Raw genomic sequence first — 137,897 nt, 5'->3', positions numbered from 1 at the left:
GCTCTTTAGGCATCTGCATGAACGAGGATCCATGCAGAGGTTATGAAAATCATTTAGGTTACAAATTTGGCTTTTTACATATTTCAAAAATGTCAAATGATGCCACTTTTTTTTCTTTTTTTTTTTACATAAATCTTATAGTAATATGACAATATGATCATTAAATATATTCACACAGAGCAACACAAACACAACAACACCAACTAAGGATTAAGATAGCGACTAACCCGTCTCATCAATCACAATGTAAACAAAATCCCTTTATGGGTACAACGTAATGACGTTAAAGAATTCAAAACACCTAGGGAATGTGAGGCCCAGGGTTAAAATACAATTAGATGTTCAGAGACACTCATGTCTTCAGCAGGAGGAGGTGCTAGATAGAAGACTAAACCGAGTTCCTGTGGAGACATGGTGAGTGGGATTCATTAACAGAAATCAATCAGTCATGCCTGTCTGTGGAGAGTTAAATGAGGTCCTTGAGACCTGCTGAGGACCAGCAGGACATACAGTGGGGGGTTAAAAGGAGGACAGGGACAACGGGGAGAAAAGTAGTGCAAGTTTCCCTTTAGCGTCCGCACCAGCAGCTGCTTTATTCGGTCACCAGGACCCGGAAGGTGACACGACCGAGAAACTTGTCCCGCTCGTCGTTGTTCTTGAGGTTGGAGCCCTCTACCTTGCACTCTAAAATCAGCTCAGAGTTGTAGTCTTCCTTCTTAAGCAACAGCTTTACAGCAACCAGAGGCTGAACATAACCCTCCTATAGATGACCAGAGACGGAAGGTGAAAAAATGTGTACTTCACTATACACACTTAAATTAAGATGTAATACTATATTGTCGTTCTATATAGTATAATACTATATTCACTATACGTCATCTCATTACATAATGAAGTCTTTAAAGGAATATTCAGGGTTTAATATATGTTAAACTTAATCATAATATAATTACTAGTAAAACAGCTGCTCATACTATTTTTGCAGTTCATGTTTTAGATTTTATGGCATAGTATTATGGCAACAATGTTTTAAAACTGGATACACAGAAAAGGCAAATTTGTTAACAGTTTTGTTATCTTGTAACTATACTATTGAAATTTTGTATCATTTATGAATTCGCTCCATTCATTTCCATTGTACATGCCTCACTGTAATCCATAATTCTACATTTCAACAACAACATGTTATAAATACTGACAATTGACCTTAAATGTTATTGAACCTGGGACATTCCTTTAAAGGAATAGTTCACCAAAAAAAATGTAATTCCATGAACATTTTCTTGAATGGAACGGATTTGGAGAAAGATAGCATTACATTATTTGTTCACCAATGGATCCTCTTTCACTGGAGAAATCGTGATGATAATGGATTTGTTTATTACTTTTTGCTTCACAAGATGTTAATTTATGAATTATTGTGATGTTTTTATCAGTTTTTTTGGACTCTCATTCTGATGGCACCCATTCACTGCAGAGGGTCTATTGGTGAGCAAGCGATGTAATGTTAAAATTTCTCTAAAACTGTTCCAATGAAAAAACTAAATCATCTGCATATTGGATGGCCTGAAGGTGAGTACATTTTCAGCAAATTTTCATTTTGGGGTGAACTATTCCTGCATGTTCTGAGCTCTATACTTACATGTGTTTTTTTCCCATAGTAAGGAAAGTACATCCTATCAATAGTCCCCTCATGGGGAAAATACTGCATCTGGAGAGGTTTCCCACTCTGAGGAGAAAGAAGAAAATACCATCAGACAACTGAAGACAGCCGGCTGTCACTGGTGGAGAGTGGATGATGCTGTTTGATGTAGTTCTAACAATATTATAAATCATCCATGACATATACAGTAGCTGCAGCGTAAAAATACATTTGGATGCAGAGCATAATGTATCCCAGCAGAGAACTGCTTTGGAGAAAACAAGCGCTAGAAGTCATGCTGCTGCTTTGCCATGCTAAATGAATAAGTATTTGTTCATTAGCCATCTTTCTTGATCAAAAGTAGCGGCTCATTAAGAAGATATTCAGATGGTAACCATTGTGATAATGGACAACTGAATCCGATTAGGGATGCATGAGGTATCAGGACCACATCAGCTAATATTACAGATATTTAATTGTGCAGCTTACTTTCTCTGCTTTTTTTTTTTTTTAAAGCTGCCATCTAACGCTCAACGTTAATCAATAAAACACTAATAATTGAATAACACTGTAATTTAATCTTTAGCAAATCTCAAAATGACTGTCCATTTTTCACACTGTACATAATAATATTGTCTGAACTTATGTGTAGCATTTGAAATTATTGAATTGAGTTTTTATTGGTTTATATTTAGTTTATTTCATTTCAGTTTAGATTATATTAAATGTATATCAGGGAGCATCCCTAATTCTGACAAGATTGTGCAAAATATGTATATGTTGTGGCTTTGCAGAAAATTGAAGGCGAGGAATGATAAAGCATATAAGAGACATGCTCAATCACGCTAGTAGCAAACAAGAGACCAGATATACAGTGATCTTACCCATCACTTTACAAAGGAGTTCAACTGGCAGCATGCAATTGAGACATGAGAGATAAAGATAAAAGGGAGGGAGAAAAGAAAAAAAAACACCCTTGAGAGAGGATGGACTAACAATTAGAAATCCAAGCAGGAAACACAACAACATATAAATCAAACCTTAAAGCTGAAATCCATTAGAAAGTTGCAGAAACACTGGCAATTACAAACACCCAACACTGTTTTGCTGTTTTACAGAGCAATGAAACACCGCAGTGGTGAGGGCTGTGTGGGCACCAATCAGACCTTTGATTTGCTGGCATCTTACACTTTGATTGGCCATGTGATTTTTACCTTCATTATATCTCGTTATCAGCCCTCAGTGAGCAAACCAAAGCCATAATAGCCAAAACAATAATGATAACGGAAAATGGTTAGGTAGACGAGAAAGTAATTGTTGGAGAATACTTAGCCGGCCAGGCATGGGCCTTAACTGTGATTTTATTATGAGAAACAGCCAGCATGGGGTCTTAAAGGGATAGTTCACCCAAAAATGAAAATTTGATGTTCATCTGCTTACCCCCAGGGCATCCAAGATGTAGGTGACTTTGTTTCTTCACTAGAACACAAACGAAGATTTCTAACTCAAACCGTTGCAGTCTATTAGTCCTATAATGCCAGTCAATGGGAACACAATCTTTGAGAGAAAAAAAAACATGCACACACAAATCCAAATTAAACCCTGCGGCTCGTGACGATACATTGATGTCCTAAGACATGAAACGATCGGTTTGTGCGAGAAACTGAACAGTATTTATATCATTTTTTACCTCTGATACACCGCAATGTCCGACTGTCACAACATCCGGCGCGTGACGCCGCGTCAAACTGCTCTGGCACATAGATATATATACATAGATGCCTCATTAGTGACGGTTTCTATGAGCCGCTATACGTAAGGATCTACGTATATGTCTATGTATATATATCTATGTTCCAGAGCCGTTGACGCCTCACGCACCGGATGTTGTGGATGAGCTCAGGATGGTTGGACATTGCGGTGTATCAGAGGTAAAAAATGATAGAAATACTGTTCAGTTTCTCGCACAAACCGATCGTTTCGTGTCTTAGGACATCAATGTATCATCACGAGCCGCAGGGTTTAATTTGGATTTGTGTGTGCATGTTTTTTTTCTCCCAAAGATTGTGTGCCCATTGACTGGCATTATAGGACTAACAGACTACAACGGTTTGAGTTAAAAATCTTCGTTTGTGTTCTACTGAAGAAACAAAGTCACCTACATCTTGGATGCCCTGGGGGTAAGCAGATAAACATCAAATTTTCATTTTTGGGTGAACTATCCCTTTAATCTCTTAAAGTTGTGTTGAGCCATTTGTTTCTAATTTTCTCTTGTAAATTGCAGCTTTAAACCACATAAAACACCACAAATACAAACATATACATTATTTATGGTTTTATACTATATCTACTATAACTTAATATCAAAAATGTAAATCATACTTTAATTGGCACCAATATTAAACAGGTCTACAATTGTTACCTTTGATGTGCAGTTGATGTACGGATCTCCAGCTGGCTTAAGACCAATGATCTGAGGGTTAAGAATAACACAATATCAGCCCGATTAACCCTCAGTCAGTCAGTAAGTCGATATAAATACCCAGACATTTTTACTCTTGAAGACGATAGTTTGGTAGTGCATAATTCATTTAGAATTACATGCTTTGCATACATAAAAATACAGTAAAAAACTGTAATATTGTGAAATATTTTTACAATTAACTATTTTCTGTTTTAATATTTTAAAATGTAACTCATTCCTGTGGTGGCAAAGTTGAATTTTCAGCAGCCATTACTCCAGAAAACAGTTGTGCTGTCTAATATATTTTGTGGAAATTATGATACAAATTTTCTGGTTTCTTTAATACATAGAAAATTCAAAAGAACAGCATTTATTTAAAAATAAAAACGCATTTGTAACATTATAAATGTCTTTATTGTCACTTCTGATCAATTTAATGCATCCTTGCTCGTTACAAAATAAATGTATTTAAAAAAATTCATACTGACCCCAAACTTTTGAACAAAAGTGTATGTGAGGTTACTCACCCTATTCATCTTGACAATAACACACGGCTGTCCTTTAGCATAGCCAAACGTGGTGTCCTCCATCCCGGAGCAACCCTGGAGTAAACTCCTCCTGAACTGGCACACCTTCTTCTGAGGTTCCTCATCCTGCTCAGAGTACTGACCCGCCATACACAAGTCATTTTTGGCTTGTTCTGAGTCATTATACTCTGGAAATGGAAAATAGAGAAACTATAAATATACAAGTATTATGCAACCAGATGAGAAATTATTTAAAAGGCAAAGTGTAGAGCACTTACGATGCAGAAACGATTCTAGATGCTGAACATACTGGCCATATTCAAGAGGTTCTGATCTGTTAAAAACTATATTCAAAGAGTTTGGCCTGATAGCCAACCCTGCGAAAAAGAAATTTTTTTTTTAAATAATTCATAGCTGAAAAATATGTACAACAGAAAATAGCCATTTTAATTTACTGTCAATGTTTGCAAAACTGAAAAACTCACCTGGGAATGCAACCCGATCTCGATACTTTGGTGTATCGTCATTCAGCGTCTGAAGCATCACCCACATAGTGAAGACAAACATAGCAGCCAAGAAGCCATAGAAGACCAAGTAAAAGAGGAGGATGAGACCTGAAACACAGTACCTTTGAAAAGCAATTGTTGCTAGGCAGAACTGAAATAATTAGGCCCGGCTAAAAAGCTTATTCTTTAAATCTTTCCAACCAAAGCACAACACGTTATATTCGTTCGCAAACAAAAGTAGCTCCGGCAACTGTGGCGTGTGTGTGGTGTGAGTACTGTGACGCTGAATGCATGCCTTAAACGGAGTGGCTATTTACACTTAGTGCAAATAGCCCGCCTTGTTGGCAGAGGCTATTTACACTAACCCCACCCACCAACGTGTGATTGGGCTAGTCAACACTACAAAAGACAGCTATCAATCATCAGCTCCAGTGACGTAGACTGAAGGTGCGACTCGTAACGCAGTCTTTTGACGTGATCGACCCGAGTTCAAACCCGCCTTTTGCCGAACTTTTTTTCCTCCCCTTTCAAATCTCATATCATATCACATCGGAAAGGCATTTATTTTCAATAAAAATGAAGGAAATAAAAAAAGTTGAAAATAAAGTATTGGGTAGGGTTAGGGTAAGTGAAGGGAGGCATTTATTGTCCCAATAAGGTGGCATCCATTTAATAATTTGAATTAAAATGATAATTTACACTCAATATGTTATTATTGCATACTGTTTTATAATGTACTGCAATACTGAGGTGCAGATAATTGCCACTATTTGCAATAAATAGCGGAAAATAAATAGAATCTACAGTTATCTGCACTTAGTGTAAATAGCATCTATTGCTAAGAAAATATGCTATTTGCACTTAGTGTAATTTCACTGGCTGTAAAAACAAAAAGAGCCTGTTATTTTATGTGACCTGTATGTACACTGTAAAAAATAAGTGTAATTTTAACTGTAAAATTTTGTAAAAACGCTACTGAAAAAAACTGTTAATATGTTAACAGTGAGTTTCTGTACTATATACAGGGAAAAACTGTAAAAGATCTAACCAGACATTTCATGTAATTTTACAGTAAAATGCTGTTAATTGTACAGTTTTTAGAAGTAAAAATAACAAATCAATGTATAATTTACAGTCAAAAACTGTGAACTGATATTCCCAGAATTCCCTGCATGACACTCCACATTTGAAAGTATTTTGTTTAAATAATCATGTTTTTAAATAGTTTTTGTTATCAGTTTATGTACATTTGGGCTTTATGTTACATCTTCTGTTGTTTAATGAAAGTTTATTGCATTATTTAGGTATCATGAGTGTTACCATGATGGTGTTCTGTGTTTGCATGAATGACTCTGTGCACCTTCTATATATTAGTATATACTTCTGCTTGTGGTGAAGCTACTTGTGATGATCTTTGATTCTTCATGGCTTTCTCTTTTACCACCTGCATTATTATGGTGGTTGTCAGTATGTTAAAGGTACAAAACAGATTTTAATAGCAGTGTGTGTTGTTGAATGTAGTGGTTTACATTCAAATTTCCCTGTTTGTAAATTACAGTTTTATACTGTTTCGTTTTGTTTAAGTTTTGTTCTGTAAATGTGTTTACAGTTTTTCTGTATTTTTTACAAAATTATTCTGGTAACCACAGCTGCCAGAATTATTTTGTAAAAACTACGGAATTTTTTTTTACAGTGTATGTGTACACCGGTGCCTCGAACCACATTCATCTGCCCAGAAGAGCTGAGCCGAAGCACAACCAAAACAATGTTTTTCCGCACTTTTTTTAACCAATAGAGGGCCAAAAGGTATTGTAAAGCTTTAATTCATTTCAGTGATTTAAAAAAGTTGCAAATTAAGTGTGGAAATAATGTTGTGTGTAATATTCATAAACTCATTCATTCATTCACCTGTTGCAAAATAATGTTATTTTCCATTCAGCAGTTGATCGTTGTCGCTCGGAAAATAATCAAATGTGTCATTTGCACAGAGGGTTTAGTGAGGCGCGAAAACGGAAGCCATTCAGAGTCCCCACAGGCCAGACGACGTCACGGCGCTCAGCGACGTCCCTTTGATGTTACCGACCGCTCTGACGTTGCCATTCAGGTCTTTCTTCAACACGAACAAGAATAAACGGGTTTCTAGAAAATCGGGGTCGTTATTTTGACGGTGTGAAAACCATTCATTCTGCAGGCCTTTAATTTTTTTAGACTAGTTTTACTAGCCAAGACAGTCCGATGAAATAACTAGGCATAATACTGGGCCTTAGGTCAATGAGGACAAGAGAAGGAGAATGACACTAATGTTAGCCTTTCTCTCACGCTCAGCAGTAAGCACATAAGAGTGTCTGATAATATTGTTGTTTTTAAGGATAACATTATGGAATTAGCGAATAAACGTTTTCGGTAGGCTAGATAATGTAAACAAGAGCCTTGCTTTGATAAATAAGATGTAGCCTACGTAGATTGAAAACCTGGAATAAAAACATTTCTTTGCCACTGAGTCAGTGTCTAATGATGATGATGATGATGAGTATTATTATTATTATTATTATTATTAGCATCTACTGAGGCTCCTTTTTCACACCACATTGAATTTTCACGCCACACCGAAAAAAACTCACGCGATAGTCTAACGTTACTGAATCTCCGGCACGCGCGCAACACGGACGTAACGTTAGTCATTTCGTTGCATTTTAAATCCTTAAAAATAACACCTTAAAATAATGACTGCTGTCGCTTCAATTATCTGTAACATTCTCATATTGATTCTTAGATTTCTTTTCATCATTTTACAGGAGATCTGCTAAAACCTGGTAATGTTATTTATTTATCACCGTAGATTAATCAAAACACACAGACGAAATTGCCACTGATGTCATCAAGAGTTGATGACATCAAGATGTCGGAATGCCTAAGATAGCGATCGCTTTCGTCATTTTCATCCTTCATTCATGACCCTAGGGGGGTCTTCGTGCTTTAACGTTAAATGATTGTGGCTGAACAGTTTCCGCAACAAAATCCGCCGTAACTTATATGGTATTATTTCTGTAAGCTGCACATTCTTGCATGAATGATGTGTGAAGGATGCCGACGTTCATAGGGTTTGTGACTCACCCCAATTGCTCGCAGTCCGACCGAAGAATTCTCCGGTTCTTGGATTGTAGATCACGTTTTTCCAGCTGTTCTCGGGCTCTTTGCCCTCCGCCGGTTTTTCGCTCTTTTTAGACATGCTGGAATGAGGTGCGATGTGACCTGGTCTGATGAGGCTGATCTCAGTGGGCTGATGCCCTGATGAAGAGCGAAAAACCTCTGGCGTCTCCAAATGCACTGCAACGCTCCTGATGCCAAACTGGTCCAATAAACCGGACCGACAGCAGCACGTTATGTTGCGGTGGGAGGGAACTAGGGGGCGGCGCTTTTGCGCATGCGTAAACTATGCGACCCTGAAATTGTTACAAAATTCTAGGTTTGCATTAACCGTGGTATAAATATTGGGGGTAACCAATTGACCCCACCCCAATAACCCAAACTAACCCCCCCCCAATATTTATACCACGGTTAATGCAAACCTAGAATCGGGCTATTTATTAATTACTTGAACCTCGCGTACGAAAGGAGCGCTTATCAGCACAACATGACTGAAGAGCAGTTCTTTTAATTGTGCACGAGCGGCGCGCGAATCACCCTATACTCTGTGCGCGTTCACCAGCGCGCTCGAGAAGTGTGAGAAGATTTGCGCGAGCCATTCCTATCGCGAAGCTGATGGTAAAATATGCTGTCTGTTTGAATTCTATTAAGAAACTGCCACTTTAAAATGCTGTGGAAAAAGTCGAACATTATCTAAAAAAAGGCACGATCTAAAAAGACTGATGAAAAGAGGAGAAAGAATAATCTTGCACCAGCACTAACATAATATTAAAATATTTTTAAACTACTCATGACCAACTTTACTATAATTTATCACGTTTTACTGTAGGCTTATTTATTGTGATAAATTTCGTCTAACTTGTAGAATTTATAATAGATAATCCGTTAAGGGAATAGATTTTTCCCTATAGATTTATATTACAGTTGTGGCATGTTGGCTATAGGTAGGCTAATGTTTCTAAAGGCTGTTGTTTCTCATAACAAATGCAATATAGATTAATAAAAAAGTTATTATTGGCCTGGTAATAATTAATAGGCTAGCCTTATTATAAAAAAAATGCTACAGAACTATGGTACTTTTTCATAAGAGCAAGTACAAGTCAGAATCGAGAGCCAATGGGTTCTAATGAGTGATGGAAAAACCTGGCCTTCAGATATTCCAATGATGGCATCGATTAAATCATTAAGAGCCTGAAGAACTGTTAAGGAGTAAGAAATAAACTAAATCAATATAAGAAAATTTTAAGTTAGATTGACTGATTTACCATGGCATGTTGAATTAGAACATTTTGTCAAACTATTGCCTAAGTGTCTAAATATATAAAATACATTATATATGTAAACAAGTAATTGTTAACTAGCCTATTACTTTATTGCAGTCACACAATCAACCAACTTTGCATGTGTGGTGGAAAGCACAAAAGACCATTTTACAAAAATAAACATTTAAGCAAACAAACAAATAAATAAACCTTAAGAGGGAGCATGAACACATATGACACTCATTAATTCAACCATTGACTTCAAGATATAACCTTTGATTAATACGGTTTAACAGTTTTGAAGTAGAAAGATAGTATTTTCTTGTAAAACGTAATCCAGTAATCTTTGTTTTATTTGCTACATCGAAAAATCTAAACACAGGAACAAAGAGAAGAACTGCAAAAACAAATGCTATTGCCATCACTATTTTCTTTAGCTTTCTGAGTGCAGCTGAGCTGTAATCAGGCAGTGCTGTTAATTAGAAGCAAGACCTCAGTAAACACAGATGACTTATGTAACACAAAAAGAAGAATTTGTTAAATGGGAGGGTGAAAGGGTTGTTGCAATGTACCCTGCTGGAGCTGTCAAATTAAATTAGTTGAACTCTTGAATTTCTTAAAGAAAGGAGACCCAAATTTTCCCAGCATACATTTGGTTTTAAAAAACAAGATTTTTCTGATCTCATTACATACTGTATAGTTAAAATCAGAGGCGATTCCATCTGTGCAATATCCTCCAAACCACAAATCACATGGTCAGTTTTGCTGCCAGTGAATATAGGTTAAACATTTTTCATGTATTATTTTAATTAAAATCACCATTGTCATAAGAAATCATAAAAAATGGTACAACCAGAATTCCGGAAATGTTGGGATGTTTTTTAAATTTGAATAAAATGAGAACTAAAAGACTTTAAAATCACATGAGCCAATATTTTATTCACAATAGAACATAGATAACATAAATGTTTAAACTGAAAAATTATATATTAATATTGGCTCATGTGATTTGAAAGTCTTTTAGTTTTCATTTTATTGAAATTTTAAAAAACGTCCCAACATTTCTGGAATTCGGGTTGTAAAATGAAAAAGACATCTGAAAACAAATACCAGCAGTATCATTTACGAGACATATTAGGAACTTATATTATGAAGTAAAATATTGGAAATATCTTTTAAAACAGAGAAAGAATAAGTACAGTGCGTGTAAAGAGCTTTCAGTTTGGCTCAAGGCCTGTATGAGTCTGTATGAAACAGATCGATATCATTTTGCAATGGTGACATATCTGTCGTCAGTGCTTCAGCAAGAAATGCACATCTGTCAAGTCCTGTTTGAGTAGTTTTTTTTATTATTTGGAGGAGCTATAAATTATAAATTAAAAGCTAACATTGTTCAGTGTCTTACATAAGTTATTTGAGGTTAGTTGAATAAACAATTTCAGATCATTAATTTGAATAAATACTGCTATTCATCCATTCAATCTGTCACAATTGTATTTTCTCATTATGTGCTTCTGAAATGTTTAAGTTAAAAAATGTATAAGTCTACAAAAATTCTAAGAGCCCACTGGCTTATCAAATACTGCCTCTTACTGGTCAGTTCAAGAAATAGCATGCAAACTCATTGATATAGATGACTGTTGGAGTTTTACTTTGTTTCTCTCTATTGAGAAACAAACTTGTCAACTTGATGTTTGGTTAGTTTAACTTCTGATAGTTTAATAGTTGTAGAAACAGAAAAACGTTTGGCAAAACAGGCAATTTTTTAATGTATTTTACTTTAAACGTCTTTGAAATGTCCTTTAACCTCCCCTTTCCAATACAGATTTACAAACTGAATAATTATTTTTTAACTATAAGTTTTATTTTAGCCAGAAAATGTGGTAGTCATTTTAATGATTTACAGGCATTGGTAAGGCAGTTGTGTTCTTGTTAAATTATACATTCTGCAAAGATTTAAAATGACCAAGTATATTTATCATATTCAGTTGTTGTTGTTGTTGTAGTTAAATATACCAATATTTTACTACAATGAAATATGTTGGATTTGTAATTCATAATTTTTTTTTAGTAGCATATATTCAATATCCTAACTGTCTAAAATGAGATGTTAAGTGTTCATTGTTTTCTAGAGTTTTCTTTTATAAAAAAATTTTTTTGGTATGTAATCTCAACACTAGCTTCTCAGACCCTCACTATCTTCTAATCTTCTACAACTATTCAACTACTAAAGCACTTACTCTTAAACCATTAACCAAAAATATGCCCTGCTAAGTCACTATTTTTTCCCACTTGCTTTCTTTCTAAATGTTAAGTTTGTATTGCAGAACTTCTCATGTCTTCTCAGGATAAACCATTTTTTATTTTCAAATCCTTTTGTATTAAAATGTCTGCAATCTAAATGTAAACATATACCACAAAAAACCTAAGAGCAAATGTCCAAAGAGTATGTGCCATAAACTTCCACTGTCCTGAACACGACTGTAAAAAAAAACCCGTTGAGATCATGGTTTCTCCAGCAGTATTTGGGTCAGAGCAAAGGAAATTTTCAAGAAAAATTGGTTATTTATTTATTTTTTAAGTGAGCAAAGCGTTTTGAGGAAAAGATCCAAGCTTCTGTTTTTTTCCATGATGTACATCATGCCATGTCAAAATAAGTCCATTTTTTTCTACATTGTTTAACGGTGTTTTAATCTGAAAGATTTTAAATCCTCTGCTCTTCCTTTTCTTATTTTAACTATCATAAATTCCTGCCATGTATTCGTCTTTTGCCATTTATGGTTATGTTATGGTCCCTCATTCTCCCCCTCTCTATTTTCTGTAATATAAGAAAGTAAGAAATGTCTTCATTTTAAAAATAAATAAATAAAAATGAAATAATGATAATAATGCACAGATTAATTATTACTAGTGTCAGAAAACGTACACTGGTAAAACTGATGTGTTAGATTTACTTAAAATATATGCACCATTTTTGCATCACACTTTTTAAGTAAACCCAACTTAGAACTATTTTATTTAAAATAAACAGGATAATCTTTGTTATATGAACTTAAATATTTGAGTTCACTCAACATTCTTTACTTAAAACATGCAACATGATATAATCTACTAAGTAATTTCAAGTTGTGTTAACTTAACATTTAAACCCATTTATATAAAAAATATAATTGAGCTGAACCAAAGTAACATTTTAACTTATTTTAGATCTTCAACTATTGCTCTGCTTACCGCACTGCTACATTTCACTCAGTCACGGTTTGTAAAATTTACTTAATGTAGCAATGGGAAGAAAGCAATTTTTAAAACAATTTTAAAATATATCCACTCAATTTAATTATTACCCATATGAACACGGAGACCTCAATACCTGCATACACCATACACAATGACGGTAACAATCAGTGGATAGTGTTTGAGTATGAACTCCAGATGTCACAAAACAGTAAGATACTAGACCAAACAACAAAAGCAACCATAAAATAGTGTAAATACAACTCGAAAACAGTGAAACATTTTACCTTTAATGTCCCAGTGCATGATGGGAAAAACGGGATCATAACTTGTAGAACCCTTGTAAACATAACAAAAACTAAGTAAAATATACTTGTAAGTTCAAACTTTAATTTCTACAAGCTTAAATTTAGTAATAGTAATAATTATAATAATAAAATAATTTACTTAAATTTTTTTAATTATTGCCTGAACTAAATTTAATGTAGAAATTGCATTTGTTTTTATGTAGTATTTACTTCACCACAACATAATTTTTCTCAGTGAAGCAGCAAAGCAACCCCAAAACATCTTTGAACCTCTACCATGTTTGACTGTAGGGACTGTGTTCTTTTCTTTGAAGGCCTCATTTCTTTTTCTGTAAACAGTGCCATGATGTCCTTTACCAAAACGCTCTACTTTTGTCTCATCTGTCCACAGTACGTTCTCCCAGAAGGATTGTGGTTATGTCACATAAGTTTTGGCAAACTCCAGTCTTGTTTTTTATGGCTTTGTGTCAGCAGTGGTGTCCTCCTGGGTCTCCTACCATAGCATCCCTTTTCAGATGGCAATGGATAGTGCGAGCTGACACTGTTGTACCCTGTGTCTGCAGATCAGCTTGAATTTGTTTGGAAGTTAATCAGGGTTTTTTATCCATCATTCAAGCAATCCTTTGTTGTAATTTTTCATTAATTTTGCTCTTCTGTCCACGTCCAGGGAGGTTAGCTACAGTGCCATGGGCTGTAAACCTCTTGATGATATTGCACACAGTGGTCACAGGGACATTAATATCTCTGGAGATGGACTTGTAGCCTTGAGATTGTCCATGTTTTTCCACAATTTTTTTTCTCTTAAATCCACAGACAACTCTTTACACTTCTTTCTTTTCTCCGTGCTCAGTGTAAGGTTGAGTCAACTTTTCTCCATTTTAACTGGTTGCAAGTGTGATTACTATATTGCCCACACCTGTTACTTGCCACAGGTGTGTCTAAATACAAATTACAGGAGCATCACATGCTTAATAATTTTGTCTAGTCCATTTTTGAGTTCTGTGTGAAATTTTTATCAGGTTTGACTTTTCTTCTTTGTTTTTTTTGTTTTTTTTGTGTGTGTTGTTGCAGTGCAAACAAAAACAATAAGTACGTGAATACCAAAAATTTGCAATTAGAACAGTTTTCTGAGAGAAGTGTTGCATTTTCTGACAGAATTGCAAGGGTGCCAATATTTTTAGCCATGACTATATTATGTCTGAGTGAGAGAAAATGAAATCAAGCAAACAAAATAGATAAGTCATTAATAACAGCTACAAAAGAAAAGTGAATCTAGAAATATTATGCAATTTACTTTTCACATACCCACCTTTTGATGAAACCCAGTCCGCTGCTTTTGCAACAAGTCTGGACCGCAAGTCTGCAATGAAATTTCACACAACAGAACGCATATTTGGACAGTGAGAACTTTGGTCTGAATGGATGTGGCTAACGATGCCAAGGGGGGATTTGTAGGTTTAAAATGAACAAAAACATTTTTTTAAAACATGGTTACAACCCACTCTTCCTTATTAAAAAGACCATTTGTAAATCCTAAAGACACAAAAGTGCTGATAGTATTTAAGGCCCACAGGCTGAGATGCGTATTCATCAGGGGTCTTCTATTTGTCACAGTATATATAGTGGGCATGGCTGGAATCTGCTGGTTGGTCATTTTGAATGTCTGATTTGATTTTAGTCATGGTCAATGAAAGGATAAAAGAAATACATTCTAGGTTCAAATAACTGTACATGCATCTATTTTGTAACAATCTCAAGTGTAACATACACTGTAAAAAAAAAGAAAAAAAATTCCTAACTCAAAAAATAAGGCAACCTCGCAGCAACCGACAACTTAAAAACTTCAGTTCATTTAATGAATAAATGTCAGTCTACTGAGTGATAAAAGATCTGTCAGAGCAAGCAAAGATTTTTTAGCATTTATCAATGTTAATCTTTTTTAACAATCCTCTTTCCTTTAGTTTTTTTGTTTATTTTCGAAGCCTTCTACATAATATGGGTAGTATTCGCCTCTTAAAACTAAAGGCAAACATTTATGCTGATAAACAAATGCATTAAATAAGATGCGACGAGATGCACATATACAGATCAGAACAGACAAATATGAACTCTGATCCACATGAGAGCTAACTGACAGTGACAACAGCAGCAGCAGCATAAATTAAACCAGTAAAATTAAAAAAAATGATAATATTTTAATAATAATTAACATAAAATGTTTTCAAGCTGCAATGCATGCTGGGAACTTGTGCAATTTTGTTCAATGTAAAATTGTTTGTTCAGATGACTCAATTTGAAAAGTTGGGAGAACATTTGCATATGTTGTGAACAAATATACTTGAGTATCTAAGTAAGGTAAACAAAACAACTTTTGCTAGCGACATGTTTTTATTCAGGTCACACAAAAAATTAAACTGACTTCTCCTACTAAAAATTATTTGTTCACACTACTTTTTTACATTGCTTAGTAGAACTTTTCGAAAGTTGGATTTTTTACAGTGTATGGTTGCCTCCCAGCTAATTTTGCACCCAAGAGTGTTTGTTTTAAAATAGTGTGCTTTAATTCCTGCTGGTAATGATTTCACTTTCATTTTCGATGAAGCTTTTGCTTTAGTCTCCAAGAGAATACCAGTGAATGCCAGTGTCTGCTCTCTTCCCCTTCCGGTTTTTGTTTACAATAGCCTCTTGTCGTGTTTTTTCCAGCACAGCCCAAAAAAGGCTTTCTTTCATGGTCCATTATGCGTTTTAAGGAAAGTGCACCCCAAAATCTAATTAATAACAAAACAAATAGGCCTATTATAGGGCTTTTCGCAAATTATGGTTTGATTATGAATTGTAATTTTTGGGTGACCGGTCTCTTTAAAATGTACACACATACCAAGTAGGCTAAACAAACAATAAATCCCATGAAAATGAAGTATGGGAAATAGGCCTATGTAGTCTTACTTCGCAAAATGACAGTTTCTAACATTAAAATCCCAGCATCTCAGTCACATTTGTAAATACAGTACAAATAAATAATAATAATAGGCTAATTATCTAGTTTCCAAACACTTTTTATGCTTCAAATGTTGTTTTGATAGTCTTAAGGATAGGGAGAGAGACTGAAAAGTCTCTCCAGTGCCGTTTCTATTCAGTATTTTTGTTTTGGTTTCATAGCTGTTAAATGTCAACTTCAGGTCAGTGTTTATATGTTAAAGACTCTTTCACCCTGGTGTGACAGTCTCCCTCCTCAGTTTCTCCTGGTAACAGCCAATGACACGCAAGTGCTCTCACTGTCTACATGTTTAAGCTAAACCTGCACACTGCGCTCGACGGTTTTGCACCAGCTCTGGATTTTGAATACTTTAGTCGTCTTTTAAAAAGCTGTGCAGTGTGAATTAAAATGCTAGAAATAGAAACCGAAAGAAAGCGAACCAAGATTCGAAAACAAACTTTTGTCATCGCCGCTCGCGCTTCATATCACGCAGAAATGCTCTTCTTTGTAACCATCGCTTTTCTTGTAGATATATGCTGGGCTCTTCCAACGGGTAAGTCTTTTATCCTGTTATAGCAAGCATCTTCACCATTCCTAAACCAGGCATTGCTGTTCTATTGCTCATATGTTCCTCCATTATGATCTGTTGTTTTAATTATGGTCAAGCAATAAAGCCCTCGTATGTGTGTTGTTGTTGTTAGACATAATTATTCAATTCGAGCGCAGTGTTTTGCTAAACGGGACAGTCGTGGAGAGGATCCTTGTCAGTGAAGCACATTTAAAGGGACAGTTCGACAAGCAACCTGTTGTCAGACCCATTCGAGATGAAATCCTGGAGATGATGGTGGAGAATGACCGTCAAACAGCAAGTAAAGCATTTTAACCCAGCACTTTATGTCATTTAGCATCAGAGAGGGAACAGTGATATTTTTAACGATACTGATTTTTTTAATGTGCTAAACCAATATTTAGAACCTATTTTTAATAGTTATATTTTTAGTATATCTCTATATATAAAGTGTATTTTCCTTATTGTTTTGGGTTATTGTAAAGTTGAAAATGCATAATTGAGTAAATTATATTGAGTAGAACATATGCAATGTTTGAGTTTGAACATGCAAATTTGTGTAAACAATACGTTAAATGGACTCAACTGTTGAGCATATAATGATGTTGTTGTCCTAAGAGATCCACCAAGTGGTGCCATTTATTGGATTCAGTAAAAATATCTGAATTATGTTACATATTGCTCTGTCACGTATTGTCATGCAACCACTCTGTGACAATAAATCCATCTTTATTTTTCAGGTTATAGTACATATAAACGTTTGAGGGAATGTAAGCTGCGAGGATATCGAGTCCTGCAGCTGTCTGACCGGTTTCAGCTCAATGGCAAAGACTTCCTGTCTTTAGATTCAGACAGTGATTCATGGACAGTGTTGAAGCAAGAGGCACAGGATCTAAAGCAGCCATGGACACTTAAGGCCGAGCATGCGAGTCTAGAGAAAATTCACCTGAAGGAAGAATGTGAGGAATTCATTAAACAGATGAATGACATCCAGAATCAAGAAGGTGAAGACTTATGATGATTATTTAACTTAAAGAAAATTATTAAAAAATGCTCCATTTTTTTTTTTTTTTTACACTACACTTTTGTGAGTATCAACTGTTAACATTTTATGAATACTATACTATAAAATAATACATGACTGCAAGATTCTTGTGTCTGAATCTGTCTGTATCTGTTGAATGTTTTTCAGGGCCCGGTGTGTTAAGAGTTATGGCTCCAGTTCTCGCCACTATTCTTTTCATTGGATTTGTCTTTATGAGCCTCCTTATCTTCAAGCGACACGGTGAGCATACGACTGGAATCATGTGCTGTGACGTGTATTTGTGAAAACACCACTGCAAATCAGTCAAACCACTACCAATGATTTTTTTAAATGGATAAAAAATGAAATGATCACAATGTGCATAAAAATATGTTTTGTTTGGTGTCAGTCACGTGTAACAAGGTCTCATTCTCCTTTCTTTGTCTTGCTCTTTCTCTTTTGCTCGATGCAGGTCATCAGCCAGGAGGTGAGATGTTTTAAATTGTTTACCAAATGCCTTAATTGCTGCAATATAAACACTGACAGAGGATTATATATTGACACTGATACAGCTGTCCCTGTCGACTGGATGGCACTCAGTGATCTAAGGTTCCCAGACTCAGATGATCTGTAGGCCATGTTCTATTATCCTAGTTAATAAGAAGTGAATTTCACTAAAATGGATTTAATAGTACAACTTGGTTTAGAAAAGGGTGATGAGGGTGTATATTCACCTTATATTTAACTACTTTGGCCACATTTTACATTACAATGGTACAGTGTAATTAAAAACTTTGTGAAAATATTTTGCTTTATGAGGTAAAGTCAAAAATTTGACTATCAACCTTGCTTAAGGTTACAGCAACAAAAATTTCCTTCAGTAATTGTTACAGAAAGTAAATACAATCCATGAGCAATAAACTCTCAACAACATGGAGAAGGTCTTTGATGTCTCATACTGTTTCTAAAAAGCTATGTACATACATTCCGTAAAGGAACAGTTCACACAAAAAATTTACTCACCGTCTGGCCATTCAAGATGTAGATGAGTTTGTTTCTTTATCAGAACAGATTTGGAGAAATTCAGCATTACAGCACACGCTCACCAGTGGATCCTCTGCAGTGGATGGGTGCCGTCAGAATGTGATGAAAACATCACAATAATCAAGTAATTCACATGACTCCAGTCCATCAATTAATATCTTGTAAAGTGAAAAGCTGCATGTTTGTAAGAAAGAAATCCATCATTAAGGTGTAAAATACAAGTCCATAATCAATAATAATAACTCCAGTGAAAACATCCATCCCCTGTTGTCCACTTACATCAAAATCCACCAACAGATTTGTTTAGAATGGTTTTGGACTATGTTCACTTGTAAATGGTGCTTGATCTATGCATATTTTCTTTTTTTTTTTTACTACAGAAAGCTATGTAATGAATAGAGGACTCGTATTTTGGCAACAGTTTGAAGTTAAAATAGTCCTGATGGATTTGTTTACTAGAAATACTTCAGCTTTTCCATATCACAAGATGTTAATCGATGCACTCAAGTCTTGTTGTGGATGTTGTGAATGTTTTTATCAGCAATTTAAACTCTAACACGGCACCCATTCACTGCAGAGGATCCGTTGGTGAGCAAGTGGTGTAATGCTAAATTTCTCCCAATCTGTTTCAATGAAGAAACAAACTCATGTGTACATTGGAAGGCCTGAGAGTCAGTAAACGTAAAGCAAAGTTTCACTTTTGGGTGAGCTATTCTTTTAAAAGGTCAACACCAGTGGACAAGCCCAGGATGTGTAAAATTAGTCATATCAGACAGGTGTGTTCACATGCTTTTATGCTGTTGATAATCAGATGTGTTATTTATGGCTCCTCTAGGTGTTTTAGGCTCAATTATCCACTATCCAGCCCATCATCTTGAAGTACCATTGGACGAACAGAGTCAAAAGGACATCTCTCAAGTTCCAGTGCTGAAGGGTCCCTATAGCAATCACCTAACCTGCCCGACCACATTATTGTGAAGAGTCAACTCTTTGTCATGATTTCAGAAGTCTTAGACTGATTTGTAAGTTCAATAATAAAATTGTTCCACTGTATGTATCAGTATATATAAAAATGTTTTTGCTTGAAATGATCTTGAAAGCTTAATTTGTAATTGTGTTAGTAGTATTGTATGCATAACATACTGTTGCAGAATGTTCTTGCACAGAGTTTAACAACAATCTCTGTGCCTCCAAAAAGCAGTTTAGCTTTTATATGGTTATTTTTATTTTTATTTTTTTTACTGTAGTTGTGGTCTTTTTATGTTACCAACTGATATTCTGCAATATTTACAGCACAATCTTATTCATTTTCTTGTGTGTAATGTCATCTAGACATACTAGTTTTTGATGAGTAATATGTTACATTTTCCTTCACTAAAACAGCTGATAACGTTTTGAAAGCATCTGTATAGCCTACCAAAAGATTTTCTTGTATCCGATACTAGCATTTTTTTTTTTGTGAATTCATGCAAAAATACCAAAACCAGCAAATAACCAAATAAATGTTTTTCTTACCTCATAATAGGTCTACTCTTTCATTATTCATTGCACTTTTTATTTATTTTCTCTAATAAAGATGGAATAATATTATTTAATATAATAGTGCTATATATTAAAATATGAATTATATAATAACATTAAATAAACCTTTGTTCCTTTTCAGAGATAAACCAATTAATGTATTAATTATAATAAATATTATTATATTATTGCATTATGTTGTTAATAGTTATAATTAATTAGCATTATTATTATTATTTATAATAGTAAAGTTAATGCATAAAAATAAAACTATTTATGTGAAAACTATTTTGCACATAGCACAAATTCACATTTATGAATTTGGTTTGTCTGCCTTTCAAATTTTGACTGCGAGTCTGTGATTCATAGCAGACAGACCTAACTAGGCCAACTTAATATTTTAGTAAGGTTTATAGATTCGATATGATAGAACAATATAAACTAGCCTACTAAAAGGATGAAAGAATATCAGCTACATGTAGCATGATTTACAAGAGTCTTTAATTACAAGGGTATTTGATGTTTCTATTTATTCATATATAAATGGCTCAGTAAGCTCTATAGAGGATAAGTTACATATACAGAATGTACTGGTGAACTACACTTAACCTTGGCCAAGAGAGTGAGAATGTTGTCGTGTCAAATTGCCTCTTTTTTTCTCACATTACATCACATCCCTAGTGGTAGGTTTTGTTTCTGCCGGAAGAGTGTGCTGGTCGTAAACATCTGGGATATTTTCTTATAGTTATAAAAAAGATACATAATTTGAAAATACGTGTGCATTTTTACTTACATAACTTCCAAGTTCCATAAAGTTTATCTAATTTAATATTATGTTTCTAGTGTTTTATAAATATCGGAACGATATTACAAGATGTTACATCACGCGAGTTTCCACACGGACATTTTATTGGCTGGACAGTAACAGCTCATACAGAAACAAAACCGACTAGCAACACCAGTCTATGAAATTCTGCTCACATTGGCTTCTTATTAAGTTTTCTCTTCATTATTGTTATTTGAAGACTTACACGAGAAGATGGGAGTGCCTAAATTTTATCGATGGATATCGGAGCGGTATCCGTGTCTGAGTGAAGTTGTCAAAGAGCATCAGGTGAGCTAGTTTGGCTAAATATAACAGGCCGCATAGAGATCATTTACAGCTCTATGATCAGAAGCTCAAACCGTACATATAACCGACACCAAAACCTTAGTTTTACTGTGCCTCCTCCATGAATATGTTAAGTATAGATGGGGATTTTATCGACATTATTTCTATATTGTACATTATAATGACTCAAAATCTAATGAGCTGTCTACCTAGACTGCACTTTACGCATCGTAAGCGATTTCGAACGAGCTGCCAATCATAAACATGCAGCCAACTGTAACAAGAAGCACAAGCTCAAACGGTAACGTTAGCAGGTGATTCAAGTGATTCAATCAGCAACATTTCTGAACATTGTTCGGAACGCCCCTAATAAAGCACAAATTTGCACACTAGCTTGGCAGCCCACTAGATTTTGAGAGCGAGTGTTTTTTTTGTTTTTTTTAGCTGCCGTTTAACGATAAAGTCACAATATTTACACTTGTTAGGTGAAGAACCACTATCATGACTTCCTTGATAGAGTCCAATGAGTGTTAAATATTTTTTCACTGGACTGAACCGTTTTAAATATAAATAGACAACGTTTTTAATAAGAGATAAGTTTATCTGATGTATTTGCCAATTGAATGTATTTTATAATTATTGATTTGTATCAGTCTGAAGTGTTTTATTTCGTTTTTCTTTCTTTCTTTTTTGTATGACACCTGTTATTCACTTTGTTCTCACCATGAAGGTGCCTTGCTGCTGACATGGCGTTAAACATTAACTCAATTATTTGTATATTTTTGTTTTTATTTATATATATATATATATATATATATATATATATATATATATATATATATATATATATATATATATATATATATATATATATATATATATAGAGAGAGAGAGAGATTATATAAGAGCTGGGTAGATTACTTACAAATTGTAATCAGTTACTGATTACCTGACAAAAATTGTAGTCAGTAACATAATCCGTTACATTACACATTTTAGGTAATATAATCAGATTACTTTTAGATTACTTTTGATTTAACTCTATTATCGCATTGATTTAAATAGCATTATCTTGTACCATAATGATGTAAAAAATGCAAAGAAGAAAACATGAAGTGCATTAAACATTATATTACATCAAGGTTTCCCAAACTAGGGTTCGTAAAGGAACTTTAGGGGGGTTGTGAGTTTAATGAAAAGCTGACAATTAATTAAATCATAAAAAATTTTAATGAAAATAAATCATTTTAAAACAAACTCCCTTTCGAGGAAAGTCTCTTCACTCGGCGGCCATATTTGCAACGCCTCTGGGCAGCTTGTACAAGAACTATCTTAATGAATGAAGGAATCCTGAAATCTCAAAAACTGCTCGCTGAACTCAGTTAAATTACATGTCAAATCGGCAACAAAAATATGAAATTAATTGCCCCATGAAAGTTGTTTCTTATGGTCAAATAGAGTTTAAAAAGATTATTTTTCAGGCTAGACCAAGCAATGCGCATGCGGAGTCATAACGTGCTTATACTGTGCATGTGCATTGACTGGTCTAGTCAGGGCTGCGTTCAGCCCCGTCAAAACATTGCAAAATGTTTTTTAAATGGAAACGTTGGTGCGTTGAACACCCTGTTCTGATGACGCAAGAGTTGCAACTATGGCAGCTGAGAAGGCCATTCTTTGTGTTCTTTTTGAAGAATTTTCGGAGCCTACGTGTTTAATACTGCAAAATATGCTCAATGTTGCAGTCACAGCCCTTGCCGTCCATTCTTATGTAAAGCACTTAATTACCATTGTGTATGAAATTTGGTATATAAATAAACTTGCCTTGCAATGAAGCTAAAAATATAAAAAACTACATGATGTTGATATGCTATATTGTTACTATAAAACTCTTACAACAAACATGTCTTTTAATATCTTAAATTGTTGCGTATACCGAGCTGCAGCGGACACATTTGTAAATGACTTTACTTGGACCCATCTCTTTAATACGGTGTGGTTTATATACATGTTACTGCTGATGAGAAAACATATCTCAAACCCCATTGCACACCGTTTCCAGGAAACATGTTGTTCATCTTGGAAACCAGGTTTGGGCTTGAATATGCCCCATGTTTCTATGGGAAATTTGGCTTTTTCATTTAGAAGGTGGAACTATTCCTCCATATTGCGCGTTGCAGTTTCTCCCATTCATAAGTATAAGAGTGAACCGTCTTTGTATTTCTATAGTCTTTGTTTTAAATGAACGCTTACTAAAAAATATGAAATATTTTTGTTTACCTGCATGCCATGTGATCAGTAATCAACATCGAAGAAACCGTGAACATGCAAATGTGATACTTAATTATTGAAATACACTGTAAAAAATGACCGTGATTTTAAAGGTAAAAACTGTGATAAAGCTACGGGTACTTAAAGCAAATATATGCAAATATATTTGGTGAATAAGGTTTAGATTAAAAAAAGTTTTGTAATGCCCACATTACATGCAACTAAGAAATACGAGTATTTTAAAATGTAACTTACTCTAATTACAAGTACTTAATTTTTGGAATCTGATTACGTAATCCAGATTACATGTAATCAGTTACTACCCAGCTCTGTGTATGTATGTATATAGATAGATTTGATTTTCATTTCAGTTTTAGTCTTTGTAATTTTAGAACTTCAACATAACTGATTTATTTCACTTAGTTATGGAAGCTTTTAGGTTTTTCATTTAATCTTATAATATTTCATATAGGTTTTTCATATATTTCATATAATAGTTGCATTGAGTACTTGTTTTTCATATTGTCATTTTAAAGTTGCTTATTGGTATTATAGTCCAGAGTTTTTGTTTGTTTGTTTTTAACATAACACTGCCCCTGAGATTTTTATTTTTTTTCCTTCAGGGACATTAGTCATATTCTGTCAAGTTTACACCAGTCCACTTGTTTTCTCTCTCTCATCCCAGATCCCAGAGTTTGACAACCTATATTTAGATATGAATGGGATCATCCACCAGTGTTCCCACCCCAATGATGAGGACGTGCACTTCCGTATTTCTGAAGAGAAGATATTTGCTGATATTTTTCACTACCTGGAGGTGCTCTTTCGCATTATTAAGCCCAGGAAAGTGTTCTTCATGGCTGTCGATGGTGTTGCACCCAGGGCCAAGATGAACCAGCAGCGGGGAAGAAGATTCCGGTATAGCAGAAGACCTCAACATAACATATATATTGAATTTAGACTGAAATATGAAAGGATTTTTATTTGATGATTTATGACAGGTCATGTATTAAAGTTATTTCTTGTCTTTTACTTTGACAGTTCTTTTTGCACTGCTTTTTTATAGATTGATATAAGTGTACAAATAACTGTTAGGTCAGATAAACACAACACATACACTGCCGTTTAAAAGTTTACTACAAATCATACCAACCCCAAACATTGTATCAAAAAAATTAATTTTTTTACCTCTGAAATAACTTTTTTCTGTCCTTTTGTGTTTTAAAGGTCAGCAAAAGAAGCTGAGGAGAAAATCAAGAAGGCCTTGGAGAAGGGTGAAGTTTTGCCCACAGAGGCCAGATTTGACTCTAACTGCATCACCCCTGGTTTGTGTGCTCCTTTATTGCTCTTATTCTGTCCTAGTGATTTGTATACCATTATTTTTCTATCATTTTATAGCAGGATACATAGGAACTTTAATTATACAATTAAGAAGCTCGTTAAGGTCTAAATTTTCAATGGGTTTTAAATCATGGATAGGATGGTTGTTACTGGTTGTCTGGTGTTTTTTATGGGACTTTTTTTCTCCTAAATTCTGGTATAATGTTTTGAGTAATCTGTTTCTCTTACTTGACCTCTGTAGGAACGGATTTCATGGCCAGGCTACAGGAACAGCTTAAATATTTTGTTCACAATAAACTGTCCACAGACAAAGCATGGCAGGGAGTGAATGTGTATTTGTCTGGTCATGAGGTGAGTTACGTGACTTCAGAGCTTCGTGTGGTGTGTGTTTCTGTGAAGTTCTTCTGATTCCCGTTTCTTCTCAGACCCCTGGTGAAGGAGAGCACAAGATCATGGAGTTCATCCGTTCTGAGACCACCAAACCGGGTCATGACTCAAACACAAGACACTGCCTTTATGGTCTGGATGCCGACCTGGTGAGTACAGTTGTGTGAAACAGAGAAATTTAGCTCATAGTCTGGTTATTTTTGTTTATTTTAAGCATACTTTCTCCTCCTTTCTCTCTTTGTTGTAGATAATGCTTGGCTTGACCAGCCATGAGCCTAATTTTTCTCTCCTCAGGGAGGAGGTTCGTTTCGGAGGCAAAAAGTCACAAAAGAGGTAAGTGTGGCGTTATTTTCATTGCACCAAGTTAAAAGTTTGTTCCTTTATAATGTATTTTTCTGTTTTGTAGGATAACGGCTCCTGAGGAGACAACCTTTCACCTGCTTCATCTCTCTCTTATGAGGGAATACATTGACTATGAGTTTTCAGAGCTCAGGGTGAGAATATATATCTCTCTCATATGCCGTGATGAGCACAAATCTTGACAAAGTTATTATAAACAATATACTGACCTGTAGTCTGGTCATAAATTCATCTATTTCCATTAGAAAAAGATCTCATTTGAGTACGACCTGGAGCGGATCATAGACGACTGGGTTCTGATGGGTTTCCTGGTGGGGAATGACTTCATCCCTCATCTTCCTCACCTGCACATCAATCACGATGCACTGCCGCTGCTCTATCGAACTTACATCAGCGTGCTGCCCAGTCTGGGCGGTGAGTCAGTCCACCCGCAAATCACAGCGCATGTGACTGTTATTGTAATATAATGCTGATTAAATGCTGATTACTGTTATCTCCATCAGGCTACCTGAATGAAAACGGCCATCTCAACCTTGCCCACTTTGAGAAGTACCTTGAGAAGTTGTCAGATGTGAGTGTTTGGTTTTTATTTTATTTAAAGAAATTATTATTTTTTTTATTCAGCAAAGATGCATTAATTTCATCAAAAGTGACAGTAAAGCTTCAATTCATTAAAGAATGTTGAATAAAAAAGTGAATTATGAACAAAATCATTAAGCAGCACAACTGATTTTTAACATTGATAATGATATGAAATTATTCTTGAGCAGAAGATCATGTGACACTGAAGACTGAAGTAATGGCTGCTGAAAATTCAGCTTGGACAAAATGGAAAAAATTACGTTTAAAATATATTTAAAAAGAAGTCTTTAAATTAAGTTAGTTTAAATGTTAAAACATCAGAACAGCAAAAAAATAAAAATGGGTAAAGAACAAAAGTCAAACTGAAAAATAGAACTTTAGATTCATTTTTATTGTATAATGATCAAATGAATTAATTACAAAACAAATGCATATTTATTCTTTGGATCTGGGCTAAATGACTAAAAACACTGTTACTGCATTCCTGACATGGGATAGATCCTCAGCCACCTCTGATATGCCAAATACAGACAACACCTGTGACATTAAATCCAGAACAGAAACACCAGATTTATGAAAACTATGATTCCCAATTTATTATATACTGCAATATAATGTGTGTGTGTGTGTAGGTATATACGTATGTATAGGCCACGATGCGGGGAAGTCGTGGCCTAATGGTTAGAGAGTTGGTCACGTAATCCAAAGGTTGCGAGTTCGAGTCTCGGGCCGGCAGGGATTGTAGGTGGGGGGAGTGAATGTCCAGCGCTCTCTCCACCTCAATACCACGACTGAGGTGCCTTGAGCAAGGCACTGAACCCCAACTGCTCCTCGGCGCCGCAGCATAAATGGCTGCCCACTGCTCCGGTGTGTGTGTGTGTGTGTGTGTGTGTGTGTGTGTGTGTGTGTGTGTGTGTGTGTGTGTGTGTGTGTGTGTGTGTGTGTGTGTGTGTGTGTGTGTGTGTGTGTGTGTGTGTGTGTGTGTGTTCACTGCTGTGTGTGTGCACGTTGGATGGGTTAAATGCAGAGCACAAATTCCGAGTATGGGTCACCATACTTGGCTGTATGTCACTTCACTTTTCACTTTAAATGTTATATACTGGGAGGTAAATCCCCATTCAGCTCTTAGTCCATTCCATCTCTCTCTTCTCTGTTTTCAGTTTGACCGGGAGCACTTCAGCGAGGTGTTTGTAGATCTGAAGTGGTTTGAGAGTAAGGTGGGGAACAAATATCTGAACGAAGCAGCTGGGCTGGCAGCCGAGGAGGCTGGTGCCAAAGACATGAAGAAGAGTAAGGTGAATATCAGCAGTATGCAGACGGATGATATACCAAAGCACACATGCATTTAAAATCATCACAAACAATGAGCAGCCTATCCTTGTTTCAAAGAGGGGCTGTTAGAAGTAACCATGTGCTGCCGCCATTGTCTCATATGAGTCCGGTTCAGTTTTAGTTACCAGGTTCCTGTTTTCTAAATGAATGTGCCACTGTTCCTGCTTCCACCTCTTTTGTCTCTTCATGAATAGGGCTTTGATGAATGAGCAATAGCAATGCTGGCTGCGTTGTGTAGTTCTCTAGCTGGTCTATAATAAGCGTTTAAAAGAAATAATTTAATTTTAAAAAAATATTTATTTATAATTTTTTAATAAAAAATAAGAACTAGCGATGCACCAAATTTACAGCAACTGAAAAACAAATCAGCAGTAATCATTGATGGAAACAGTGTCGTTTAAAGGCATAGCTTAACCCGAAGAAACAAACTCATACAGGTTTGAAACAACAACTCAGTGCTAAAAAACTTTACTTTGATCTGGGTGAACACTTCTTTAAATACACCCTTAACAGCATAGAGAGTTTAATTACCCAATTACCCAAATTTAATTACTAAAACTGTTTTTAGTTTTTGGCTTAATGAAAACTTTAGTTTGTGTTTTGTTTAAAAAATAAATAAATACAAAATTAGATGTATCGCTTAAATCTTTTTCATAGAAAAACAGTACCAAAAAAGCACAAAAAATGCAGTTCATACAACTAATGTGCTACATTTTAGGCTTTATGATATATTAGTGTGTGACGAACAGACTGACATTTCAGTCATTATTCACTGATGAACAACTTTTACTGTGATTTTTATATTTTGGCCTTTTTTTTTTTTTTTTTTTGCTTATGATCACCAAGAACTCATTGTATGGTAAAGATCAATGTGAAAACTCTGGATTTATTTATTTATCCATTTCACACAAGAAAGAAAGGTTCATGCAAAACAAAGATAAGCAATTTTTCATCCTTTTATTTTTTCAGTCTTCGGACGACTCCCTGTGTCTCGCCGCTCTTGATGGAGTTAGGGACTCTCACAGCACTCCAGGAAGAGGTACATAAAACCAAACCCCAAGTCCATTAATGTTGATCATTGTTCTAGACATTGGCTAGCGCTTTATTTTAGAATCCTGTGCATGTACTTACTATAATGACTGGATACCAACCTTGAACCTAACCCTACACCTAACCTTATTAAGTCCAAGTAATACATAAGTGCACATACTGTAAAATGAAGTGCAGCCAGACAATAACGCACATTTTAAAGCATTCAGCTTCTAAATAAAGCTTAATATTTTTCACAATGCACTAGAAGGCGCAGAGGAAGACGGTGAAGATGATGACATGTTTGAAACAGAGTTTCGACAGTATAAGCGCACCTACTACATGACCAAGATGGGCGTCGAAGTCGTCTCAGAGTAAGTGTCTATTCATTTTTATTTTGGAAAGGATGGAAGCATGTTTTGTCTGCATCTGACAATGAATAGTTTTGTGAAGACTTATTTTCTCTTTCATCTTGCAGTGAATTTTTGGCCAATCAGGCTAAATGTTACGTGGAGGGGATCCAGTGGATCTTGCATTACTACTACCATGGAGTTCAGTCTTGGAGCTGGTAAGCTGAGAGACCGAGTGGAAAAAATATTAGTGAATTGTGCTTAAAAATAGGGCTGCGTGATTTGGAAAATATTTTTATTTTGTTTAAAAATAGAAAAATCCAGGTTTGCTGTGTTTGTTTATTATTATTAAATAAAATATTAATATGTTTAGTAGTTTTTATATTTCACTGTAAAATATATTTTTAGGATCAATAATTGTATTTTACAAAATTACAATGCTATTATTTATGGCTGTCTTAATTTCTAATGTTTTGTTTTTTTATGACAGAAAACCAGCCTTAAGCTCTTAAAGCTGCTGCTTTTGTTGACAAGCGCTTATCATTTCAAGTATGGGAAGATGATTGGCCTATTTTGCGTTCCTAAAAGCACATTGATATTAATAAATGCTTCATTATGATTAATCATGCAGTCCTACTTAAAAGTACCAGGAGCAAGAAAGTAAATTGGGTTGGTTTCAAAGGATCTTGCTCTCCTCTCAACTCACCACAGGTATTACCCGTACCACTACGCCCCCTTCCTTTCTGATGTGAGAAACGTGTCTAGTCTCAAATTGACATTTGATCTGGGCAAACCCTTCATGCCGTTCGAGCAGCTCTTGGGCGTCCTGCCTTCAGCCAGCAAAGACCTTCTTCCACAGTGTTACCAGGTGCCACACACACTTCATGTCCTTGTCATGTCAGTCTTTTTTTAGAAACTCTACCTCATTTACTGACTTCTTCGCAGCATCTGATGACGTCACCGGGCTCACCCATTGTTGAGTACTACCCACAAGACTTCAAAACGGACCTGAACGGCAAGCAGCAGGAGTGGGAAGCAGTGGTGCTCATCCCGTTTATCGACGAGGTGCTTTAAACATCTGTATTCACTGTGTATCTCACCGTAACAGCTGTGATGGAAGTGCAGTTTCATGATATGATATGCGTTTGCATTCAGAAATGCTTGTTAGCTGCTATGGAGACCTACACTCATAAACTGGCTCCATCAGAGAAGGCCAGGAACAGACATACCGAGTGTGCGGTCTACTGCTTCGATAAAGAGCTGGACTACGTCTACAACTCCCCCCTCCCCCAGCTCTTCCCCAACATCGTCCACTGCCATGTCAGGTATGTCCTGTCTGTTGCTGAATCTGCATGCCGCAGTATTTTTCACCCGCTAACATGGTATCAATTCTGATTATGATGATAATAAATCATGCGGTCATTTTAATATAGTGTTATACTTTTCTATTTATATTAACACTTCTCACTTTATAGTTACAGTTAACTTTAATTATTATAATTTCTAGTTATTTGTTTTATTGTTGTACCTTCATTTTAATATGGTGTCACATTTCTGTATTTACCTTTACACTTGGCACTTTATAATTAAGATAAATTCAAATTAATATTGATCATTTTAATTAATAAAAATTTATATAGTGTCACAGTTTTGTATTTATATTTCCACTTTTTCACTTTACAATGAACAAACTCTTCATTATTTATTCATTTATAGTTTTGTTGATATATATAATGCGTAATGGTTTCATTTTAATATGTTCTCACTTGTGTTTGCATTTATACTCATATCAATACACTCTGAACAGTATCAGCGCTTGATTTATTTAATTTTTGTCTTTTGGAAATAACATCCACCGTGTTTGTGTTTAGGCAAACACCGATCCCGATGGATGCCTGGCGTGTATCACTGGATCATGTAGCACATAAGATTGACAGAGGAGCTCTTTATTTCTGCGGCTTCCCCACCTTACTGCACATCCGTCATAAAGTAAACAATGCCTGTCTGCAGATTATCGCTGCTTATCCTATTAATGAGTATCAGTATCTGATCATCACAGGATTAATGCTGATTTTCCCACTGTATCTCTTACACAGTTTTATAAGAAGAAAAGTGGAGTGATGGTGTTTCAACAAAGCAGCAGAGGGGAGAACATGATACTGGAGATTTTAGCCAGCCACGAGATGGAACAGGTGGGCAGTTTGTCCCCTCACGCTAACGGCCGCTTGATTTGTAGTCTTAATGAATTTTTAGGACTATCTCAGACACTAATATACATTTTGCAGGATTTCTTAAAAAGAAAAGTCCTAAAATCGCTCTTCCACAAATTAAAGGGATAGTTCACCCAAAAATGAAAATTCTGTCATCATTTACTCGCCCTCAAGTAGTTCCAAACCTGTATGAATTTGTTTGTTTTGCTGAACACAAAGGAAGATATTCTGAAGAATGTGGGAAACATAGCAGTTCTGGGGCACCATTGACTTCCATGGTATTTTTTTCCTACTATGGAAGTCAATGGTGCCCCAAAACAGCCTGGTTACAAACTTTCTTCAAAATATCTTCCTTTGTGTTCGGCAGAACAAAGAAATTCATACGGGTTTGGAACTACTTGAGGATGAGTAAATGATGACAGAATTTTCATTTTTGGGTGAACTATCCCTTTAAGGCCTAAAAAGGGAATTTGTTAATTCATAAGATCATGGCATTAATTGCCATGTTGCAAAAAAAAAAGGAAAAAAAGGAAATCTTCCTCTGTATTTTTGCATCCTTAAATCAAGAAACATTTAATTGATATACAAATTGAACCTAATGAAGTCTTGTTTTCTGAGAAACTGAACACAGTTTAGTGAGTTTATGCTTGAAACTTGAACGAACTTGTCAATGGGGTATGAACACTTGCTTTCCCTTTGAATTAAGTAGATTTTTCTGGTCCCATTGTCAGATATTGCTTCATTTTGCTTCTCAAGTAAATGTATCTTGATTTTGAGAATATTTAGACATTTGCATTGGAAAGCCAGTGTGCCTTTTTGGCAGTAAAATATATTTTCTAGTTTCTATTGGTTGGGAGTGGGGGCCATATCGACATGGACCTAGTGTTTCCTTCAATTTATTCAATTTAAAATGAAAAGATCCTTCTTAAAACCTGCTGAAAACCTCTTTTCAATGTATGGTGTTTTATGGTAATGTGGTAATATGCGTGTTTCTCTGCATTGCAGGTGGAGGATGTCTCAACGCTGGTTCTTGGAAAGTCTTTGTTTGTGAACTGGCCCCATTTGATGGAAGCTCGAGTTGTAGCCGTTTCAGATGGAGAAACAAAGTAAGTTTGTTTGTTGTGTTGACCTTTCTAAATGAGTTGCTGTCATATAGTCATGTAGCTCACTCAAGCACTTTCTTTTAGACGGTTAATAGTGTCTCACTCCTATTCTGCAGGTTTTCTTTAGATGAACCATCAGGATCACAGGTGTTGTATCTGGGTAACACTCTACCGCCTGCTAAAGTCACCCATCTGACTGATAAAGAGCAGAAGGACTGGGTCAAAGACGTGCAAGGCCTTTCAGAGCAGTATGCTGCCCTTTAATTCATGCTATTGGCACTTGTCTATTCGTAAGATGATTTAGATAAAAGCTGCAATTTAGACAATACTTCATGCCTATAGGCTCTGGTATCTTTACAGTATGAACTAATGTTTTTAAAAGCAATCCATAATCTTAGCTATGCATGTTCAGAGTCAGAAAGCTTTGCATATTTTTGAATTCTATCATGTTAAGTGTGTATGTATGATTGTTTGAGTGTCCATATGTAAAATATTACATTATCTGCTTTTCAGCTTCAGCAAGCGCAAAGGCATTGTGATCAATGAGACGGATGTGGTGGTATACGCCCAGCTGCTGACAGGCAGGAAGTATGTCGTTGGTCAGAATGGAAAGGTCCATTTAGAAAAGCAGTTTTCCAAACAGGTCCTGCCCTATCCCTACCAGACCATTGTGAAGGTAAATATTCACACCAGCGCAAAATTAAACAGGAATTCTGACCAAGAACCTGCTTCTTGGGGGGAAAAATGTAAAAGTTGTTCGGATGTTTTAGGCATGCTGTTTTTTCACTTCAGGATATCAAAGCCTTTGATTCATCATTGGCACGCTTCAAGACACTGGAGGAGCTGTTTCCCCCAGGAACCGTTGTCTTTATGGTTGGAAACCCATATTATGGTGCAATGGGAGATGTGTGTACTGGTTTTTGTCCTCTCCAGACTAGCTGCAGTTGTTACATTTACATTTAGTCATTTAGCAGACGCTTTTAAATGCCAGTTATGTAGGATTTTTTTTCTGTTTGCTTAGGTGCACGATTCTAGTGATGTCATCAGTGAGGGACGGGTTAGAGTGGTCTTCTCCGTACCGTGTGAACCTCAACTTGATGCCTTAATACTGAACCAGCATGTAAGCCTTGGGTCTGTCAAGAAGTCTGTGCCCAGTATACTTTGCACTATACTACGTTTGACGTTTTTTTTTTTTTTTCTTCAGTGTACTTCACTTATATATTTATATTCACCACTGTACATATGGCCTTGGTCTGCTTGTGTTTTCAGATTTTACCAATAGTCTTTTGTTTTTGTTCAGAAATACTCTGTGAAGTACAGTCCTGGGTATGTGCTCGCCTCCCGCCTTGGTGTCACCAGCTACCTTGTCTCAAGGTTCTCCGGCAGCATCTTCATCGGAAGAGGATCCAAGAAAAAGTCAGTGAATACAACAATGCATTTTTTGTTTTCTGAATTTGAATTTTTTTCATTTTTTAATGTACTCTAAATACATTGAGTTTCAAAAGTATTCACACCTTTAAACAATTATAGATCTAAGGTTTACATATGTGACCCTGGAGCACAAAACCAGTCATAAGTAGCACAGCTATATTTGTAGCAATAGCCAACAATACATTGTATGGGTCAAAATTATAGATTTTTGTTTTATGCCAAAATTCATTAGGATATTAAGTAAAGATCATGCTCCATGAAGTTATTTTGTAAATTTTCTACGTAAATATATCAAACGTCATTTTTGACTAGTAATATGCGTTGCTAAACATTTAATTTGGACATCTTTACCTTTAATTTTCACAAATATTGAGATTTTTTTGCACCCTCAGATTCCAGATTTTCAAATAGATGCATCTCGGCCAAATATTGTCATATCCTAACAAAACATACTTCAATGGAAAATTGATGCCTGGTTTTGTAGTCCAAGGTTACATTTAATCTCTGTGATATTTTCATTTTAAAGCACTGTATTTATCTCCACAACAGTTTTATGTAAGAAATTTTAGGAGATTATCATTTCTTCATACTGCACATTTATAATGTTTGATGCCTAAATTCACTTTTAGTGTTTTAGTGTTTTTTTTTTTTTTTTTAATTTATTCAGACAATATAGGCATTACCGGTCATAATATATATAAAAAAAAATCGGTATGGGCCATCATTTTGATCATTTCATCATGATTGTCCATCCACAAGATTTGGCTTTGACTATTTAAAGAACAATATTCTTTTTATTTCCCTTTTGAATTAATGTTGCTCTGTACAGTCCTCATGGAGAGCAGAAAGTCAATGTGGGCCTTAATCTCAAGTTCAACAAGAAGAATGAGGAAGTTCCTGGCTACACCAAGAGAACAGAGAAAGAGTGGCTCTACTCCGCTGCTGTAGAGGAACTTTTAGCTGAATACTTGGAGAGGTGTGTATGTGTATTGGAGGTTGTGTGTGTGTGTGCTTGTGGTTTTGCAAATAATTGAAAAATTTTTTGTCCTCCTCTCTCAGATTTTCAGAGCTGTTTGACTATATAGCACGAAACAGTCACGATGACGTCTTTTACGAAGATGACATCTGGCCAGGAGAAGATGAGAATGGGTGTGTTTTGAATCTGTTTTAGACAAGCAGTAGTGCATAGAATGCAAATCCTCTTTAATATTACAATATTACTTTATTACCGGTAATTAATTATTGTTCCGAATGCAATGCATTTTCAGTATGCCAGACTTGATGATAATGACTGTTTATCATCGTGATGCTTTAAATAGTGCTGAAAGGGTCCAGGAGATCCAGGGCTGGTTGAAAAACCATCCAGTCAGTTCCACTTCCCGAGTTTCGTGTGATCTGCAGATCCTGGATGCTGGCATTGTGGAGAAGATTGAAGAGGAGCTGGAGAAAACGAAGGTGATTATCACATACAAACCTCAACCGTCACAATAGTTGTTCCTGTCTTTCTGTGGATGATGTGTTGATCATGTGTGGGTCATAGGCGAAGAAGATGAACAAGAAAGTAAGGGTCACAGTGAAGCCCCACCTGCTTTTTAGGGTATGTGTTTGTCAGTGTTCATATATTATAAGTATTTCTTTTATTTATATACATATAGACAGAGAGAGAGAAAATATGCATGTGTGTTTGCAGCCTTTGGAGCAGCAGCACGGTGTTGTTCCAGATCCTGATGCAGAGTATCATCTGTTTGACCGTGTTGTCAACGTGAGAGAAAGCTTCTCTGTTCCTGTCGGCCTTCGCGGAACCATCATTGGTATCAAAGGAGGTAAAAGTGTAAACCCAATGCAAACTCTGGCGTCCTTCTGCATCTCGTATTGTCCTTCATTCCGTGTCTTTCCTGTTCCATCAGCTGAACGTGAGGCTGAAGTTCTGTATGAAGTGCTGTTTGATGAAGAGTTTGCTGGAGGACTCACTGTCAGGTACAGAAATTATTTCTCTCAATGGATGATGCAAATTTAGAAATAATATTTTTATTCTGTATGGACACTTTAAATTGTTAAAAAGTGACAGTAAAGACATTTATAATGTTACAAAAGTTTGCTGTTGCTTTGAACTTTCTGTTCATCAAAGAATGTATCACAGTTTCCACAAAATTATTTAGCAGCACAACTGTTTTCAACATTGATAATAATAAGAAATGTTTCCTCAGTGAGGACTGGAGTAGTGATGCTGAAAATTCATTTTAAATATATTTTAAAAAATTAACTTTTAAATTGTAGTAATATTGCACGGTATTACAGTTTTTACTGTATTTTTGATCAAATAAAAAAGAGACTTCTTTTAAAACCATTAACTCGTCAACACCAGACTTCAAACGGTAATGTGTTCGACAGTGTTTTATGCACATCTGTTGTGTGTACAGGTGCTCTCCTGGGCGTGGCTATCGACTGCCCCCCAGTGCCTTAATAAACCTGAGCCACGGCAGCAGAAAGGAGCTTGGCTCTCACAAACTCACTGCCATCGTCAAGCCCCAGCCCTCGTCTTCATCGCATCTCACACACAAGAGCCAGATGGGCGGCCTTAACCACTCGCCACGCTCACCGTTCATACCTATGCAGGTAATGGGCGCACATTCCTCCCTCATAATCAGGCCCTTGATGACTGATACCCCACTAGCAAATAAGTCATAAAGATCCTCCTTTATGCTCCTTGTGCTAGAGTCCATTATCTCTGAAGCAGAGATTTTGGACTTTAGCACAGGACTGTGATGATTTAACTTGTCTAGGACTCTGTACTTTTCAGTTGATTCATATGAATAATTTTTAATGAGAGACAGGCAGATTTACTTTTAGATTTTTATTTACATGTTTTATTATATACAGTATATGGGAGGTGAATGAATGGAGGAAAAAAAAAAACATTCAAAGCTGTATTAACATTTGATTGTTTTGATGCTTAAACCCTTTTTTGTCTTTGGCCTAAATATATAATAACAGGAAGGTTACTGGAATAAATCAAATAGTATTCAGCTGGTGAATATGTGATCCAGAGCTAAATGTATTATTTTAACATGAAGGGAGATTCAGGAAATTATATGAACCAGGGGGTGTATTACAGAAAGATCCTAACTTTAAAATCTTATCTTATCTGTTTGGTAACCATGGTAATTTCAGTTAGGACCACATTTAGGACAAAAGCTATTACAGAACAGCATTTCCTAAGTGCGTTATCCTATCTTAACTACAGATAGGAAAGGGGTATTACAGAAACCTCCTAACTTGACAAAAAAACTCTAAAAACTGTCTTAACTTTAGGACAACCCCACAGCTGTCCTAACTTCAAAATTATTTGAAAACCAACGGAAAAAACGCTTACAACTGTGCTGTCCGACAACGGTATTACATTTATTAATAGTTGAAAATGAAGAACGAAGATGTTTAATGGTAGAAAGACTCTTAAATAATTACAGAATTAAAAACATTTAAGTAATTACAGACTGCCACACAACATGTTAGCACAGGAACTGCAACCAGCATTATAGAGACCAACAAAAGTGTCACGGAGCATTATTTTTTGTAGTGAAAGTGACTAATGCCTTACGGTTTTTTTTGCAAAAGGCGATTTTCACAGTGAAGTAGCTTTTATTATTTTGTTTACCTCATCAGCAGTGTTGGTTGCTTGGTAACAGACCTGAGAGTGGATTGTCGAGCTTGATTATGCCATTTAAGATTTCCTAACTAGAGATAAGATACTATTTTGTAAGATAGGACAAGAATCCCAAATCAAGTTAAGATTTGCTTCTGTAATACAAATTTGCGAAAAATCCTAATTTAACATATAATATCTTAAGTTAAGACCTAAGATGAGAAATTTTCTGTAATACGCCCTCAGATCTGCATGAGCACCACAACTCAAACGTTAGTACTTGTGTGCTAAATCGGTTAGGTCTTAATATTAAGATGTGATTATTAAGTAGAAATCTGTGAAGTGCCAACAGGTTCCCCTTCAGTAATGCAAAGGGAAGTATGTTGTTCCATGTGAAGATCTGACGGTGTTGAATTTCCTATTGACAGCAGCAGAATGGCCGACCGAGTTTTAATCTCAGGGCTGACACTCAGGGCAACAGAAACTCACCTCACAAAGCCCTCAACCAGAAAAACCAACACAAGGTATGAATTGTGTGTGAGGTATAGGCCTTGCTGCTCTGCGGATTGTTCATGATCCATTAGAACACTTTTCTTTGTGTTCCTCTAGGGCTCTGGTAATGAGAAAGAGTTCAGTAATGTGTGGCAGTCTCTTCAGGGTTCAGGAATGCCCCAGAAACCACCAGCTCACTGGCAAAATGATGTAAGTACTCTCTCTTACTCTGTGTGCTTCTGATCAGTGTTATTATCATTAACTAAAACTAAAAATATAAAAAATAAAAAAAAATCTAATTTTTGTTTAAAGTTGAAGGACTAAAATCAGTAAAACTGAAAACAAAAACCTAAGGATGAGGCTAACAGAAGACTAAACAACAAAATTGCTTTTTAAAAATGAAAATGTAAAAATAAAAACGAATTCAAAATATGAATACAGTAATCATACTAAAATAGTACTGGTTATCATATGTAGTATATGATGTTTACCTGGTGTTATTTTTGACAGGCTGGAAAAAGCAGTGGAACGATGCCACATCAGCACCAGCTGGAGGGACAAAGTAAACAAAGCCAAGGCAGCGACCCATCCAGCAAACTTGTATGTTTTCATATTTCATACACCACTGTACTGCATAAGTCAGCTGTCAAGCCCTATCATTTGATCACTGTCAATAGTTATACAATATTTATACGGTAGCTTATATTCTAATATCAGGTTTTCTTTATTAGCTTTCTCTTTTATATGTTATACTAATTACTTAATAAGTTTTTTATTTATTTTGCAGGCCTCAGGTGGCAATATTAGACTTCTGAAGAGAAATGAGGATGTGAATATGGCTCTCTTACAAGGCCCTTCAAATAAGGTTTGTGGTTTGTGGGAATGGTTTACCCAAAATTAATACTGTCCTAATTTACTGTTCCTTGTGTCATTCCATAACTGTATGACTGTCTTTCTTTCTTCTGTGAAACACAAAATAAGATGATTGTCTTTGGGGTCCAATGTTATTAATGTCCAATGCCAAACACAAAAGACAGATTTAACAGATAAAAGAAACTCATATATGTTTGGAACAACTTAAGTTAAGTAGTCGGGGTAACTTAAGGATGGGTAAATGATGACAGATTTTTCCCTTTAAAGACCTTGTATACTTTGTTGAAAACATATCAACATAATTTCAAACAGTGTTTTGGAAAGATAAAAGCTACGAATAAACCTGAACAAACAGCCGCTAGGGCAATCACTATCCGTTATTGGCGTCCCGTTCAATTCATATCTAAATAAAACCGACTGCGTGGATTACTGCAAGTCAAGAGGTAGATTAATATACAGGTGCCAATCTACAATACACATTCCACTTTCACTATTGTGCATGAGTCATGTGTTTTTTTTTTTTTTTTTTTTAATAATTAGTATAATACATTTTTTCCTCAAAGTATTTATATATTTAAAGGCATCTACAGAATTTGAGGAGCTTATAGCCAATCTGAAGATCTCAAAGGATCCTGAGCCACCTACAGAGCCCAAGAACCAATCAGGAGAGCCTCTTTCCCCTCAGTCCTTTGCCATGGTGTGTAATCCATTGTTCTCATGTCTGCAGCACAAAAGAGTGAAAAAGTATGGTTATTTAGATGTCTTTGAATGTTTCAAGTAATTTTTTTTTCTTCGTTCGAGCAGAAGGGAACTCTGGTATTGAAAGAAATGTTGAAGATTGACAGTTCTGGACCAAATTCCTCTGCCGCTGATTTCACTGGTGGCCAGGATTCAGCAAACACCAATGCCCAACAGCAGAGCAAGAGGCGCTCCAGCAAAAAACTAGGTACTGCGTTGTGTCCAATCAGAACCAGAATCAGTCTTGTAAGATTTCAGGCTGTGGAACTTTACTTTTGAATAATAATACGTGAATGTTTTCTGTCTCTCAGCTGCTCGGATAAATACTCCTCAGACTGATGCACCAGCAGCGGCTCCTCCTCCTCCTCTGGCTGGCCAGCCACTCCTCCTCCCCAGCATGGCCACTGAACTCGGGCGGGTATGCATGGGGCTTGGGATGGGACCTCCAGAGTTTGCATTCCTCCGCAACAGACAGGTTGGTCCATCTCACAAACTCCACCTAGATCTGTATAAAATGGAGTAATGTGGTTTTCAGTGGACGGTAAAGCACAGTGACTTATGAAATGCCCACAACTAAACTAAACAAATGAGGTTAAACCAAAATATAGATTTATAATAATGTGCAATGTAGATAATTTGATAAGGTGTGCTGTCTAAGAAAGAAAAAAACTTCCGTAAGTCCATATAAAAATAGATATTTTAAAAAAGCCAATCACAATTTGAGTTTTATATGTTTTTTTAATTTGCTCTGACCAGAAAGTTGGAGGAAGAATAAACAAAAGCTCAAAACCCAAGCCATGTACTGTCATAATTGACATAAAACAATTCACTAATATTGATTCACTAATAATTGTGTGGATTATTTCTGACACTAATTTCTGACAACATTTTTTGTATAAAAGCCTGTTCACACCAAGACCAAGTGTTTGGTTTGGAAATTAGGTGCAATAAACATTTTATTTTGAATGAACAGCAGTTAATGTATCCGTTCAGAACACAAACATTTGCATGCTGTCAGTGTGACAGATTTTTCCCCTGCTTTTGTTTAAAATTTAGAATATATTTTTGTGCAAAAGTTAATGAATATTGAAAGTTCATATGTGACCCTGGACGACAAAACCGACTTGTTTAAGTGTAAATTTCTCGAAATTGAGATTTATACATCATCTGCTGAATAAATAAGCTTTCCATTGATGTATGGTTTGTTCGGATCGGACAATATTTGGCTGAGATAGAACTATTTGAAAATCTGGAATCTGAGGGTGCAAAAAAAATCTAAATATTGAGAAAATCGCCTTTAAAGTTGTCCAAATGAAGTTCTTAGCAATGCATATTACTAATCAAAAATTATGTTTTGATACATTTACGGTAAGAAATTTACAAAATATCTTTGTGGAGCATGATCTTTACTTAATATCCTAATGATTTTTGGCATAAAAGAAAAATCGACAATTTTGACCCATATAATGTATTTTTGGCTATTGCTACAAATATACCCCAGCGCCTTAAGACTGGTTTTGTGGTCCAGGGTCACATATGCAGATTTCAAGCACAAATTTGTGTGTAGTTCAGTGAATGAGACCTAATGTTTTCCGCCTCCTTTCCATCTCATTTGCTCTTTCTTATTCTGTAGAGTGTCACAGTGTGTCAGGTGAAGTTGTCTAATGGCCTGCTGGTTCACGGTCCTCAGTGTCAATCTGAAACTGAAGCCAAGGAGAAAGCTGCTCTCTTTGCCCTTCAACGATTGGTAACTCTCAGTGCAGAAATGATCAATTCGTGTGAACTCAAAAAAACAATGAGGAATTCAACGACTTTTCACGTTATATAATGAATGATGTGCCTTAACGTAATATAGTATAGTCTGCAATAATTTTAGTACATGTTAAGACCTTGTTGACTCCTGAATGAAATCATCTTGGCTTCTGCAGAACTCATTGGGTTCGTTCCCCCTGCCTCCTCCCATGTTCCCCGGAGTCCAGCAGATGAGGCCACTTGCGCCTCATCCCTCCATGTTTGGTCAGCCAGCAGGTCTGAGTCATATTTTCTATTTTCTGTTAAATCCTGTTGTTCTAATGCAGATGCTCTTTACATTTACACTTGATCTGATGTTTTGTTTACACAGGTGGTCTTCTGATGCCGCCACAAGGCTACGGACCTCTTCACTGGGGGATGCAGTTTCCCCACCAGGGCCAGCCGTTCTATGGAGGAACTTTCCCTGGAGCACGGACCTCTGTGCCATCGCCAGCCGGTGGATCCCACAACCAGTTTGTTCCCCTCCAGGTGAGAACAACTTAATATTGTCAAATATAGATTTTTAATACATATACATTTTGAATATTTGAAACCATATCAGTACTCTTTTTTTTCATAGTATCGATACACTGGTACTAGCTGCACATTAACAACAAGTTGATACACACAGTAATGTGCATTTTTATTAAGAATATAGTCCATATGTCAGCTCCAATAGCCTTGTGGTTGGTGCGCCGACATATACAGCACAACTGCGCTCATGGCGACCCGAGTTTGATTCCCGTTTTGAGGTCCTATGGCAATCCCTCTCCCCTCTCTCTACCTAATACTTTCCTGTCATCTCTCCACTGGCCTGTCTGAATAAAGGAATACAGAAGCCCAAAAAGATATAACTTTAAAAAAAAAAAGTCAATTGCACTGTGTGTTTTAGAACAAAGTGTGGCAATGTGATCGTTTACACACGTGCAGCTCATGATCCAGTGTTTTCAGCATTTCAAAGTGGTTCTGTAATTTTCCAGATAAATAGATTTTGAGCCACAAATAAATGTAAAGATATTAAACATAATTAGCAAAATCATGTGGTGCAACCGACAAGCAAAGAAAAAACATGAATATCATGTAATTATATGACTCTCATGACTGTGCATCAAGGTCAAAATGTCTTTTAAAAAGTTAGGTAGTTTTATCTGTTTATGATCAGTCAAGGTTAGTTCAGGTTGTAAAAAGTCATGTGGTGGTACTCTCCAGAAACACTTTTTTCAAAATACAAAGAGTATCACAGACACACTGATTTGTGATTGACCCCTTTATCCTGAAATATCACTGTAGCTATAACATGCCTGTGTGTCTTTAGGTGACCAAGAAGCGAGTTTCAGGCAGAACTAAAAACCAAGAGGCAAAGCAAGTGTCAGGAAGCTCTGCCTATGCTGGTCAGACCCCAGGCGGTGGACTGGCTGCTTCTGCCCCCAAGACCCCCCCACCCTTCAGCACCCATGAGCCTGCAGACAAGCCCACCACACCCAAGACGCCCAGGCAGAACGCCAATCCTCACACGCCCGGATCAGCCTCCAAGCGGAAACACCGGAAACTGGCAGTCAACTTTGAGGCTGCTAAAGTGACGGACTGAAATCATTTTCTCACACTGTCCATCTCTCTCGAAGGAGAACCCTGACATTTCATAGCAAGAAACAAGATGCAGTTGTCCGTCTTCATGATTCGATCGGTTGGTGAGACAATGTATTTGTCACTGGCATCGAATTAGTTTTGTATTCGTTATAGCTGGCATGTTTTGAGTGAAGGTAGTGGTGGAAAACATTTTTATTGATTACTGCACCAAAATGATCATAGAATCATGAAATGGGTTTTACATTTACCTCAGCTTCTTCCTTTCTTTTCCTTTCCTTTTTTTTTGACCCAGATCAGACCTTTAAGCTTTTATCATGTTCACTGGTTATTTTGTGATGCTGGATTTTAATATTCAAAGTGCAATAATTAGTTTTGTAGACAGGATGTTATGCACAAGGAAGTGATAGAATGTGGCACAAGCTGCTGCAACACAACATCTGTATTCACATTTCATTTTTTTCTCTATTGCGCAGTGTTGCAGTCCAGAACAGAAGGATAGAGATAATATTACCGCACGGTGTTACTCGGAAAGCAGTAAAGCTGTCAGACTGAACCCTTGGATCTAGTTTCAGCGGTTCAAATTAAGACCAGTTTCATGCGCAAAGATTTGTTGGAAGCATTCTATGGAATATTTCATAGCCCTAAAGCAGGTGTTAAAACCAGCTCATTATGTTCACCAAGCCAGGAAGCACACTGATTTAAGCAAATGTAATCTCTGTGGATTTATTTTATGTGTGTGTGTGTGTATATATACACAAGACTAACATGGTCGGGCAGGGGATGCAAACTTAAAAATGATAATAAGATGCCTTTCTAATAAGATGTTGCTCGAATTGTGAACATTTCAAATTGGTTTTATTTTTGTATTAGCCTACCTTTATTTCCAGGGGAGATGTTTAAGTTCTGTGGTTTTAATATGAATTTTGTGTATTTAGATCTATGGATTTTATATGCACCATTTTACAAATGGATAAATAACAATTGTTAATATTTCTACGCTGGCACCCTTTTTGTTTTCATCTTCTCTGCGTATTTGTATCCTACCAGATCTCTTTTGTCCAAGTTTTAAAAGATCGCAACTAAACCCTTTTATTTTTTAATGACATTTGAGTTGTTTATTTAATGACTTAAAACCAGAATGACAAAAAAAATGAGTGCACCTCCTAACAGGATGGTGTGCTGTAAATAGACATTTTGTTATCATAATAAACATTTTGCTATCATAATGCCTCTGATCTTGTGATCATTATTAGGGTTTCTCAGTAGTGTTCTAATGATGCTTGCATGATTTTGAACTTTCTTTTTATTTCCTCAAAAGTCCAACACAAACAAAAATAATTGGCCTGTAATGGCCTAGCTTATAAAGCTGGTCAGTTATGACCTCAATTTCAAGGCCAACCCGGAAAATCTGTTAACAAGTTGCTACAAGACATGCAATGATTGTCTGAGCAGCTTGTTAGCAAAAACACTGGAGCTTCTAAATTCATGTTTGAAACATGTAAAAGTCTCTTCCAGGAATGTAAATCATAGACTTCAAAAGACAAACACTCTAAAATTCCTGAGTGAGCACGTGGCTCATAAATGCTAATAATTAAACAGTTCTAAGTAATATGCAAATATATACACAAAAATGCCAGTGTACATAAAAACAATTAAAAGAATTTCATGAAATATATTACATAGTTTTTTTCTAAACAGGTGCTGTAATTCCTGGAAAAGAATGAACTTATGATTTCTTCTTGTGTATTGGATCCCAGTTTATATGGACCCTATTCACAGACTGCTATTTATTCCCACAGTTATTTATACCATAAATTTAAAGTTTTTTTTTTTTTTTCATTTTTAAAACCGTTACTGTATAACATTGTGTAATATTTAACATTTATCATTAAATTACAAAAACCTAGTTACCACTGTACACAATGTTTCAGGGAGTGATGCTAATTTGACATCTTTCTCTCTTCTGATCGCCTTAATCTCTCAATATTTTTTCCTCTTCTGTAAAGTCCTATAAATGCTATTCTATAAAGTCCTATGGTCCTGTAACTTATGTATTTTTTATTTTATTTTTGCTGTTGGAACAAATGGGTTTGCAAAAAATGATATTTGTCGTAGTTTCCTTTCACCACTATAGAAGTTCACCCAACTATGACGTTATCTCTTGTGAGAAGAACCCTGGAATGTGAAAAGGGTCAATTTCCGAACAGCTCCATTAACGCATTTCCGGTGTTGTGCCAAATTCTGACCCCTGCCAGACTAGCGTTGGTATGTTTAGGGTTAGGATTAGGCAATCAGGTAGCGATTTCAACAAAAGGGGGTAATATTTTGGCAGGGGTCGAAAATGGGCACAACACCGGTATTTAGTAGCGAGTGCACATGAGATTTCAGAAGAGACTTGTCTTCTGAAATGGTGCTCTGTCTCTTTAAGAACTAGTCTCCACACCTATCGACTGATGTGTGACGTACTATTGTACTTAATCGACCGCCTGCTATATTTTGTGCTCTTTACGGAGGTTAATGCGTCTACTTCAAGTTTCGGTAACTTTTATCACTAACTGGTGAAAACAAACTACTGTCGCAACTGTAGATAGTCGTTTGACGATTTAAAATAGGGCGCGAGATCAAATGAGCGAGTTGGGGAAAGTTTGGGGACACACAGAAGCTTTCAATTATTATTCATCCATTCAAAACACCCCTTCAGAATGATGATGTGAACACAATAAATCTGCTTTCTTAACGGATTAAAAATCTGCCAATGGTCTGGCGTTCAAGTCTATGGAGCAAAGTTGAAAACGGGATAATTTGACTCAAGTTTGGATCTTCCCTGACATACTCACAGCCATGGTGACTAAAGTAGGTTTGCGGCTTTCTGAATGAACTCATTGTGCAATGGGGACTCGTAGAAACGGCTTCAGCAAACGAGAGACTTTCATTCTCTCTGTTGATGTGGGAACAACCTCCATCAGGTGCCATGTGTACGATAAGAGCGCCAGTATCAGGGGATCCTGCTCCACGAAGGTAAATGCCAGCAGGTGGACTGACTTAGATTGTGCCAGTGTGTGAAATCTGATAGCGGCTTCCTTGTTACAGGTGTCCCTACTTTATCCTCAGCCTGGATGGGTAGAGATTGACCCTGATGATCTGTGGAAAGGGTTTGTGACTGTAGTCAAAGGAGCAGTTCAAGGTCAGACATCTTTATTTTGGCTCTATTATCACACAAGCATACAGCGCCCCCAAAAAACCTTTTGGACACTTAAATTACTACTTTTTTTTTTCTTTTCTTTTTTTTATTATAAATGTCATTGCATCAGATTTCAGGACATCAAACCTAGGGGCATGCTTGCAATCAAATTATGTTAAACAAATATTGCACATTAAATAACAAACTGCAGTCTTTGAGTGAAACATTGAGTGAAACTAATGAGCAGCATTTTTATAATTACATCCTGGAGCAGCTTACAAAGTTAGTGTTATTGCACATAAACTGTGTACAGTTTTACAGTCCAAACTTTCAGTATACTGGACATGTAAATTCACATACAAAATTGTGAAAATATAATAGCATTTAAAAAAACTGAGCATTGCTTTCACATGCTGCCTTTTATGAATGTAGTTTTATGTTTACCGATAAATAAATACATGCATGCATGTGCATACAAATAATCAGTGTGGAAAGAGAATCTAAAACAAATGAATCCAGCATATTGGATGTTTGATATGAGAAGGTCTTAATGTACTTTTCAGGGCTACTGTAAATCATTTTGATGTGCTATCTGATATATTAGTGGTTAAGGCCCACTAGCGGTGCTTGGCAAACATCTAGAAGGATCCAATTATTTAAGTTTTATTATATGAACATAATTGATATGCTAAAAACTCTATAAATAAGGATGTTAAACTCATATCAAATTTTTAGACATCACAGTTGTATTTACTGCAACAGAGGTGCCAGAGGTACACAAATAGAGGGCCTGTAAATATAGTCTTAGACAAAGGGAGTCCTTGGAGTCAAAAATAGGGATGCACCGGTATCGGGCCTGATACTGAGCTCCTGTACTCGTACTTGTACTCGTACTTGTTAAATGCCCCGATACCAAGCACCGATACCTCACAGCATGTGATAAGTGCCATATTCAGACAAAGAAACAGGACAACATGCAGCAGAATGGAGTTATTAGAGATTAAGGATGTCTACGAAGCAGATGTATGCAATGAATAATGTTAAACATTCAGTATTAATGCTTTTATAGCTGATGTGCGTGAACTAAAAAGCAAAGCGCTGAGTGGATTGAGTGGGCGCCGGTGCAGATGCGCGAGCTTGTCGAGTGAGTATACTTTTCTCACAGACATCACTGGAACGCTTGTAGTTCGGTCGGATATGTCAAAAACAAGTAAGCAAAACAATGCACAAGTTACTTAACGGTAGGGAGGGAGGGAGAGGGAGAGAGAGAGCGCGCGCGCACTTCTGTGATCTTTATTGATGTTCGCTCACATAGCATGCATCACTTGGATTAAAACTGAATCGTAAATATAAGACAATTTATAGGGGCATTTCTGGCGAAAGTGAAACTAGCAGCCTGTGTGAAATGCGTTAGGCTGTACTGTCCCTCTCATTCTGCACCAGTACAAATACGTGCGCGCGTTGTGCATGTTTTGCTTGCTTCATGAGTGTTTCTGCATTAGAAAGAAAAGCAAAGAAAAACGCGACTTCTATTTCTGAAAATATCACAGTTAGGAGATTTATAACGAGTGGTTCCCTGCATTATTACAGCAAAACGCGTGATTTTAGCAGCTCTAATGCAATTGAATTAAAGATGATATACCATAGAGCAAAAAAAAAATGAACAGTGAAATTAACAAAAACTTGTAAAATACATTTTAATGTGCATAATTAAGTGTGAAAATAACCGAAAGATATATAGTCAAACCAAAAATTATTCAGAGACCAAATATAATTTTTGATATTTTTTACTAGTGGGTGCAGGACACTATAGTTAATTTATGTAAGTGAGGATAGCAAAATAAAGTAAACTGTGACACATTATATCCAAAAATTCTTCATACAGTGCACTACCAATCAAATTGATATTCAGACCAAGTCTGGGAAAAAAACTGAAGTTCAGGTTTGCATGAACCTGGTTGACAGCATGTACAGGAGACTACAGGCTGTCATTAAGGCTAAGGGTTGCCTGACAAAGTATTGATAGTTGTTTAAATATTGTCATACTAACAGCTGTCTGAATAATTTTGGTTGATTGTAATCCATCACATACCTTTCTATCAAAGTTATCTGATATTATCGAGCTGAATTTGTTCTGACACAGTTTAACTCGGAGTTGTTGTCATATTTTACTACAATAAACTACAGCGAATAAACTGTGATAATGTGATAAATTTTGAAGGTGTCTGAATAAATTTTGGTTTGACTATCTATTTGATAAATTAAGTTAACCAACTAACATTATATATACTCTTTTGGTTTCTGTACCCAATATTTAAAATTTTTACAAATGCAATAAAAATATCGGTATCGGTATTCGGTATCCACAAGTACCAAAATAAAAGTATCGGTATCGGGCGAGTACTGGAAAAAGTGGTATCGGTGCATCCCTAGTCAAAAAGGTTGGGAACCTCTGTGATAAATGTAGGTCCATGAGTTTACAATAATGACAAGACTTCTCTCCTCTTCTATCTCTTTGGTTTAGACTCAGGCTTACAGATGTGCCAAATGGAAAGTCTTGGTATCTCAACTCAGAGGGCAACGTTCATAACATGGGACAGGTTAGTATATATTAAATCCCGTGATTGTTTTGCAGAAACCTGAGTGAACTGACTGAGGTGGCATTTATTGTTTTGTTATCGTCTCCAGAAACACAGGAAAACCGTTTCATAATTTCATCACCTGGCAGGACTTGAGGACAGTCGAGTTGGTGAGATCATGGAACAGGTCCTGCACTATGAAGGTGAGACTGCTGTGCATAATGTCATCTTGGAATATATTTGTTCATTTCGGACTCTCCCTGTGATTAACACTATTGTATTACATAGTGTATTATGTCTAGACATGATCCAAACAGAAATTCTAGAGAATGTTAGAATCTCATTGGACAATCACTGGAACAGATCATTCAACATAATCCAAACGACTACATCCTGGCTTGACATTCACAATTCATACATTATTGCATTATTATTACTGTTCAAAAGTTGTAATATTACAACAAATTTCCATTTGAAATAAATGCTGTTCTTTTGAACTTTCTATTCATTAAGAATCCTGAAAAAATGTCATTGTTTCAACACAAAATATTTAGCATATAAACTGTTTTAAAAAAAATTGATAAGGAATGTTTCTTGAGCACCAAATCAACATATTCGATTGATTTAAAAAAATAAAAAAGGTTTTTTAATTGTAATAACTTTTAACTGTTTTAATGTATTTTGATCAAATAAATTGTTCCTTGATGAGCATAAGAGACTTAAACTTGCCAATTCCTTACTGAACGTTTGAGCAGTAGTGTAATTTTATTACCACAAATAAAATGTTCGCAAAATTGTTCTCCTAACCCATACAATATTTAAACCCACAAAAAATAAGTAAATAAAACAAACTGTGTATTTGTTGACAAGCTATTAGATACAGTTGCTGATAATCTCCAAATGGCTAAATAATTGCATATTAGTTAATAAATACCAGTTTACAGCAGTTTATTACTGCAAACAAAGTGTGTATTGTTTGGACAGTGACAGATCGTAGTGTTTGTCATTCATTGTGTACGTCAGTGAATGAGTTTTTCATTCATTCCAAGTCCTGTAAGCTAAATGAGCAATACAACAGTGAAACAAGACCCCTCTGACTGCTCGAACGCGGATTGCTGATATATTTGTGTAAGGTGCTGATAGTGAATGTGTATGGGAGTATTTGGCCTGTGAGGATCTTTGTTACACCTGCTAAAAGTGCTCATGTTTGAATCCGCAGAATGCCCTCCTTAGTGGCAGCAGGTTTGAGTTTCATGTTTGAAACCCAGTGTGGTCATGTAAATGGTCCTACAGCGTTCACATTAATTAGTTTTGTCCATCATTGCAGAGACAAAACCATGTCAGTTTGTACAAGACATTTTTGAATGTGTGAGAACTTACAACCCATGTAAATTGCAGAGCAAACATCCCCGTGTATGTAGCCACAGATAAAACTGGTTATACTTGAACAACTTTCAACAGAGGTAAATGTTTTCAGTATCTTATCACTGAGGGCAGAGGTCAAGCTTGAAGGTGGTGGTCTACTGTTTTATTTTTTCTTCAAGTTACTCTCAAGTTAGCGTTTTCTTGTCAAGTCTATAAGCTTTTTAATTAAAAGTGAATAGTTTTTTTTCTTCTTCTTTTGTTCATCGTAAACGATTTGGAAAAAAATTGCATTACATCATTTGGGTCCTCTGCAGTGAATGGGTGCCGTCAGAATAAGAGTTCAAACAGTGCGTTTGTAAGAAACAAATGCAACATTTAGACGTCTTTAACTTAAAACTGTTGCTTCCAATTAATATAAGAGTCCTCTATCAATAATATTGCTTTTTCCAGTGAGAACATCAGCTTGTCTGAATCAGGAGAGAAATATGCACAGTTTAACCACCAAATACAAGCAAATGCAGTCCAAAACACTTCTAAACAAATATGGTGAGCAAGTGACTTAATACTAAGTTTATTCAAATCTGTTCAGAGAAACTCAACTGCATCTTGGATGGTACAAGAGTAAATGCATTTCATTTATTTAATTTTTTTTTATTATTAGTGCTTTTTAAAACATTTATTTGCATGTATGTTTTATGGCAGACTGTACGTGGAGTGACGAAGATGCTGTACTTCCTCACCAGACAGAAGAGGTTCCTTGCAGCCAGCCTAGTAGTTTTTACCAGCCAGCATGTGTCACTGCGTCTTGTCTGGGCCTTGAACAATATCCCTCAGGTAAACCAGGAGTAGTTAAAATATGGCATTCAGCATTTGTCTTCTCTAGGACTAGTATATTTATCCTAATCTTCTCTCTCCTCAGTTGCGGCAAGCAGTTGAAGACGGCTCCTGTTATTTTGGGACCATAGACACCTGGCTGCTGTACAAACTGACTAAAGGTGGGTATTTCATTATGAAATAGAAATGTTGTCCTGTTTTATAGAAGTCATTTGAACAGTGAAAATCAGATAGCTGAGTGCAAAGTATTCGGGGTGGATTCCTTTGAGAGGTTGCTGAAATAAAACCAGTTCAATCTGTAAGAGGCTCTTCAGAGTGATCAGCTCAATGAAAGCGTGCCACAGATCTGATATTTTACATGGCTGACTGACACTATTCTTAGAAAGCAATTTGCTCATAACCCTTGACAAAGGTGAATGAATGTCACACACCAGTATTATGAGTATTAATCGGTCACACATACACAGTGATGATTTTACAGTATTTATTATCATATTCCAACTTGACACATCGTTGATAACCACTGTGTAGTGTTTCAAGCTATTTAATTGTATTTTGCATTCATTAATCACATAAACTACCATTCAGAACGGTTCAGGTTGATTGGTTTTAATGATGTTATAAGAAGTCTCTTATGCTCATCAATGCTGCATTTATTTGATCAAAAATTTAAAAACTGTAATCTTGTAAAATATTATTAAAATTTAAAAGAAATGCATTCTATTTTAATATATTTTAAAATGTAATTTATTCTCATGTGATGGCAAAGTCTTCAGTGTCACATGATCATTCAGAAATTATTTGGTGCTCTTATTATTATTATTATTATCAGTAGTAATGGTCAGTCGATCTGAAATCCCTTTTGTATTTTTTTTTTTTTTTTTTTAAGTATACATGCATGTGTATATTTATATACACAGAATAAATATACACAGCATACAAACATATGTAAACACAGACTTTTATTTTGGATGTGATTAATCGTTTAACAGCCCTTTTTTATTATTTGTTTGTTTTTTGCAGGCTTGGTTCATGCTACTGATTACTCTAATGCCAGTGCAACCGCAATATTTGATTCCTATCAGGTCAGTTACAACTGTCCAATTACTTTATTTGTGTGAATGCTGTTATCTGACCATTACCTTTGGATTGTGGACTTCAGTACAAACACATGTGCATCAGACATTTAAAAACAGATAGTTAAAGAGGTAGTTCACCCAAAAATGTAGGCTATCATTTGCTCACTCTCATGTTGTTCCAACCCTGTATGACTTTTTTCAAACATGGGACACAAAAAGAGAAAATGTGCTGCTCTTTAATATACAATTGCTTTGTTTGAGGAACAGGGTGAAACTTGTTCCCCTTTGTCATAGCACATAACAGTTTAAAGTAAATCAAAATGTACCTTAAAAATGAATGCACATGCCTGGTGCACAGTATTCCAAAAATGGTTTTCTTGATTATCGAAAAATATATTAACTTGCTCCAAATCACAAAAAAATAGTTTTTATTGCTTTAACATTTTTTGGGGGGTGGATTATCTTTTTTTTCTTTTGTCCATATAGAACGTTAGAGCGTGCTTCTGTAAGTGGTGCTTGTTCGTAGGATGTTGTCTGTGCTCATAGTGTGTGTGTGTGTGTGTGTGTGTTGTGTGATCATCAGATGTGCTGGAGTGGATTTGTTTGCTCACTCCTCTCTATACCTCTGTCCATCCTCCCCAGTGTGCAGAACACCAGGTAATCATGCACCCTGAATTGTTCTGATATTTCCAGATAGTCCACTTTTGACTAAACTAAACAAATAATGCTGTCTTTTCTCATATTTAGTCATAAATTTGGCACATGTGATCCATCCATATTCGGGGTGCCCATCCCAATCATGTCTGTTGTGAGTATAAATGTTGTAATGCAGTTTTAATATGTGTGTGTGTTTGATTTTGTATTTGGTGTCACAACCCTACCTTTCATGTCTTTTTTTACAGATGGCAGACCAACAAGCAGCCATGTTTGGAGAATGCTGTTTTGACATTGGTGATGTGAAAATTACTATGGGCACAGGCACCTTCATGGACATCAATACAGGAAACAAACCACACACGTCTGTAGCTGGTATGTTATTCCAGTGCTGATCTTACCTTATCGGTTAAGCTTTTCACTGTATTCAATTGGAATTCAATTGAAATGAAAGAAATACTGCTAAACCAGAACTAATAATCTAAGACATCTACACAGCCAACTAAACAGCATTTTAGACTGCATGAAACCAAAAGTTTTGCGGCTTTTTAGTATCCGCTAACATTCAAAGTGACTTTTTTTTTTTTTTTTCAAAAGAAGTGTTTTATTCAACAATGATGCATTAAAATGATCAAAGGTGACAGTGAAGACTTATATTGTTACAAAATATTTATCTTTCAAATAAATGCTGTTCTTTTGTTTTATTCATCAAAGAATCATGGTTTCCACAAAATATTGAGCAACACAACTGTTGTAAACACTGATAATACAAAATGTTTTTAGCCACAATCAGCATATTAGAATGATTTCTGAATGATCATGTGACACTGAAGATTTGAGTAATGGCTGCTAAAAATTCAGGTTTGTTAGCACAGAAATAAAATACTTTTTAAAATGTATTAAAATAGAAAACAGTTATTTTAAATTGTAATAATGTTTGACAATGTTACTGTTTTTACTGTATTTTTGATCAAATAATTGCAGCCTCAGTAAACACAAGAGACGTTCATAAAGACTGAGAAATCTTTCCAACCTCAGACTTTCAAATGGTTGTGTACATGACTGGAAACAGCAGGTTAGGGCACGGTGTGACTCATTACTCATCATGAATCAGTGTGGCGAGTGAGAAAGGAGACAGTAATGCGTCCATTTGTTGGTCCCTCTTTATATCTCTTTTTTTCATCTGTTTTCTGAGTAGGCCTTTATCCGCTGGTGGGCTGGAAGATCGGTGATGATGTTGTGTATCTGGCCGAAGGTAATGCTGCTGGAACAGGTGCTGCCATTAAATGGGCCCAGGATCTAGGTGAGGAGGAGGACTAATGTGCATTTACAAGCCCACACATATTTCTTAACTTGAATATGTATTTTTCACTACCAAAAAAAATATATATATCGTCTGCAATATCGTAATTGTTGTTTTAATGATGTGTGATTTGACATTATCGAGTATTTTGCAAAAACCATTCAAAACACCCCTACAGAGCGCACGCTTGCATTACGTGAAGTCTAGGCTAGTGCGAGTGCACATTTAGAGTGCGTTCTTTCACTGCATGATTCAGTCTAATAAAATACATTTATAACGATCACAAATTCAAGTCATGGGGCCAGAAAATTTATATATTTATACCATTTCATATCGTTGAATCAGTTTCACACGAAGAGTGCCGTTTTTCTCCAAAAATTACCATGATTACAAATGTGATATTGATTTTTTTCAACAGCTCAATAAACAAGAAGTTAAAAAGACTTACGTTTTAGACACCATATTGCCTATTTTTGCTCTACTTCAACCAACAAAAATAATTCCAAACACAGCCACAGCACTATTTTGCGTCTCTGAGCAACATGATGGTGTTTCGTTCCTGAGTGATTCAACCGTTTTAAATGATTCGGTTCAATCGCAGTGACTCACGTATTAAGAGTGACTTGCTGCCACCTACTGGTGGTTTTAATTTCACATTTTGACTTTTTTTCATGTTTTAAATCATTTCAAATGTCAGTGTTCAACTATTATGTTTAATATATCAAAACATTATTTATGCATTCGTAATTGCAGGTTAAATGCGTTCTGTCGTGCATTAAAGAGTGTGTAAATACATTATCTAAATGCCACTTCAGATGCAGCTTCTGAATTTTGTTGATACTGATTTCATTTGCTCGGTAACAGCCTAAATATCTTATTATTCTAATTCACTGATTAAATGTAAGAATGTGACTCAAAAGATAATGGACACTTTTAGAAAAAATGGCTTTATAAAGGTAAAAATGCCTATAAAATGTAAAAATCTGTTTAAACTTATTGGAAAAGATTAATTTCTATCAGTGTGACCTGACCAACACAGAATATGAAGAATATCAAAAATTTTAGGAGTCAGCTGTCCACGGCAGTCCTTAAGATACCAGCACAATAACACGCTCAGCAAAATATCGTCTAATTATCGTTATCGATAAAATCCCAGAAAATATTGAGATTATTTTTTGTCAATATTGCACACCCCTAATTCCAGATAGTAGATGCACGTTCCACTCCATTATGAGAATTTATTTAACTTGGATTAAGTAAATAAATAAAAAATAATTATATTATTGTAGCATAATTTCTTTGATGCTTGTCTTACAGAGCTCTTTTCTGATGTGAAGGAGACTGAGGCTATAGCCACTAGTGTGGAAGACTCAGACGGAGTGTATTTTGTGCCTTCTTTCAGTGGCTTACAGGTGTGTTTGTGTGTATCCGTCATACTGTTTTTAAGTTGCTGTTCATCTCAAGAATTTGTTGTAAATCCAAGAGAATTTTATACAGTGTTGTGTCATTTCAAGACGTTCTCTGTTGTTGTGCTATAGGCCCCTCTGAATGATCCTAAAGCTTGTGCCTCTTTCATGGGCTTAAAACCTTCCACAACCAAGAGGCATCTTGTTCGAGCCATTCTGGAGTCTATAGCGTTCAGGTGAGCTTGCAAGATCTGACTGTATCATCAACATAAGATGTCTCATGAAGAATGTGCTATGTTAAAGCTATAAAAAGTCAAAAGGCACTTAGTGTGTCAAGGTCAGAAAATAACCAGGGCTTTGGGAAAAATGGTCCTAGCCCCTAATAAAAACAAAAGTTAATTTCTGACACTAGTATATGACCATCTACACTAAAACACTGTGCAAGCTAAATGAATCAGTCAGTTCTCACATGCATAGTGCTGGATTGCTTCAAATCATCTGTTATTGTTCTTGTTCTGATAAAATACAAGATAACCTAAATAAATGATTAACCCTTGTGGAAATGAAAATATTTGAACACTGCAGGACAATGTAAATAGACTTTGTCCTCAACCGTATGTGTTTTGAAGCATATCCAATCCTGTTTGTAGAATTTAGCTTATTTTATTTTACACAATTGTTTATTAATTTATTGTATTTAAATTAATTTTTATTACTATAATAATCTAAAAATGAATGATCCACAATGAATTCTCTAATGCTAAATTATCACTACAGTTCTTTACTGCAAGGAATGGTCACACGGCAAATTCTTAGGCCATTTTATCTCATTTAAACAGCGTTTGCAAGAATGAAAATGTCACTTGGGTTATAAAGCACATTGGCACATTAAGTTCTTAAAACGAGTTCTTCAATTATCATCTGCCATGGTGCACAATCAGAAAACAGAATTGAGAAGGTGACTGGATATAAACCACTATCTCTTGGCATTCTATACCAATCTAGGGTAGTGAATCAGGCCTCAAAGTAGAGACTCTTTCCAACTTTCTCACCGTTTCAAAAGTTCCCTCATGAGAGAAATAAAGGCCAAAGTCAATAGCCCAGGATAGTTTTCTTCTGTTCCAACTCCACTATATATGCTGTAGAATTGTTTTTGTTTCTTCATGTTGCACTGTAAATATGTGTCATAATTAGGGATGCGTGATATAATGGTTATCATGGATATTGTATGTTTAATTTTTTTGGATGGTTGTCTCACTCAGTTAGTTTTTTAAAACACTAATAATTTAATAATATTATTAAATGTAATCTCTAGCAAATATCAAAATGAATATCCATTTTTCATACTGTACATTATAATGTGAAAATTTGACATTTCCAACCCCATCTCAGAAGAATATGTAAGGGTTTTTATGGTTTTTTTTTTTAAACAAGTTAGCAATTTAGTATGATTTTGCGTTAGCTTTTTTTTTTGTTGTTGTATGATTTGTATTAGTATTTAGTATGATTTTGTATTTGCAATTCAGTATGATTCACAAGAAAACATACATTTTAACTAAGCATGAAGGTTGAACCCTATAATCCAGGGATCCTCAAATCTGGCCCACAAGATCCACTTTCCTGCAGAGTTTAGCTGTAACCCTAATCAAACACACCTGAACATGCTAATCAGTGTCTTCAGGATCATTCGAAAATCACTGACAGCTGAGTTTGATCAGGGTTGGAGCTAAACTCTGCAGTGGATTGGCCCTCCGGGGTAAGATTTGAGGAACCCTGCTATAAACCTCAAATTTGCCACCAATTTGCCAAAAAACCCTGCAAAACAGTTAAAATTTTTACGGGACTGTGTTGGACTCCGATCAGTATCAACCAGTGCATTCCTAGTCATAAAACCTTTTGTGATTCCTGTAATTCTCATGCCACAATTCAACCGCAATTCTGATTTTCAGGAACAAGCAGCTCTTTGAAGTTATGCTTGGAGAAACCCGTATTCCTATCACTAAAATCAGGTGAGGGTCTTGCCTGTTTGTCTGTCGTATTGCATTGAGCTTGATCCTGCCTGTCTGAACTTTTGTGTATTGCTACACATTTACAGGGCAGATGGAGGTGTTTGCACCAATAATTTCATCATGCAACTCACAGCTGATCTGTTGGGGCGTAAGATAGAACGTCCAAGCCACTTTGACATGTCCTGCCTCGGAGCTGCGTTTGTTGCAGGACTAGGAACAGGTAAGGAACCAGCCACATTTGAATGCAGCAAAAAACTATTCCTCATCTAGGCTTAATCAGTCTCATCTCTGTATCATAGTTGGTAAACAAATTTCTAAGGCCTCTAAATTATCAACATGATCAGAACTTTGCTGAAAAACCTATTGTGCACAATCTACTACATGCCTTCTGTTGTCTGATTGATAGTCTATACTTGCTTAGCAAGCCTTTTAGTATAATTTTCAAAACAAGGTACATGTGCCTTTTACTGGTTTACTTGATTATCCATATACAATTTCTAGAATAAAATTCGAGTAACAAACATGATATTTCAGACTTTTGAGGAAAGTTTATTTGTACATCTCTCTATCATCATTCTTTTGCATTGCATTGATTATATATTTTGCCCCCCACAATAAAATCTTCATAGCTTTGATCATAAATCTAAGGGCCAGATTTACTAACAGCTTGCAGCAACGCAAACCATCTTAGGTGTTAAAAGAGTACTGTCTCGATTTACTAAAGACGCGCAGTGAAGAATTGGCGCTGAAAAGACATGGACACAGTTAATTTTGCACCTGACCTTATTGAATATGCATTTGTAGGAGTTTCTCTTTCAGACGCAAAATTTATGGGAGGAGAGTATTAAAATTAATCACACCGCTTGTCAGATTACTGGTATTTTGCGCCTGTGTCATAAGCAGATCACCCTCACCTGATGAGTATCGGCTCTGCTTATTTGTGACTATGCTAATTTGCGCTGTGCTTGGTATATTGCGTTGGTCGATATGTAAATGAGATGTTGCGCCTGTGTTCTTTCATTTGCATGTTGTCAGTAAATCAACCGCAGATATTTCCACACCCATTGGTGCTGTTTTGGAATTGCGTTCTCGCGCTAATTTAGTAAATCTGGCCCTAAGCATCTATCATTTTACTAAGACATATTATTGGGAGATAGAGTTACAACTGATATTTATTTATTTATTTATTTATATGCATTTTATGCAAGTAGTCTGCTATACTGTTATAAAGATCTCTGATTTAAATTAAAAGAATCAGGACTTCATCTTACTTTTGCCATATAAATATCAACAACAACTGTGCAAAATTGCATATTTTTGCAATTGTGTTTTTTATGAGCTCCATATTTTTATCTATCATACTAAATGAGCCATAAAAACCTGATGCATCAAATATAATACTCAACAAAATCACATAAGTACTTTTTCCCCCCTGATTTTTGCCTAAAGGTTCAATAAATCATTAAAAAATTAAAGAAGCTTTCCTGTAGCTCAAATAGTAGAGCATGGCACTAACAATGTCAAGATCATGGGTTCAATTCCCAGGGAAAGCAAGAGCTGATAGAAACTGTAGAAACTAACTTGTATGCAATGTAAGTCGCTTTGGATAAAAGCATCTGCTAAATGTAAAAAATAAATTTATTTCATATGTCAGGCTTTAAAGGGTTAATCTGCCCATTTTATTTTGAACCGTCCTTTAGGCTACTGGAGGAACCAAGAAGAGCTGAAGAAGCTTTTGACCACAGACCAACATTTCCTTCCCCGAAGGAGTAAAGCAGATTGGGACAAGGGCGGCCTATACAGAGGTGTACTGCAGAGCTGGGAGAGGGCTCTTCAGCGCTCAATGCACTGGTACAGCCAGCCCTGATTTACCAGAATACAAGTTTCTTCTGTAAACTCTTCATGTGAACAGGTTTAGGGCAGTCACTGAGAAAAACACTTGAACAGAATGATTTCCAATCTGGATTTGGAAACCTGCATATCAAAGGTTAGTTACAGTTTTGCCAAATCATGGGGGATTTTACAGATTTACAACATGTTTGTGTAAATCCAGATCACCCAGTTGTGAATCCAGTGGTATTATGATGATGAAGCGGCAGGATGCAGCACAATTCTTACTAGTAGTATTATGATTTTGCCAATTAATTAGTCATTAGGCACTAAAATCAATCACAGCCTTAATCCAACTACTGTTTTTTTTTGTTTTTTTATATATATAAACAAATTAATTTATTTAAATCGCTAAGTGCCTTAATGAGGTGCTTTTGTACAAGAGATCCTCAGTGAGGTGCCTCGGTTACTCATCTCCCAAAGGATGACATCTCACCCTAGATGAGTATTGTAATTATATGTAATTTGTGTTGTTTACGTAGATGGGAGTAAGTGAAACTTACTGCTCTTTATTTTTATCATACACTTTATCATGTTTTGAGTTAACACATAGTGCATCCATTTTAGTGTATGGTAATTTGTACAAGCATTCATTAATGCGGTTGTACTTCATGTAATTTTTGTTAATATTTGTTAATTGCATATATAGTCTTGGTGTTATGTAGGTTATTTTTTAATCAAATGTACCTCATAATACAAAGAGAATGCTGCAAACATGGAAAACTTGTTACCTGATGGACTATATTTGGACTATAATCTTTAAGCATCCAACCTGCTATACTTGTTTGTATACAATCTGTGTCACAGATTGTTTCTTCATACCATCAACGGTGGCTAATAATACCATACATTCAACTGTAGTAAAAATGAGTAACTGTGAAACTGTATAATTTCCTAGGCTTTTATCAGGATCTTGAAGAAAGAATAAACAGAATATTTGTAAAGATAAATGTATTAATATATTGTCAAAGAACTCGTTGTGCCATGTTTCATGTCAGTATGTGAAATTAGTTGTTTTAATAAATTTTCATTATGCCATTTCAGTGTCAAATTGTGTGCTTTGTCATGCTAATAAAGCAATGGTTTTCAGTCTGAGGTCAATGAACATATAAAACATGACATTTCTGACTACCTATGACCTGATAAACATATAATTCATGGGTCTAAAAATTGTAAAAGTAATGTTTTAATGAAATTAGATGGCTGAAGTGCTGGGGCTCAGGACAATGTAATAAAATAGTGTAAAGTCTCACAATAAAAGGCTAAACAGAATAAGGATTAATTTAATTATATATTTAAAGGATTATATGAGGATAAATTGGTATGAACGAGAAATAACAAATTTGTTAATCTCGGAGCTTTTTTTAGCGTTTGGTTTTGTCGTGTATTAAATTTATTATATAATCGTAAATTATTTATAGACCATTTCAACGAGTGTAGGAAACGGATTTCAGGTTTGCTATTGGTCGATCCAGGTGTCAATCATCTAGTAAAGTGGGCGGGATTAAAGGAAAATGGCGACTTTATCTGTCGGAGAGCCTCAAGAGATGGAAGGTGAGCTGACTTGTGTATTTTTAATGATTTATTGTCAAAGGAGTCTCTAAAAAACTGCGATTATTCTTTTTGCTCTCACTCTTTAAAATCAAGCTGAGTTTTTATTTTTAATCAGTCAATATATTAGTGCGCTCTTACCATTCATTCATACTGCAATGTGTGATTGTTTACGTTTATCACACAGCTAACTAACGCTACTCTTATAGTCTGCACGCATGAAATGGCGATAAAAGCCGCTTCATTTCTTGGTTTCTCTTTTGAGTGTATTTAAATGCCAGACTTCTGTTCAGCTGTGTGTTTAGTAGTGGAGCGGGCGTCAATGCCAGCACACCTTGCTGGTTAGCTAATGTAGCCCACCAGCTCACATTAAGTTACCTGTCAAAGTCTTACCTGTTCGGATGGATAAAGTGTAGGAAAACCTGAATGTGAGCTATCAGACGTGACAAATCGAGCTTTTCTCGACGCCTCCGTTTGTTTCCAGCTGCTGTATCAGCACAGTTTGCTAGCATGCTTCTACTGTGGGATGAGGGTGTGTGTGGGATGGGTTCATCTAATAGATGGAGGCTTTGAAATTGTGCTTTCCTATTAAAGTACGTGCTATCACGACTATTTGGCCCAGATAGCAGCAGTGGCATTTTGTAAGCAGGTTAGTATTGTGGGTGTGTCTTAATTATTAATTGTTATTCATAAAAACTGTGATTTAAAGTGGACAGGAGGGGTGAGTCTGAGGAATCTGGTGATGATGAGACCAAGAGGAAGAGTCTCAATGGAGAGGTCGACTCCTTGCAAGCTCCTACGACTGGTGAGACCACCTTGGTGTGAGGAAAACAATTAAAATGATTGTCTTTTATTATCTGTTTCCTTACCGCTTCTCTCACTTCCCTTTTTAGTACCTGAGGAGTCACCTGTTGACATGGACACCATAACCTTAGACCCAGATGAGGAGGTGAAACATTCAGTTTTTGAAAGGGTAGACAGATGGATGTTATTAGCACTATGATTCATTGTCTTAATTATTTATTTAGGATGTGGATCTGGTCCACTGTCGCATTGGGAAGATTGAGGGTCTGGAGGTTCTTCGGAAGGCACAGGTGAGAGTATTGTTTGTTTTGGGGGGGTGGGGGTGTAATATAGTAGGGTTGTCTAGTTACCGGATAAAGATTTGCTTATTTGGAGTATCAATTAATTATGCCTAATTACAGATCTTAAATTGAGTCATTTTCTTTGTTGCTATCGTCAGACAATTTCTCTTAGGCAAAACCTCATCAAATGCATTGAGAACTTGGACAGCCTCGTCTCATTGAGAGAACTCGATCTTTATGACAACCAGATCCGCAAACTAGAGAATCTTCAGGCCCTAACAGAGCTCGAGTAAGTCAATTTTTTTTTTCTTCAAAAATACATTTAAAAAATGTTATTTATACACTGCTATTCAACGATTTGCGGTCAGTATTTTTATTGTTTTTTTACCAGTTTAATAATAATGCATTCAATTGATCAACTTTCTTTTGAACTTTCAATGATCATGTGACACAGAAGACTGGAGTAACAGCTGCAGAAAAGGACATTTTAAAATAGAAGAGTCATTTTTAATTGTAATATTTCTGTGTTTTTAACTGTGTTTTTAATCAAATAAATGCAAACTTTGTGAGCGTAAGAGACCACCAACACCAAGCATGAGCAGTAGTGTACTTGCAGTGAATAAACCACTTTTATGATATGCAAGTTTTTAATTTTTGTATTCGGATTCATTGTGACATTTTTGGGGACACAGATGTCAGGATAACTGCCCTAATATCATAATGAAGAAGCTTTGTTAAATAAAAATCTTGAAAGGAAAGTGTAATTAAGCATGATTGTTTTGCCAAAAAAATAAAAAAAATCAGTCAAGTGGTGTAACTGGCATGCAGAAAAAAAACGAAATATCATAAAAATAAAAAAATCAGCACAGAGAGGAAAGGGGGATAAAGGTTTCTTTCAAAACCGTACAAAACCAACATGAATGCATCAATAAAATGTGTATCATCTCTTGTACTTGAAGAATTGGGGGGAAAAAAGCAGTTTCGTCATTTGTGATTGTGATTTGCAGGCAGCTAGATGTATCGTTCAACTTGCTGAGGAAGATTGAGGGATTGGAGTACCTCACAAAAATCAAGAAGCTCTTCCTGCTTCATAATAAGATTACAAGCATTGCCAACCTCGATCAACTGACGAGCCTCCAGATGCTTGAGCTGGGCTCTAACCGCATCAGGGTGAGACATCCGAGACCACATCTGCTCTTTATGTGTTACACATTCTTCTTTGCTTACTGTTAAACATTTCTCTGTCTTGGCTTGAATTTTATGTATGCAAATGCTTATGTTATGTAAATTTTAGGTTATTGAGAATCTGGATTCTCTTACTACTTTGGAGAGTTTGTTCCTTGGCACGAATAAAATCACTCAGCTACAGAACCTTGATGGATTGCACAGTCTGACGGTTCTCAGTATCCAGGTGCGTTTTTGCTAGAAAGGGTTTTTTTTTTGTTTTTTGTTTTTTTTTAAGCCAAATTTGCCTTCTCTGTTGGTGTTAACATCTGTTCCTGTCTGACAGAGTAACCGCATCACGAAGTTGGAAGGACTCCAGAATCTTGTGAACCTGCGCGAGCTTTACTTGAGTCATAATGGCATTGAAGTCATTGAGGGCCTGGAAAACAATGTAAGATCTACCATGGTTGCCCACGGATGCAATACTTTTTCCTGTCAATTCTAAATTAAAATAGTGTTTGCACAACATATTTGTGCCTTAAATCTTGTTAAATATCTGTAGCAAATTGCAAGATAAAGAAACCATTATAAAATGCATGTTAAGAAGCTGTCAGGCTGAAATCTGGTAATTTTGTTTAATATTCGCATTTCTCCAGCGATTCTGAAGTTCTCTGCCTCTCCACAGGGGACGTCTGTGTTCTGATCTGTCATCACATCAGTGGTTTTATTTTTATCTGCCCGTGAATATTTTAGTTCTTGAATATATCTTTCATCTTTCTTCCTTTTCTTTTTTTAGAAAAAGCTGACAACTTTGGATATCGCTGCAAACAGGATAAAAAAGATTGAAAGTATCAGCCATTTGACTGAATTAAAAGAATTTTGGGTAAGAAAAAAAAAAAAAAGACAGGTTAACTTTTTTTTTTTCACACTACATAGGGTCAGTAAGGTTTTTTTAATCTTATAAGTCTCTTATGCTCAACAAGGCAACATTTATTTGATCAAAAATAGTTAAATAACTCTTTTCTATTTAAAGGTGTCGTAAAGTGTAGAATCAAAACGTTCTTGATATTTACACACACAAGAGGGCACTCTATAATAAAAACATACTGCAAGTTTGACAACTTAAAACTAGCTCCCCAGTTTGAATGATATAAATCTTTTCTGCCCTTCTGAAGCTCAGATTTGAAATCGGGAGAATTGTGACGTTATGATTGCCATATAAAATCAAGAAGGTGTGATCTTAAAAGCTCATGTCTGTCCAGCAATACTACTGTTGGATAACCATGTTGAGGACAACGACAAACTCAAACGTTGTTCTGTCAGTGGATGTAAAGAAACTGCACTTCCAAAACTTTGCATAACCTTCCCTAAAGATTGGATAAATGAAAATGTATTTTTAATGACTTGTCTGAGCAAATGAAGTTTCATCTGCCAACTGCATTTCGTGACCCCTTTAATATATCTTAAAATGTTATTTATTCCTGTGACGGCAAAGCTTAATTTTCAGCATCATTACTCCAGTGTCACATGATCATTCTAATATGCTGATTTGCTGAACAATAACCATTTATTATCAATGTTGAGAACAGCATTTATTAGAAATAGAAATACTTAATCTTTACTTAATTTAATGCATGTTTGCTGAATAAAAGTTTTGTTTTGTTTTTTCTTAAAAACAACACCAAACGTTTGAATGGCAGTATATGTAAAAAAATCATACTTTGGAGTATCAATGCTTATTTTTTATTTTAATAACATCTAAAAATGACACTGCATTGTTAAAAAGCAATTTTTTTATTCTTTCTTATACAGATGAATGACAACCAAATTGATAACTGGGCAGACTTGGATGAACTCAAGAACGTCAAAGGTCTAGAGACTGTCTATCTGGAGAGAAACCCTCTGCAGAAGGACCCTCAATACAGACGCAAGATCATGTTGGCTCTTCCCAGTGTCAGGCAGATAGATGCCACCTTCATCCGTTTCTGATCATCCACCTTATTGTGCCCTCCCTCACCCAAACCATCCACCACATATTATAAACGCACCACTACCATATTACCCTCATGGACACCGTCTGCCCTATTTATCTCTCTTATTTAATTTTTAACAACAAAAAAGAAGAATCTCACACTCCCAGTGTTGCCATTCCATGTGCTGGCACCTTTTACTCACACAGAGACTATATACCTATGCTCTGACTTACGCTATAGTGTGAATGCTTGTTAATTTATTTTCAGTTTAGGACCTGATCAGTCTGAACTCAAAGGAGCCTGTTGCTCGGAAAATATATCAGCGCTAAATCTCGCTGCCCTTAGCATTTTGGTTAGGAAATCATTTCATCATAGTTACACCTTCTCTCTTTCATCAATTTAAAATCAGAAGTTTCCACCCTGTATGATTTACATTAGGCTTATTTACTATACGAGGTGGTAAAAAGGTCAGAATCCGCGATGCATTCAGGTATTAAAGATGGCTATGAGGAACTTCTTATTCTTTGATGTGATCAGGGACAATTTCTTATGGATTCTGTTTGCATATCAGTTCTGTTTCTGGTTGTAGCAGTATGGCTGGTTGAAATGGCATGACGCATATTGTTCACTCTTCATTAATACTGAATATTATTAGAGATTAATTCCATTATAAACTAAGGTTATGCCACACAATCTTAAGGGATTTTAGTGATTAGTATTTTTTTAATTCCTTTTTTTGTGAAAAATTAAGTATCACATGCACTCAAAATATTCACACAGAAACACCTCATATTGTTGTATGATCTGCAGAGTTGTTTTCTTCACCCGCGATAGGCGGTGAAGGGAAGAGGCCACAGTGTGGTGACTGTGTTTGGCCACGCCCATTTACCAGGAGGGGTTTCACTCAGCTGATTCTTTATGGAATGAACCCAGTCCCTTTAAAAGGGTTAAAGAACAACTGCATAGGATTGCTTTTAATTTGCTAGAATTTTCACTTTGTTTTACAAGCTTGGTTGACTGTTTTGAATTGAATGTACTATAAATAAACTGAATTTGAACAGTGCTCACCCTTATGATGTTTGTTTTGTATTTAAGACCTGCAGGTTACCTCTGATTTCACAATGCAGCTCATTTCACATAAATATTAATACGCAAATACCGCATTAGTGGATGTTGCTAAATACAGCAATGTTGGAAAAGCCAAGATCCTAATGGAAATGAAAGAAAATATATTCCCATTAACACATGAAAGTGCATTGACTGATTCTGTTGGTCTTGGATCAACAATTTTGCAAGAGTTTTCATAAATATCAGACATTCTTGTATGTGATATTGATCGACAGAATTCTGAGCTTCTAATGAAAACTGTGGCGCTATGAAATGGGCTGAACAGAAAAGGTCATGCATGAGTCATATTCAAATCAAATATTTGTCATTAAATCATGTTATATAACAGTAATTGTTTATTTATTCATCATTATACAAATATTACAGCACAATATATTTTACATATATATCTATTGTGTTATTACTTCTAGCCTGTATAACCCTAAATTGAGCTTGTATTGCATTTACACAATTTACATTAGATTATTTATAATCAGATTTTGCAACAGAGTAACTGTTAGCAAAGACTACAACTGGTAAACAGTGCCCCTCTACTTAGTAACAGTTTAAATAAACGTTATCAATAAATCATAAAATGTTTGAGTATTTGTATTCTTTAGAATAAAGCAATTTGTGAAATGTTAAAAATAAATATTTAGGCTAATTGAATTTAAGAGATTCCGTGTGTTGCAAAATGTGCATGTTCCTACCATACATCAAAGAGCTATCGAACTACAACAATATACGTACATTTTTTAACACAGATAAAGTGGTTATATTGTAAAAATAAATATAAAACAATACATATTTTATTATATTTTAAGAATTAATTTATCTCTGTGGTGTCAGAACAGTGGATGAAAAGAGATTTTCATTATTGCAGGTGTTGACTGATCTGAAAGGTGCATGCATATTGATTTAATAAGCATTAATTTTATACATTTTGCAAAATTTCTGACAATTTCATGTGTCACACTTTATGTGGTGTTATGATCATTGCTTACATATTTTACATCATTTAATCAAAATTTGAATAAATAGTCTTATTATTTTCAAAATATCATGTCTTCTTGAAAATGACCCCCATTTTAGAAAAGTCTGGATTTGAGAGACATGATGGTTATAGAACAGTTTTTATTATCATAAACACTGGTATTTTGACTAGAATTAATTACAAATCAAAATGTCCTTACTAAATATTCTAAATATAGTATATTTAGCAAAATATAAATACATGGCAGTCTCTCCTTTGTCATTTTGTCATTGTCATTCCAAATGAAGAAGCGTATCTTTAGAAAAATAGCAAACTTTGCTTTAATGATATACATATTCTGGAGGTAGATTGAGGAGAGATATAATATTTTTTTCTCCTTGAGGAGTAGTTTTGCATTATTATTATTATTATTGTTATTATTATTATATTTTAATTTATTATTTCTTTATTTTCTCTTTTTCTTTATTTATTTCCCCTATTAATTATGTAGTTGAACCTTATTCATATGTCCTTCTGTTTTCGTTTGGGTTCATTGGGTTGGGTAGGATGTGAATGTTAATGTAAAAGTGCAACTTTTATGCAAACTTCTACTAAAAAAAAAAAAAGAAAAAGAAAAATAATAAACTCACAGCAAAAACACTTTTTTAACGAAGTCTGTTGAGAGACATGTTGAAGATTAGCACACAGACAGTTCCTTTTTTTCCATACAAACAAAGCCGTTTATTCTGCACACAGTGGACGGAATCTAGTCCGTGATACTACGAATGAACTACATTACCCAGAGATCCCGGGGGTGACGCACGGAGGCAGATGTAGAAAGAGATCCTATTGGTCGATGCCGTGCATGCGTGCAGTCGTGTTGTTGTCAGTGGCGGCAAGATGGCGACTCTCGGAGACGCATCAGCCCCGGGGGTTAATGGGTTAATACAACAGTTCACAGCCATAACTGGTAAATATTGACATTTTGCATTTGTGGGAATTTTTGCACTGGCCATTTCGCTTCAGTAAAACACGGGGTCTTTAGAAATGCTGTATGTATGGAAGAGGGCATCATCATTACTGCCCCCTCTGTCATGCAAAGGAAAGAGACTAACGAAAGCTTCGGCTAGCTGCTATCAGCACTTGCTTAAAAATGGATCTACATGCACAAGAAAAGAAATCCGAACAGAAAGGGGGCGATCTAATGTAGACTAATTTCTAAAGTATACTGGTGGTAATGTAAAACTCTCTCAGACTGAACTTTGAGCATGTGATTCTAACGTTACTCCTGTTATTTCACCATAGCTACATGTGTAACACCTTAAAATTCAAAACTGACTAGGGCTGCACTGATTTTCACTCTACGATTATTATTCCCACTGCTAAATTTAAATGCCACAGGTTGATTGTGTGTGTTTGAATGTTTCCAGCCACCGCGAGTGTGTTTAACAACTTCGACAAGTGTGTCTGTGGATATGAACCACAGTCCACAACATGGCGGTTTGTGTAGGCTGATTCTCAATCAGTTATCCGTTTCTCTGTATGCTTCTCACAACTCACATCTAAGGCAAAGATACACACATAACTGTGATGTTCTTAAAGCACTCAGGCTGATTAGGTTAACTGTCATTGGAAGTGTGCGCAAAGGTTGCTTTTGAGCATCGCGTGATGGTGTGCATCATTTGATAGTTTCGTTTCTGTTGGTCAGAAAATACAAGCCATGTTTCGCAGCTCGCTACTTTTTCGTTAAGGTGAAAGATGCGCTGGTTGTGCGCATGCGCGCTTTCTGAAGGGGCGGGCGTTATAAGAACTGAAACGAGCGAGCTCTGCTTCTGTGCGTCTTCAACGTAATATTACAGATTTTTAGACCATAATTATACCTTAATTATTGCATTTTTACCTATTTATAAGTTTTATTTGGCATACCATCATGAAAATTATAACATGGGTCTTTTTCAAGCCAGAAATTCCCAGCCACTACCAAATACATGTACACATTTTTATGCCTGATGTAATATATTACAGAAAAAAATCTGTGGTGAACTTTCTCACTAGATGGATCGCAAAGATATTTTAAAAATGGAAACAGAATGCTTAAGGTTAATATTAACAAAATATGAACAAAACACAGTTATTTACAATTCAAATATACCACATTGTAGTGCTGTCAGTATTTGGTGAAACAGCACTGCATTAATTGTGTTTAAAACATAATATGTCACCATATAGTCAAAGGTAATCCTTATTATTTAGTGTCTGATACTGTTATTTGAAGAATTTTGTAACCACAGTATCAGTAACGTGTTAGGTTACATATTCACCTCTTGAAGTGCATCTGTTGTCTTTTTTCCAGTGTGTTTATGTTTCACTTCGCATAATATATGCTGTTGATATCTTTGCATGTGTGTGTTTGTTTGCAGGAGCCACAGAGAGTATAGGGAAGCATATGTTGGAAGCATGTAACAATAACCTAGAGATGGCCGTCACCATGTTTCTAGACGGAGGGGGCATCGCAGAGGAACCCAGCACAAGTGCCAGTTCAGCTGGGGCGTCCAGCAGCAGACATCCCCCTGTAGAGTGAGTGACTTCACACCAAAAGCTCTTGGTCTCAAGCAGCTATATTGTTTATTTAGTCACTGCACGCTCTGTGCTTTGAGTTTGAATGTTGTGTTCTCCTCTCTGGCAGAGATGATGTGCGAGCACCCATTCCTCAGAAGCAGGACATTCTGGTGGAGCCAGAGCCCTTGTTTGGAGGTACAGTTCCCATTTATTCATCTTGTCTGTCTAACCCAGGAGTTCCTGAATTTTTTTTGTCATCCAACTCCTTAGGTGTAAAATATTTACTTGAAGTACACCCCTGAGATTTGACTTTATTTCAATAATTTATTAAGGTATTTGCATGTTCACAGTTTTCCGTTTCCAGTTAATGGTCATATGACATGCAAGTACATATATAAAATATTTAATCTAAGTGTGAGTGTTTCATTCTAACTTTGTAGCTAGACTTTAGCGTGGAAACTTTTTAGTTGTGATAGTGTCTCAATCCACATTACATTTACTTTTTTTTTTTTTTTTGGAAACGAATCAAATTGAATAATAAAAATCAGCACCATCATCATCATAAAACAAATATAATAAGTTATTATTATTATTATTATTATTATTACTACTAGGTTTTAACACTTAATTATAAAAATGAGGACAGAAGTATATTACTGTTGAGAAGTGTACAATTTGATCATTATAATAATTTATTAAAAAATATTCACTTTTAAATGTTCAAACTGTTAAGCTTTTAACTAGTGATGCACCGAAATGATTTTTGTTTACTGAAAAACAAAAAACTAATTTTTTTAAAAAGTTTTCATTTAGCCAAAAGACAAAAAAGGAAATTGCACAAAAATGTTATTTAATGATCAACACTCAAATCAAAACTTGAGTCACATGTAAAGATTTAAATTGCAGTAGCAAAGAAGAAGGGTATGTAGTAAGGCTGTCAAATTGATTAAACGTTTGTTTGCATGATATGTGTGTGTATTGTGTATATTTATATGCATATTTATAATACACACACATAAATATATATTTACATGTATAGAAATGCATATATATTTACATTTAGTCATTTAGCAGACACTTTTATCCAAAGCGACTTACAAATGAGGACAATAGAATCAATCAAAACCAACAAAAGAGTAACAACATGCAAGTGCTATTACAAGTCTTGGTTAGCCTAGCACGTAGCAAGGTTTTTATTTTTTATTTTAAAGAAAACAAGTAGATAGAATATAGAAAAAATAAACCTAGTGTTTTTTGTTTGTTTTTTGTTTTTTTAAGAAACAAGTAGATAGAATAGAAAAAAGAAAGCTAGTGTTAGTTTTTCAAGAAAAGCTAGCAGTTATAGAATAAGTATGCAATTGATAGAGGGTCAAGTGTGTGTGTGTTTTTTTTAAATACAAAGAAGACCGATAGATCAAATAGAATTAGAATAGAGAGTGCTGGAGTTAGAGGGTCAAATAAACATGGAAGAGATGTGTTTTTAGCCATTTCTTGAAGATGGCTAAGGATTCAGCTGCTCAAATTGAGTTGGGTAGGTCATTCCACCAGGAGGGAACATTTAATGAAAAAGTCCATGAATATATAAATTGCCATATATTCATGGACTATATACATTAGGCCACAACAGGGGAAGTCGTGGCCTAATGGTTAGAGAGTCGGGCTCGTAACCTAAAGGTCCGGCAGGGTTGGTAGGTGAGGGGAGTGAATGTACAGCGCTCTCTCCACCCTCAGTAACACGACTGAGGTGCCCTTGAGCAAGGCACCAAACCCCCCAACTGCTCCCCGGGCACCGCAGCATAAATGGCTGCCCACTGCTCTGGGTGTGTGTTCACAGTGTTTGTGTGTTCACTGCTGTGTGTTTGCACTTTGGATGGGTTGAGCACGAATTCCGAGTATGGGTAACCATACTTGGCCACATGTCACGTCACTTTCACTTTTTGTCACTTTTATATATATATATATATATATATATATATATATATATGTAGTGAGGAAAATAAGTATTTGAACACCCTGCTATTTTGCAAGTTCTCCCACTTAGAAATCATGGAGGGTCTGAAATTGTCATCGAGGTGCATGTCCACTGTGAGAGACATAATCTAAAAAAAAATCCAGAAATCACAATGTATGATTTTTAACTATTTATTTGTATGATACAGCTGCAAATAAGTATTTGAACACCTGAGAAAATCAATGTTAATATTTGGTACAGTAGCCTTTGTTTGCAATTACAGAGGTCAAACGCTTCCTGTAGTTTTTCACCAGGTTTGCACACACTGCAGGAGGGATTTTGGCCCACCTCCACACAGATCTTCTCTAGATCAGTCAGGTTTCTGGCCTGTCGCTGAGAAACACGGAGTTTGAGCTCCTCCAAAGATTCTCTATTGGGTTTAGGTCTGGAGACTGGCTAGGCCACGCCAGAACCTTGATATGCTTCTTACAGAGCCACTCCTTGGTTATCCTGGCTGTGTGCTTCGGGTCATTGTCATGTTGGAAGACCCAGCCTCGACCCATCTTCAATGCTCTAACTGAGGGAAGGAGGTTGTTCCCCAAAATCTCGCAATACATGGCCCCGGTCATCCTCTCCTTAATACAGTGCAGTCGCCCTGTCCCATGTGCAGAAAAACACCCCAAAGCATGATGCTACCACCCCATGCTTCACAGTAGGGATGGTGTTCTTGGGATGGTACTCATCATTCTTCTTCCTCCAAACACGTTTAGTGGAATTATGACCAAAAGTTATATTTTGGTCTCAACTGACCACATGACTTTCTCCCATGACTCCTCTGGATCATCCAAATGGTCATTGGCAAACTTAAGTCGGGCCTGGACATGTGCTGGTTTAAGCAGGGGAACCTTCCGTGCCATGCATGATTTCAAACCATGACGCCTTAGTGTATTACCAACAGTAACCTTGGAAACGGTGGTCCCAGCTCTTTTCAGGTCATTGACCAGCTCCTCCCGTAGTTCTGGGCTGATTTCTCACCTTTCTTAGGATCATTGAGACCCCACGAGGTGAGATCTTGCATGGAGCCCCAGTCCGAGGGAGATTGACAGTCATGTTTAGCTTCTTCCATTTTCTAATGATTGCTCCAACAGTGGACCTTTTTCACCAAGCTGCTTGGCAATTTCCCCGTAGCCCTTTCCAGCCTTGTGGAGGTGTACAATTTTGTGTCTAGTGTCTTTGGACAGCTCTTTGGTCTTGGCCATGTTAGTAGTTGGATTCTTACTGATTGTATGGGGTGGACAGGTGTCTTTATGCAGCTAATGACCTCAAAAGGTGCATCTAATTTAGGATAATAAATGGAGTGGAGGTGGACATTTTAAAGGCAGACTAACAGGTCTTTGAGGGTCAGAATTCTAGCTGATAGACAGGTGTTCAAATACTTATTTGCAGCTGTATCATACAAATAAATAGTTACAAAATCATACATTGTGATTTCTGGATTTTTTTTTTTAGATTATGTCTCTCACAGTGGACATGCACCTACGATGACAATTTCAGACCCCTCCATGATTTCTAAGTGGGAGAACTTGCAAAATAGCAGGGTGTTCAAATACTTATTTTCCTCACTGTATATATGTGTGTATTTATATACACAGTACACAAACATATGTGACCCTGGACTACAAAACCAGTCATAAGGGTCAATTTATTTGAAATTGAGATTTATACATAATCTGAAAGCTGAATAAATAAGCTTTCCACTGATATAGGATCGGACAATATTGGCTGGGATACAACTATCTGAAAATCTGGAATCTGAGGGTGCAAAAAAATCAAAATACTGAGAAAATTGCCTTGAAAGTTGTCCAAATGAAGTTCTTAGCAAAGCATATTACTAATCAAAAATTAAGTTTTGATATATTTACAGTAGGAAATTTACAAAATATCCTCATGGAACACAATCTTTACTTATCCTAATGATTTTTGGCATAAAAGAAAACTCGATAATTTTGACCCATACAATGTATTGCTGGCTATTGCTACAAATATACCCGTGCTGCTTATGACTGGTTTTGTGCTCCAGGCAGGGTCACATATATTATGTAAACACAAACTTTTATTTTGTTGATGAATCGATTTGACAGTCCTAGTATGTAGTAGTAAAGAGGAAGAGATTATCAGGTTTATGTGCGCTTCACTATGAAACATGCAGCACATCAGACTGTACAGATATTTAATTAAATCCAAACATTTGATAATCAAATGATAAGCTATTTCGCAATTATCATACAGCCTCATTTGTGTATTTAAATTTTACATTCAATATAATTATTTATTAGCTTTTCATTAACTCTCAAACCCCAATTTGGGAAACCCTGGGTTTGTTTACATAAATAATATCTCACTTTCACAGTACCAAAGAGGCGTAGACCAGCACGATCAATCTTTGATGGATTTCGGGATTTTCAAACAGAAACCAGTAAGTATATGTGAGGCATTCTCATGGCAGACATGGTCTAGTGCTTCGTCTGAAACCCTGCTGTTGTGATGTGAATTTTTAGTGCGACAGGAGCAGGAGTTGAGAAACGGAAGTGCAATGGACAAGAAGCTGAGCACTTTAGCCGATCTGTTCCGTCCCCCCATTGAACTCATGCACAAAGGCAGCTTTGAGACGGTAAGCTCTACGACTGCTTTAGTAAACCCATTAGTATTACCAGTAACCCATTCAGTTATTCATGTGCTTCAGTCCTCTGTCTCATTAAGTACAAAATTTGTCAGGGTAATAATGTGTTTTGTTCCTGGCCAAGAACAAGTCAAGCCCTGCAAATCAGGGAGTGTCCAAACACAGGTTCAGGCTGTTGTGAGCCGTACATAAGGAAAGAACAGAATCAGGCCGGGTGGCTTCAGTTCTTGAAGAAATGTTCCTGGTTCAGCCCTTCTGACAGCATCTGTGACTGATGTGCTGTTAGATACTGCAGACAATCAAAAATCACTTTTACAGAAATGCACTTGTGAAAAGTGTAGGGGTCAAATGATTGCAGAAGGAAATATGCATTCAGGTCTGGTTTGACCCAGAAGAGAAAAAGAAAAAAAATAGTATGCGAACCAAACTTTACAAATGAGCCAAGACTATCAAAAGAAACATTGTTTATTTATTTTATTAAGCGTTTTTAAGAAATATAATCTTTTTAAAAAGTTACATGTTTAGTTTTTGGGTCCATTTTTTGTTTTTAAACCTGAATATGCACATCTATTGATGAACCATTGCAGAATGAAAAATAGATCATCTTTTTAATCTGAAAGTGAAACTTTATTCAAGTAAAGTCAGTATATATTTTTTGAAAATAACAGGGGCCTGTTTACCAAATAAGCCAGACTTATTTCAGTTAGTCTGACTTATTTTGAACCAGATCAACTGACAAGAAGTCAGACTTGTTTTATGAAACAGGCCCCAGGTAACATTTCAGAGCAACATTGATGTTATAAAAAAGAATCTGTAGGTTTCATAGAAACCTGTACTGTAGACTGTTTATGTAAGAGACTAAATAATTTCAGCACAACAAAAATGCAAGCTTGTTTATGCTTTTAATTTTAGAATATTCCTGTAAGTCAAGTCATTATCTCTCACTATGTGATTTAACACATTCTCACAATGTATTTTGTCACCTCAGGCGAAAGACTCTGGTCAGCTTGAGAACAAATGGCTGATGATCAACATTCAGAATGTCCAGGATTTTGCCTGTCAGTGTCTAAACCGAGACGTGTGGAGCAATGATGCTGTGAAAAACTTAATCAGAGAGCACTTCATATTCTGGCAGGTACATTTACACAGACATAAATGTCTTCTGTCTCCTTGTCTTCCATGACATTACTGGAATAGTTAATGTGACCTTTTGAGTTGTTCAGGTAAGCTGTTTTTGCTTATAGGTGTACCATGACAGCGAGGAAGGGCAGAGGTACATTCAGTTTTACAAGCTTAACAAGTTCCCCTATATTTCTATCTTGGACCCTCGTACAGGTGAGAGACCCAAGGCAGCGTTGAACTGATTTATTACATTTTCTGAAAAATATGTTTGGATAAATTCATTTCAGATGCCCATGCCAAGTCATACACAAAATGTGTCTAATGTGGCTTTTCTATAATGAGCATGTTTTTGATTTAAAAAAATATATATATACAGTCATGGCCAAAAATATCGGCACCCTTGTAAAATTTGATCAAAGAAGGCTGTGAAAATTAATCTGCATTGTTAATCCATTTGATCTTTTATTTTAAAAATTCACAAAAATCTAATCTTTCATTGGATAATAAGAATTTAAAATGGGGGAAATATCATTATGAAATAAATGTTTTTCTCTAATACACATTGGCCACAATTAACGGCACCCTTTTATTCAGTACTTTTTGAAACCTTCATTTGCCAGTTTAACAGCTCTAAATGTTCTCCTATAATGCCTGATGAGGTTAGAGACACCTGACAAGAGATCAGAGACCATTCCTTCATCCAGAATCACTCCAGACCCTTTAGATTCCCAGCTCCATGTTGGTGCTTCTTCTCTTCAGTTCACCCCACTCATTTTCTATAGGGTTCAGGTCAGTAGACTGGAATGGCCAGAGCAGAAGCCTGGTTTTGTGCCCAGTAACCCATTTTTGTGTTGTTTTTGAGGTTTGTGTTTGGATTATTGTACGGTTGGAAGATCCAAACATGGCCCATTATAAGATTTCTAACAGAATTAGTCACTTATTGATTTTTTTATCTGTTGGTATTTGATAGAATCCATGATGCCATGTGTCTAAACAAGATGTCCAGGACCTCCAGCAGAAATATAGGCTCACAACATCAAAAATACAGCATTATATTTCATTGTACACATGGGGTACTTTTTATCCCTGTGTTCACCAAACCCATCTTGAGTGTTTGCTGCTAAAAAGCTCATTTTTTTAGCTTCATCTGACCATAGAAGCCAGTCCCATTTGAAGTTCCAGTCATGTCTGATAACTGAATATGCTGGAGTTTGTTTTTGGATGAGCGAGGATAATTTTTCTTGAAACCCTCCCAAACAACATGTGGTGATGTAGGTGCTGTTTGACAATTTTCTTTTAAGGTTTTCTGACCCTGAGAGTCAACTATTTTCTGCAATTCTCCAGCTGTGGTTCTTGGAGAGTCTTTAGCCACTCAAACTCTCCTTCTCACCATGCATTAGGACAATATAGACACACGTCCTCTTCCAGGCAGTTTCCTAACATTTTATGTTGATTGGAAATTCTTAATTATTGCCCTGATGGTGGAGATGGGAATTTTCACTGCTCTATCTCTTTTCTTAAAGCCACTTCACTAATTTGTGAAGCTCAATTATCTTTTGCTGCACATCAGAAATATATTCTTTGGTTTTTCTGATTGTGATGGATGATTAAGGGAAATTGGGCTTTGTTTTCCCTCCTATTTAAATTTCTGTGAAACAGGAAGCCATGGCTGGATAATTTCATGTTCATAATCACCCTGGAGTGCTCAAAATTGTGAATATGAATGGGAATATACTTCAGAGATATTTTACTCATAAGAATTTCTAGGGGTGCCAATAATTGTGTCCAACGTGTATTAGAGAAAAACATTTATTTCATAATGATATTTCCCCCCATTTTAAATTCTTATTATCCAGTGAAAGGTTAGATTTTTGTGAATGTTTTAAATAAAAGATCAAAAGGATTAACAATGCAAATTAATTTTCACAGCCGTCTTTGATCATATTTACCAAGGGTGCCTATATTTTTGGCCATGACTTTATTTTGAATATGACTGTTTATAACAAGATATATATTTTTTGTCAATGCAAGTTGATGTTGTAAAACAATATTTATGAATGAATTTTTTTTTTTTTTAATCTTGGTAAAAAAAAAAAAAAAAAATTGTTTTAAAAATGTTATTACGTTTCTTGATTTTTTTTTTTTTTTTTTTTTTTAACATGGCATTTACGTTAAATTCATTCACGTCAGTAAATTTAAACATCTTAAATGGAAATGTAAAAATATTTTGGGGGTAAAAAAGCCTCATAAAATAATGCATTTATAAGAAAATATATATTTTTATGTCAATGCAAGTTGAGGTTGTAAAACAATATTTATGGAAACGATATGTTAATACTTTTTTGAAAATGTTATTACATTTTCTTGATTTATTTATTGTTTTACATGGCGTTTAAATTAAATTCATTCACCTCATTAAATTTAACTGTCTTGAAAATGGAAATGTAAAAAATGTTCAACTATATAAAACCAACATAAATTCAGAGAGTACATTACTGAAAACCTGGCACATGCATTTTGAACTAGATTTTTAAATTAAATTCATTGATTTCAAACACTCGGTTAATACTGATGCTTGGCATTAATTTCCGTATGAATTTTATACAATATATACAAATGCAGTTTCTCAAAATCCGAATGAAAATGTTTGTTTTTTTTGATTGCATTATACATGAACTACAGCAAAACCAGTGTATTCATGTATAATATGGAATTTCTTTTTTTAATTGATAAAGTAATAAGACTAGTAAAAGCATGGTAACATGATACCATGAAAGTTTTAAATATTTGCACATTCGGTCTTTAATTAAATTATCTATCAGGTACCATATGGTTTTATTAAAAATTGTTAATTTGTGACTTTCATAAGCTTGAAAAAATTAACAAAAACATTTGAATGCATTATCAGTGAGTGAATAAAAACTAAAAATATATATTTTAGCTTTATTATTATTATTATTATTATTTTAATTTTTTTTACCTCTGACAAATACAGGACAAAAGATGGTTGAGTGGAACCAGTTAGATGTGACCTCATTCCTGGATCAGGTCACAGGCTTCCTATCAGAGCACGGGCAGCTGGATGGGCAGTCCAGTCAACCTCCGGCCAAACGGGCTCGTTCTGTAAGTGTTTGCATTTAAGATTCTGGAGGCTTCTGAAAAAGCATTTATGTGTCTTTGCTTCACATTGCAGACTTTTATCTGTCTATACAGGAGAGTTTGATAGATGCCAGTGAGGACAGTCAGTTAGAGGCCGCTATCCGGGCCTCTCTTCAAGAAACACACTACGAGTCCACCCAGGACAAGGCAGAGTCCCGCTCAGATGACGATTCAGAAGCCGAACCATTCACTGACAGCGAAGGCCTGATCTCAGTGGATGGTTCAGATAATGAAGCCGGCGGAGGGGAGGATTCTTTAGATGGACACGTCTCTGCAGAGGTAGCTCCTCCCACCAGGCCGGACAGCCCAGCCCATCACAGGAAGTCACCACACAAAGAGTTATGCCACAGGAAAGAGGAGAGTAAGAAGAACCACCTAGAGCCAGTCGGGCTCAGTCACAGTCAGACAGAGTACCAACAGCGGCTGGGAGAAAACCACAGATCCACATCACACCAGCCCTCAGAACCTGCCGGCACCAGCACAGCAGATCCAGACGACAACGGTATACACCATTTCTCTTATGTCGTTCACCCAAAGAGAAAATACTGTCATTATTTTGCTTACCTTCATGTCATTTAAAACCTGATTGCTGTTAGGGTTACATTAGGGCTGCATGATTAATCAAATGCGATTTCATGTGCAACTTGTCAGTGAAACACGGTTCTGTGATCAGTAGTAAATCTCCATCCGAAGACCAGAGGGCGCTCTCTCGTTGAAGCTCCAAATATGCCCTGTAGAAGAAAGGTAACGCACGTTGTTCCAGGAAACAAGATTGAACTGCTTTCATTGAATCGGCGTGACTAACACACAACTACGACAATATATGCTTTATTTTCATTATATTAAAATATATTTACCTTATGTTATAAGCGACTCAAACACGCTGTGCTTTCAGATGGAGCAGCATTTACTACACAGTCGCATGATTATGAAATCGAAGAAATTGGTCTACGATTATGAAAGCGGTTTTGCGTAGCTTGTCAGTGAACTACAGCTCTGAATATTAAATGCTGCTCCATCTGAAAGCAAGTCGAGTTTGAGTCGCTTATAACATAAAGCAAATAAATATACTTTATTATTCGTAGTCGTGAGTTAGTCATGTTGAATCAATGAAAGCAGTTCAATCTTCTGTTAACTGGAAGGACATGCATTACCTTTCTTCCGAGGGGGAATATTTGGAATTTCAGCGCTAGATAGCCCTCTGGCCTTCGGATGGAGATTTACTACTGATCACATAACCGTGCTTCACTGACAAGCTGCGCATGAAAATCGCAGCTTTTGCCTAATTGCGAATGTGATTTAATTTTGATTAATCATGCAACCCTACTTCTCACAGTTTATAGTGACTTTGTCTGTCAAAGTCCAAAAAAGCACTATAAAAGCACAGCAAAGATAGTCCGTATCCGACTTGTGGATTATATTCCAACTCAACTGAAGTGAAACAACATCTTTGTGTGAGAAACAGACTGAAGTATTCTCTGATAATCTTTTCCTCCAAAGAGCTGTTAATTTAAGAATCGTTGTGTCCAGATCAAGTCAGAACCAAAGCAAACCCATTTGTGAATGAATCATTCTATTGAGCAAGAGAAGAATCTTTGCAAATTCAGTGATCCAATCATAAGGAGTTTGTGTGCTAACAGCTGGAATGAAAGAATATCAGTTCATAATGACTTAAATTTCAGTCTGTTCCTCCCAGAAATCTATCAGATGCAGGGTGATCATACGTGCCGTTTTTACAGGACATGTCCTGGCCAGGGTTTCTGTATTGCCAAAAATATCCATGATTTGTCTGTTTGCACTGCGCAAGACCGATTGTTGTATGACATCTGTGAGAGTTATAGAGAATGGACGGCTCGTTGTGCTTTCGAATAGCACAGCGCACTTCAAGATGAATGAACTAATGAATGAACACTATAATATGTACGTGTATTTGCATCGCTTTGAGCGTTCTCTGTAGATCCCACCTTCTCACATGCTACGATTGGTCGATTATGTACGGTGCCTGCGTTTTATTGGTCAAACTACTTCTTGATCATTACCTTTAGCAGGTATGAAAACAGGAAAACAAAGCTAAATATAGAAATTCTGGACAGGACGTGTCCTGTAAAAATGGTACGTATGGCCACCCTAATTAGATGGATTAAGAAGACTTGCATATGGTCAATTTTGTTTATTGTCATAGGGAAACAAGCTTATCTTTAAACATTGACCTTTTGTGTTCTGCAGAAAAGATTTAGAATGGTTTAGAATGAAATGTAGGTGAGGTAAATAATGGCAGCTGTCCCTTTAAAGGATTTGAACATTTATACATGCTAATAATATTCAGTAAGAATGAATTAATGTACTAAATTGACTCTGTCCACAGGTCCAAAGGCCCGTTTAATGCTTCGATACCCAGATGGCCAGAGAGAACAGATAGCACTGTCTGCTAAAGCTAAACTCATGGTGGGTATGGCGTTTTTGTATGATGATTTTTATTTTTTGCCATTGCCACCTTTGTTGCTGTTAGGTATGTGAACGTATGAATTATTCATTACATGATAATTGCTGAAACATTTACTGTGGTAAAAGGTTGACAAGATTTTTGTAACATTTTCAAATAACGAAAAGAACGTACAAGAATAACACGGACCATTCAAAAAGCAAATACAAAGTGAACACACAAATCTGACTGTTTTAAAAGATGTAAATACTGTTTGTCAGTACTTTCTTCTCCATAAAAAGCTGGTGTCAGAAGTTGTCCAGCATTACTTTTGTGTATTGGGCCATTTCTGCTCTTTCTCATGTGCCACCTACTGTCAAAAATCTGGTACATTTTAACCGGTTGATGGAAAAGAAGTTACGTTTCTAAAAATCGAAACAGTTCGAATAAGGTATCTAGAATTATTCATGCTATTATAAAGTATTCACAATAACAATACAGTGGTTTAAGGCTGTACAATTTTGGAAAAAAAAAAAAAAAAAAAATATATATATATATATATGTGTATCAACGTTAATTCGTTAACGCATGCGATTAATAAAAAAAATTTAACGCGTTAATATTTTTTTAACGCAGATTAATTGTTTGATAAGGTTTGACCCCAACTTCTTTCCGTCATGGCAGCGCGGAAGGTTATCTATGATTGTGATGAGGGTACAGCACCAGTGTTACCAGGGTAATGTTAGTGGCACAAGTGGTTTAGTTTGAAAATACAGTCGCGGGAAAAATTACAGAGCCGTACGGTTGCAGTTTTTTGGGCTACTTTTATAATGTACTGCGGCCGCCCAAAGTGTATATAGACAAATAAAAATTAAAATAGATCCTCTTACTAATGTGTATTATACTTGAAATGTATCCCTGGCCACTTAAGAACTGAGAGGCGGTTGTAACATCACAAACAACGTGAGTTTCAGTAGAGCAGCAGAAATAAACATGACAACAGCCACTATAGATTATATAAGATAATAAACACACGATTACAATAGGATATGGTCTGTATGTGATTTTTTTATGAATGTGTACATCTGAACTGCCAATTTGTGCAGCAATATAAATAGCATATTTTAACAACAGTAAACGACCAAATTTCACATGTGATCGCAAAAGGAAGTCATTACAAACACTCGATGGTGGTTTGAAGTGAGTTCTGAGTAAAAGTGTATTATTAGTCTTATAAATTGTCTTATGTAGCATGATGCTAATGTTAGCTCTAATGCAGCTGCAGAACAAATCCAATTCTTCTTCATAATACATTTTGTCATAATACTTCACGTAAGGTCGCAAGAAATGTTTTGTTGTATTTATTTAGAAATACTTTTGATAATAGTTGGGTAAATGTATACTGGGATTGAAGCGATGTGGCTTGGTAAACGTTTTATTGTCAGTTTAAAGGCTGACAATGGCTGAATAAAAACAAAAGAATAATGATAAAAGAATAATAAGGATTATGTCTCATACCTGGCGGAAGTGTAAAAGGTTCTGTTTCCACAAACTAGTTTGTCATGCATTTCTTTTTCGACACATTTACAGGTAAATCCTAGTATTTTTAAATTTGTGATTAAGCATGATTAATCACAGCCCATGACTGCGATTAACACGATTACATTTTTAATCGATTGACAGCACTAATATATATATATATATATATATATATATATATATATATATATATATATATATATATATATATATATATATATATATATATATATAAAATTATTATTTTTATTTTTATTTTTTTCAGATAAAAATCGTTATTTGGAATTTAAAATTCAATTTAAAAATCCAGGTTTGCTGTGCTTGTTTGTAGGGCTGCACAATTCAGCTAAAACGTAATACCAAAATATGAAAGTGAAAGTGATGTGACGTGGCCAAGTATGGTAACCCATACTCGGAATTAGTGCTCTGCATTTATCCCATCCTAAGTGCACACACACAGCAGTGAACACACACACACCATGAACACACACCTGGAGCAGTGGGCAGCCATTTTTGCTGCACGCCCGGGGAGCAGTTGGGGTTTGATGCCTTGCTCAAGGGCACCTCAGTCGTGGTATCGAGGGTGGAGAGAGCGCTGGTTATTCACTCCCCTCGCCTACAATCCCTGCCAGACCTGAGACTCAAACCCACGACCTTTGGGTTACGAGTCCGACTCTCTAACCATTAGGCCATGACTTCCCCGAAAGATGTAGCCCTTACCAAATTATGAAAAAAAAGGAAAAGGAAAAATAGCCACAGGAGATTTTGAAACATTTTGATTTTGAAACATTTTCAAAAGTGTATATTTCAGATTTTTGGGGATTTTGGAGATGTAGCCTTCATTTTCTTCCTCTGTTTTTGTTTGTAGGCACTGGTGAGACACGTTCAGTCTAAGGGATTCCCCAATGAACGCTTCGAACTTGTCACCAACTTCCCCCGCCGAAGACTTGCTCACTTGGACTATGACATCACACTGCAGGAAGCAGGACTGTGTCCGCAGGAGACTGTGTTTGTGCAGGAGAGGAATTAGCCCCTCCCCTTGTAGATAAATTACACCCCCTCCTGTCCTGTCATTTGTGCCCTAGAAAGACTGAATTGACTGTGCCCTGTTACCACTTGTCTTTTTTTCTTTTTCTTTTTTTTTATATTAAGTCCAGGATACTCCGAACATTTGGTAGTTCATAGGGACCGTCCCTTGAGCTGCATTTGTCAACGTATTTATTTACAAACAACTTGGCACATCCCATCCTATCTGGGTCTAATTCTTCAAGACAGTACGTGTCCATGAGTTACGCTCATATTGATATGGAAATTAAAAGGGTTTCACAGATGGCGTTGATGTAGGGAAAACATTGTGTATCATGTATATGCAAAGTTTCTAAGGATTGAACATCAGTTCCAAAGTGACTACAGTTCCTGTTTAAATCATCTGAGCAGGTTGGGATCCAATTGAACATGGGCTCAGGTGATGAATTGGGATGAATGTTTATTATTTAGAGGTAAACCCTCACATATCTCATCTGCAATGTGCAGGGACGGAAGAAGTAGAGTGACATTTAGCTATAGTAAGTTTCTATCTCCTTTTTTATATACTGCATCATTTCCACAAAAAACTGATTCTCAAATATAATCATTGAAACAAAAGGGACAGCTGGTCCTCTTTGAGTATTTCTTCAATAACTTATTCGATTTCTCCTGTTCAGTGACATGATTTTTTTATCAAGAATATGCGGTTTTGAGTAGAATCCTCCAGATGGGAGCTTGAATATCTCGTATGCCTCAGTAGAAGGATCTGGTAGTCTTTTTATGCATTTAGGGCAACTTTTTATTTTTGCGTACAGAATCTTAAGTGATTCAAAGTGACAGGTTCTTAGGTTTAGCTTAGTAGTGCACCAATATTATGAACTGTACGAGCGCAAGAATGTGGCCACTGGGGGGCAGACAAATACTCAAAGTAGCTGTAGCATTTTTTCTCATAGATATCTATATGTAGATACCACATTAGCAGCTGATAACCCAAGTCATGTAATGTGTAAAACCTAGTTATTCACATGAAAGAATATCTATTCCTGCATTATCTATTTGTTTAGGATCAAACACAGGATATTTAGTTTATCATGAATATTTAGTTTATTGTTAGTGCTAAATAATGCTGCATATGGTATGTAAAAAAGAACATTTGTTAAAGCTTTTATAACTATTACTGATCATCAGAGAACCCTACTGTAGAGATCTATGGTTTTATTCATTGGTTTGTTGGTGCGAGTGATGAGCAGGATCTGAAATGTTGACCGTTACAAATAGACACATTGACATGTTTGGAGCGGTTGAATGAGGCATCTGAGACATTTGCTAGCTTATGGGTTTTCATAAACACCACCGCAGAGATTTATATATAGTACTGTTAAAAAGTTTGGGATCAGTTGTTTTTTTTTTTTTTTGGCAAGGATGCATTAAATTGATCAAAAGTGGCAGTAAAGGCATTTATAATGTTACAAAATATTTCAAATAAATGCTGAACTTTCTATTCATCAAAGAATCTTTAAAAAAAAAAACATCAAATATTTCCACAAAATATTAAGCAGCACAACTTTATTTTACATCATTTCTGGTAAGAAATGTTACTTGAACAGTAAAATCAGCATATTAAAATGCTTTCTGAAGGATCATGTGACACTAAAGACTAGAGTAATGGCTGCTAAAAATTGCCATCAGAAATTACATATTAGGTTTGGTTGTAATATTTCATCACCTTGAAGTTGGTTGGCAACGTCAAGAAGTCAGACTGCCTGGAGCAGGAAACCGCTAAATGTTTATATATGATTTATGGAAGAGATGAAAGAAAGGAAAAAGAAAACATCAAACAGTTCCAGATGACCATGTTTCAAGGACAAGATGTTCCCTCTGAAGATCAATGAGACACCTCCTGAAACACAAGAACAGCTTACGTTTGAGATCCAGTCCCTCATGAATGTGGTGTAGGTTTCTGTCATAACCATATTTATTACAGTCAGGGATTTTAATGAATTAACATATATTATTGCACTACATCATGACATTCAAAAACCTTGAGGTTGTCATTTATTGAGTAAAATATTAATACAGACATAGCTCAGATTAGGCCTAGATCAAATGATGCATGCTGAGCAACCAAAAACTATAGTGTTGAAATTAAATGATGACAAATAATGCAGTAGTTTCTTTTCTACTAATCTTTAATCTCAGAACTGTATGAAAAAATAAATCTAATTGGATTTTCTGGCGGTTACATGATTGAGTCAGTAGGTGGCGCCGAGCGAGTCCATGATTCGTTCACTTAATTAAATGTCTGAACTAGTGATGGGAAGTTCGGATCATTTTACTGACTCGGACCTTTGAGTCTCGTTCAGCAAAATGAACGAATCTTTTTTCCGAGTCATTTCGTTCATTTCGTTCATTTTAGCAAAATATAATTAAAATGTTACGTGCTACTTCCCTAACACATCTACTACTTATGCAAACGTTGATCACACTACAAACAATACAAACTATAATGCTATAAGAAACAAAAATGATTAATTAATCGTTTACCTGGGTCTTGATTAGCTCACCTCACCTCTTATCTGACAAGTCTTCGGGTTTGAGTCGTTCGTTCATCACGTGACAGCCACATACACTAACCAATGCAGTCAGAGCTGGAAAGAGAATTGATTAGTTCACCTCCCGAGTCTTTGAGTCATTCGTTCTTTTTTCACGTGACGTGACAGCTTTGGGCAGAGAAATTAGTTAATTTACAACCTTCCTTACAAACGGGTGCATAGTCATTATTAGGGCCCAAGCCAGTAAGGCGAGGGCCCTATTGTTTCCTTCAGGATTATTATTATTATTATTTTTTTAACCTTCCGGGGCTTTTTGGGGATCTTAACATACTCAAAAACTCTTGAAAATTGGCACACACATTGGAATCCGCGGCCATTAGGACGCCACAGAGGCTGGAACCCGGGAATTTGATATACTCCTCTGAGGACTTCTCATGATCTCAAGACATTGGGGATGCTAAATTGCGGAGGGATTTTTGATATCTCGAACGGTTTGCCCGTGGCGAGGTGATGAATTATGGTGAAAAATGAGAGACACAAAATGTCTAATAACATCCACATACATTGTCTGATTTTGATTAAACTTCAGGGTTTTGTTCGTTGTATGATGCCGATCGAATAGATGTGACTATTATGAGTAAAAGTTATAGCGCCACCAGCTGGCAACAGGAAATGTGTCAATTTCAAAATGCTTTGAATTCAGCATCTTATTTTTACCCGATTTGCTTCAAACTTCATCAGAATAATGACAAAACACGGCCGATGTAAAACTGTGAAGGGAATATTGATATCTAAAATATTGTTGCCATGGTAATATGTCAAAGTTGAATATCTTTTTCCGGTTATTTTGAGGCAGATAACATGCTTAGAATTCCATGAAACTCAATACACATATCCGTATTAATGATAGTTAGACACCAACAAAAGCTCATAAATGGGCGTGGAAGAGGCACTCTATAGCGCCACCTTTTGTCAAAAGTTTGGGGGTTAGTTTTAGCTACAGACACCAAACTCGGTACATTAATTGTTCTTATTAAGCCGGACAACTTTCTAATTTACAGTCATTAGTTACGACCAACAGGAAGTCGGCTATTTTTATTTTAATGTTTGTTTTTAGAGAAAACAGGCTGTAATAAATTCATACTCCTCCAAGCAGAAACAAGTAGTTCACACCAAACTTTGTCAACATGATGCCAATATACTGAAGATTTTAAATTGCGGACGGATTTAGGATATCTCGAACGGTGTGGTAATGGTGATTTATTAAAGTAACAGTAAAACAAATAGCAGTAATTTTCTTATATCTTTAAAGTGCAGTTTTCAAACATTTCAAAACTTTTTACATAAATATAACAAGTCATTCTGAGGAAACATGCATAGATTCAAAAATGTATCATGCTCAGGGGCCACAAAACAACTAAAACTATAACTGAAATTGGTTTAAAGGTGAAGAGTGTAATACCAAGGATGACCACCAGATGGAGGCATGACCTTATTTTTCATGAGCTGCCTGTCTTTGTATCAGAATGAAAAAGAATGCATAGAATCAGCTGAAATGCTCTGTATTCTCAGTATCTTTACACACACACACACACACACACACACACATACACACATATATATATATATATATATAATTTTTTTTTTAATAGTTATGGAATATTAAATGTACTTGTAACAATTTACATTAAGGTCTCTTTGGTTAACATAAGTTATTACATTAATTAACATGAACTAATAATTTAAAATCATTTATTAATCTTATTTAATGTTAGTTAATACCAAGAGTGTAATACCAAGGATGACCACCAGATGGAGGCATAGCATTAAATTTCAAGAGCTGCCTGTATGTCTATCAGAATGAAAAGTAATGCATAGAATCAGCTGAAATGTTCTGTACTGTCAATATTCTTTTACATATATATATATATATATATATATATATATATATTATAGTGATAGAATATAACAGAATAGAATAGAATAGAAAAAGTATTGGTAACAATTTATATTAAGGTCTCTTTGGTTTTTAATATGAGTTAATTCAAAACTTACAAACTAAGTATGAACAACATATGTTTTACTATATTTCTTTGTGTTAGTAAAAAATTCTTTGTTAGTTCATGGTACAGTAACTAATGTACATTAACCAGAAATTTTAATTAGTAATGTAGTAGTCAATTTTGAACATATCATACACCAAGATTCATAAATGGGACCCTGGACCACAAAACCGGTCTTAAGTCGCTGGGATATATTTGTAGCAATAGCCAAAACTACATTGTATGGGTCAAAATTATAGATTTTTCTTTTATGCCAAAAATCATTAGGATATAAAGTAAAGATCATGTTCCATGAATATATTTTGTAAATTTCTTACAGTAAATGTATCAGAACTTAATGTTTGATTAGTAATATGCTTTGCTAAGAACTTCATTTGGACAACTTTAAAGGCGATTTTTTTCAATATTTTGATTTTTTTGCGCCCTCAGATTCCAGATTTTCAAATAGTTGTATCTCAGCCTAATATTGTCCTAACAAACCATACATCAATGGAAAGCGTATTCAGCTCTCAGATGATGTATGAATCTCAATTTAAAAATCGACACTTAAGACTGGTTTTGTCGTCCAGGGTCACAAATGCTAAAAAACTATTGCTCATGTAAACTTCGTGTTAACTTATATAATGTTGAAAACTAAAAACTTGTTGAAAAGTGTTACAAAAGATTTACATATTGTTCTTTATGTGTGTGTGTGAGAGATAGAGGATAGAGAGAGACTAACATTAATAAAAGCTATATAATTATTGTTCATATTAATTAATATAGTTAATGTTAATAACTGAAACCTTATTGAAAGTATTACCAAAATTGTATATATTGTTGTGTGTATGTGTTTGTGTGTGTGTGTGTGTCTCACAGTCTTGATAGTTTTAGGATTAATAATAGGATTAACCCTTTCATTGCTGTATCCAACAAAACCAGACTGCTAGAGGGTTACTGTAATGCATGTGCCCGCTGGGCACAGTTTTCCTGATGCCACCGGGGTGGCGTTTGCACTGACGGCTTGGGCCCGCCATCGCTGCTTGCAGCTATATTTCTTATTATTTTTATTTTTTTTCGACTATCCGGGGCTTTTTGGGGGCCTTAACGTGCTCAAAAACTCTTGAAAATTTGCACACACGTTGGAATCTGCGGTCATTAGGACGCCGCAGAGGCTGGGACGCGGGCGTGGCACAGGGGCTCTACAGCGACCCCTAGAACACAGTCTGAAAACATGATGTATAGCTCACACATACCCAGTGATGGGAGTAACGGCGTTATAAATAAACGGCGTTACTAGTCTGTCTGTTACGTTTTTCTTATAGACTGTATACTTTATACACTCACTCTATTTTGGTTGATTTGTTCTTCATAAAAAAAAATAAAAATAAAAAAACATTTTCAATTTAGTTTATTTCAATTCATTTTCAGTTTAATGTACTTTATTGGCATGATTTGTGTGTACACTACCAAAACATTTCACAAAATGAATAATGGCGATTATAGTAAATGCAATAATATCAAATATAAGATTCTGTATTGGATCTGGGCTATATAAGGCTCAAGTGTGGCTCATATTTGGGGATTCTGGTTTACTTAAGGCTGAGAATTGGTACCAATAATAAAACATGTTTTGGCCCAGTTCAGGAGTGAATACTGGCTGAGATTCGGGCCGGTTATGGCCCACGTGTGGCCCTCGTCTTTAATCCAGTTCTGGGCCACTTCAGGGCCGTTGTTATGGATCAACTGGGGATCGTGTTAACTGGGGATGTGAGCGTGCACGCAAATATGTTTACCTGGATTTCCAGCAGATGTTAGATGGCGACAGATTCGTCACTGCGATATTCTACGGGTCATAGATTAAAAAACGTTTTTCACCAGTTGTATACATTGGCATCATGCATAATAAAGCGTTTTGATTCCGCGGTGTCCGAACCTGCATATGTCACGCGGTTTTAGGGAAGTTTATGCTCCGATCTCAGGCTCACAACCACGCCCACGTTAACACGGGACATTTGTTTCAATGGATGATCAAACTCTTCAACGAACTGAAGTAAAAATGCAAGTATCTTTTCAATATTACTGTATCACATTGTGTCATAGTGTCCTGCATGTGTTCTAATTAACAGATATAGATTAAGTTAAAATTAGCAGTAGCTAGGCTACCTAAAGCAAACACGAATTACAAAGTCCTTTAATTTTTTATTGACAAGCCTGTTCATTGAGTTTACTATTGTTCTTAATCAAATTAGTTATTTTCTGAGTGATTATATATAAAGAGAGAGAGAGAGATCATGAAAAAAAAAACAGAGATGGGCTACTTTGGCTTGGCTTGAGTTTGTGTGATTGTACTCTGCTAATTTTATTATCTGAGATCTCTTGCTTGTACAGTCAACTCTGGTGCCTCTGTTTCTTCTTCCCTGGACATAAAGTTTCATCCTGGATTTATGACTGATCTGAAATCAACATTTTGCATTGGCTTAGAATTCTGTTCAGAACAATTCTGTACTCAGTTTCTTTTAATCATATAATCAATTAAATTAACTTAATTTTATATATGCTTAATAGTGTGTCTGTATTGTACTGTACATTATGCTCAGTTAGGTGCTTGAATATAAATGTTGTGAATCTGTTGTCTTTCATTGAACATGTAGAGAACACTTTGTCTAAAGTAAATCCTAAGTTCATGACTCCTGCTTTTCATTAAAAACTATAACCTTCAATATTTACTTTATTGCAGACCTCTTGAACTAAAAATATGACACAAAAGTCTGTCAGTTTCATAAATAATGAGTGTGGGCCTCTTTATATATATATAACTTTGAATTATGCCAGTTATCTTCATTTCAGGTAACAACCTCACTAACATTTGGATTCAACCTTTGTGAAGAATTAAGATGACCCTAACACCTGTGAAGAGATAACAACCCCTGCAAAAAACTTATGATCCTAAGAATCAACATGCAAAACTGTACAATTATCCTTATATTGTAATCATTATGATCACAATATGTAAATCATTGCCTAAACATGTTTGTGCTTAACTGAATGATGTTAACTACCCAGATCCAGCCTGTTTCCAGTCCAGATGGTGGATCAGCACCTAGAGAAGACCACAACAGCTCTGAATGTCAGTGGAGACCATGTCAACTGTAGATATGCCCTACAGACAGACCCCCTGCGAAGACCTTGTCACCTTGACAGCCATCAGCACAACTGAACTGAGCCAGAGGATGACATCACTGAATCAACGATGAACTGACTTTAACTGAGAAACTGACTGTTTACTATTGTCCTCATTTTAAAGCTGCTTTACAGCTGAATTGAACTTTGTTTGCATTATTGACACACCATTTCAGTATACACTGTGAAACTATTTGGACACAATCTGTATTGTATAAAGCGCTTTATAAATAAAGGTGACCTCACTTGACTTGACAGACCTCTATTATAAAATTGTACATTTCTGCAATATGGACATTACATTGACAGTCATTTCTAACATAGAAAAAAATGCATTTTATATAAAGCTGCTTTGAAGCTATGCATTATTAAAAGTGTGTGTGTGTGTGTGTGTGATTTTGCTTCAACACCTAACTATGAATATACGTTTGTTGAACATTCCCTATTCAGGATAATTCACTGCAATTTATCTGTGTCACTAATTCGAAATTATATACATAATGCAAAACTATAGCTTGTTTATCACTCATTCTTTAGCAATATAAAAAAAGAAAGAAAATGAAATGCTTGACATTCCTTTGACCATAGCAATATTGATGCTCAAATTAATTTAAGTAAACACCTTATCTAATGCATTTACAACCGTCGTTAGAAAAAAAATAATAATAATCTGTTGAAACGAATATAGCCTAAACAAATTAATCTGGGCGTGGTCTGAGACGCGACAATGAAAGCGCATTAAAACTTCCCTTAAACCGCGTCAAATACATTGGAACATCGACAGGGGAACAACAGAGTCCAATAATGATAAAACATTCACAAATAATGTGGAAAGCTTTGAAATCTGTTCCGTTGAAAATTCCATGTGACGAATCTGTGGCGGTCCAACATCTGCTGGAAACTCAGGTAAAACTATTAGCGTGCACGCGCACGTCCCCAGTTAACACGATCTCCAGTTGATCCATAACACCGTCATTCTTTGCGGTACTTGGGCCGAGGGAAAAGTGATTGTGTGGCCCGGAGCTGGGCCAGAAAACATTTGCTATGTGGGTTGCTCTCTCGGCGACGAGCATATCAGATAATCGTCTATGTATGACAATATCCTTATTCCCTCGTTTCTCAACGGAAACAGGGCGGCTTCCACACACTTGGTAAAAACCCTCGGAGCTAAAGCTAGCTCAAAGGCAAGAGTTTGAAACTCGTATGCTGTGCCTTGGTATGCAAATCTGAGGAATTTCTTGTGAGAGGGGTAAATGTCTATGTGAAAATAAACATCTGACAGATCGATCGTCACAAACCAATCGTTCGGACGAATCGATCGACAAAGCGCATTGTGTGTCAACATTATTTTTCGTAGGTGCTTGTTTAACACACAAAGGTCCAGAATTGGATGAAGGGCTGCTCCCCCTTTCTTTGGAATTACAAAATAACGAGAATAAAAGCCCTGACGGCTCTCTTCCTCGGGCACTACTTTGATCGCCCGTTTGTTTAAGAGGGATTCAGTTTCGCCCGATGCTGCCTTTATTTTCAATTTCCCCAAACTGAACGATGTTTGAACACACCGGGTGAGTGCTTGGTGACACTGTTGAACATAACTCTGAGCTTCCTCGTCCCTCTGACTTTGAGGAGAGCTCACCGAACGGGCCCTTGCCGAACACAGAACAAGTAGGCTGTATTACCACCTTCCCCTCTTTTGCGGGCGGAGAGAGAAAAGCCGGGAAATACCTGCGTGTCAGGTCGCATGCTTCTTCTTCCTCTCCTCGGGGTGGGACGAGCGGTTCTTAGTTGCCATAGCTGCAAATGAATGCTTTCCCCACAGCCCAGAGCCAGCCGGTTGTGAGCGCTGGCCAGCTTGCTGTCCCCCGTGACCAGGTCTTTTAGCCCTAGTGCTCATTGGTCTTCCTCTCGCTGCTGCGGCTGCTGCGAAGCCCTGTCGTGGCAGTTGAGAAGATGGTCACGACGCTGACTTGCGTGGCAAACAGAGGTTAAACGCTTCATCCTCCTGTTTCCTGAGGGTGCTGGTCTCTCTCATTTTTTCGAGAGCTGGGCCAAACAGCCCTTTAGTCGGATTGTAAGCAGAGTCCATTACCTCTGACTTCTGCGCGTCGCCCAAGCCTGACAGGTTTAGCCACAACGCTCTCTCACCTGACACAGCCAGACCCATCATGCGGCCACAACCCTGAACCGCGCCGCGAAGAGTGCAGAATCAGATCATTCACGATGCAAATTTCATCCCAGAGTGCTGGGTTCAGCGTCCCTGAGTACTCGGCAGAGATCTGAGAGAAGGCAGACATCGAGCGCCGATTCGGATGGAGATGGTAAGCCACTGAAGACTCTACCGCTAGGGGTCCGGCCAACCCCAACTCTCTCATCCCTGAATCTCCGACATAGAATGTCCCTTAGCAGGGAGTAGGGTTGCAAAGGGGTGGAAAATTTCTGGTAAGTTTCCGGAAACTTTCCAAAAATCCCAGGAAGATTCCAAAATTGACTGGAAATTTTCCAACTTTTTGCAACCCTAGCAGGGAGCTTGCTTTTAAAAGGGCTAGCCAATGACGGGACATCTCACAGAACCACGCGAGATGTCAAAACGAGATGTTGTCGTGCTGCGTTCGAAACCGCATACTTTCTTCAATAAGTACTTACTTAACGAGCGCTAAAAGAGTACATACTCTACAGCCTGAATGCATTAAGTATGAATGCGATTTGGATATCATCCGCTATGTTGACGTTATTATGTGACCTTAGACGTTATAACAAGCGCAACAACTTAATATATGAGTGACAGGTTTAATTAATCTAAAGTATCTTGAAACTGATGAAATTTGCTCATTTCGTGGTCTTGTTGAAGAAACAGCTGCCCTTTTGTTTTGTGATTGTAATACATTTTGTGTTGATTTAAGTTCTTATATTTGTAACTCCACTAATGTGATCCACAGTTTTATCCTTAAAGCATTTAAATTGTTTTATTACAAAAACCCAGAATTGTTATCTCTTGAATATTTAATTATTTAATTTTTTCATCCACAAGCAAAAGTGTTAAATCTCCTGTTTTCTTCTCTTTCTTGTTGAATTTAACTTGTTTCATCCCTCAGGCTTCTAAAAAAAGCATCATGATGAATTATTCAAAGATATTTAACCTTGTCACTGTGCTTTTTTTCTGTGTATATAATCTCATACATTTTTGTTTACTGTTTTCTGCCATTAAGATTGTTCATTGTTAGATACAACCATCTTTCCCTGATCTTTTATGTAATAAGTTCGGCAATAATAATAATAAAAAAAAAAAAGAGGGACAGGTGCACTAACACCTCAGCATCACTAACTCGACAACCTAGTACAGTTTTCCTCAGCGTTTGAAATGTCAGCACAAAGGATATGCCGGGCAGCTGCTCGAAGATCTCGCCTTTGGAGAAGACTTTTGATTTTATACTCTAAAAATTTAAGTATTTCAACTTAAAAATTAAGATTACCCCAGAATGAATTGCATCGTTTGCCCACCCCACCCCAACACTTACATGTAATAATAATAAGTGCTAACCAATAATTATATGACTTTTTAAATTTTTTTTTTACTTAAAATGACATTAGTAAAACAAGCAAAATTTAATTTTTGTCGTGATATAGCTATACATGAATATACACTAGTTGAACAAATGCAGTCGATGTGAATACATCAATTTTCAGTCAAGCAATTAATACATGAATTAATAAAATATATTTTATTTAATGACAACAATAAGAAACATGAATAAATGAGTAAAAGAATGAATAAAAGCAAGCATCACAATAAATACATACAATATACAAGTCAACAGCAGATGAAACAAAGCTTCATTCAAACTTATTGCTCTAACAATCATGTATTTACAGACGGTGAACCCCACGTCCTACTGCCATCTCAACACAGATGTGTCAATTCTGCAGCTGCGCTGTGCTTCACAATCTTGCTCTTCTCAATGAGGACATTGTTGACCCAGAAGATGAGGAAGACCATGATGATGCCCCCTGAACCACACAACCTTGAGGCAAGAGCAGGAGAACATGTGCAGGACAATCTGGCTGTCACTGTGTCTGCTCCAAACATCTGTGTGCTGCTCTCCATGAGCAAGACTACCTGTAAAACATTTTAACAGATTTAAACATTTACAATTCATGTTGTCAGCATTCCATTTCTTGCCAAATATCATTTCATGTTTACAATTACATGCATTTTTTTTAGTTGTAGCTTTATTACTTTTGTAGTTGGCTAAACCACTGAACTGGTGAGCAGAAGGTTGCTGGTTCGTCACCGGTGTGTCCTTCAGCGAGGCTCTTTTTCTCCAGGTTGATCCAGGGGATTGTAGGTCCCTGTAATAAGAGCACTGTAAATCACTTTGGATAAAAGCTTCATGACATTTTTTGATGATGCTTCTGAAGCTTCTGAAAGTCAGCCTTCATTGTATGAACAGAAACCAGCAGAATAAACTTGACCAAAATCACAACCTCAATGTATTTTGATCTTTCTCTAGATTTTCTCGCTGGCTACTTTTTACTTTTACTTTTTTAAATAGGTCAGAGGATGGAATCTCCTGGATCAAGGTTAATAAAAAAAGGCAAGTCATTATTAAATGTACAAATTCAAAATATGTCTTAAAGCATCTTAATGTTAATACAATCTTTTATTTTGTAAAGGGAAATAAGATGCATTTTAAGCTATTTATTTAAGCTGCAGCAGTAAATAGTAAAAGAGGCATAGTCTCATCTCCCGTTCTCAGGCCCCCGTCCCAGAATGTTTTAGATGTCTCACTAATTAAAACACCTGGTTCAGCTGTAACATTCTGGGAGGGGGGCCTGAGAACTGGAGCTGAGAAACTCTACACTAACGGTTATGAAAAATGAACGCTGTGTATCATAGAAGTTGTTGATATACTGTGTTTTTTCTCAAACTGTTTTCCCATTGCTTATTCTGAAGTGACTGTAATACTGGCTGAACTAGTGTCTGGAGGTCTGGGGCTTCATGAGACGCAGCTACCAGAGCGGATTCCTCAAAGTGAAGATGACAGATGTTTCTCAGGTGAACTGGGCAGTAGGAGACCGAAAGATCAGCATGAACAACAAAAAACTCATTTAGAGACACCAGGCTCCAAGATGTGCATGGTAAGTCTCCACATGGGTCCTTTGGTCTTAAATATATTAAATGGAATGAGAAAAGCCTTAGTTATGTTTTCAAGAGTTCTTAAATTTGGAGACAGAAAAAAACAGGAATTGCAAAATGGCCTAATATGATTATTAAGGGTTAAGGCCCGTTCAGACCAAGAGCGATAACTTTAAAGATAACCATGTTCATCTGTTTATTCTAAGCACACTCATCTGCTTTTTAGAACTCTCTTTAGTGTCATCGTCCTTCGTGTGAACAGGCCTTCAGTTCACTCAAAACTGTTGTTCCAAACCTGTATCAGTTTTTTTTTTTTTTTTTTTTACAAAAGATGATATGTTGAAGAATGTTGGTAACCCAACAGCTGACGGAAACCACTGACTTACATTGTACAGGAAAAATCCTATGGAAGTTAATGGCTACCGTCAACTGGTTACCAACATTCTTCAGAATATCTTATTTTATGTTCAACAGAAGAAAGAAACTCATACAGATTTGGAACATTTATATATTGACTATATACTCTTTGAGTTTGTATGATATATATATATATATATATATATATTTATAAACAATATAGAATGAGGCATTAACATCTATATCAATATACAGTAGTTTGATATTACAAGCACATCTTAAAAATAGAGGGCACAGAGTGAGCTGCTGTGAGGAATTTGTTCCAAACATGAAAAATGCTTTATATTAAGGGTTTCAAAATAATACGTATGTCTATAGGTGCTTAATTTCTATATTAAAATTAAATAGTCTTAAATTTGAATTAACCTTGTTTTAGCTTGAATGTAAACCTTTTATCAAATTTCAATTTGCACTTAATTTTGTAGTACATTAAGTCACATTTCCAAATACTTTGGACCCACCTTCTTTCAGTTATACACTACTACTACTAATCAAATGTTTTACAACATTGTGCAGGTTTAACATCCTGTTTGTTTTTATACTTTAGATGCCTATCAACAACAAGGGAAAGTTGAGAAAAAGGAGGTCTGCTGTGACAGTGCAAAAATGGCTCGGTTGTGGTCCTGAACGGCTTGTGGGCATTTCCTTGTGGTGGAAAGCCCTGAGTTCATCAGACTATCCGTTTAATGAGGAGTAAAGACATCTTTTTTGAATCAGAAAAGTAGCTTCAATCCATGAAAGCTTCAAGTCCTAAACGGCAAACTGGTAATGTTTCAGTCTGTAGTACTTTAGTGTTTCTACCTTTGATGGTGAGTTTTCATTTGCATTTACTTCCAGTTTGCAGATGCAGTTTGCATTTGTTAGGCCTATATGTGTCAGCTTTACAGGCTCTTCCTGGCATTTGCTTTATAAATTCAGAATGAACTGTTCCATGTAATTAAGTCACTTTGTCATTCATTTGACCATATTCTGTATGTAAATTGTATTTTAAGCTCTGTCTCCCAGTTTCAAAAGGCTAGTCCCAGACTAAAATGCATGTTTGAGCTGTCTTAACTGAAAATAACTTGCTCTGACAGATCTTAATGTCATTGGCATTGCCTGTCTCAAGATGCACACCAGTAACGTTTGTTTATTTATTTATTTATTTATTGCATTTTTATAAAAGCTGTTTAAGTATCCTAATTTAAGGCCTAGTTCTGGCTTAAGCTAAGCCCTGTCTGTGAATCCGTGCCCATGTTTTGAAGTCACCACCAAGTTTTTTTTTTTTTAAAGAATCACATGTTTTACTTGAATATAATGCTATTTTCCTGTTCAAATAGTGTGGGTGCAAAAATAAATATTTTTGAATGTAAACTGACTGATGTTGTTTACTTTGAGTGACTTTTTTTATTTTAAAACCATATTAATTGCAGTCCTGCATGTTCTCTGACTGAAAGGAGTAAAAAGCAGGATTGATTTGATAATGTTTCTATGTTGATTCAATGTTAAATAAGTGATTTAATTTACGTTGAAGAAATGTTGATTTTATGACCATCTTGATTGATTTTTGATTGATTTTTCATCGTTGAAATAACATTATTTCAGGGTGCAAACCTGATGAAAAATCAATGATAAACTTCAACATTGATTCAATGATAATTTGATTGATGCATCAACATTGATTCAATGTTGATTCAGTGTTGGTCTGCTATCTGGGGAGTGAATGTCCTTTAGATAGATAGATAGATAGATAGATAGATGAGTTTGATTGGGTTAGAAATAGTACATAGAAGGGAAGTCTGATAGATAGATAGATAGATAGATAGATGAGTTTGATCGGGTTAGAAATAGTACATAGAAGGGAAGTCTGATAGATAGATAGATGAGTTTGATTGGGTTGGAAATAGTACATAGAAGGGAAGTCTGATTGAGTCTAATGGGCTTCAGTGTGTTTAGATTTAAATTTTGACAGTTGGAGTTTGACGGAATGTTCAGATGAGCCAAGACTATTCAATGTAAGTCTATGGGATTTTTTATGATTTTTAATCTTTATTTTTATGAAAACTGTAAGTCGGATTAGTTAGAAAAGATATAGCACGCTAAGTGAGATCAGTCTCAAGACTTGGGCTGAGTTTGGAGTTTGTAGAGTTAAAGCTCTAGGAGGAGTTAGAGTCAGAAATTTTAGTCTCAGAAAAAGAATAATAACTAGATTAAAAAGTTCGTCGAGACAAACTTTAGGTTGGCTTGAGAAAGCCTAGCCTGAATGTTTAAAGCAGTTGTGAAAGCTTGAAGTTTAAAGGTTTTCAGTTTGAAATAGGCTAGTCAAGTATTCATTTACTGGTTTTAGAAGGTAAAAACCAGAAAAGGTTGATAGCATGATTAGCATGTTATTAGCATGATTAGCAAGTGACTAGCATGTTGCTAGCATGATTAGCATGTTGTTAGCATATTGCTAGCATGATTAGCAAGTGACTAGCATGTCGCTAGCATGTTTCTAACATGATTAGCATTTTACTAGCATGTTGCTTGCATGATTAGCAAGTGACCAGCATGTCGCCAGATGTTTCTAACTTGATTAGTATGTTACTAGCATGTCGCCAAGATGTTTCTAACATGATTTGCATGTTACTAGCATGTTGCTTGCATGATTAGCAAGTGACTAGCATGTTGCTAGCATGATTAGAAGTGACTAGCATGTCGCTAGCATGTTTCTAACATGATTAGCATGTTACTAGCATGTTGCTAGCATGATTAGCATGTTACTAGCATCTTGCTAGCATGACTAGCATGTGACTAGCATGTCGCTAACATGTTTCTAACATGATAAGCATGTTACTAGCATGATTAGCATGTTATTAGCATGATTAGCAAGTGACTAGCATCTTGCTAGCATGACTAACATGTCGCTAGCATGTTTCTAGCATGGTTAGTATGTTGCTAGGATAGATAGAAAGAATAGAAATATTAGATAGATGAGTTTGAATGGATTAGAAATAGTACATAGAAGGGAAGCTTGATTGAGTCTTAAAGGAATCTGGGAGTTTAAAATTTGTATTTTGACAGTTGGAGTTTGAATTGTCTTGGCTCATTTGAACATTCCGTAATGGTAAGTCAATGGGATTTTTATGATTTTTAATCTTCAGTTTTACGAAAACTATAAGTCCAATCAGTTAGAAAAGATATAGCACACTAAGTGAGATCAGTCTGAACAGCTGGGCTGAGTTTGGTGATTCTAGCTTGAAAGCTCTAGGAGGAGATGCATTCAGAAATTTAGTCTAAGAAGAATAATAATAACTAGATAGGAAAGTTCGTCGAGACAAACTTTAGGTTGGCTTGAGAAAGCCTAGCCTGATTGTTTAAAGCAGTTGTGAAAGCTTGAAGTTTAAAGGTTTTCAGTTTGAAATAGGCTAGTCAAGTATTCATTTACTGGTTTTAGAAGGTAAAAACCAGAAAAAGGTTGATAGCATGATTAGCATGTTATTAGCATGATTAGCAAGTGACTAGCATGTTGCTAGCATGATTAGCATGTTGCTAGCATGATTAGCATGTTGCTAGCATGATTAGCAAGTGACTAGCATGTCGCTAGCATGTTTCTAACATGATTAGCATGTTACTAGCATGTTGCTTGCATGATTAGCAAGTGACTAGCATGTCGCTAGCATGTTTCTAACATGATTAGCATGTTACTAGCATGTCGCTAGCATGTTTCTAACATGATTTGCATGTTACTAGCATGTTGCTAGCATGATTAGCAAGTGACTAGCATCTTGCTAGCATGACTAGCAAGTGACTAGCATGTCGCTAGCATGTTTCTAACATGATTAGCATGTTACTAGCATGTTGCTAGCATGATTAGCATGTTACTAGCATCTTGCTAGCATGACTAGCATGTGACTAGCATGTCGCTAACATGTTTCTAACATGATAAGCATGTTACTAGCATGTTGCTAGCATGATTAGCAAGTGACTAGCATCTTGCTAGCATGACTAGCATGTCGCTAGCATGTTTCTAGCATGGTTAGTATGTTGCTAGGATAGATAGAAAGAATAGAAATATTAGATAGATGAGTTTGAATGGATTAGAAATAGTACATAGAAGGGAAGCTTGATTGAGTCTTAAAGGAATCTGGGAGTTTAAAATTTGTATTTTGACAGTTGGAGTTTGAATTGTCTTGGCTCATTTGAACATTCCGTAATGGTAAGTCAATGGGATTTTATTATTTTTAATCTTCAGTTTTATGAAAACGATAAATCCAATCAGTTAGAAAAGATATAGCACACTAAGTGAGATCAGTCTGAACAGCTGGGCTGAGTTTGGTGATTCTAGCTTGAAAGCTCTAGGAGGAGATGCATTCAGAAATTTAGTCTAAGAAGAATAATAATAACTAGATTAAAAAGTTTGTCGAGACAAACTTTAGGTTGGCTTGAGAAAGCCTAGCCTGATTGTTTAAAGCAGTTGTGAAAGCTTGAAGTTTAAAGGTTTTCAGTTTGAAATAGGCTAGGTAAGTATTCATTTACTGGTTTTTAGAAGGTAAAAACCAGAAAAAGGTTGATAGCATGATTAGCATGTTACTAGCATGATTAGCAAGTGACTAGCATGTCGCCAGCATGTTTCCAACATGATTAGCATGTTGCTAGCATGTTTCTAACATGATTAGCATGTTATTAGCATGATTAGCAAGTGACTGGCATCTTGCTAGCATGACTAGCATGTCGCTAGCATTTTTCTAACATGATTAGCATGTTACTAGCATCTTGCTAGCATGACTAGCAAGTGACTAGCATATCGCTAGCATGTTTCTAACATGATTAGCATGCTACTAGCATGTTGCTAGCATGATTAGCAAGTGACTAGCATCTTGCTAGCATGACTAGCAAGTGACTAGCATGTCGCTAGCATGTTTCTAACACGATTAGCATGTTGCTAGCATGATTAGCAAGTGACTAGCATCTTGCTAGCATGACTAGCATGTCGCTAGCATGTTTCTAACATGATTAGCATGTTACTAGCATGTTGCTAGCATGATTAGCAAGTGACTAGCATCTTGCTAGCATGACTAGCAAGTGACTAGCATGTTGCTAGCATGTTTCTAACATGATTAGCATGCTACTAGTATGTTGCTAGCATGACTAGCATGTCGCTAGCATGTTTCTAACATGATTAGCATGTTGCTAGCATGATTAGCAAGTGGCTAGCATGTCGCTAGGATGTTTCTAACATGATTAGCATGCTACTAGCATGTCGCTAGCATGTTTCTAGCATGGTTAGTATGCTGCTAGGATAGATAGAAATATTAGAAATATTAGATAGATGAGTTTGAATGGATTAGAAATAGTACATAGAAGGGAAGCTTGATTGAGTCTCAAATGATTCTGGGAGTTTAAAAGTTGTATTTTGACAGTTGGAGTTTGAATTGTCTTGGCTCATTTGAACATTCCGTAATGCTAAGTCAATGGGATTTTATGATTTTTAATCTTCAGTTTTACGAAAACTATAAGTCCAATCAGTTAGAAAAGATATAGCACACTAAGTGAGATCAGTCTGAACAGCTGGGCTGAGTTTGGTGATTCTAGCTTGAAAGCTCTAGGAGGAGATGCATTCAGAAATTTAGTCTAAGAAGAATAATAATAACTAGATAGGAAAGTTCGTCGAGACAAACTTTAAGTTGGCTTGAGAAAGACGGACCAGAAAGTTTGAAAAGTTTAAAAAGTTTAAAAAGTTTAAAAAGTTTAAAAAGTTTAAGTTTGAAAAATGTTAAAAGTTTTAAGTTTGATGGGTTTCAGTCTGAAATAGTTTGAAGTTTAAAGTAGTTTTAAAAGCTTAAAGTTTGACATATAGATAGACTGATAGATAGATAGATAGATAGATAGATACAGTCAGATTATAGATAGATAGATAAGAAACATTAGATAGATGAGTTTGAATGGATTAGAAATAGTATTGGGATCAGTATGATCAACTTTCTTTAGTTAAAAAATGTTTCCCTTCATCTCAGTGGAATAAGATTTTGTGACTTCAACATTTTCTATCTGTATTCACATAAAAAAAAAAAAAAAAAGGGCTTGATTCGGTTGTTCTGGAGGTATGTATTTTTTTTTTTTTTTTTACTAATATGGTCTGAAAATGAATGGGAAATACGAAAAAATCTATATATATTTTTTTAATTTGTCAAAAAATAATAATAAATCCAGCATAGGTCTGAAAATTTTCACACAGAAATGAAGGCCTGGTACTAGATCACAAATGCAATTTAGAAAAGACGCACACACACACACATACAAAAACACACATGTGTGACTGCAACAAAGAGCATTTTTATAGAAATTGGCAAATAAAATCAATAAATTCTGCATAAATCTGAAAATGTCCACACAACAAAATCAAAGCCTGATACTAGAGCACAAATGCAATGTGGAACGAGCATACTCACTCACGTACGTACACACACACTCTCTTAAACACATACCCGCCATTCATATCTGCTTATTGCAGTTGTTTTTTAGTTTAGGTTTTTTTTTTGTTTCGATTTTATTTACATTTATGTCAAAAAAATAAATAATTTATTTTACTTTTTAGATTGAAATAAATATGTACCTGCAATCAAGTTTTAGTGACAACTTGTGTGGCATTTCTGCAAATTTATGTGGCATTATTGCAAAAGCGAGCACTTGTACAGTTTTACTTCCAGAAAAATGAATGGCTCTCTATGGGCCTCTGCTGGATATATATGGTCATTACACTATTCTTTCAAAATCTGTGATTTCTACAAGTTTTTCTCTAACCACCAGATGGCAGTATTGTACACCTAACACCTAGATCAATATCCAGAAACAGTTTAAATTAAATTTAGATCATCATTTAAAAGATTTATTCATAAAAATGTAATATTTCACATGCAAGCTAATGGTGTAGTTGAGGATTTTTGTGGTAAACAGGTATAAAAGTACTTCATATCTCCCAAAACACAGAATTAATGTATAGATGAGAAGTAAACAAAGAAAATGAAATATTATTTGAATGATTAGAAATGTATAAATGTTTTACAATTACTCTTTCAATCTTCACATTTTATGTCTATTTCTTGTGTGCGTGTGTTTGTGTGTGTTAAATAGGGAAGGTATGTTTGTGTGTGTGTGCGTGTGTTAGATAAAGAATGAATGGAGAGTGAATATCCTTTAGATAGATAAATAGATAGATAGATAGATAGATAGAGATAGATGAGTTTGATTGGGTTAGAAATAGTACATAGAAGGGAAGTCTGATTGAGTCTAATGGGCTTCAGTGTGTTTAGATTTAAATTTTGACAGTTGGAGTTTGACGGAATGTTCAGATGAGCCAATGTAAGTCTATGGGATTTTTTATGATTTTTAATCTTCATTTTTATGAAAACCGTAAGTCGGATCAGTTAGAAAAGATATAGCACGCTAAGTCAGATCAGTCTCAAGACTTGGGCTGAGTTTGGAGTTTGTAGAGTTAAAGCTCTAGGAGGAGTAGCAGTCAGAAATTTTAGTCTCAGAAAAAGAATAATAATAATAAGTTTAAGTACAATATCAGTAAGTTGGCTTTCTCAAGCCAACTTAATAATAACTAGACAAATAAAGTTTGTGAACAAACTTTGAAGTTGGCTTAAGAAAGTCTGACCTATTAAATGTAGTTTTAAAAGCTTGCAGTTTGAAGGTGTTCATTTGATGAAGTCTGAATTTTAAATAAGATAGATAGGAATATTAAATAGATAGACATATAGATAGATAGATAGATAGATAGATAGATAGGAATTTTAAATAGATATATAGATAGATGAAGTCAGATTATAGATAGATAGATAAGAAACATTAGATAGATGAGTTTGAATGGATTAGAAATAGTCAGTAAGACCCCAATCAACTTTCTTTAGTTAAAAAAATGTTTCCCTTCATCTTAGTGGAATAAGATTTTATGACTTTTCAACATTTTCTATCTGTATTCACATAAAAAAAGAAAAAAAAGAAAAAAGGGCTTAATTCAGTTGTTCTGAAGGTATGTATTTTTTTTTTTTACTAATATGGTCTTTGGGGTCAATATTATTTTTTAAATTTGTCAAAAAATAATAATAAATCCAGCATAGGTCTAAAAATTTTCACACAGAAATGAAGGCCTGGTACTAGATCACAAATGCAATGTAGAAAAGACGCGCACACACACACGTGTGACTGCAACAAAGAGCATTTTTATAGAAATTGGCAAATAAAATCAATAAATTCTGCATAAATCTGAAAATGTCCACACAACAAAATTAAAGCCTGATACTAGAGCACAAATGCAATGTGGAACGAGCATACTTACTCACGTACGTACACACACACTCTCTTACACATACCTGCCATTCATATCTGCTTATTGCAGTTGTTTTTAGGTTTTTTCGTTTGACATTTATGTAAAAAATAAATTTATATTTTACTTTTAGATTGAAATAAATATGTACCTGCAATCAAGTTTTAGTGACAACTTGTGTGGCATTTCTGCAAATTTATGTGGCATTATTGCAAAAGCGAGCACTTATACAGTTTTACTTCCAGAAAAATGAATGGCTCTATGGGCCTCTGCTGGATATATATGGTCATTACACTATTCTTTCAAAATCTGTGATTTCTGTGAAGTTTTCTCTAACCACCAGATGGCAGTATTGTACACTTAACACCTAGCTCAATATCCAGAAACGGTTTAAATTAAATTTAGATCATCATTTAAGAGATTTATTTATAAAATGTAATATTTCACATGCAAGCTAATGGTGTAGTTGAGGATTTTGTGGTAAACAGGTACAAAGGTACTTCATATCTCCCAAAACATGGCATTAATGTATAGATGAGAAGTAAACAAACAAACAAAAAGATATATTATTTGTATGATTAAAATGTATAAATGTTTTACAATTACTCTTTCAATTTTGGGGTCATATTGAAAGGACACAGGTGTAAACAGGAAAAACAGGTCTTATGATTGAAAGGTCTATGTTTGTTTATTTGTTTGTTTGTGTGTGTGAGGTGTGTCTGTGTGTGTGTGTGTGTGTGTGTGTGTGTGTGTGTGTGAGATAGATCTCAGATAGAGAGATAGATAGATGAGTTTGAATGGGTTAGAAATAGTACATAGAAGGGAAGTCTGATAGATAGATAGAGATAGATAGATAGATGATAGATAGATAGAGTCAGATGATAGATAGATAGATAGATAGATAGATAGATACAGTCAGATGATAGATAGATAGATAGATAGATAATAGATAGATAGATAGATAGATACAGTCAGATTATAGATAGATAGATAAGAAACATTAGATAGATGAGTTTGAATGGATTAGAAATAGTCAGTATGACCCCAATCAACTTTCTTTAGTTAAAAAATGTTTCCCTTCATCTCAGTGGAATAAGATTTTGTGACTTTTCAACATTTTCTATCTGTATTCACATAAAAAAAAAAGAAAAAAAAAGGGCTTGATTCAGTTCTGAAGGTATGTAATTTTTTTTTTTACTAATATGGCTAATTGAAAATGAATGAAATACGAAAAATCTATATATATTTTTTTTTTCAATTTGTCAAAAAATAATAATAAATCCAGCACAGGTCTGAAAATTTCACACAGAAATGAAGGCCTGGTACTAGATCACAAATGCAATGTAGAAAAGACGCGCACACACACGTGTGACTGCAACAAAGAGCATTTTTATAGAAATTGGCAAATAAAATCAATAAATTCTGCATAAATCTGAAAATGTCCACACAACAAAATTAAAGCCTGATACTAGAGCACAAATGCAATGTGGAACGAGCATACTTACTCACGTACGTACACACACACTCTCTTACACACATACTCACCATTCATATCTGCTTATTGCAGTTGTTTTTTAGGTTTTTTCATTTCGACATTTATGTAAAAAAAATAAATTTATATTTTACTTTTAGATTGAAATAAATATGTACCTCCAATCAAGTTTTAGTGACAACTTGTGGCATTTCTGCAAATTTATGTGGCATTATTGCAAAAGCGAGCACTTATACAGTTTTACTTCCAGAAAAATGAATGGCTCTATGGGCCTCTGCTGGATATATATGGTCATTACACTATTCTTTCAAAATCTGTGATTTCTGTGAAGTTTTCTCTAACCACCAGATGGCAGTATTGTACACCTAACACCTAGATCAATATCCAGAAACAGTTTAAATTAAATTTAGATCATCATTTAAGAGATTTATTTATAAAATGTAATATTTCACATGCAAGCTAATGGTGTAGTTGAGGATTTTGTGGTAAACAGGTACAAAGGTACTTCATATCTCCCAAAACACGGCATTAATGTATAGATGAGAAGTAAACAAACAAACAAAAAGATATATTATTTGTATGATTAAAATGTATAAATGTTTTACAATTACTCTTTCAATTTTGGGGTCATATTGAAAGGACACAGGTGTAAACAGGAAAAACAGGTCTTATGATTGAAAGGTCTATGTTTGTTTGTTTGTTTGTGTGTGTGTGAGGTGTGTCTGTGTGTGTGTGTGTGTGTGTGTGTGTGTGTGTGTGTGTGTGTGTGTGAGATAGATCTCAGATAGAGAGATAGATAGATGAGTTTGAATGGGTTAGAAATAGTACATAGAAGGAAGTCTGATAGATAGATAGAGATAGATAGATGATAGATAGATAGATAGATAGATAGAGTCAGATGATAGATAGATAGAGTCAGATGATAGATAGATAGAGTCAGATGATAGATAGATAGATAGATAGATAATAGATAGATAGATAGATAGATACAGTCAGATTATAGATAGATAGATAAGAAACATTAGATAGATGAGTTTGAATGGATTAGAAATAGTCAGTATGACCCCAATCAACTTTCTTTAGTTAAAAAATGTTTCCCTTCATCTCAGTGGAATAAGATTTTGTGACTTTTCAACATTTTCTATCTGTATTCACATAGAAAAAAAAAAAAAAAAAAGGGCTTGATTCAGTTCTGAAGGTATGTAATTTTTTTTTTTACTAATATGGCTAATTGAAAATGAATGGGAAATACGAAAAAATCTATATATATTTTTTTTTTCAATTTGTCAAAAAATAATAATAAATCCAGCACAGGTCTGAAAATTTCACACAGAAATGAAGGCCTGGTACTAGATCACAAATGCAATGTAGAAAAGACGCGCACACACACGTGTGACTGCAACAAAGAGCATTTTTATAGAAATTGGCAAATAAAATCAATAAATTCTGCATAAATCTGAAAATGTCCACACAACAAAATTAAAGCCTGATACTAGAGCACAAATGCAATGTGGAACGAGCATACTTACTCACGTACGTACACACACACTCTCTTACACACATACTCACCATTCATATCTGCTTATTGCAGTTGTTTTTTAGGTTTTTTCATTTCGACATTTATGTAAAAAAAATAAATTTATATTTTACTTTTTAGATTGAAATAAATATGTACCTCCAATCAAGTTTTAGTGACAACTTGTGTGGCATTTCTGCAAATTTATGTGGCATTATTGCAAAAGCGAGCACTTATACAGTTTTACTTCCAGAAAAATGAATGGCTCTCTCTGGGCCTCTGCTGGATATATATGGTCATTACACTATTCTTTCAAAAACTGATTTCTACAAGTTTTTCTCTAACCACCAGATGGCAGTATTGTACACCTAACACCTAGATCAATATCCAGAAACAGTTTAAATTAAATTTAGATCATCATTTAAGAGATTTATTCATAAAATGTAATATTTCACATGCAAGCTAATGGTGTAGTTGAGGATTTTGTGGTAAACAGGTACAAAAGTACTTCATATCTCCCAAAACATGGCATTAATGTATAGATGAGAAGTAAACAAAGAAACTGAAATATTATTTGAATGATTAAAATGTATAAATGTTTTACAATTATTCTTTCAATCTTCACATTTTCTGTCTATTTCTTGTGTGCGTGTGTTTGTGTGTGTGTTAAATAGGAAGGTATGTTTGTTTGTTTGTTTGTTTGTGTGTGTGTGTGTGTGTCAGATAGATCTCAGATAGATAGATAGATGAGTTTGAATGGGTTAGAAATAGTACATAGAAGGGAAGTCTGATTGAGTCTAATGGGCTTCAGTGTGTTTAGATTTAAATTTTGACAGTTGAGTTTGACAATGTTCAGATGAGCCAATGTAAGTCAATGGGATTTTTATGATTTTTAATCTTCATTTTATGAAAACCGTAAGTCGGATTAGTTAGAAAAGATATAGCACGCTAAGTCAGATCAGTCTCAAGACTTGGGCTGAGTTTGGAGTTTGTAGAGTTAAAGCTCTAGGAGGAGTAGCAGTCAGAAATTTTAGTCTCAGAAAAAGAATAATAATAATAAGTTTAAGTACAATATCAGTAAGTTGGCTTTCTCAAGCCAACTTAACTAGATTAAAAAGTTCGTCGAGACAAACTTTAGGTTGGCTTGAGAAAGCCTAGCCTGAATGTTTAAAGCAGTTGTGAAAGCTTGAAGTTTAAAGGTTTTCAGTTTGAAATAGGCTAGTCAAGTATTCATTTACTGGTTTTTAAAAGGTAAAAACCAGAAAAAGGTTGATAGCATGATTAGCATGTTACTAGCATGTTGCTAGCATGATTAGCAAAGTGACTAGCATCTTGCTAGCATGACTAACAAGTGACTAGCATGTCGCTAGCATGTTTCTAACATGATTAGCATGTTACTAGCATGTTGCTAGCATGATTAGCAAGTGACTAGCATGTCGCTAGCATGTTTCTAACTTGATTAGTATGTTACTAGCATGTCGCTAGCATGTTTCTAACATGATTAGCATGTTACTAGCATGTTGCTAGCATGATTAGCAAGTGACTAGCATCTTGCTAGCATGACTAGCATGTGACTAGCATGTCGCTAGCATGTTTCTAACATGATTAGCATGTTACTAGCATGTTTGCTAGCATGATTAGCAAGTGACTAGCATCTTGCTAGCATGACTAGCATCTTGCTAACATGACTAGCATGTCGCTAGCATGTTTCTAGCATGGTTAGTATGTTGCTAGGATAGATAATAAGAATAGAAATATTAGATAGATGAGTTTGAATGGATTAGAAATAGTACATAGAAGGGAAGCTTGATTGAGTCTCAAAGGATTCTGGGAGTTTAAAATTAGTATTTTGACAGTTGGAGTTTGAATTGTCTTGGCTCATTTGAACATTCCGTAATGGTAAGTCAATGGGATTTTATTATTTTTAATCTTCAGTTTTATGAAAACGATAAATCCAATCAGTTAGAAAAGATATAGCACACTAAGTGAGATCAGTCTGAACAGCTGGGCTGAGTTTGGTGATTCTAGCTTGAAAGCTCTAGGAGGAGATGCATTCAGAAATTTAGTCTAAGAAGAATAATAATAACTAGATTAAAAAGTTTGTCGAGACAAACTTTAGGTTGGCTTGAGAAAGCCTAGCCTGAATGTTTAAAGCAGTTGTGAATGCTTGAAGTTTAAAGGTTTTCAGTTTGAAATAGGCTAGTTAAGTGTTCATTTACTAGTTTTTAAAAGGTAAAACAGAAAAGGTTGATAGCATGATTAACATGTTACTAGCATGATTAGCATGTTGCTAGCATGATTAACATGTTACTAGCATGTTGCTAGCATGATTAGAAGTGACTAGCATGTCACTAGCATGTTTCTAACTTGATTAGTATGTTACTAGCATGTTGCTAGATGATTAACAAGTGACTAGCATCTTGCTAGCATGACTAGCATGTCGCTAGCATGTTTCTAACATGATTAGCATGTTACTAGCATGTTGCTAGATGATTAGAAGTGACTAGCATGTCACTAGCATGTTTCTAACATGATTAGCATGTTACTAGCATGTTGCTAGATGATTAACAAGTGACTAGCATGTCACTAGCATGTTTCTAACATGATTAGCATGTTGCTAGCATGATTAACATGTTACTAGCATGTTTCTAACATGATTAGCATGCTACTAGCATGTTGCTAGCATGATTAGAAGTGACTAGCATGTCGCTAGATGTTTCTAACATGATTAGCATGTTACTAGCATGTTGCTAGATGATTAGAAGTGACTAGCATGTCGCTAGCATGTTTCTAGCATGGTTAGTATGTTGCTAGGATAGATAGAAAGATTAGAAATATTAGATAGATGAGTTTGAATGGATTAGAAATAGTACATAGAAGGGAAGCTTGATTGAGTCTCAAAGGATTCTGGGAGTTTAAAAGTTGTATTTTGACAGTTGGAGTTTGAATTGTCTTGGCTCATTTGAACATTCCGTAATGGTAAATCAATGATTTATGATTTTTAATCTTCAGTTTTATGAAAACTATAAGTCCAATCAGTTAGAAAAGATATAGCACACTAAGTGAGATCAGTCTGAACAGCTGGGCTGAGTTTGGTGATTCTAGCTTGAAAGCTGTAGGAGGAGATGCAATCAGAAATTTAGTCTAAGAAGAAGAATAATAATAACTAGATAAAAAAGTTTGTCGAGACAAACTTTAAGTTGGCTTAAGAAAGCCGGACCAGAAAGTTTGAAAAGTTTAAAAGTTTAAGAAGTTTAAAAGTTTTAAGTTTGAAAAATGTTAAAAGTTTTAAGTTTGATGGGTTTCAGTCTGAAATAGTTTGAAGTTTAAAGTAGTTTTAAAAGCTTAAAGTTTGATAGATTGATAGATAGATAGATAGATAGATAGATAGAGTCAGATTATAGATAGATAGATAGATACAGTCAGATGATAGATAGATAGATACAGTCAGATGATAGATAGATAGATAGATAGATGACCACTTCCAGAAAAATGAATGGCTCTCTATGGGCCTCTGCTGGATATATATGGTCATTACACTATTCTTTCAAAACTGTGATTTCTACAAGTTTTTCTCTAACCACCAGATGGCAGTATTGTACACCTAACACCTAGATCAATATCCAGAAACAGTTTAAATTAAATTTAGATCATCATTTAAGAGATTTATTCATAAAATGTAATATTTCACATGCAAGCTAATGGTGTAGTTGAGGATTTTGTGGTAAACAGGTACAAAAGTACTTCATATCTCCCAAAACACAGCATTAATGTATAGATGAGAAGTAAACAAAGAAAATAAAATATTATTTGAATGATTAAAATGTATAAATGTTTTACAATTACTCTTTCAATCTTACATTTTACTATTTCTTGTGAAAGTGTTGTGTGTGTTAAATAGGAAGGTATGTTTGTTTGTGTGTGTGTGTGTGTGTGTTTGTGTGTGTGTAGATAAAGAATGAATAGATGAATAGATAGATAGATAGATAGATAGATAGATAGATAGATAGATAGATAGATAGATAGATAGATAGATAGATGAGTTTGATTGGGTTAGAAATAGTACATAGAAGGGAAGTCTGATAGATAGATAGATAGATAGATAGATAGATAGACAGATAGATAAAGTCAGATTATAGATAGATAGATAAGAAACAGTAGATAGATGAGTTTGAATGGATTAGAAATAGTATCGGGGTCAGTATGACCCCAATCAACTTTCTTTAGTTAAAAAATGTTTCCCTTCATCTCAGTGGAATAAGATTTTGTGACTTTTCAACATTTTCTATCTGTATTCACATAAAAAAAAAAGGGCTTGATTCGGTTGTTCTGAAGGTATGTATTTTTTTTTTTTTACTAATATGGTCTGAAAATGAATGGGAAATACGAAAAAATCTATATATATTTTTTTAATTTGTCAAAAAATAATAATAAATCCAGCATAGGTCTGAAAATGTCCACACAACAAAATTAAAGTCTGATACTAGAGCACAAATGCAATGTGGAACGAGCATACTCACTCACGTACGTACACACACACTCTCTTACACACATACCCGCCATTCATATCTGCTTATTGCAGTTGTTTTTTAGTTTAGTTTTTTTTTTTAGTTTCGATTTTATTTACATTTGTCAAAAAAAAAATTATTATTTTACTTTTTAGATTGAAATAAATATGTACCTGCAATCAAGTTTTAGTGACAACTTGTGTGGCATTTCTGCAAATTTATGTGGCATTATTGCAAAAGCGAGCACTTATACAGTTTTTAATGTATTTTATAATGTTTAAATATATAATTACAAATATAATTACAATATCATAAAAGATGTGAGAGGAGTAACTGACCACTTCCAGAAAATGAATGGCTCTCTATGGGCCTCTGCTGGATATATATGGTCATTACACTATTCTTTCAAAATCTGTGATTTCTACAAGTTTTTCTCTAAACACCAGATGGCAGTATTGTACACCTAACACCTAGATCAATATCCAGAAACAGTTTAAATTAAATTTAGATCATCATTTATGAGATTTATTCATAAAAATGTAATATTTCACATGCAAGCTAATGGTGTAGTTGAGGATTTTTGTGGTAAACAGGTACAAAGGTACTTCATATCTCCCAAAACACGGCATTAATGTATAGATGAGAAGTAAACAAACAAACAAAAAGATATATTATTTGTATGATTAAAATGTATAAATGTTTTACAATTACTCTTTCAATTTTGGGGTCATATTGCCCCAAAGGACACAGGTGTAAACAGGAAAAACAGGTCTTATGATTGAAAGGTCTATGTTTGTTTATTTGTTTGTTTGTGTGTGTGTGTGTCTGTGTGTGTGTGTGTGTGTGTGTGTGTGTGTGTGTGTCTGTGTGTGTGTGTGTGTGTGTGAGATAGATCTCAGATAGAGACAGATGAGTTTGAATGGGTTACAAATAGTACATAGAAGGAAGTCTGATAGAGATAGATAGATAGATAGATAGAGACAGATGAGTTTGAATGGGTTAGAAATAGTACATAGAAGGAAGTCTGATTGAGTCTAATGGGCTTCAGTGTGTTTAGATTTAAATTTTGACAGTTGGAGTTTGACGGAATGTTCAGATGAGCCAATGTAAGTCTATGGGATTTTTATGATTTTTAATCTTAATTTTATGAAAACCGTAAGTCGGATTAGTTAGAAAAGATATAGCACGCTAAGTCAGATCAGTCTCAAGACTTGGGCTGAGTTTGGAGTTGTAGAGTTAAAGCTCTAGGAGGAGTAGCAGTCAGAAATTTTAGTCTCAGAAAAAGAATAATAATAACTAGATAGGAAAGTTTGTCGAGACAAACTTTAAGTTAACAGAAAACGGACCAGAAAGTTTGAAAAGTTTGAAAAGTTTTAAAAAGTTTAAGAAGTTTAAAAGTTTAAGTTTGAAAATGTGATAGATAGATAGATAGAATAGATATAGATGATACAGTCAGATGATATATAGATAGATAGATAGATTGATAGATAGATAGATAGATAGAAGATAGATAGATAGATACAGATGATAGATAGATAGATAGATAGATATAGATAGATAGATAGAATGATAGATACAGTTGATGTTTTAAATAGATAGATAGACATAGATAGATAGATAGATAGATAGATAGATATACAGTCAGATGATAGATAGATAGATATGATATATAGATAGATAGATAGATAGATAGATACAGTCAGAGGATAGATAGATAGATAGATAGATAGATAGATAGATAGATAGATAGATAGATAGAATAGATAGATAGATAGATAGATAGATAGATAGACAGATACAGATGATAGATAGACAGATAGATAGATAGATGATAGATAGATAGATAGATAGATAGATAGTCATGATATAGATAGATAGATAGATAGATAGATAGATAGATAGATAGATGACAGATGTGATAGATGATAGATACAGATAGATGATACAGTCAGAGGATAGATAGATAGATAGATAGATAGATAGATAGATAGATAGATAGATAGATAGAATAGATAGATAGATAGATAGATAGATAGATAGACAGATACAGATGATAGATAGACAGATAGATAGATAGATGATAGATAGATAGATAGATAGATAGATAGTCATGATATAGATAGATAGATAGATAGATAGATAGATAGATAGATAGATGACAGATGTGATAGATGATAGATACAGATAGATGATACAGTCAGATGATAGATAGATAGATAGATAGATAGATAGATAGATAGATAGATGGATACAGTCAGACATAGATAGATAGATAGATGATAGATGATAGATAGATAGATAGATACAGATGACAGATGATGATAGATAGATAGATAATAGACAGATAGAACAGTCAGATGTGTGGTGTGTGATGATAGATAGATAGATAGATATAGATTAGATACAGTCAGATGAGATAGATAGTTGTAGATAGATAGATAGATAGATAGATGATAGATAGATAGATAGATAGATAGATAGATGATAGATACAGTCAGATTATAGATAGATAGATAGAAGAAACATTAGATAGATGAGTTTGAATGGATTAGAAATAGTCATCGGTAGCATGGTTAAAGAAATCTTAATATCGAGGTGAGCCTACCATTACTTCTTTAGTCGCATAATTACCAGCCCATGGCTTCCAAATGTTTCCTTCATTAGTGGATTTTAGTTCAAAAAAAAAAGAGGGTTTTTGTGACTAGTTTCAACACGTGCGGTTCAAGTACAGTGTGTTGAAAACCGGTGTATGTTCATCCGCATAGATAGATTTGCAAATTAAGTTCAAAAAATTTACGTCCTAATTGACTAGTACGATCTATGTTTGCCCAGGCAACCTTACACATAACCAGCAGTTATTGACTTAGGCAGAGACCCGACTAACGTTAGTGCCTGGGACCTAATTTTTTTTTTTTACTGTAAAACGTTCCATGTCAAATGTGTACGGTCTTTGGTCGCTTTCATAGTCAGCCCCATAGACTCATTTAGAGTACAACGTCTCAGTACTTATGGCTGCTATGCTTACTGGTCAATACGGGAAGCATGCCGAAAATCACGATCAAAGATCTATGTTCGATCTCTCCTTTTTAATTTGTCTAAGCGGCGGCGCAAATTAAAAATAATTAGGTTGCACCTTGCCAGAAGTCTTATTGCTAAAATTGTACTAAATTTACACAGAAATGAAGGCTGTTTCAAGGTATCCAATACAGATCGTACGGAGTAATATGCTTCAGTAGCTTGCGACAGGAAACCAAGCTCTGTACCTCTGTTCATGTCATACCCAAGCTCAAAACCTCTCAAACAAAACGTGTGTGTGTGTGTGAAATTGCGTGACTGCTCCAGTCACTTTTCTCTGACCTAGCGACTGTGGCTCACATGGTTAGATTTTAGCCAATCGTATGCGGTCAAATAAAATCAATAAATTCTGCATAATCTATGAATAAAATGTACACAACAAAATCAAAGTGATACTACGATCGCACAGATGTAATGCAATGTAGGAGTGCAAGATAAGGGCCACAATACTCGCCTAGGAACTAAGTCCTAAGCCCGTGGGTACTCAGGCCTTCCCAGTCACTTTCCCTGTTGAACTTAGGGCACAGGTCATAGATTAACGGCGCTACATTCAGTTTATCTGTAAGAAATTGCAGTTGTTTTTTAGTTTAGGTTTTTTTTTTCGTATGGGGCAATTCGACCATGAAATTTGGGAATCCGCCTTACAGTTTGCGTCATTACCGCTCAGTCGAACATCAAAAAGTAGTGGAAATACACCGCAGAGGGGATTCAAGGTAACTTTCTGGTGGTCCCGATCGGATTTACTTTTTGTCATTGAAATAAATATGTACCTGCAATCACCACTGGTAATAATTTTTAGTGACAACGTTGTAAAGGCACTTTCTGCAAAACGCGTTAGCACTAATTTATGTGGTTCTAGAAACCTTGAATGCTAGACTGCAGGAGTACCCGGGAAAATTTTGCATAAAATGTTTACAGTCTACCACGTACGATTTAATGTGAGGAGTAATTTATACTATTGCCTTTACGCCCATCGATGTTAGCGATCTCTGTAGTTGACCTCCTTTGAGAGAGATACCCAGTGTTAATGTTCAAGCCTATGTAGGTGCACCTCTGTGACTACCAAAAAGGGTTGCCCAACCCCATGCGTATTTTATAATGTTTAAATATATGCCTGCGCAGAACCGTAAGCGTGGGACGCCTATGCTCGAATGTCAAGGCCAGCCCCAAAATCATGCTGGTTAGATGTGAGATCAGCCTGGTCAGTCCTGTATGGTGACCAAGATGTCATGGTGCGACCAATGTAAATGAATGCTCTCTGGGCATTTTCTGAACCGCTTTGTGCAGGATATATATGGTCATTACACTATTCTTTCAAAATGTGATTTCTAAGTTTTTCTAACCACCTGATGGCAGTATTGTACACCTAACACCTAGATCAATATCCAGAAACAGTTTAAATTAAATTTAGATCATCATTTAAGAGATTTATTCATAAAATGTAATATTTCACATGCAAGCTAATGGTATAGTTGAGGATTTTTGTGGTAAACAGGTAAAGTACTTCATATCTCCCAAAACACAGCATTAATGTATAGATGAGAAGTAAACAAACAAAAAAAAGATATATTATATATGATTAAAATTAATTTTACAATTAGTCTTTCAAATACTCTTGATTTGTCTTTCTTGATCATTTTATACAAATATTGTGTAGATAGATAGATAGATAGATAGATGAGTTTGATGGGTTGAAATAGTACAAAGCTTGATTGAGTCTAATGGGCTTGTGTTTTAGATTTGTATTTTGACAGTTGGAGCTGAAGGTCTGAGTCATAGAACACATATTTTTAATGTCAAAATAATAATAATAGATAATTCTGAGTTTTTCACTGAAATGAATGTGGCCTTGAACTGTCGATTATGAAAGTATTCGGTGTAGATCACAAATGCTTACCTATCTAGCTTATCTCAAAGACGGTGCGTAACGTTTCACTCTCTATTTGGTTATTGTCAGTCACGGAAGCCTAATGTAGCGTCATCCGATATATGCTCACCACGGTCAAGGTGCAGTCTGCAAGCTAGCACAGCTCTGGCACAAGTTTATCGATGCCTCATTTATAGAAATTGGCGGTAGGATCATAAAATCAATAAATTCGGGGTAGCCTTACAAGCTGTCAATCTGAGCGACCAATGTAATCCCAGTGGCGGGACTGGACGAGGTTGTATTACGAGTTTGGAGTTAAATCATGATGAAGCGGTGGGATCGCGCGATACAATTTGCTTTTCGAATCCTGAAATGCTTTTAGCACAAATAGGCCATGTGTAGGGGCCACGTTGGACCCATACTAGCCCATGCTCGCGTTGTAACTGTATGATGTCATGCGTCGCACACATACTAATTGATACATTATGCGTACGGTCAGCAGAGATCAAGGCGATTTAGGTCGGATTGCAGGAACTTATCAAACAGGTTTTCGGATTTATGTCTGCTTATAAATGCAAAAGCCCACAGTCTTGTTTTTGCCGGTAGTTTTTTTTTTTTGGGGTTTTTCGATTGAGTTGCAAAAAATCGGTTTATCTACTTCGGATTTATCGAAAGTCTACTGGATGCCAAACAGAGTCTGTGGTGACGCTGAAGCCACGAGTCCAAGGGGCTAGAGTTTTGCGGAGTTTAAAAGGGATAGGGTATCCGGTTGATTAGCAATACGAGTTTGTTCATTTCTGTGCCCGGGCTAACCTGATCGAAAGTCCCTTTACAGGGTGTCAGACAAAGAACTGGTTTGTTTTTTAGAAGGGAATGTCCTTTCGGTTTCTGTACATTTTAAATTTAGGTGCCACTGTTGGCTACCCCCATCCCCTATACTGGGCCCAATGGGCACCAGAACGTTCTGTTTAACGAGAAGTAAATTAAAATTTACGGATATTCGGCTAGAAGGGCCAATTTTGATAAAACGCTTGATAAATGGCCCTCCCAATGGCTCGAAATATATCATAGAGTTATACAAAGGGATTGTTCCAGTTTCTAGTATCTCTCAGATTGATATTGTATATGGCTTATGACTGTTAAACCCACTATGTGTCATAGTTCAAAATCTGTCCGGATTTCTGTGCCGAATAAGTACCACTCATTTTTCTCTAACCACCTTTAGATGGCAGTATTGTACACGTCAATGGTTACCAACATTTTGGGCGCAAAACGTTGAGAAGATCAATACTTATAAGTAACAGTTTAAATTAAATTTAGATCATCATTTAAGAATTTATTCATAAAAATGTAATATTTCACATCAGCTAATGGTTAGCTGAGGTCATTGATTTGTACTGTCATTGCGACTACAGGTATACTCCTCATGAAAAGTACGTTTCTATAGATCTGGCGACAAAATCGGAAGTAACATGGTTAATGTATAGATGATTTAAGAGTCTTAAACAAAGAATTTTTTATACCAAATGATCCAGGGACGCCGTTATTATTTGAATGATTAGTCCAATCAATGTATAAATGTTTTACAATTACTCTTTCAATCTTCATTCGTTCAATGGAGGTCTGAGATGAAAATTGTGGCTCAGGTCGAAACCCAACTCCATGTGATAATTAATATTTGCACCCGTCAGTCCCGTATCCGGTCATACCACCAAGGGTACCCGATGGATAGGCATATGCACACCTCTGATTGTTCATGTACAAACCGTGACCCGCGTATGATTTGGAGGAGGTATTCCAGTGAGTGTGTAGGAATGACGTACATTTGGCCGCCACATGTGTGTTAAAGGCGAAAACTTTTGACAAGGATTCTCGGGAAGAACAAAACCATAGGGCAAAATCTAGCTTACCCTCATTAGAGGTGAAGATCATTTGTAAGAAGATAGTACCCTTAGCCAAACATGTTTCTAAGTCGACGGTTCCTATGGTTATCAAAAGCAACGGTACCTCTGGATTGTCATGTTCACAGCCCATGGTGTAATCCATCCAGATTCTCTTACTGAACATCTTTTACGAAATCTCCCATTGTCAAAAATATTGATTCTAAGATTTTTAAAGACACTTCATTGAATTCTTTAGACACCTGCGATAGATAGATGAGTGATAGATAGACTTTGATAGATGAGTTTGATTGGGTTAGAAATAGTAAAGAAGGAAGTCTGATTTAGTCTAATGGGACCCCACAACCTTATAATGGACAAGCTGTGTTTAGATTTAAATTTTGACAGTTGGAGTTTGACGGAATGTTCAGATGAGACTATTCAATGTAAGTCTATGGGATTTTATGATTTTAATCTTAATTTTATGAAAACCGTGTCGGATCAGTTAGAAAGATATAGCACGCTAAGTCAGATCAGTCTCAAGACTTGGGCTGAGTTTGGGTTTGTAGAGTTAAAGCTCTAGGAGTAGCAGTCAGAAATTTTGTCTCAGAAAAAGAATAAGAAGTTTAAGTACAATATCAGTAGTTGGCTTTCTCAAGAACTAGAAAAAGTTCATGAGACAAACTTTAAGTTGGCTTGAGAAAAGGACCAAAGTTTGAAAAAAGTTTAAGTTTAAAGTTTTAAGTTTGATGGTTTCAGTATGAAATAGTTTGAAGTTTAAAGTATTTACAAACTTAGTTCTGACATAGATTGATAGATAGATAGATAGATGGTAGATGAATATATGAGTCAGTTGATAGATAGATAGATATATAGATAGATAGACTTTAGATAGATAGATAGATAGATAGATGAAGATAGATAAAATGATTATAGATAGATAGATAAGAAACATTAGATAGATGGTTTGAATGGATTAAATAGTATGTCATGACCCCAATCAACTTTCAGTTACGGAAAAATGTTCCTTTTCATCTCAGTGGAATCAAACCAACGAGTGGTTTATGACTAGATTTCAACATTTTCTATCTGTATTTATAAAAGCGGACGTTTGGCATGCTGCCTAGCGAGGAAACTAAACTTGCGTTTACTTTAAATGGTCTTTGATAAATGAATGAATGAAGATAGCAGTTTAATGCGGTAAAATCAGGGTGGAGGCCTTTTTTAATTTGTCAAAAATAATAATAAATCCATAGGTCTGAAAATTTCACACAGAAATGAAGGCGCTAATTTGGTACTGGGTACGGATCAGGTCTGTTTGCAAATGCGAGCTTCAATTTACAGACCCCAAAGTTTAGATAGACTCGAATCGTCCACACATAACACGTCTAAAAAAACAGTACTCGTTATAGCATGACAAGCCGGGAAGGGAATGCGCTAATTTTTCGCGCTTTTAATTTCAGGGAAATGGTCCAGATCAATAAAATCAATAAATTCTGCATAAATCTGAAAATCACACAACAAAATTAGTATTACGATACTCACAGAGAGCACGTAAATGCAATAAAGGCAAAGCTTCAGGACTGTACGGTATCTATTCCTATAGGCCAGGTGCCATGCAGAAGTCCCGGATCCTGCTACATTTGCCACCTTTCAACACACACACACACACACACACACACTCCTACCCTGGGGGGTATGCATCCGTACCGAAGATCGTGGTCCCTCATATCTTAACATTCCGCCGACTCAATTGGGTGCAGCATGTTAAATGTTGTTTAGTTTAGTTTTTCCGCAATAAATTGATTTTATTTACATTTATCCAGCAAAAATAATTAATACCTTATTTTACTTTTTGGCATCCATGAAATAAATAAGTATGCGATCAGTGCAATCAAGTTTTAGTGACAACGTGGCATTTCTGCAAATTTATGCATGTTCGATTCGGCAAGAATCAGCAAGACTAGCGCTAATCTAAACAGATGTTGTCGAACGCCCAGTGTTTTTAATGTATTTTATAATGTTTAAATATATAATTACTAAATATATATCATAAAAGTTGTGTACCGGTTATTATAATCGCTGTTAAATATACATAATGGGTCAATGGGCGAGCAGTTAATGTTTTACAGCTATCCATCTTTCTAGGAATGTGAGAAAGTACATGTGTATAGCTTACCTTGTCCGAGCATTGCGCCTATTGAATGAAAGACCTGTACATACTTGCCGGTAGACAGGACTAAAATGAATGGCTCTCTATGTAAGCATTCCTGTTGCTGGATATATAGTCATTACACTATTCTTTCAAAATCTGATTTCTAAGTTTTCTCTAACCACCAGATGGCAGTATTGTACACTAACACCTAGATCAATATCCAGAAACAGTTTAAATTAAATTTAGATCATCATTTAAAGTTTATTCATAAAATGTAATATTTCACATAAGCTAATTGTGTAGCTAAGGATTTTGTGGTAAACAGTTACAAAAGTACTTCATATCTCCCAAACACAGCATTAATGTATAGATGAAGTAAACAAACAAACAAAAGATATATTATTTGTATGATTAAAATTATAAATGTTTACAATTACTCTTTCAATTTGAGTCATATTCAAAGGATGTAAACAAAAGTCTGATAGCATGATTGACCAAGGTCACTGCCAGGAGTGTATAATGTTTATGAGACTCCAGATGTTTGTTTGTGTCTCAGTTTGTGTGTACAACTGAGTCGTACTGAAAGTGTGTGTGTGTGTGTGTGTGTGTGTGTGAGATAGATCTCAGATAGAGAGATAGATGAGTTTGATTGGGTTAGAAATAGTACATAGAAGGAAGTCTGATTGAGTCTAATGGGCTTCAGTGTGTTTAGATTTAAATTTTGACAGTTGGTTTGTGAATGTTCAGATGAGCCAATGTAAGTCTATGGGATTTTATGATTTTAATCTTATTTTATATAAGTCGATTGTTAGAAAGATATATAGTCAGATCAGTCTCAAGACTTGGGCTGAGTTTGTTTGTAGAGTTAAAGCTCTAGGAGGAGTAGCAGTCAGAATTTTGTCTCAGAAAAAAGAATAATAATAATAGTTTAAACAATATCAGTAGTTGGCTTCTCAAGAACAATAATAAATACAATATCAGTAAGTTGGCTTTCTAGAACTAGAAAACATTTCCTGAAGAAAATGTGAGTGGTGCTTGCAGTGGTCGGCACTAGGCTGTCAATAGCCTTCAGTATGATTCTAGAAAACTCCATGTCTGTATGATTGTGGAGCTGAGATATGGCTTCTTTATGTTGCTATACGGTTGCTAGGGTTCTGTATGGTTGCTAGGGTGTGCTGCACAGTCGCCATGGTGATACTTACAGACTGGTTTTCAAACAAAGAGGCCAGATATCTATACCACTTTCTGGTGCTGAGAAATTGCTTATTCATGTGTTTGTTCAGTTACTAAGGTACTCTAAATGGTTGCTATGGTGTGATATAGTTTAGGGATGATATTTAAAGACTATTTTGACAGTCTGATCACAGAGCCATGTTTCTACGATGTTTTGATGCTGAAAATTGTTTGTTAATGTCTTTACGGTTGCTAGGGTGCTTTGGTTGCTAGGGCATAGCTATGAAGTTATCATGTCAGTACTTATTGGCTGCTTGATAGGCCGAGTCAAAAGCCCTCCCCAAGTCTCTGTGACCTCCTGATCCAAAGATATAATCTCACTAATTTTGTGCCAATGTTAAGTCTATGGGACTTTTTCGCAAATTTTCATCAGATGAACATCGTACACTCAATTACTTATAAAAGATATAGCACCTCTATAACTGGGCGGTTACTGTCATGTTGCTATGGTTGGTAGTTGTCTCACATCATTACTATCTAGTTCTATAGAGTTATTGTGTTCTTAGCCTGATTTAACACTAATCACTATTAGCATGTAGCTATTCACTGCTAGTATGTGTAGCAGGCATGAGGAAAGTCCTGTTTGCAATCACGAGTCAAAGAGCAAAACCTGCATGTTTATGACACTTTTATCCAAAGATATCCTTTTGATCTGTTTTCAATGGAGGTCTATTGGTTGCTAGGGTGCTGTAAGTGGTTGCTAGGGTGTGGCTATGAAGGTCATAGGTCATTACTTATTGGTTTCTTAAAAGATGAGTCAAATGAGTGTGTGTGAGTTACAGAGAGAGAGAGAGAGAGAATTCTAAGGGCCTGCTGTGTGTGTGTGAGAAAGTGACAGTTGAGATTCAAATTCGAACATTCCAATGTAAGTCAATGGGATTTTTTTGCCCGCTTTTTCGTGTGTGAACATCGTAGGTCCGATCGCTTAGAAAAGATATAATCTCCTCAATGAGCGGTCGATTTGGGTTTTCATGGGTCTGTGACAAAGCGGTGCAGGAGGAGTAGCGAAGTTTTGTCAGAAGAATAAGAAGAAGCAAATAATAATAATAAGTATGCAAGAGAAATAGTGATGCCTTGCTGGCAAGCACCACTAATAACTCGATAAAAAGTTTGTAAAGACAAACTTTAAGTTGTTAAGCGGACAGAAAGTTAGAAAATTTAAAGTTTTAAAAGTTTAATAGTTTAAGAAGTTTTAAGTTTGATGGTTTCAGTCTGAAATAGTTTGAAGTTTAAAGTAGTTTTAAAGCTTAAAGTTTGATACATAGATAGATGATAGATAGATAGATAGTCAGATTATAGATAGATAGATTAGATAGATAGATAGATTCAGGACCTCAATGGTTGCTATGGTACTTAGAGTTGTTGCTATGATATTTGCTAGGCTAACTCTGGTGGTTCTAGGTGTTGCTATGTGGTTGCTAGGTACTTGGTTGCTAAGGTGTTGCTATGGTTGCTAGGGTACTTGGGGTGGTTGCTAGGGTGTTGCTAAGCGGTTGCTAAGGTATAGTTGCTATAGTTGCTAGTACTTTTGCTATGTTGCTGTGGTTGCTAGGGTACCATGGTTGCTAGGGTGTTGCTGCATTGCTAAGGTACATTAGGTGTTGCTATGGTTGCTAAAAACACAGCACGAAGTTTTACACACTCGTCAGTTTGGTTGTTGTTGTGCGGCATTTTGGTCGCAGGGTGTACGATCAACGTTGGGTCGCCATACCTAAATCGTTGGAGGGCACCTAAGTGACCAAAGTGAAGTTCTCGCCAAGCCAGTGCGGTCATTCGGCCCACCAGATTTTGAACTTAAATCCGGGTGACAAAAAAGTGCATGTCCTCTACACTATCGCAATGGCAAAACTAGACTACACGCTTCGTTGTGGGTAATTGTAGGGCCGCCGTAAACCTGCAATCAGTACAACCTCGTATTGAGTCTTTCCGGCTAGGGAGAATGACTAAGGTTAAGGTGCAAGCGTCTGAGTATGACACAGTGCTTGCTCCTTAACTTGTATAGTAACATTGTCAGGGACCAGGAAATGATCTAGATACCAGCCCCAATGAGCGTACATATACTACCAGCTCACATGTGAATGGAAGCTAGTTCTAAATATAGACCGGATCTAGCGCCATGGGAATATTAGCGCATCTGATTGTCAAAGTTCGGACACTGCATAGTCTATGTATTTCTAGGGTGCAGTTGATTCGTAGCACCCGCCACTGTTCCATAGTTTGTACTAGATCTGTTTGCCCGTTTCGTAATATTGTCCTTGTACACATTAGCACAGTGAATAAAATGCCAATTCATCCTGTTTCGATAAGGAGTCCACCTGATACTGTAGGTATGGTGATTTCAGGACTTCAACAGAGAAACGTACGGATGAAGCACGTTAGTCTTGAGAAAATGCCCCATATAAGGTACATGATTCCTTAGTCGCCTCTCCTCAGTAAGTATGAAACTCTTATACAACCAGCATACCTGAGGACTTGCCACCTTGGGTTAACGCCCACTGCTGTTTCTGAAAGCATCATCAGAGTTTGAAAAAGTTGCAAAAAAATTGATGTGAGCATGCACCATGCCTGAGTCTCACGGTTAAAGACTTTCACCCTATTGTCAGCAACCGAACCATTTAAGCATACTTGACCCCAATGGCCCTAATTTGACAGTTGGAGTTTGAATAGTCTTGGCCCCGATCATCGGATGAAGTAAAGCCCCATTCATAGTTTCAATGTAAATCACTGGCCTAATTTTATGATTTTTAATCTTCATTTTATGAAAACCGTAAGTCGGATCAGTTAGAAAAGATATAGCACAGATCAGTCTGAAGATGGGCAGTTTGGAGTCTGTAGAGTTAAAGCTCTAGGAGGAGTTAGGTTGTAAATTTTAGTCTCAGAAGAATAATAAGAACAAATAACATTTCAGTAGTTGGGGCTAAATTCTTTTCATGATTAAGCTACATAAACTTTTTTCCCCGTATTATCCAAATTTAGTAATGAGGACTTAATCACAAAATCAGAATGGGTAATCTGAGTCAAATAGAATCAGTTTTTCGCCACCAGATAGGGCTAAATTCATTGTGGTCGGGCAAGCGCAAGGAGGAGAGGCATTTCTTAAGTTCTGTAGGCCATTTAGGTTTCTTTGAACAGGATTCTTGTAAAAGTCTTTTAAATAAGTTCTTTTACCCCAGAGAAATAATCTGTGCTTATTACGGCTATCATTCTAAACAAGCCACGTGCACGGACGGCAAGTAGGGCCGGTGAAATCGCAAAACTCACAACTCATTTTACCCATCGATGTACGGGCCATTAAGGTGCATTCAACAGTGTTTCCGTGCATTAGTCTACGTGAAAGCAAACTTTACCCGACGATTTGGGTATGTACTAAAACTACCCCCAAAGTAGACCCAAGAAGTAACTGTTTGATGCACCCCGAATGCCTAGAAAGTTTGAACGTCAAGACCTCTTCAATGGATTAAACTGCCCCATTTGAAAAGTATACAACTGGTGGGTTTAATCAAAGTTTAAGAGGGCCGTCATTTAATTGCAAAGTTTACGAGCGGTATTTGAATTCTAAATGTTAAAGTTACTTTAAATTTGATGGGTTTCAGTCTGAAATAGTTTGAAGTTTAAAGTAGTTTTAAAAGCTTAGAGGCAATACAGTTGACACTTAGATAGATAGATAGATGACGAGTGGTCCTTTTCATTTTGGCCCTCAGAGATCGCATGCAGGGATAGATAGATAGATAGTTAAACCTAGATCGGAAAGCATAGATAAGGGCGACCCCGTCAGTGTTGCCTATAGATAGATAGATAGATAGGAACTGAACCTCAACCCCAGCTTGCCTAGCCATGGATAGATGAAGACAATAGATAGATAGATAGATGAGAGCGTACTCAGATTATAGATGATAGATAGAAACATTAGATAGATGAGTTTGAATGGATTAGAAATAGTCAGTAAGACCCCAATCAACTTTCTTTAGTTCAAAATGTTTCCTTCATCTCAGTGGAATAAGATTTTGTGACTTTTCAACATTTTCTATCTGTATTAAAATAATTTAAAAAGGGCCTGATTCGGTTGTTCTGAAGGTATGTATTATTTTATTTGTTTTTACTAATATGTCTTTATTGAAAATGAATGGAAATACGATGTTCCCAAATCTATATATATTTTTTAATTTGTCAAAAATAATAATAAATCCAGCATAATTCTGAAAATTTTCACACAGAAATGAAGGCCTGGTACTAGATCACAAATGCAATGTAGAAAAGACACGCACACACGTGTGACTGCAACAAAGAGCATTTTTATAGAAATTGGCAAATAAAATCAATAAATTCTGCATAAATCTGAAAATGTTCACACAAAAAATCAAAGCCTGATACTAGAGCACAAATGCAATGTGGGCGAACAAGATGTAAACTATTGTCATGATGTTGCTGGCTAGGTCGACTGCGGTTAAGTAGGGTGTAACTCTGGCTGTGAGGCACACACTTGTTACAGACTCTTAACAGGCATACCCGAGTACCATTCATATCACCAAACTATAGATGCGCTTGCAGTTGTTTTTAGTTTAGGTTTTTTTAGTTTTGATTTTATTTACATTTATGTAAAAAAAATTGAAATAAATATGTACCTGCAATCAAGTTTTAGTGACAACTTGTGTGGCATTTCTGCAAATTTATGTGGCATTATTGCAAAAGCGAGCACTTATACAGTTTTTAATGTATTTTATAATGTTTAAATATATAATTACAAAATATATATCATAAAAGTTGTGTATTTTATAATGTTTAAATATATAATTACCAAATATATATCAGAAAATTTGTGAGAGGAGGAGTTGACCACTTCCAGAAAATGAATGGCTCTCTATGGGCCTCTGCTGGATATATATGGTCATTACACTATTCTTTCAAAACTGTGATTTCTACAAGTTTTCTCTAACCACCAGATGGCAGTATTGTACACCTAACACCTAGATCAATATCCAGAAACAGTTTAAATTAAATTTAGATCATCATTTAAGAGATTTATTCATAAAAATGTAATATTTCACATGCAAGCTAATGGTGTAGCTGAGGATTTTTGTGGTAAACAGGTACAAAAGTACTTCATATCTCCCAAAACACAGCATTAATGTATAGATGAGAAGTAAACAAAGAAAATGAAATATTATTTGAATGATTAGAAATGTATAAATGTTTTACAATTACTCTTTCAATCTTCACATTTTATGTCTATTTCTTGTGTGCGTGTGTTTGTGTGTGTTAAATAGGGAAGGTATGTTTGTTTGTGTGTGTGTGTATGTGTGTGTGTGTTAGATAAAGAATGAATGGAGAGTGAATATCCTTTAGATAGATAGATAGATAGATAGATAGATAGATTCAGATGATAGATAGATAGATAGATAGATAGATAGATACAGTCAGATGATAGATAGATAGAGAGATAGATAGAGAGATAGATGAGTTTGATTGGGTTAGAAATAGTAAATAGAAGGGAAGTCTGATTGAGTCTAATGGGCTTCAGTGTGTTTAGATTTAAATTTTGACAGTTGGAGTTTGACGGAATGTTCAGATGAGCCAAGACTATTCAATGTAAGTCTATGGGATTTTTTATGATTTTTAATCTTAATTTTTATGAAAACCGTAAGTCGGATCAGTTAGAAAAGATATAGCACGCTAAGTCAGATCAGTCTCAAGACTTGGGCTGAGTTTGGAGTTTGTAGAGTTAAAGCTCTAGGAGGAGTAGCAGTCAGAAATTTTAGTCTCAGAAAAAGAATAATAATAAGAAGTTTAAGTACAATATCAGTAAGTTGGCTTTCTCAAGCCAACTTAATAATAACTAGATTAAAAAGTTCATCGAGACAAACTTTAAGTTGGCTTGAGAAAGACGGACCAGAAAGTTTGAAAAAAGTTTAAGAAGTTTAAAAAAGTTTTAAGTTTGATGGTTTTCAGTATGAAATAGTTTGAAGTTTAAAGTATTTTTACAAACTTAAGGCAATACAGTCTGACATAGATTGATAGATAGATAGATAGATAGATAGATAGATAGATAGAGTCAGATTATAGATAGATAGATAGATATATAGATAGATAGATAGACTTTAGATAGATAGATAGATAGATAGATAGATAGATAGATAAAGTCAGATTATAGATAGATAGATAAGAAACATTAGATAGATGAGTTTGAATGGATTAGAAATAGTATCGGGGTCAGTATGACCCCAATCAACTTTCTTCAGTTAAAAAATGTTTCCCTTCATCTCAGTGGAATAAGATTTTATGACTTTTCAACATTTTCTATCTGTATTCACATAAAAAATAAATTCACATTTTTACTAATATGGTCTGAAAATGAATGGGAAATACGAAAAAATCTATATATTTTTTTTTAATTTGTCAAAAAATAATAATAAATCCAGCATAGGTCTGAAAATTCTCACACAGAAATGAAAGCCTGGTACTAGATCACAAATGCAATGTAGAAAAGACGTGTGCACACACATGTGACTGCAACAAAGAGCATTTTTATAAAATTTGGCAAATAAAATCAATAAATTCTGCATAAATCTGAAAATGTCCACACAACAAAATTAAAGTCTGATACTAGAGCACAAATGCAATGTGGAACGAGCATACTCACTCACGTACGTACACATGCGCACACACACACACACACACACACACACACACACACACACACTCTCTTACACACATACCCGCCATTCATATCTGCTCATTGCAGTTGTTGTTTAGTTTAGTTTTTTTTTTCCGTTTTGATTTTATTTACATTTATGTAAAAAAAATAATTAATTTTATTTTACTTTTGGATTGAAATAAATAAGTACCTGCAATCAAGTTTTAGTGACAACTTGTGTGGCATTTCTGCAAATTTATGTGGCATTATTTCAAAAGCGAGCACTTATACTGTTTTTAATGTATTTTATAATGTTTAAATATATAATTACTAAATATATATCATAAAAGTTGTGTATTTTATAATGTTTAAATATATAATTACCAAATATATATCAGAAAATTTGTGAGAGGAGCAGTTGACCACTTCCAGAAAAAATGAATGGCTCTCTATGGGCCTCTGCTGGATATATATGGTCATTACACTATTCTTTCAAAATCTGTGATTTCTACAAGTTTTTCTCTAACCACCAGATGGCAGTATTGTACACCTAACACCTAGATCAATATCCAGAAACAGTTTAAATTAAATTTAGATCATCATTTAAGAGATTTATTCATAAAAATGTAATATTTCACATGTAAGCTAATTGTGTAGCTAAGGATTTTTGTGGTAAACAGTTACAAAAGTACTTCATATCTCCCAAAACACAGCATTAATGTATAGATGAGAAGTAAACAAACAAACAAAAAAGATATATTATTTGTATGATTAAAAATTTATAAATGTTTTACAATTACTCTTTCAATTTTGGGGTCATATTGCCCCCAAAGGACACAGGTGTAAACAGGAAAAACGGGTCTTATGATTGAAAGGTCTATGTTTGTTTATTTGTTTGTTTGTGTCTGTGTGTCTGTGTGTGTGTGTGTGTGTGTGTGTGTGTGTGAGATAGATCTCAGATAGAGAGATAGATGAGTTTGATTGGGTTAGAAATAGTACATAGAAGGGAAGTCTGATTGAGTCTAATGGGCTTCAGTGTGTTTAGATTTAAATTTTGACAGTTGGAGTTTGACGGAATGTTCAGATGAGCCAATGTAAGTCTATGGGATTTTTTATGATTTTTAATCTTTATTTTTATGAAAACCGTAAGTCGTATCAGTTAGAAAAGATATAGCACGCTAAGTCAGATCAGTCTCAAGACTTGGGCTGAGTTTGGAGTTTGTAGAGTTAAAGCTCTAGGAGGAGTAGCAGTCAGAAATTTTAGTCTCAGAAAAAGAATAATAATAATAAGTTTAAGTACAATATCAGTAAGTTGGCTTTCTCAAGCCAACTTAATAAGTTTAAGTACAATATCAGTAAGTTGGCTTTCTCAAGCCAACTTAACTAGAATGTACATTTCCTGAAGAAAATGTGAGTGGTGCTTGCAGTGGCAAAACTCGGCACTAGGCTGTCAATATAGCCTTCAGTATGATTCTAGAGAGCCAACTCCCATGTCTGTATGATATTGTGGAGCTGAGATATGGCTTCTTTATGTTGCTATACGGTTGCTAGGGTTCTGTATGTGGTTGCTAGGGTGTCGCTGCACAGTCGCCATGGTGATACTTACAGACTGGTTTTCAGCCCAAACAAAGAGGCCAGCCCCATATCTATACCACTTTCTGGTGCTGAGAAATTGCATATTCATGTGTTTGTTCAGTTACTAAGGTACTCTAAATGGTTGCTATGGTGTGGCTATATAGTTTACGGGATGATATTTAAAGACTATTTTGACAGTCTGTATCAGCAGAGCCCAACCCAATGTTTCTACGATGTTTTGATGCTGACAAATTGTTTGTTAATGTTCTTTTACGGTTGCTAGGGTGCTTTAAGAGGTTGCTAGGGCATAGCTACGAAGTTATCATGTCAGTACTTATTGGCCGCTTGATAGGCCGAGTCAAAAGAGCCCTCCCCCAAGTCTCTGTGACCTCCTGATCCAAAGATATAATCTCACTAATTTTGTGCCAATGTTAAGTCTATGGGACTTTTTCGCCCAAATTTTTTCATCCACCAGATGAACATCGTACACTCAATTACTTATAAAAGATATAGCACACCTCTATAACTGGGCGGTTACTATCGTGTTGCTAAGTGGTTGGTAGTTGTCACACATCATTACTATCTAGTTCTATAGAGTTATTCGTATGTTCTTAGCCTGATTTAACACTTAGCTAATCACTATTAGCATGTAGCTATTCACTGCTAGTATGTGTAGCAGGCATGAGGAAAGTCCTGTTTGCAATCACGAGTCAAAAGAGCAAAACCTGCATGTTTATATGACACTTTTATCCAAAGATATCCTTTTTGATCTGTTTTCAATGGAGGTCTATGGGGTGGTTGCTAGGGTGCTGTAAGTGGTTGCTAGGGTGTGGCTATGAAGGTCATAGGTCATTACTTATTGGTTTCTTAAAAGATGAGTCAAATGAGTGTGTGTGAGTTACAGAGAGAGAGAGAGAGAAGGGGTTCCTAAGGGCCTGCGTGTGTGTGTGTGAGAAAGTGACAGTTGAGATTCAAATTCACGAACATTCCGCCAATGTAAGTCAATGGGATTTTTTTGCCCGCTTTTTCGTCCGCTGTGTGAACATCGTAGGTCCGATCGCTTAGAAAAGATATAGCCCACATCTCCTCAATGAGCCGGTCGATTTGGCGCCTCTTTCATGGGTCTGTGACAAAGCGGTGCAGGAGGAGTAGCGAATCAAGTTTTGTCCAGAAGAAGAATAAGAAGAAGCAGAATAATAATAATAAGTATGCAAGAGAACAATAGTGATGCCTTGCCTTTGGCAAGCACCACTAATAACTCGATAAAAAAGTTTGTAAAGACAAACTTTAAGTTGGCTTGAGAAAGCCGGACCAGAAAGTTAGAAAATTTAAAAAGTTTTAAAAGTTTTAATAAAGTTTAAGAAGTTTAAGTTTGATGGATTTCAGTCTGAAATAGTTTGAAGTTTAAAGTAGTTTTAAAAGCTTAAAGTTTGATACATAGATAGATAGATAGATAGATAGATAGAGTCAGATTATAGATAGATAGATTAGATAGATAGATAGATTCTAAGGACCTCAGAGTGGTTGCTATGGTACTTAGAGTTGTTGCTATGATGGTTGCTAGGCTAACTCTGGTGGTTGCTAGGGTGTTGCTATGTGGTTGCTAAGGTACTGAGTGTGGTTGCTAAGGTGTTGCTATGTGGTTGCTAGGGTACTTGGGGTGGTTGCTAGGGTGTTGCTAAGCGGTTGCTAAGGTACCCGGGGTAGTTGCTATGCGGTTGCTAGGGTACTTGGGGTGGTTGCTAGGGTGTTGCTGTCACGGTTGCTAGGGTACCGGAGTGGTTGCTAGGGTGTTGCTGTCACGGTTGCTAAGGTACCGGGCTGGTTGCTAAGGTGTTGCTATCACGGTTGCTAGGGTACCTGTGGTGGCTAGCATGTTGTTAGCATTATTAGCTAGTTACTAACATGTTTCCAGCATGATTAGCAAGTTACTAGCATGTTGCTATCATGTTTCTAGAATGATTAACAAGTGAATAGCATGTCGCTAGCATGATTAGCAAGTTATTAGCATGTTGCTAGCATGATTAGCATGCCACTAGCATGTTTCTAGCATGATTACCATGTTCTAGCATGATTAGCAAGTGACTAGCATGTTGATAACATGTTTCTAGCATGATTAGCATGCTACTAGCATGATTAGCATGCTACTAGCATGATTAGCAAGTGACTAGCATGTTGCTAACATGTTTCTAGCATGATTAGCAAGTGCTTGATTGAGTCTCAAAGAATTCTGGGAGTTTAAGTTTGAATTTTGACAGTTGGAGTTTGAATAGTCTTGGCTCATCTGAACATTCTGTCAATGTAAATCTATGGGATTTTTATGATTTTTAATCTTCATTTTTATGAAAACCATAAGTCTGATCAGTTAGAAAAGATATAGCACACCCGGCGAGATCAGTCTGAAGATGTGGGCTGAGTTTGGAGTCTGTAGAGTTAAAGCTCTAGGAGGAGTTAGAGTTGTAAATTTTAGTCTCAGAAGAATAATAAGAAGTTTAAATAGCATTTCAGTAAGTTGGCTTTCTCAAGCCAACTTAATAAGAAGAAGTTTAAATAGGATTTCAGTAAGTTGGCTTTCTCAAGCCAACTTAATAATAAGAAGAAGTTTAAATAGGATTTCAGTAAGTTGGCTTTCTCAAGCCAACTTAATAATAATAACTAGATAGGAAAGTTCGTCGAGACAAACTTTAAGTTGGCTTGAGAAAGACGGACCAGAAAGTTTGAAAAGTTAAAAAAGTTTGAAAAGTTTTTAAAAAGTTTAAGAAGTTTAAAAAGTTTAAGTTTGAAAAATGTTAAAAGTTTTAAATTTGATGGGTTTCAGTCTGAAATAGTTTGAAGTTTAAAGTAGTTTTAAAAGCTTAAAGTTTGACACATAGATAGATAGATAGAGTCAGATTATAGATAGATAGATAGATAGATAGATAGATAGATAGATAGAGTCAGATTATAGATAGATAGATAGATAGAGTCAGATTATAGATAGATAGATAGATAGATAGATAGAGTCAGATTATAGATAGATAGATAAGAAACATTAGATAGATGAGTTTGAATGGATTAGAAATAGTCAGTAAGACCCCAATCAACTTTCTTTAGTTCAAAAATGTTTCCCTTCATCTCAGTGGAATAAGATTTTGTGACTTTTCAACATTTTCTATCTGTATTCACATTAAAAAAATAATTTAAAAAAAGGGCCTGATTCGGTTGTTCTGAAGGTATGTATTATTTTATTTATTTTTTTACTAATATGGTCTTTGAAAATTGAAAATGAATGGGAAATACGAAAAAATCTATATATATTTTTTTTTTAATTTGTCAAAAAATAATAATAAATCTAGCATAGGTCTGAAAATTTTCACACAGAAATGAAGGCCTGGTACTAGATCACAAATGCAATGTAGAAAAGACGCGCACACACATACAAAAACACACGTGTGACTGCAACAAAGAGCATTTTTATAGAAATTGGCAAATAAAATCAATAAATTCTGCATAAATCTGAAAATGTCCACACAACAAAATCAAAGCCTGATACTAGAGCACAAATGCAATGTGGAGCGAGCATACTCACTCACGTACGTACTCACACACACTCTCTTACACACATACCCGCCATTCATATCTGCTTATTGCAGTTGTTTTTTAGTTTAGTTTTTTTTTCTTCGTTTTTATTTACATTTATGTAAAAAAAATTGAAATAAATATGTACCTGCAATCAAGTTTTAGTGACAACTTGTGTGGCATTTTGCAAATTTATGTGGCATTATTGCAAAAGCAAGCACTTGTACAGTTTTACTTCCAGAAAAATGAATGGCTCTCTCTGGGCCTCTGCTGGATATATATGGTCATTACACTATTCTTTCAAAAACTGTGATTTCTACAAGTTTTTCTCTAACCACCAGATGGCAGTATTGTACACCTAACACCTAGCTCAATATCCAGAAACAGTTTAAATTAAATTTAGATCATCATTTAAGAGATTTATTCATAAAAATGTAATATTTCACATGCAAGCTAATGGTGTAGTTGAGGATTTTTGTGGTAAACAGGTACAAAAGTACTTCATATCTCCCAAAACACAGCATTAATGTATAGATGAGAAGTAAACAAACAAACAAAAAAAAATATATTATTTGTATGATTAAAAATTTATAAATGTTTTACAATTACTCTTTCAATTTTGGTGTCATATTGCCCCCAAAGGACACAGGTGTAAACAGGAAAAACAGGTCTTATGATTGAAAGGTCTATGTTTGTTTATTTATTTGTTTGTTTGTGTGTGTGAGGCGTGTCTGTGTGTGTGGCGTGTCTGTGTGTGTGTGTGTGTGTGTGTGTGTGTGTGAGGCGTGTCTGTGTGTCTGTGTGTGTGAGGCGTGTCTGTGTGTCTGTGTGTGTGAGGCGTGTCTGTGTGTGTGTGTGTGTGAGATAGATCTCAGATAGAGAGATAGATGAGTTTGATTGGGTTAGAAATAGTATATAGAAGGGAAGTCTGATTGAGTCTAATGGGCTTCAGTGTGTTTAGATTTAAATTTTGACAGTTGGAGTTTGACGGAATGTTCAGATGAGCCAAGACTATTCAATGTAAGTCTATGGGATTTTTATGATTTTTAATCTTCAGTTATATGAAAACCGTAAGTCTGATCAGTTAGAAAAGATATAGCACACCGGCGAGATCAGTCTGAAGATCTGGTGCGAGTTTGGAGTCTGTAGAGTTAAAGCTTTAGGAGGAGTTAGAGTTGTAAATTTTAGTCTCAGAAGAATAATAAGAAGTTTAAATAGCATTTCAGTAAGTTGGCTTTCTCAAGCCAACTTAATAATAATAAGTTTAAGTACAATATCAGTAAGTTGGCTTTCTCAAGCCAACTTAATAAGAAGTTTAAGTACAATATCAGTAAGTTGGCTTTCTCAAGCCAACTTAATAATAACAAGTAGCAGATCAGTAGGTTGGCTCTTTCAAGCCAACCTAATAAGAAGTTTAAATAGGATTTCAGTAAGTTGGCTTTCTCAAGCCAACTTAATAAGCTTAAGTAGCAGATCAGTAGGTTGGCTCTTTCAAGCCAACCTAACTAGAATGTACATTTCCTGAAGAAAATGTGAGTGGTGCTTGCAGTGGCAAAACTCGGCACTGGGCAGATACTACCGTGTTCTGCGCGATTGTAGAGAGCCAACTCCCATGTCTGTATGATGTTGTGGAGCTGAGATATGGCTTCTTTATGTTGCTATACGGTTGCTAGGGTTCTCTATATGGTTGCTAGGGTGTAGCTGCACAGTCGCCATGGTGATACTTACAGACTAGTTTTTCAGCCCAAACAAAAGAGGCCACGCCGATATCTATACCACATTCTGGTGCTGAGAAATTGCTTATTCATGAGTTTGTTCAGTTGCTAAGGTACTCTAAATGGTAGCTATGATGTGCCCATACAGTTTATGGCATGATATTTAAAGACTATTTGACAGTCTGAATCCACTGAGCCCAACGCCATGTTTCTACAATGTTTTGGTGCTGGAAAATTGTTTGTTAATGTCCTTTTACGGTTGCTAGGGTGCTGTAAGTGGTTGCTAGGGCATAGGTATGAAGTTGTCATGTCAGTACTTATTGGCTGCTTGATAGGCCGAGTCAAAAGAGCCCTCCCCCAAGTCTCTGTGACCTCCTGATCCAAAGATATAATCTCACTAATTTTGTGCCAATGTTAAGTCTATGGGACTTTTTCGCCCAAATTTTTTCATCCATCAGACGAACATTGTACACTCAATTACTTAATTACTTATAAAAGATATAGCTAACCTCTATAACTGGGAGGTTACTAAGCGTATTGCTAAGCGGTTGGTAGTTGTCACACATCATTACTATGTAGATTTATAGAGTTATTCGTATGTTCTTAGTCTGATTTAACACTTAGCTAATCACTATTAGCATGTAGCTATTCACTGCTAGCATGTGTAGCATGCATGAGGGAAGTCCTGTTTGCGATCACGAGTCAAAAGAGCAAAACCTGCATGTTTATATGACACTTTTATCCAAAGATATCCCTTTTGATCTGTTTTCAATGGAGGTCTATGGGGTGGTTGCTAGGGTGCTGTAAGTGGTTGCTAGGGTGTGGCTATGAAGGTCATAGGTCATTATTTATTGGTTACTTAAAAGAGGAGTCAAATGAGTGTGTGTGAGTTACAGAGAGAGAGAGAGAAGGGGCTCTAAGGGCCTGTGTGTGTGTGTGAGAGAAAGTGACAGTTGAGATTAAAATTCACGAACATTCCACCATTGTAAATCAATGGGATTTTTTGCCCACTTTTTCATCCGCTGTGTGAACATCGTAGGTCCGATTGCTTAAAAAAGATATAGCCCACATCTCCTCAATAAGCCGGTCGATTTGACACCTCTTTCATGGGTCTGTGACAAACGGTGCAGGAGGAGTAGCGAATCGAAATTTTTGTCCAGAAGAAGAATAAGAAGAAGCAGAATAATAAGTATGCAAGATAACAATAGTGATGCCTTGCCTTTGGCAAGCACCACTAATAATAAGCTTAAGTAGCAGATCAGTAGGTTGGCTCTCTCAAGCCAACCTAATAATAATAATAAGCTTAAGTAGCAGATCAGTAGGTTGGCTCTCTCAAGCCAACCTAATAAGAAGTTTAAATAGGATTTCAGTAATGCCTGGCTCACACTACAGGATTTTTTGCCCGATTTAGCCCCGATTTCCCCCTCCCGAGAATCGGAGGGAAAATCTTGTCGAGCACCTCGATCGGTCCCGATGTTCGGCGCGGATTATCTGGTAATGTGAGGCGTTCACCGATAGAACTTTGCACCTCCCGATCCTCTAGCACACAAATCGGGGCCGCCCCGATCATATCAAACATGTTTGATATTTAGGATTTAAATCGGGATGATG

General features: G+C 35.7%; 6 protein-coding genes across 13 annotated transcripts in view; 5 read left to right on the top strand and 1 right to left on the bottom strand.

Moving 5' to 3' along the window:
* The window catches only part of atp1b3a (ATPase Na+/K+ transporting subunit beta 3a), an 8,587-nt gene extending 54 nt beyond the window's left edge, over positions 1–8,533 (bottom strand). The window contains exons 1-7 of the mRNA XM_058759367.1: positions 8,254–8,533; positions 5,119–5,247; positions 4,912–5,010; positions 4,634–4,821; positions 4,065–4,115; positions 1,643–1,729; positions 1–760 (exon numbers count right to left, since the gene is read on the bottom strand). The exon at positions 1–760 is cut by the window's left edge and continues 54 nt beyond it. Of these exons, the coding sequence (XP_058615350.1) occupies positions 593–760; positions 1,643–1,729; positions 4,065–4,115; positions 4,634–4,821; positions 4,912–5,010; positions 5,119–5,247; positions 8,254–8,368 (837 nt within the window). The 5' untranslated portion in view covers positions 8,369–8,533 and the 3' untranslated portion in view covers positions 1–592. The remainder of the gene's footprint in view (positions 761–1,642; positions 1,730–4,064; positions 4,116–4,633; positions 4,822–4,911; positions 5,011–5,118; positions 5,248–8,253) is intronic.
* A 7,768-nt stretch (positions 8,534–16,301) lies between these two features.
* LOC131529589 (uncharacterized) lies at positions 16,302–20,225 on the top strand. Its single transcript, XM_058759368.1, has 6 exons — positions 16,302–16,620; positions 16,769–16,936; positions 17,376–17,639; positions 17,828–17,920; positions 18,132–18,146; positions 19,539–20,225. The coding sequence occupies exons 1-6, from the start codon at positions 16,476–16,478 to the stop codon at positions 19,679–19,681; spliced, it is 828 nt and encodes a 275-aa protein (XP_058615351.1). The 5' UTR covers positions 16,302–16,475; the 3' UTR covers positions 19,682–20,225.
* Positions 20,226–21,141: 916 nt separating this feature from the next.
* On the top strand, positions 21,142–44,091 carry xrn1 (5'-3' exoribonuclease 1). Of its 2 annotated transcripts, none has more exons than XM_058759040.1 (42): positions 21,142–21,338; positions 24,289–24,521; positions 24,831–24,928; positions 25,186–25,295; positions 25,370–25,480; positions 25,579–25,664; positions 25,738–25,825; positions 25,937–26,105; positions 26,195–26,262; positions 27,434–27,568; positions 28,575–28,644; positions 28,903–29,008; positions 29,113–29,202; positions 29,696–29,852; positions 29,930–30,049; positions 30,140–30,309; positions 30,856–30,973; positions 31,081–31,176; positions 32,200–32,300; positions 32,414–32,545; positions 32,811–32,973; positions 33,090–33,203; positions 33,319–33,417; positions 33,598–33,713; positions 34,558–34,704; positions 34,788–34,877; positions 35,048–35,183; positions 35,269–35,325; positions 35,419–35,551; positions 35,636–35,705; positions 36,149–36,344; positions 37,803–37,895; positions 37,981–38,073; positions 38,374–38,463; positions 38,651–38,728; positions 39,317–39,433; positions 39,541–39,682; positions 39,786–39,949; positions 41,108–41,221; positions 41,403–41,502; positions 41,597–41,754; positions 42,581–44,091. In XM_058759040.1, exons 1-42 carry the CDS (start codon positions 21,264–21,266, stop codon positions 42,851–42,853), a joined length of 5,076 nt encoding a protein of 1,691 aa, XP_058615023.1. In that variant the 5' UTR covers positions 21,142–21,263; the 3' UTR covers positions 42,854–44,091. The 2 variants fall into 2 exon arrangements, with proteins under 2 accessions (XP_058615023.1, XP_058615014.1); XM_058759031.1 differs by having other exon boundaries at positions 37,800–37,895; positions 42,581–44,090.
* Positions 44,092–45,105: 1,014 nt separating this feature from the next.
* On the top strand, positions 45,106–60,190 carry gk5 (glycerol kinase 5). Its single transcript, XM_058759210.1, has 16 exons — positions 45,106–45,870; positions 45,943–46,036; positions 48,558–48,633; positions 48,722–48,815; positions 50,680–50,811; positions 50,897–50,972; positions 51,835–51,896; positions 52,474–52,547; positions 52,638–52,698; positions 52,793–52,919; positions 53,743–53,847; positions 55,165–55,259; positions 55,386–55,489; positions 57,203–57,262; positions 57,349–57,482; positions 58,963–60,190. Exons 1-16 carry the CDS (start codon positions 45,742–45,744, stop codon positions 59,127–59,129), a joined length of 1,590 nt encoding a protein of 529 aa, XP_058615193.1. The 5' UTR covers positions 45,106–45,741; the 3' UTR covers positions 59,130–60,190.
* Positions 60,191–60,594: 404 nt separating this feature from the next.
* ppp1r7 (protein phosphatase 1, regulatory (inhibitor) subunit 7) lies at positions 60,595–65,988 on the top strand. Of its 4 annotated transcripts, none has more exons than XM_058759337.1 (10): positions 60,595–60,706; positions 61,413–61,508; positions 61,597–61,652; positions 61,732–61,797; positions 61,947–62,077; positions 62,796–62,958; positions 63,083–63,199; positions 63,299–63,403; positions 63,749–63,835; positions 64,765–65,988. In XM_058759337.1, the coding sequence occupies exons 1-10, from the start codon at positions 60,667–60,669 to the stop codon at positions 64,939–64,941; spliced, it is 1,038 nt and encodes a 345-aa protein (XP_058615320.1). In that variant the 5' UTR covers positions 60,595–60,666; the 3' UTR covers positions 64,942–65,988. The 4 variants fall into 4 exon arrangements, with proteins under 4 accessions (XP_058615320.1, XP_058615341.1, XP_058615335.1 ...); XM_058759358.1 differs by lacking the exon at positions 60,595–60,706 and adding an exon at positions 60,766–61,131; XM_058759352.1 differs by lacking the exon at positions 60,595–60,706 and adding an exon at positions 61,169–61,296.
* Positions 65,989–67,849: 1,861 nt separating this feature from the next.
* On the top strand, positions 67,850–83,767 carry ubxn7 (UBX domain protein 7). Of its 4 annotated transcripts, none has more exons than XM_058759219.1 (11): positions 67,850–67,975; positions 69,426–69,582; positions 69,692–69,759; positions 73,926–73,991; positions 74,074–74,186; positions 75,184–75,330; positions 75,440–75,530; positions 78,313–78,440; positions 78,531–78,978; positions 80,842–80,921; positions 83,306–83,767. In XM_058759219.1, the coding sequence occupies exons 1-11, from the start codon at positions 67,906–67,908 to the stop codon at positions 83,465–83,467; spliced, it is 1,530 nt and encodes a 509-aa protein (XP_058615202.1). In that variant the 5' UTR covers positions 67,850–67,905; the 3' UTR covers positions 83,468–83,767. The 4 variants fall into 4 exon arrangements, with proteins under 4 accessions (XP_058615202.1, XP_058615210.1, XP_058615214.1 ...); XM_058759231.1 differs by lacking the exon at positions 67,850–67,975 and adding an exon at positions 68,047–68,239; XM_058759237.1 differs by lacking the exon at positions 67,850–67,975 and adding an exon at positions 68,817–68,839.
* The last annotated feature ends 54,130 nt before the right edge of the window (positions 83,768–137,897 follow it).

This window comes from Onychostoma macrolepis, chromosome 02 (genome assembly GCF_012432095.1).
Source record: "Onychostoma macrolepis isolate SWU-2019 chromosome 02, ASM1243209v1, whole genome shotgun sequence".
NCBI lineage: Eukaryota > Metazoa > Chordata > Actinopteri > Cypriniformes > Cyprinidae > Onychostoma > Onychostoma macrolepis.
Note: the sequence above shows the minus strand (reverse complement) of the source record. Positions and strands in the feature narration are given on the sequence as shown.

Coding starts and splice junctions, on each gene's coding strand:
- LOC131529589 (XM_058759368.1), top strand. CDS start 16,476: ATGCTAGAAATAGAAACCGAAAGAAAGCGAACCAAGATTCGAAAACAA. Junction 16,621..16,768: donor ATGCTGGGCTCTTCCAACGG/GTAAGTCTTTTA, acceptor TGTTGTTGTTAG/ACATAATTATTCAATTCGAG. Junction 17,640..17,827: donor TGACATCCAGAATCAAGAAG/GTGAAGACTTAT, acceptor AATGTTTTTCAG/GGCCCGGTGTGTTAAGAGTT.
- xrn1 (XM_058759031.1), top strand. CDS start 21,264: ATGGGAGTGCCTAAATTTTATCGATGGATATCGGAGCGGTATCCGTGT. Junction 25,481..25,578: donor ATGGTCTGGATGCCGACCTG/GTGAGTACAGTT, acceptor TCTTTGTTGTAG/ATAATGCTTGGCTTGACCAG. Junction 28,645..28,902: donor TCACAGCACTCCAGGAAGAG/GTACATAAAACC, acceptor ACAATGCACTAG/AAGGCGCAGAGGAAGACGGT.
- gk5 (XM_058759210.1), top strand. CDS start 45,742: ATGGGGACTCGTAGAAACGGCTTCAGCAAACGAGAGACTTTCATTCTC. Junction 48,634..48,721: donor ACGTTCATAACATGGGACAG/GTTAGTATATAT, acceptor TATCGTCTCCAG/AAACACAGGAAAACCGTTTC. Junction 55,490..57,202: donor CTGGAGTCTATAGCGTTCAG/GTGAGCTTGCAA, acceptor TCTGATTTTCAG/GAACAAGCAGCTCTTTGAAG.
- ppp1r7 (XM_058759337.1), top strand. CDS start 60,667: ATGGCGACTTTATCTGTCGGAGAGCCTCAAGAGATGGAAG. Junction 60,707..61,412: donor AGAGCCTCAAGAGATGGAAG/GTGAGCTGACTT, acceptor TGTGATTTAAAG/TGGACAGGAGGGGTGAGTCT. Junction 61,509..61,596: donor CTTGCAAGCTCCTACGACTG/GTGAGACCACCT, acceptor TTCCCTTTTTAG/TACCTGAGGAGTCACCTGTT.
- ubxn7 (XM_058759219.1), top strand. CDS start 67,906: ATGGCGACTCTCGGAGACGCATCAGCCCCGGGGGTTAATGGGTTAATA. Junction 69,583..69,691: donor AGCAGACATCCCCCTGTAGA/GTGAGTGACTTC, acceptor CCTCTCTGGCAG/AGATGATGTGCGAGCACCCA. Junction 69,760..73,925: donor GCCAGAGCCCTTGTTTGGAG/GTACAGTTCCCA, acceptor TCACTTTCACAG/TACCAAAGAGGCGTAGACCA.